The following is a 144,179-nucleotide window of genomic DNA, read 5'->3' as shown; positions in this document are numbered from 1 at the left end:
GTAGATCATATTTCTCAACGAATTTGCTCCAGAGAAACATAATTTCTTTTTTAAGTTGAGTTTCTTCTTACTTATCAATGATTCTACTTGGGATATAATAGAACAGCTCCAGCTTTTAATAGATGCTTTCTTTATCTATTTATTAAATAGGTAGAGTACTGTATATATGTACTAAATATCTCACTACAAGTAACTACTACATGGGTTGCAGTTCTGTACATAGTGATTTGTGCTCAAATGCTATTATACTAATTAAAGCAGGATATATATACATCATCACTGACCATGTAACGCAAGGTATGTTACATATAGATCTAGACTTCAAAGTTAACTGATAAATATGTCACTTTATAAATTAACCTCCTCTTCATAATAATTCAGGGTCTTTTCAGATTTAGTTGAGATAATTTTTCTGTGTTGGGATACTGTTATGATACTTTCAAACATTTTGAAGGAGTTTTTTTTTAACCAACTTACTAGTCAAGGATACTGGGAGTATTAACTCTGAGAGACAGTGTAGAATGGCAGGGCCTGGCATGCTATAAGGTCCATGGGGTTGCAAAGAGTTAGACACAACTTAGTGAATGAACAACAAGTCAATGATACGTACAATATCATTCATTTTTTAAACCAAATTAATTGTTGCATTTCTGCTAAAAGTTGCTTGAAATATTATCTCTTTATTATTCACTTATTTTTATTAACTTGATTCGTAAGGAAGGTATGTGTGTTAAAAGTATAAATCTTTCTGCATTAAGAAGTGATGCTAGTGTTGAGAGAGTTGCACTAGGGAGATCAGATGCCAACTGTTTAGGAGAGCCTTGATAAACCTGCGAATTCTAGGAAGGGTAATGCCTGTTACTATCATTACACAATTACTTTGCCTCCCATAGAAGCTGTGCTCTTGAAAGACACCGTGCACCTGGATCATGACATCTATTCAAAAGATAGTTTTAGACTTTGCTGAATCTCTTCCAGACCTCGGAAGCCTGGCATTTCTCCAAGTTCCTAGACCTAAACTATGATTGAATGCTTGCCTGTGAACGCCTAAAGATGTAGCTGCAAGTAAGCAGTTTAGTGTTTTCCTGGCGCTGTGCGTCTTTTTCTAAGTTGTTGTGAAAAGAATAGTTGTGTTACGGGAAAAGGAGGGAGGTGTTTTTTTTTTAAAGAAGGTGTATGAGTTACCCATTTGGACTCTGTGCTGTTCCAAACAGGTCTCCTAAATAAGGCTGTAGGTAACCGGTTTCAAGGTTTCTGTGAACAAAAGGTACTGTTGTGCTGCAGCACAATTGCCTTCTCTGTTTTTTGTTTTGGTGTTCTGCCTTTCTTTCCTGTAGTTTTTGGCAGACTTGTTTCTGCTAAAATTCTCTTCTCTTTTTTCAGCTTCTAAGAAGTAATTATCCTGCCATTGCAGGATGGTCAAAGTGAGCTAAGTTTCCTTAATAATGTGGTGTCAGTGGAAGCCTTGATTGTTATCTCATTCCAGCTGAGCATCTGGCATGTGCTTCAATGGGATTTTTGGTGAGGGTGTCAGATAAGCTCCACAGGCGAGAATGGAGAGTTGCAGAGTAATCCTGCTCAAGACTGGATTGCTCCCAGAGGGAAGAGAGCTTTGAAGGCTGCCAACATGGAAAGTCTCAGAGGGCGGATCTGTGACTTGGGTACATAATTTATGACTGTGGTCCCCCACCCCAAGGCTTTTAGGTTGAACAAGCATGCCTTTGAAACACTACCTTTTGAAGAAGCTTCCTGTATTGTTTTCCATTTTTTATGCAAGATCTATCCTCCAGATTGACCCAGGAATGAATGCATAGCAGTGTTCACAAAGCTATCCAATCTGTGCAGTATCTTGTCTCATGTACACACAGACTTGTTTGCAGGAATTCTCTAGAGCACTTTTCCCAGGGTAAGCTCTTTGTCTGGCATACGGGTGTATTTTGGGGGGGACCATAGTATGATAGCTTGTAGAGAACAAGGAATGTACTACCTAACAAAATTATCTGTTTTCAAAGTCAAAGGTTTCCCCCCCCCCCACTGTAATAAATTGGATTATGTAAAGGGGAATTCTATCTTTCTATTACAAAGTCAGGATAAATTCTAAGTGGAAAATGAAAAAGGAAGAAAAGCTTCTAATAGATGATAGTTTTAGTTTTTTTTTCCTGTACGGCAGTAGCTTTTTTTTTTCTTCAGCCATTCTTGGAGGAAAAAAGAATCAGAAAAGTATTACCACAAACATTAGTGCACAAAAGGTGGCTCTTCTTTTTACAGGACAGGGTATATAACTTTTTTTAAAAAAAACTATCAAGAGACACATGCCATCAGGAATAATCTGCTGAGAAATATCGTCCAACAGTTGGAAGGGGTAAAGTGAGAAATGGATCAGCAGAACAAGACAAGCTGTGTGCCACAGGTCTGCAATTGATGGCTTGAAAGGTAGGTATGTTTCAAGCTTATGGAGACTTAATTCCTAACACTGGAGAACTGTAAAATTATAGGAAGTAAGAAAAGCACATGTTGCAATGAATATTTATGGGACTTTTCCCATGTTCCAAACATCTATTGAGCAATGAAGGGCTTCCATTTGCATTTAATGACATGGGGAATATCCTTGGATCTGGTGAAAAATGATTATGTAAGCCCTGTAAATTGACTTTGTAATCCTGTGGATGAAGAGGTAATTTACGACTTAGTTCATTTAGTGAACTGACTTACGGGTTTTTCACTTATGACTGTTGTAGCATCCGAGGGACAGGTGATCGAAATTCAAACACTTGGCAACTGGCTCATATTTATGATGGTTGCAAGTGTCTCGGGGTCATGTGTCATAGCACAGAAAGTTTGGGCTCAGTTATGATCGTAAGTCGAGGACTACCTGTGTAATGTTTAAGAGGTGGGTTTTTTAAAACATGAACTAATTATTCAGTGGATTAAAGATCTGATGTTACTTGCGTTTTATGAACAAGTTTCTTAAATAAATTATGAATGATAATAAAATATTATGACTTTTATTGAAATTGGGTAAAGTTAAATTCATATATGCACAAATGAGTGTCTTGGCCACAATTCTATATATACTGAAGATCTGTTTAGACCATATGTCTTGGAAGGGACAGAATTTCCAGATGGTACTGCTCTAGTTTGTTACAGGTGCTAGGGAATTTCATTAAACATTTCATACAGGTATTATTAATGGATAATGCTTAACACCTGACAACAATGTTTGAACAATGTAGTTTCCTTGCTGAGATGTCACATCCCCATGAACATCTTCAGGAGAAAAGCTGTATTAGCTTCTACATGAAACAAGACAAAAGGTAATTCCGGGATCCACAGGTGTGAAAGCTGATACTTTCAGGACTGTATACAGGTAGTTCTTGACTTACGACCGTAAGTGAGCTCATAATTTCTCTTGTTCAGCAAGAAAGTTGTTAAGTGAGTTTTTCTCAATTTTACAACTTTTCTTGCCACAGCTGGGAAGTGAATTACTACAGTTATTAAATTAGTAACACAGTTAGTAAGGGATTCTGGCTTCCCCATGGTCTTTGCTTATTAGAAGGTTGCAAAAGGTGATCGCATGACCCAGGACACTGCAACTGTTGTGAATATGAGAGAGTTGCTAAGAGTCCGAATTTTGATCACATGACCATGATCTATTTGTATGTGACTCTAGGCTTTCTTCCTAGAGTCATTACCGCTGAATGCTGCGGAGAGATTGATGCCATTTAAGAGATTATATAAGGAGTGGAACTTCAGCACTCAGCATTCTGGTTTTGGTAATTCTTAACCAGGATTATAGGAATGAGGCATTATAGAAGAGAACTATTGTGTAATGAATCACTTCTGGTTTATAATAAGTGAAAGATGCTACTTATACAGATTAGGGATTATTTATATGTAGGGGATGTTTTGAGCATTATTCTGTTTAAAACTACCTTTTGAGAGAGCGCACTCTATTTTCCTTTCCCAAACTTCATTTGATATCTTCAAGTTTAGTACAGTGTCAGAGAATGTACCTGTGATTGTGATTAATTGTGGCATTAATATTTCTGCTTTATATAACCGGATGTTGTCAATTATTTTCCTTGCTAAGTAATTCATTAAAAACAGTGTTTCATATCCGAGTTTCATATCTCTTTTTTCATGAGACATAGCAGTTAAGATAGCTACTTAGTCATCTACAGTATTTCCTAATCTGGTGCTCATCCGGTAGTGATACGATCTCCAGAATTTATAGGCAATAACTCATCCAAGTTAGGGAAAAACGCTGGAAGCTAATCTGCTTTTGTCCAACCCTTTTATTGGAATAGTGCTGTGGTACATCATTAAAAATGCAAGTAGATTTGTTAGGACCAATTGTTTACCAAATCCTCTGTATTTTACATAAATATATTCAGTAAAGCTGATTGGCAATAACATTTTTCTAATATTTTCTAGTATTCTAGGTAATATTTAAAGGCGTAAAACTGAGTGCCTCACTTAATTTCATATATATTTTTCATAGCTTTATGTCAATTCTACAGGATTTTTCAAAGAGGACTGTTAACCAGTTTTAAAACCTGCTGGGTTTCTTCTCTGAATCTAATATTTCATCTTCCCTTAGTTTTTTCATCAGTACTGGGAGGTGGATTGGTCATTATTTTCATTTAATAGAAGAGGGTAGGTTTTACAAATATTTTTTTAAGTCAGTCTTTATATTTCTATCTTGATATCTTAGTACATGACTTTATGTTATGAGAGCAGGTTTGGGTTACTTGTCACTTTGCCATTATGTGTGAATGTTTCTACTGTGGCTTACACTCTGTAAGCTTTTTACTGTGACATGTAAAAATATAGCCTGCAAACCTAGTGTAAAAGGGAGCCTTTGTGTAAGTCTGCCTGCTGAAAAAAAATCGCATGGCTTAAGAATCCACCATGTTTATCTAACTTATAGGAGAAAAAAGTGCTCTGTTTGAATAGCCAAATGAAGTAATGTGCTAAAATGTAGTTTCACAATTGCAGAATCTTCTATCCCCACAAAACCATCTTGTGTAACTGATTCCAGGAAGGAATTGCTACTTTGGTTTAGCAATAGTTTTATTATGATTATAATATAGGGAGAGAGAAAAATGAATCCCCATTCTCAACACATTGCCTCTCTGATCCTATCCATTACTCCCCTATGGCTATTCCATTTAATACAGGACATACCAATTAAGCACATACAATTATGCCTTTTCCAGAACTTTAAGGTAATATGGGGCCAATTTATAACTTTATAATGTTTGGATGGAAACAGAAACGAGACTTAGGAGCTGTGGTGGCGCAGTGGTTAGAATGCAGTATTGCCAGCAGTTCAATTCGAATCGATCCACATTGTTGACTCAGCTTTCCATCCTTCCGAGGTCAATAAAATAAGCTGACTTTGTAACCTGCTTAGAGAGTGCTGAAGTCTTATTGCTATTTTATATATTATTTTTGCATTAGCATTATCACATTAGGCTTTCTGCTCAGGGTGGACAATTTTTGTCCTCAAATATTTATATTTATATATTGAGGGACGCGATGGCTCAGTGGCTAAGACGTTAAGCTTAGCTTAACGAAAGATCAGCAGTTCAGCCGATGTGTTCGAATCCCTAACACCGTGTAATGGAGTGAGCTCCCATTACTTATCGCAGCTTCTGCCAACCTAGCAGTTCAAAAGCATGTAAAAATGCAAGTAGAAAAATAGGAACCACCTTTGGTGGAAAAGTAACAGCGTTCCGTGCGCCTTCAGCATTTAGTCATGCCGGTCACATGACCACGGAGACATCTTTGGACAGTGCTGGCTCTTCGGCTTTGAAACGGAGACAAGCATTGCCCCCTAGACTCAGGAACAACTAGCACATATGTGCAAAGGGAACCTTTACCTTTATTTATATTTTAGAACAAAAATTTACAAGTAAAGTTTTCACACACAAGAGTGATGGTCCATGGATGTGTTTGGAAGGAGTTGGTGTTCCTCAAAAAGAGAGTTTAAAGGGGGAAAAAAGGAGATACATGAAATTGTACAGATACAATGGAAGCAAGGATGGTTTGCAGGCTTCGATAGGTATAGAGAGGTATGCTGAATTCAGGAGTGAAATTCAGCAGGTTCTGACAGGTTCTGGAGAACTGGTAGCGAAAATTTTGAGTAGTTCAGACAACCGGCAAATACCACCTCTGGCTGGCTCCAGAGTGGGGACGGAATGGGGATTTTGCAATATCCTTCCCCTGGAGTGGGGTGGAAATGGAGATTTTGCAGTATCTTTCCCCTGCATGGCCATCAATCCACGCCCACAGAACCAGTAGTAAAAAAAAATTGAATTTCATCATTGGCTGAATTGTGTGAATGTATACTGATTTTAGATACTGTATTTTTGTAGTATAACACACACCTTTTTCCCCTCAAAAAAGAGGCTGAAAATCTGAGTGCGTCTTATATACTGAATACAGCAATTTTTGCCTCCCGAACTCTCCCCCTTCACCAAAATGACCGTGCATAGCCTTTAGGAGGCTTTCAGAGTGCTCCTGGGGACTGGGGAGAGCAGAAATGAGCAAAAAAAGGCCGTTTTTTGCTCAATTTTCCCACCCACCCCCAGGAGCACTCTATAAGCCTCCTAAAGGCTATCCATTTTTATTTTTTTTTACAAAAAATGGGCCGTTTTTTGCTCATTTCCTCCCCCCCCCCGGAGCATTCTACAAGCCTGCTAAAGGCTATTCATGCCCTTTTTTTAAAAAAGGGGGCCCATTTTTGCAAAAAATGGACTGTTTTTGTGAGGTTTGCAGAGTGCAAAAACTTTTTAAAATTTGCCTCTTCAAAACCTTGGTGCGTCTTATACTCTGGCGCGTCTTATAATCCGAAAAGTACATTACGTTCCCCTTCTTTTTCTATTGTCTTCCACCTCAGTTTCCTTTGCTTACTACTTTTTTTACTCTTAACGGGGATACCAGGTATGCAGATGTAAATCAAAGTTATGAATAGGAAGTTTAAATACAGGTTCGAATTTATGTGTGTCTGTCAGTGTACATACCATAACTAGATATATGGTTAAATGTTAAGGATCAAGCATTAGTGTGTCTAATATATGTTATAAAAGATATCTTCTGAGGTTGGAAAAACAAGGACCCAGATTGTTGAAGATGGTATGCGGACATTGTAAACAGCTTAGAGTGCTGTAAAACTCTATAGAACAGTATGTAAGTGCTATTGTTATTTCTATGTCGTCTTTTAACTAAATGACAAGATAAATTTACAGCAAATATAAACAAAAGAGGTGGTTCTCCCTGACTTTATCTTCCTTTTCATTTATAGGAACCTATGAAAGAGAAATGCGAAGAGAACTGCGCATGACTGGAACTTAATCATGTGTACAGAGAAAGTCCCTTAAATGTTTGAAAGGTTCCAAATGTTGTCTGAAATGCTAAGGAGGAAACTTCGTCACTGTGCTTTCTTACGGTTTAAGCCTCTTTGGGTGTTAATTTGTACATTTGGAATCTGGTCTTATATTACAATTCACCAGAAACCAAGCTACCAAGATTATGAGCATTTGGAATTGACTAGTGAGCATCCTAATACAGTAAACTGTTCCAAGATACTAGAGGGTGACAAAGAGGAAATTGAAAAAGTAAAGCTTGAACTGTTAAAAGTGTCCTTTAGGAGAACCCCCAAAATGACTCCAAATGACTATATCAACATGACAGTTGATTGTGCCTCCTTTATTAAGAAGCGGAAATATATTATGGAACCTCTCAGCCAAGAAGAAGCAGAATTTCCCATTGCGTATTCAATAGTGGCTTATCATAAAATTAATATGCTTGAGGGACTTCTGAGAACCATATACGCTCCTCAAAATTATTACTGCATTCATGTTGACAAGAAGTCCCCGGAGTCTTTCTTGGCAGCGGTAAAAAGCATTGCATCATGTTTTCCCAATGTCTTCGTTGCCAGCCAGTTGGAAAGTGTAGTGTATGCCTCATGGAGCCGGGTACAAGCTGACCTCAACTGCATGAAGGACCTCTACAGGAGGAATGTGAGCTGGAAGTACTTGATCAATCTCTGTGGCATGGATTTCCCAATCAAGACCAATCAAGAGATTGTGGAGAAGTTGAAAGCCCTCAACGGTGAAAATAGTTTAGAAACGGAAAAAATGCCTTCAAACAAAGAGGTGAGGTGGAAGAAACATTATGAAGTAGTTGATGGCAAGGTAAAAAAAATGGGGATAGACAAACAGCATCCACCTTTCAACATACCCATTTTCTCTGGAAGTGCCTATTTTGTTGTTAATAGGAAATTTGTGGAATATGTATTAGAGAACAGCAAAATCCTTGCTTTTATAGAATGGGCTAAAGACACTTACAGTCCTGATGAATACTTATGGGCTACAATCCAGCGAATCCCTGAAGTTCCTGGTGCAGTCTCTGCCAGTGACAAATACGATGTTTCCGATATGAATGCCGTTGCCCGGTTTGTGAAGTGGGATTACTTTGAGGGGGATGTATCCAAGGGTGCTCCTTACCCACCTTGCAATGGAGTTCATGTCCGTTCTGTATGTGTCTTTGGAGTCGGAGACTTGAGCTGGATGTTACGGAAACATCATTTTTTTGCCAACAAGTTTGATACTGACGTTGATCCTTTTGCAATTCAATGTCTGGAAGAGCATTTACGAGACAAAGTGCTACAACAACGCAGACATTAACATGCAGTGTTCTTTTTATGGTACATTCTTTCTCATTTGATTAAATTGGCAGAAAAGAGATGGAAAATACAATACCCCTTTTTTGTTTTTAAACAAAGCTTGTAGGGTGATTATCTAGCTGATTGTATCCCCTGAGCTTCCTTAATTGTTTTTTTTTTTCTAAAATAGTTCTATTACAAAAATTCTCTTGCAAAAGGCCACAGGATTTTAGGCATGAAACAAGATCCTCCTCTCCTCTGTATCTTTTAAAGAATTCTGTTAGAAATCAAATAATCTTGATCCTTAGTTGGTGTAGCCACTAAGACTACTTTCCTTAGTGGAAAATGGACTATTTTGAGAACTAAAAGTAGTCATGGTGGAAAAGATCTCAGATTAAGGGAAATTTATGAGATTATGAAATGGTAATTTGAAGTATATTTATGTCTCTATTGTCAAATTACCGAATTCTACACACACACACACACACTTTTTAAAACTGTACCAGCAATATTTACATATATACACAAAACACATGCAAGTTGTTTTTTCTAAGTTTAATTTTTCAGATAGACTATTCAGTTTTTATAGACGTTTTGTCAATAGAAATGTAGCAGAAGCCTCCTAGTTAAAATATTCTCAGGGAAATAAAATGTATGCCTGTTTACGTTCTTTTTAATATAACTTGATGGCATTTATGTTTGCTGCTTGCCAAATCATTTGTCACTTTTCCATAATGGGAAAACAAAACAAATCAGTAGAATTGTTAATTCATAATAGTTCCTACCATTAATTTTACTACTGAAAATTTTTTAATCTTCCAAATTGAAAAAAATGTATCCTTTTTAAGGCTTGCTGTTACGCTAACTGCATACAACTCTTCAAAAGGGGAGGAGTTAACATATTTCAGTTCTTAATAAATCAAAGCAGCAGAACAAGCAAGATCTAGAACAGGCATAATAAGTGCTGTTTCTGTTTATAGCTAGATTTTTTCTTTTCTTGGTGTGTTTCCCAGTGCTGGCTTGGAAACAATTTATAGAAATGGCATGAGGTACAAAATAGGACTTCAGTTTCCTGCTGAACATCCAAGTGTTCCAGAATAGCCCATAATTAAAACTGCGCTGGATAGAATTCTATCTTCCGGCTGTAATATATTATGTCAAATTATATTTCTATACATGTTTTATTTCTTATGTGTTAATTTTTAAAAGGGAGAAAAAGTCTCATTTAAGTTGAGTTGTGTTCTTGTTGACATCAAGGGAAAGCCCATCAGGTTTTTTTGGCCAGCATTGGTGACCAGTGCTGACAATTTTATTTATTTCTTTATTTATTGGTCATCCCCATGTAGCCTTACACCCGGGTAGGCAAAGTTGTAGACAAAAGTGAAAATGTTTTTAAAAGAAGACAAAATCCTACCTGGCTCATTGATCAACCAAGCAGGATGAACAATTGTTTAGAAATTTGCCATCAGGATGATTGAAAAACATGCAATTTCAATTATATTGCATAGATAATATGTGGGGGACAAAGTTTCTTAAGGGTTATTTACCAAGAGTTTGCCTGTTCACTCCACTTTGGACCTACTGCCCACTTTCCTCTTTTGAGTCTAGGAACTGTTGTCATCTGACCACAGGTAAAATGAGTTTCTGTAGTTCAATGTTTCTCAACCTTGGTAATTTTAAGATATGTGAACTTCAACTCCCAGAATTCCCCAGCCAGCCATGGAAAATCTGGAATTTGAAGTCCACATATCTTAAACTTGCTAAAGTTGGGAAACGTTGCTGTAGGATTTATCCCATGATGCTTGTGACTTTCCTTAAGTCACCCTACTTTAAATATTTTTGCTGCAGTTTAATGTAGTAGAATCTTATGTTCTTTCCTTCACCTTTTGTTCATGTATGTTTTTTTCCAACTTCATCTTCCCTACCGGATGATCTACTCTCTCTTGATTTGGAGTTTCCAGTAGCTGTTAAGAGAGGCTTATGTTGAGACATCTTGCTTGGCATGATCCCAAAACATTACTGAAAACCATAGTTTAGCTATGCAACTGGACCATGGCAATGGGTCCTGACTTATCTTCAAGATTCAGCAAGACATTGATTGGGTTATCTCACATATTGGATTCATTTAGCATGTGAATGAATACTCTGACTTGGTAAATTCTTACAGATAATGGTACTCATGCTTCAGTTAAGAAGAATAGATGCCTTCCAAAAATATCCATGTACGTGCAATAAATCATTGTATGTGATAATTTATTTTAATTTTGTTTGCTGTTTGGCACTACTGAAGATGTCATCTGATAATAACTGATTATTAATTACAATTCACTGATTATAAGTGAATGGATTTTTGTTAGCTACATTGGCATTCAGTTGACCAATTCTACCAATTTGTAATGCTCAAATTCAGTTACCAAAACATTTAATAAATATGTGATATAGTAATGTATGGGATTCTTTATTAATCTACAGTATTAATAACAAATTATTAATAACAATTGTCATGGACTTACAACCACCATTGAGACCATAATTTCTATGGCAAGGTGGTGGTTGTGTGAGTTGTGCCCAATTATACAATCTTTTTTGCCATGGTTGATCAGTGAATCACTGGAGTTGGTAAGTTAAACACATGGTTACATGTAAATCTGGCTCCTCCCATTGATTTTTTGGTCAAAAGGCAGCTGGGAAGATCACAAATGGCGATCACATGACCTGGAGATGCTGCAACCATCATAAATGCTGGTTGGCAAAACACCCAAATTTTGATCACATGACGGTTGCAATGCTGCAGTGGTTGAAAGTAAGGAATGGATCATAAGTCACCGTTTTCAGTGTCATTGCAATTGCAAATGGTTGCTAAGTGAATAGTTGTAAGTTGAGGACTATCTACAACCTTCAAGTTATCATAACTTAATGTAACAAAGACTCCTGGTCTAATTAGTACTGTGTTTCTATAGATGCATAAGCATAAGCATAAAATGCCAAGTGAGAGACAACCTTGTCTTCAAAAAAGTATGGATGTACTGTACATACTATTTTTAACCACTGTGGAAGTCATTGACTATGGTCAAGGATTGCTCAGTAAAATGTAACAAATTTGCTTCGGGATTCTTGCTTGCTTCTCAGCTGCCGAAACATTACTGCAATGAACAGAAAACTGATTGGAGACTGATGCTCTTTATATAGCATTCTTTTTAAACTATCTGATGTTTACATACTTGCCATACCATCATAAAAATCGCCCTGAATGAATTTAGCATTAGAGAAAATAATCTGCATTTTGATGCAACGCTTAAGAATGTGATCCTTCTTGTGCTAAAGTAAAACCATATTTGGGATTTCCAACTGTCAATCAATATCCTATGTTTTAACAAGGAAAATGCAATGAATGCATGGAAATACCCAGTATGGAAAAACATTTTGGACATGCAGATTTCTATGTGAATCACTTTTAAGATATACGACCATTTAGAAGACTTGCTACAGCCAATTACTTGATCTCTTAAGTGGAATAGGTTACTGTAACTTCCTAAGGCTCTGAACTGAACAATTTGCCTGATTCTTGCGAACTAGCAAACTAACCCTTTGGCTTGACAATCAGGTATGTATTTACATTTATCCAGGGTTTCTTGGGAACTGTTCCATTTAATTAATATGACTCCTCCTCAGACATTTCATACATTCCTTTAATTGCCAAAGAGTTTCCAAGGTTCTGGCTTAGTTCCCTTTTCTTAAAACAAGAAAAGCTGCCTTAGTGAAAGCCTCAAGGTAAAGTCAACAAAAAAACCAACAAGAAAACACTAGCATCTTGATCTCTTGTAATAAAAGTTTAGCAATGGGCAAAGTGAACTCTGAAAATTAATAGCCAATGAAGTGAAATGAAAGCTGGTAAAATAAGCTCTGATGAAATTGAGGAGACAAGCAGAATATGCTCACCTTAAGTTATTCAGAAGTTGAACTATATTTCCCAGCATTTCTCAACACCGGCCATGGTAACTAGGTTTCATGGAGATGTAGTTCAACATCATTTAGTGGACAATATATTCTCACAATGTAGATAGTAAACTATTTTTAACCTAGTTTAGAATGGAGAATATTCAAACTATTTGCATCATTTTCTATGCAAGGTTATTTTGTCATTTTGATCAACTTGCACTATTTCTTAGTTACATTTTATTAATATGCTAAGTTTACTCACAAAATAGAACTGACCATGGTATATTTTATATTAAAGGGATCTTTTGAAAATTTTTACTGGAAGCAATAGGGCCCCTCTGTTTCTTTTGGCTTTTCTTAAGACAACCCTACATCTTTAGGTGGAAAAATGTTTTACTTAAATACAAGGCTGCTATAGATGTGGAAACTGGCTAGGATATACTCAGGCCATCTTTGTCTCTAGGGAAAAGTAGAACCTCATGTATTTTAACAGACTTGAGGCTATAAGAAATTCTGACTCCCTTGTTTACTGCTGGCAAGCAATGGCACTGGAGAATTGGAAATGTTGATGTAAGAACATTAAGCCTACTCACATTTCAAAGTGCATGTTATGTTAAACCATGCACTGTTTATGCTTTTCATTTTCAGGAAAAGCCCTGAAATTGTAAATCATGGAAAATGTTTAGGCAATCTAGTCAAATGAAAGCAATTAAATGAATAAGAGCTTTCTTCTCCACTCCAGGTTGCAGTTGGCATTGGTATAAGGCTAAAGCAGAAATACTAGTTTGTTTCAGAAGTGGGGGGGACGGGACTGCTTTTCTTTTAACTCTAATTTTTGATGTTTCTTAAATCTCATAATTAGCAGGGGCGGGTTATCATTCATAAATATGTATTCATCCAATACTGCATATAAGTTTGAATCTGAAATTGGCATATACATATACAGACAGATAGATAGATACACACACACACACACACACACACACACACAATTTTTTGTCAGAAACGGACTGTAACAAGGGACAGATCTAAAATTTGTGCACTGATATTTTCACACTAAAAGGAAAGGACAAGTCTTCTGGAAACATTTGTAGGTGATTAAAGTGTGTGTGCATTTCCAATTTTTCCGGAGGAATTTGCAGGATTAGCCAGGATTGGGTATTGTGATGTCCAATTGGCCTCGAGACAGAATTAAAACTGAAGCCACGCCTCTGTGCCCCTTGCTTCTGGTTTCCAGTTTCAACTCTGTTTGGCCGAAGAAGGATGAGTTGCTTTTGGTTCCTGAAAATCCAAAAACCAATCCAGTGCCATCCTGCATTTTCCTCCTTCCTGCCTTCCCCCTTTTGCCTCCATCTGATTCCTGGAAGTCTCCCTTTGGTATGGCTCGCTCCCGGCCGCTAATAAGGGTTTTAAACTTGTTGGGGATTTTAGAGGCCGGACGCCATTACGGTGGCCATTTTGGGCCTCGTGTTGGGAGAACCGCATGGGCTGGGTCAGAGGCTGCTACGGGGCCTCGATCTCATCTTTGCCATCCGGGAGGCAATCCACAGCAGCAGCTGCGAAGAGGCTTGGCGGGCCCAGAGTGAGGCCAAGAGGCCGGGAGCGGTGCAGGACAACGGGGACTGCGCGCCACACCGCGTGGTGCTGCCAGTAGCTTGAAAAGGGGGCGGAAAGGTCTACTGGTGGCTGCAATCATTGTGCAGAGGCCGTGAGTGACTGGGGGGAAACTGGTTTGTGCTGCTGGTTGGGTGGGCTAAACCTGAGAAAGAACCCTGACCCTGAGTCATGGCAGATGATGTGGAGAGGCCTGATTCCCCCCCCCATTGTCTCTTGGGGAGGGAACCTCCAGTGGGACCTGGAAAAGGCCCACAGCCTCTACAAGGCTGCGAAAGACCATGGCTGCTGGGAAGCCTTCCAAGGCTTTACAGAGAGATGAAGAAAGGAAGCACAGGGCCCTGGAAAAGCAGGTGTCCAGGGCTGAACAGAGGGGTAGGCCTAGTTCTCCCCTGAGGTCCAGATCACCCATTAGATCTAGGTCTAGGTCTCCTCCAAGGGGGGATTCCCCAATATATCTTGGAATATGCAGGGGATATTTCCCCTTCCCCCCTCTCCGTGGTAGACCAGGGCCCCTATCTAAGGGATCCTTTTCAATGTAGGGGGGGCAGGGGGGATAGTCTCACTAGGCCATCCTTGGCTCCACAGCCTAATGACTGTGCACAGGTGGTGGAGGAGGATTCATTCATTAGAGACATGGAGCAGCTTCCAGCAAGCATTCAGAGGTTTATTTCCTCTGCAATTTCACATGGAATTTCTACTGGGTTACAGAAAGGGACTGCAAGCCCGGCATCTGTGGCAAAAGACACTGGGGGGGGGGGCAGTGCAGCCCAGGCCAGGCCAAGACCCTCCCACTCAGGTGTGCGCCAGCCAGTTTCTCCTTCTCTGGCTAGTGAAGGTTCCATGGCTAGGGATCAGTTTCAGAGAGAAGTAGATATGTCCGATGATGAGGATCCTTGAAGCCTGAAGCAGCAGCATTCTCAGCATTCTTTCCCCCAGATTTGTGCAAATCATTGATGCACAAGGCCAGGGCGAGACAGAAAGTGCCAAGGAAAGTGGCCCAGACAAGAAGCCGGAGGACTGAATTTACTCAGAGCCTCCTCCAGCGAAGGAGGATATCCCTTCCCATAAGTTGTTCTTAGAAGTAATTAAGAAGCAGTGGGAAAAGCCAGGGACATTTCCTAATCCTAGTAGAAGGGATAGGACATTTTTTAACATGGAGCCTCATTTTTCTGAGGCTGTGCACGTGCCCACAGTTGAGTCTCCAGTGGTGGCATTAGCTTCCATGTCTACGGTCGTGTCTGGCGATGTGGCTGACTACCTGAAGACCGATGACAAGAAGGCGTATCTGACTCTTCTCAAAACATTCTTCTACGTGGGCCATCAAGGCAGCTGCCTCAGTGTCATTCTTCACCCGCACGGCTATCCTTTGGCTCCAACAGATACAGGAGCGGATTCCTCCAGAGGAGGTGCGTGCTTATCAGGATCTCAACAAGCTGCTTGCTGTCACACAATTTTCTGCTGATGCCACTCTGCATGCCATGAAGTATGCCTCCCAGGCGATGGCATCCTCGGTGACCTCCTGGCATCCACTGTTCCCTCTAAGGTGCGTGCGTGCGCGGCCGCGCACATGGAAAGAAATCCCCGCGCAGAAGTTTCTATCTGCCGCGCAGAGATTTCTACCAAAGCAAACGTGGGGAAGTCCTTTGCAGGCGGCTAGAACTGGCCTCCCGCAAAGGACCTCCCCAGTCTTGTTTTGATGAGCCGCCAGTCCTCTTGCTTCTTCTCCTTCACCAGCAAAGCTCCCGCTGGCTTCCCGGCCCATGGCTTTGGTGCCTCTCCACGCGGAGCACCTGAGCTGGCTCCCGCGTTATCCCTCCCCCTTCCTCTTCTGCCGTGCTTTTGAGGCCGCGGGAGCTAGTAGGAAAGCGGCGGAGGTGGAGGCGGCGGCAGGGGTAACCCAGAGCCCAGCTGACTCCACTCGGAGCACCTCAGCTGGGCTCTGGGTTACCCCTGCCGCCGCCTCCACCTCCGCCGCTTTCCTACTAGCTCCCGCGGCCTCAAAAGCACGGCAGAGGAGGAAGGGGGAGGGATAATGCGGGAGCCAGCTCAGGGGCTCCGCGTGGAGGGACAGGCACCAAAGCCATGGGCCGGGAAGCCAGCGGGAGCTTTGCTGGTGAAAGAGAAGAAGCAAGAGGACTGGCGGCTTTGAAATGCAACCCCCTGGTCCCGCCGGCCGCGGATTTGATTCGGCGTAAGTGGGGGCCGAACACATGCTGAGCCGACTTTGCGCAGTGAGGCGGAGTAATTCAACCCCCCCCCCAAAGAACGTCTGTCTGTGTGTGTGTGTGTGTGTGTGTGTGTGTGTGAGAGAGAGAGAGAGAGAGAGAGAGAGAGAATTGGATCAAAATTGGTGGCCAAAGGAGTGGAGGGAGGGAGGGAAGGAAGGAAGCCCTGCCCCCTGTGAAAAAAACTGAAGATGGAGCAGTGAATGAATAAACCATAAAAGCAACAAACAGTTAATGGGTAAGTAAGCTGAGGAGCAAGTTCTCAACTAAGGAAGAAATATAAGAAAGAAATATAAAAAGCTCAATATGCCAAAACACTTATTTTAGTCTTCATTTAATTACTTGTATTGTAGTCTGATGTAACATCTTTTTAAAGTTAACGTTAGTTAGAAAATATAGGGTACAAAACTTAAATAATAAAAAAATTGTACATTCATTTTGAAAAATAAATGCAATACTTGATTAATTTCATATCTTTATTTAAAATAGTTTTGGCATGGCATATGATTTTATTGACTCAGTTGGAAATGATGTGGATGTTGTATCTGATTCTGAGGTATATACTTAAGTAACATAACATATAGCATATTGTCCAAACTTGCTAGACTATTTAATTGATCTTACTACTTTAAAGGGGGAGAGTTTCATGATAAATTATTTTATTACATTTATGTTGCATTTATATATTATATTTATTACATTTATATTCCACATTATATATTTGTATTATTTTAGTGTATATTGTCAATTTCGATAGATATTATATTGATATATCAATACTGATTTTAATCATACTAAATAATTACTGCTATTATTTATCAGCATTACATATTTACAGTTTTTAATATCGAGTTAGTCGTATTTTAGAATAATAGCGTTATCTTTTAATAGGATAATTGGCAAAATCTAATTCACATGTGATGGGTTGCATTCCAAAGGAATGTGAGAGGACAGGTTGCCTGCAAAATGCCAGGACCCAGGACCCTGTTGGTGCCATGTCTCTCTCTAGCCAGTCTAACAATGTAAAAGCTGAGCAGAAGTCTTTTTTTTTCAGGGTGAGCGGAAAAGTATAGTGTTTGAGTAGCACATTTTCATGCCTGGCATTCATCAGGCTGAAACCTCGCTAGCAATCGGCGCTTGACGCTTGGTATGTTGCGCAAATGTCCAGCAGACGTGACAGCAGTTCAAACTGTGGCTCTCTTAGGTGCTCAGGCATGAAAATATGCCGCTCAAACACTATACTTTTCCGCTCACACTGAAAAAAAATTAGAGGGAACATTGCTGGCATCTCCTGTGGCTGCGAGGGTGACAAGCTGAGAACAAGGCGAAATGGCATCTGGCCTCATCACCTTATTCTGGGGAATCTCTTTTCGGTGTCCCACATCAACTGACAGGGTGGGACACACTCCAGGGCTCTTCAAATTGAGGCGATGGCACTTGGTGCCTGAGCGGAGAGGCATCTTCAATCGCTCAGAGCGGAGCACATCACAGGAGTGAACAACCATCAAGCTGACTGGCTCAGCCAGGCCACGGTCGACCACGGAGAGTGGAGTCTTCCTCCGGAACTGTTCCAGACCATCTGCTCCAGGTTCGACCATCTGGAGGTGGACCTGTTTGCCACTCTGCAGAATGCTCAGGTGGATCGGTTCTTCTCTCAGTTCCCGACTCGGGGAACAGAGGGGGTCAACGTGCTTCGGATTCCGTGGTCTGAGGGTCTACTCTATTCCTTCCCTCCCCTTCCCCTTCTCCCTTGGATAGTTTGGAAGGTGATCTCAGAGAGGGCGGAGCTCATCTTAGTGGTGCCTTACTGGCCGTGCTGGTCATGGTTTGCGGACCTAATATGCCTGTCGGTGTTACACCCGGGGAGGATCCCGGGGAGAGATGTGGACCTCAGGCAGGGGAACCTGGTGCATTCTGAGCCACCGTGGCTGCAGCTAGCTGTGTGGAGATTGAGCGGAAGCACCTGAGGGTTGCCCAGCTTTCACAAAGGGTAATCTTCACCATTGAGGCTTCACACAAGGGTTCCATCACCAGAATTTATGATTCCACCTGGTGGGTCTTTGCAGAGTAGTGCTGGGTCTCGGGAGCAAATCCCCGTGAGGCTTCGGTACTGCACGTCTTGGAGTTTCTCCAAGATGGGTTGGATAAGGGGCTCTCACATGGCACCCTTAGGAGGCATGTGGCTGCCCTATCTATGATTATTCGGGGAGAGGGGCTCCTTCCACTTTCCCAGGTTCTGTTGGTTAAGAGGTTCATGAAGGGTGCGTGGAATCTCCGTCTCCCCCCAGTAGTCCACAGGTTTTTAACATGGAGCCTCACTACGGTTCTCCAATCAATGACAGGAGCACCATTCAAACCTCTGAGGATGGTTGACCTGAAGTTCGTGACCCTTAAAGTAGTGTTCCTTGTGGCAGTCACCTCGGCCCATCACATCTCCAAACTGGGGGCGTTGTCCTCCAGGTCAGATCTTTGCACATTCCACAATAATCGGGTTGTCCTGCAACTGGATCTGACTTTTATTCCCAAGGTTAACTCCCTTTTTCACAGATCACAGGAGGTGGTATTACCGGAGTTTTGTCTGGAACCGTCTCATTATAGGAAATGCCTTTGGCACAGGCTGGATGTCAGGCGTGCCTTGCACATTTACCTGAGGCGCACTGAGAGCCTCAGGAAATCTGAGGCGCTCTTCATTTCCTTTTACCCATCTTCCTTGGGGAAGAGGGTGTCCTCCTCTGCTATAGGGAGGTGGATCAAATTGTCCATTGCATTGGCCTATGAGCTTCAGCACCTTCCGGTGTCTCAGGGCATCACTGCACACTCCACGAGGAGTGCGACTATCTTGGCGGCCTGGGCCACACAGGCACCTATTGCAGAGATTTGCAGGGCTGCTATGTGGGCGTCCATCTCCCTTTATCAGGCACTACAGGTTAGACGCTTTTGCATCGGCTGATGCGGCGTTTGGTCGTAGGGTGTTGCAAAAGGTAGTAGCGCATGAGGAGCCCAGGACCAATAGTGCCCCTCCTGAGGGACATTACCTTGGATATGTCCCAATCCTGGCTAATCCTGAAAATTCCTCTGGAAAATGACAGTTGGTCTTACCTGAACTGTTGTTTTAGGAAATTTGCAGGATTAGCCAGGTTCCCACCCTAGCATTGGTTCATGGGGTGGGGAAGTTCAGGGGGTAGGGCGCGTCTCCTTATGACTTGTTTTCAGGTGTTTTGCAGTGGACCTGACTCGTTGAAACTGGGAACCAGAAACAAGGAACACAGAGGTGTGGCTTCAGTTTTAACTCTGTCTAGAGGCCAACTGGACATCACAATACCCAATCCTGGCTAACCTGCAAACCTCCTAAAACAACAGTTCAGGTAATACCAACTGTCATTCCCGTGAATATTCAGTTTTAAAATCATAACCTGTGTTTTAATTTTTTAATATACTATTTTTCTACGCATTTTATCTTGTAAGCTGCCCAAAGTCACTGCCCAAAGAGTGACAAAGATGATTAGGGGACTGGAGACTAAAACATATGAAGAGCGGTTGCAGAAACTGGGTATGTCTAGTTTAATGAAAAGGACTAGGGGAGACATGATAGCAATGTTCCAGTATCTGAGGGGTTGCCACAAAGAAGAGGGAGTCAAACCATTCTCCAAGGCACCTGAGGGCAGAACAAGAAGCAATGGGTGGAAACTAATCAAGGAGAGAAACAACTTAGAATTGAGGAGAAATTTCCTGACAGTTAGAACAATTAATCAGTGGAACAGCTTGCCTCTAGGTGTGAATGTCTCAACACTGGAAGTCTTTAAGAAGATGTTGGATAGCCATTTGTCTGAAACAGTATAGGGTTTCCTGCCTAGGCTAGACTAGAAGACTCCAAGGTCCCTTTCAACTCTGCTATTGTAATATTATTGTATTACTTTACAGAGATATGGAGCATAAAAATTTAATAAATAAATACAGGACATGTATTTATGGCTTCTCTATAGAACTTGATGCATTTAGCACCAAGATAATAAGAATAAAACTCACTGCCAGTATACCTTTGGGAGTGAGATTAATCTTTTATACTGTTTACTTACTTTCTTTTCCATGGGGAGGCAAAAAGCATCCTAAACTTATTGTGATATTGGGACCTCGGGTGCCGACTTTAATCCGTTCCAGGACTTTGGTCTGCACCCAATTTGATCATGACCAGAAGCAAGACAAACTGCACATGTGTGCGCACACACAAAATGGTGCGGAAGGGGCAATCGCCGCAGCTGTGTTTATTCGGCACCTGAGGATGTATTCATGGTGTGAGTGAAACGCTTAGCAGATTTTTCGGTCTGCACCCGAATTGTTCATTGTCTGAGCTGTTCAGGCCCGAAATCCCACTGTATTAAAAGATGTTTTTATGTAATACATTTAAGTGACATTAAGATATTTTACTTACATTAATTTAAACCTCTTTTTCTTCTTCTCTGTAAGGCCACTCAACTCCATAGTGGTTCTGCACAATGTTCAATAATAAAGACAAATAAACAGCAACAAGGAAAAAGGAAAATAGTGAACTTGTAGAAATAATTCAAGTCCACTATCCTGAACACAGCTTTCCCATAAGAATCCATTTGAACAAACCAGGGGAGGAACAGTATCTCTGCAAAGTTGCCATTCCAGAGGGCAGGCACCACAACACAGAAGGTTCATTTTTTTATTTTGATAGGATGGAGTGGGAGGGCACTACAGGAGACAGAATGTCCCGTAGATAATCAGGCCCTATGACACGAATACAGGTGATAAACAGAAGCTTGCATTGTAATAGGGAGCCTATTGGCAGCCAATGTAACTCAGAGCAAAGATGTTGCATGGATATTCTGTGGCATGCCCATTACCACCTTCGCTACCACATTTTACACCAATTGATTTTCACATGATCTTCAAAGGCAGCCCCTTGTAGCACACATAATAATAAACCATATGCAAGCATGAGAGAAAAACCTTTCCGTGTGGTGTAGTTAAGTTACTGGCCTAGAAACTTCTTTGGACATAGGAGCAGAATAGATGGCTTTGGGCCAGTCTCAGCCCAACCCAACTGTCATCTGGGAAAATGGACAGACAGATCATTACACACACTGCCTTAACTTGTACAAAATAAAGGTGGGATATAAATCTAATAAATACATGAATATTTCTGTATGGATCTTTCATATTATTTTCACTGCCTTATAGGATAAAACCACAATAACCATAGAAAAGTGGCACACAATATACTGCTGCACCCACCTCTCCTTTAATATAACATTAGGTACTTCATTATACTATTTGTAATAAGCTGCAATACAAAACCATAATTTCTTAAAGTAGTGAGACTTACTTATGAGTAAACATACATATGCTTATGCTGTTGATCACATTGCTGCATTTACTCATGACTGTTAAATTTCACCTTAAAGGCTGGTTTCTAAACATTGCAAATTTAGCAGCATTTTAGAAGAGTTATTATATATTAGCTGGTAAAAACAAAGAAGCCAACTGTGAATTGTAAGCTAACAGCCAGAAGTATTTAAGACAGAGATATCAGTTATGTCCACAACTAAGAATGGTTCTGCTTCAATCCTGGAAGCCTGCCACTAACAGAATAAGCCAAATCTATGTATCCAGAAAGCATCTGCTTCAATAAATTGCCATGTAAAAAACAGCAGGTTAATCTATGAAATATTAGTCTGGTCTGTATTGGTTCCTTGTTATAGTGCAAAAGGTCCCCCCCCCTCTAAATAAGCTACAGGTGTTCCTAGTAACCAGATATCTGAGGAATGTAGAAAGAATTAATCAAGCCATAAGAATTAACACAGTCAGACAATGTCTTCATTGCTGACTAGCAAAGTGGACAGGAGGTTAATTTTTTCAATTTTTAAAATGAATGGAGTTTGTGTAAATGCTCAAGCTCTCAAAAATGGCTTTCCAGAAACTAGTTTCCTTATGAAACTGGGGATTACCCGGCCCCTAGCAGTTATTTTTTTGTAAGTCTGAATCAAACAATCTACTGTGCACAGTAAATCACAGTATATAACAGTGTTTCAAGAAGCAATTTTGAAGAAAAAATGCTGATTTGCCAGCACTTTGACTGAAGAAAATGTTTTCAGAAGTTTAGTGAAAACTGAGGTTTTTAAGTGCAATCCTAACCATAGAGCAAATTTCTCGGAGTAGTTGTGAGCAATAATCTTTAGCACAGTTTTATTTAAACCCTAATCTTATCAGTAAACTGAATCACAGATAATTTTGAACCAGTCATACTTTCTCTCAGCCTAACCAAAGTCGGTAGTTGTATTTTAATATGTGTTCAATTTATATTAAGCCAAGCCAATTTTGGGATATGTCACTTGGTATGTCATTCAACAAGTGTAGTCCGTCTGTCCCCAAAAAATGTTGTGAATGCCTATATTGAAGAAAAACAATAGTAAATATCTTAATTTATCCGTGGCATATCAAAACCTTTTTTGACATACACTTTTCTAGATTTATTTCTAGAATAAGCTCAAGTAATTTATTCCTGTATATTTATATACAGTAGTGTAAAATTATGAAAAAGGACATTTTAATGTGACTGACAAGGTAAGAATAAGAATCCTGAAATGCTAATTTGTGTGTGAAAAAAGAGATGGATACTGAACGACATACCTTGTGGTTTTGCTACATCACTCATTGAAGAACCCATTTTCTTTTGCAATTGTTTGTGCCCAAATCTTACTTTTGTTTAGAATAAGAAATACAAGCCCAGAGTTATCATCATTCGAGTCTCATTTCTGCTACATATTACTGATGCTCAAATATCTAGCTAGTTCTACCTAAATATTATCTATCAGAGAAGGATAAACATCAGATAGTTAACAGTATTAGGCATGAAGATTACTTGTTAGGTATAACAGTAGTAGCTGAATAATTCTTTTTTTCAGTGTTTTGGTTAATTACCCTGTAATATGACTTTTTGGGAAAGAGAGTAGCAGCAAGCACAACAGCTGTGCTACTTTCTCCCACGCTGACCTTCTGTCAAAGCTTTGTCACTTATCCTTCCGCCCATCACACTATGCCTCTCTAACAAGATTCTAACAAGCAACACAAACTAAGTTTGCATAATTCCACTACTATACGTATTTTAAGCAAAGTAAATACCTGACATGGTCTATGTTCAGGTTTTCTTTGTTCATAAATTGCAATCATTCTGCAAATCTCTACTAAATTCTCCTTAATTGGTGATCTCCAATTTGTTTTTAAAAAGGGGGATAAAATAGAAACTGCATTTCCAGTTGCCAAAACTAGTCTCAAAAGCCGAAAAGAGAGAAAAAAATGTAATGTTAAAGAAAATCAATTACAACGGAAAATGAAAGCAGCAATTATAGTCATTATCATTTACTACCCTATATTGCTTGGGGTTAAAATTACATGCCAGTACATAGCACCCAGATAGATGGCGCTATGGCCAACTTTGCTTGATCTTGAAAGTTGAAGAAGGTCAGAGTACAGTAGTACTAAAATGGGAGACCACAGGATATTTTAGGGCATGAGGCAAGATAAGGAAATTGAAAAATAATACTCTATAAGCCTTATAGAGTATTATTTTTCAATTTCAATATAATGCAATGGTAACTAATTTCATACTTTTACCAAGAAAACTATATCAGCATGTCCATTACTTGATCATTCTAATGAAATGTTCATTAGAATTAGAATATTCTTTATTAGCCAAGTGTGATAGGGATCTGTAACGATTTGTCTCCATTTATGTTACTAATGGAAACACTACAAAGTCAACATGAATTAGTGTATCTCCCTACCACAATGTATGAAAGCTTTAGATTGGTTGATTAGCTGACTCACACAGACGTATCTTGTGCCAGTGTGGTACCACTGCTAGAAACATTGGGGTTTGATCAGAGGTGGCCATAAAAATTGTCCCAGTCATGTAAACAGCACTATATGCTTAGTTAAGAGTTTAGTTCTGGAGAAAGGCTTTCAATATGCCATGTGAAATTCCCGAATTGGAAAGAGCCCACAACTTCCTCAGCAGTTCAGTCTAATTCTTTTATCAAGCGCCAGCCTTCCTGCAACACAACAATTGCTGACAACTAAATTCCTTCAGGCATTTGAAAATAAATTCTGCACATATGAAGAGAAGCAGCAACTGTGTGGTTATCTCTGCAGGCATGTCCACTAGTTCCACACATATCAATCTCACATTTATTGAAGACAATGATTATGTGTACTGAAGAATGTTTTCTATCTGTGGCCCCTCTCAGTGTAATTTTAAGCTCTGGAAATCTCACAACTGTTTACTGAACTTAAAGCTGACCTTAAGACATGCCACAGGAACAAAGGCTACATGAACAAAAGTGTTCGACTGCACCAATGGAATTTCATGAAAATATATGTAAGATTCACTTGTGATCATTTCAGTTGAAACTGGTTTGGCCTGAATGGACATTTTTTTTAATTGGATTTGAATCCATTTTATTATTGAATCATGCATACATACTGTATGTCTACTGATATTACATATTTTATTCTGCTTAACCTATATAACATAGCATACTGAACAAAATAAACCTTCAGAGCCATTCCAGATAAATTATATTTTATTACCAATGATAGCATCATGGCAAAATATCCACTCCAGAGATTCCATTCTTGCATAGCATGTAAACTTATTTTTAAAAATAATCATGATATATGCAATATAAAGCTATTATCTAACCAAAAACATAAGCCCAACCGAATTTAGAGCTATGTTCTCTGGAACTGTTTGAGGGGCTCATAAGTTTGGGGTTTTTTTTCACTGTTGTTTCTGAAGGCCCTTCTGCAGAAGGGAAGACCTGACACCTGATGAAGTCAAGGATCAGGGAATCAGAAACATTTGAGTATAATTTAATCCTTTTTTGTGTCCTCTTCTCCCTAATTTTCCTCTCCACAATAGTGAGCAGAGCTTTAGATATGTATGTTTGAATAATCAGTATGGATTCTCCAGCCTGCACCGAGAATTGATGTGCTGATGCTATGTTTTAATCCCTTTCTCTAAAATTTGTGGGCCTTTAAAGTTCTTAATTTTTGATATATCATGTCCCATCATTAAATCAGCACAACAGTCTAAGACCACCAGTCAATAACAAACAAAGTTCAAACCACACAAATTTGTGGTTACAGTTAATGTGAACATGGGACTATCTTTTCTTTAGTAAGCCATGAGAGAAGGGCTTTTTAAAGAGATGACCTCTATGTATCCCATAGTAAGTATACAACTTTTATTTATTTATTTATTTTTAAATCATTTTTGTTGAATTTTCCCTAAAACATTGGACTTAGAATAATTTGCTTTTGTTATTAGATCTATACATTTCAAAACATATGTTAATATATGTATTAGTTAACATGCATACACAATCATAATGGATAGTCTATTACATTTTTAACAAGGCATTTATTGTTCATATCTTCTCAAGTATCAACATTTGACAGGAGTTGGATTGATTTTACATTTTGTTCAAATAGTTAACAAGGGGATTTTTTCCCAGAATTGCAATAATTCATACCTAATTATATGAAATTAGGTATGCATAGGTGATTTAAATACACGAGCTTAGATGCATGTAACTTAACCATAGATGGATCATCAGGTTGATGATCTAGGTACAGTTATTAGGCAATAAATACACTGAAGTCAGCGGGATTTGCTCTAGAGACAAGATGCACAGGATCAAAACCTTAAAATATAATGCTCAAAATCATTTCTATTTTTGAGCTATGCAATTTCTCTATTGCGGGTGCATGGTAGAGGTATGTACATCTTGTATGCACCTGTGTATGTGTGATGTCTATTACACACACACACACACACACACACACACACACACGTCTTTACTTAATTTAAAATAAAATCCAAGAAGGCAAATGAGCAAAAAGAAAAAGAACTGAAAAAAGGGAAAGTCAAGAAAAAAAGCAAGATAAAAGAGCAAAAACAAAAATGAAAGAAAAAGAAAAGAATAGAAAAAGAATGACTTCCAACTTTCTTTGGTACAGGGATAGATAAAATACAGCAAACTCTTAAGTTCATAATAATATACATTATTTCTATAATCCCATACCATTCTACTCATCAAATCTCAAATTCAAAATTCCAGCAGCTGATGTTGATCACTAAGAACTGAAAGTTAAACTTCTGATTAACATGTAAGAGCAGACAAAGCTGTTCCTTACTATTAATTAATCTCAAAGCCAAAAAATAACATAAAATTCAAAACTATTATTTTATTACCTTTTTTTGTGGTGGTCTGTATAAACAAACCCATTTTTCACTATGGGTCATTTTATGCCAGAAACCTGAAGTTACTACCAGTTCCCAGGGGGGGGAAAGTTGTAAATTTACAGTCATGTGACTGCAGGATGTTGTAACTAAAGACCATTTGCAAAGTGCCCAAACTGAAGTCACGTGACTGTGGGGGAGGGCTTAGATGAACTGTTGGCCTGAGCTCCCAGCTTGGCAATTTGGTTACAAATGTTTCATCACCATTTAAGGAGACATTGTCAGTGCACTTTGAATTGACAATCCACTGACGATGTCTGCGAGGAAACGTTTGCAACCAAATTGCCAAACTCAGACCTCCAACCAACAGCCCAACTACCAACCTGAGCTACTTGCACTCAAATGCATTCCAACAAGGGCTTAGATGTCAGAATGTCAAACTTCTAAATCCCATTTTTAGGGGTCTGTTGTAACTTTGGAAAGTCACTAATGACTGTTGTAAGTTAAGGATTATTTGGAAATTCCATAAATATGGCCTGTTTAAAACTTTATACAGAGCATGTCTCAAAAAGAATTAGCAATATGAATGTAAGAATTCAACACAGGTGTGTGTGTGTGGGGGGGGGGGTGTACACAAATGTACATACGTACATACAACAGCTCAAAATCGACCCCAAAGGCACATATACTCTTAGGATGATTTACTTGAAGATACACTGATTCCTTCTCCATCCGTATAACCCCCTTTGTGTACAACACTGCTTTTTTTATTCAAACCAATGCAAGCTGATCATTTCCACAGATTCACTGTGATCCCAGGACATGGTAAAATGAGAAGAGTAAACAATATCTATTCATAAGTGGTAGTGAAAGGAATCTGACCCTGTCATCCTCCCACATGAGGATTTTTAAAGAACGCCATCAGTTCTGAATTTAAACAGAGTTGAAAACAATACAAAGTTGATTATAAACTTTGTAAAGGCATGTTGATTTGTATAATTGCAGTTTTCCAAATAATCTGAGTAGGACTCAAGTAGCCCACCGGGATGTACTTTGGCTCTAATGATAATTGAAGTACTAATTACAGGACTGTTTTTGCTTATTCACTCTTAATATAGTGTGTAACAAGATATACTGTTCAGGGACATAGCTCATGGCAATACTACAAATCACCCCATCCTTCAAAATGCTTGTTTCTTAGTACAAACAGTTTACAAATACTTGTGGAGAATAACTGGCTTTGCAATAACATCTATGTAATTGACCCTCTCTTGTTCTGGGTGGTAGTATCTAAACAGCTATCAGGGATCCACGTTGAGGATTCAAATCAGGAGTGCTCATTAAGATACAAATCTTAATATTTGAATGCTAACTTTAAAAATGTTAACTTTCACTTACTAAATAAAAGGATAAGGAGTAGGCTTCCTGGGAACCAAGATGTAAACAACTCAACTCTTAATAACTCTTAAAATCTCAGCCACTGAAAACTGAAAGCCACTTGATGGCTGCTCCTAACTTTATAGCCATGGTTGCACACAAAACATTAAATGGAAATTCAAGCTTAGCAACAACACAAACACAAAAATGAAAATAAATAAATATGATGCCACACATCAAAATTAGAAGGCAACGTTTAAGAAAACAAACTTTTGAAAACTTCAGCTCAGTCCCAAGTGTTAAAATACTAAACAGAAATTAAAAATAAGTGATAAACAAAGCAGAAATCCTAAACTGAATAGGATGCTATTCCCAAGAGCTGATAAGATGATTTGTGTGGTATCAAGGAACATAGACATCTGAAGGGATGGCAAGAGGCAGCAAGTGATGAGATGCATGCCATGATGGTTTTGTGCAAATTATTATTATTTTATTCTATTTATTTGTATTAGTGTTTATATCATCCTATTTTCCAAGGACTTGGGAGGATTTAAAGTACAGAGTCATACAAATATAGTAATCACGAACTGTACAATCTTGGTAATACCTTTTGTCCACATATAAATATGTTTTGTATCTTTTTTTCTTTTCTCATTGCTTGCTTGTTCTTTTAAAAAATACTAAATAAAAATTTAAGAATACAGAATAGAAAACAAAACAATCAGGTGCTTGCATTATGATGTGATTCATAACATAATTACATAATCATGTTTTTTGTAAGATGACATTATGATGCATGTGTCATTATTACACCACCACTGTGGTTTAAACCAATGCCTTTTCCAAGGAATACAATTTTAACATTCTAGTGTTATTTTAAAGTCTAAAGATTCAATTTAAAGATTTAAACTTACATTTTAAAAATAATAACTTGCTCTGTGAGATGAGTAGTCTCCAAATTTGATTAAGTTTGATATCAATAATACAAGAAGACCTGAGACATAGTCAGAGTAAATATGCAGGATACGATTACAAGCACGAAACATGAGGTAAAGACAAGAAAGATTATTAAATTATTAAATTAATAAATTAATAACCTAATTTATAGTTATAATCTCATAAATGATAAAATAAAATTTTAAAACAAAATTCCATTTATTAAAATGGAGGCAAGCCTTTTCCCCCCAACTTTTATGATTTATATGCTGACTTTCTGCTTCTTTATGATGTACAGTATATGTTTCATAGTTTCCCCAGGAGATGAACAATATATTCTGAATGGTATATCAATGGAGAAAACTGCAAACATAGGTGCTCTAGGTCACTTCTATTCAGCATGACTATTAATGATTAATAATAATAATATAAATGACCTTAGATGCCATTATGTATATCTAAATCTATGGAAAGCTATATTGCTACAAGAAGATGATAGCACTGTGTGGTTTTTAAGCTTATTATAATAAATTCTTATGAACAAGTTATGCCTTTTATTACTGCAAAGTGATTAAATAAATATGCTTATTAAATAACTAAATATAATGCTATTAATTCCTAACAATAAACTTCAGTCCATCCAATGATTCCTTGGTCACCATGCTTTGAAATTAACTAGCATTTTTCAAAATGTATAAGCTTTCTCCTTAATATATGAATGCTATTCTATGACTGGCTGATGCAATAATTAACAATAAATGTTGACTTGATGCTATGATAGCCATGAATACTATTATAGGAATCAAAATATTATTTTACTTTATTTTGTACCAATGTTTCAGAACATTATCCTATCATTTTATAAAGGGTTTTAGCTTTATTGAATCCATGTATTGGGTTTTATTTCTATCCATATATGTTCTCATATGTAGTCATCCCTCTCTCCACTTATTAGGCTATGAGAGAACATTGAACTTTTGGCTTTTTTCACAATTACTTCTACATAATTAAGTTTGTTTTTTTTAAAAAAATAGGAATGGTTCCCAATCTGCAATTTAAACAATAAAAAAGCACAAAATTTATAGGAGCCAAAAGAGGGCAATGGCAGTTAACAGTGCCAAATCAACATCTGTGAAGGCTCTGAATCACATTAGGATCTCACTTAAAACTCACTTAAAAGCTTTTCCTTTTTTCCCCAAGAAATACTCTGCATTTATATATTAAAAGAGCCAAGAAATAACTAATCTTGGGACACTTCCATAACAAGCAACCTTTTTCCACTTTACAATATCTCATAACCAACTTTGAAGCCAAATTTTCAATTATCTTCACTTCTGCCAGCTTCAAAATACTGAGAACAGATAGGCCACAAGTAGCCAGTTATTATTATTATTATTACTATTTGCATCTCTAGCCATTTTTGCAGGAACCTGGGGTTTTATTTTATTTTGTTTTTTGTTTGGCATATCTAGCCATTTGTCCTCCCCAAAAAAGTTGTTACAGGTCGAAATTACCATAGTTTTTTTTCTATTTAAAATATATCCTCTTCTGGTGATCTTCAAAGGATAGCATGGTGGCATTTCCCACAGGACACTTTTTTCAATAGTTCAACACATCACTGCAGGCTGGACTATAACTTGGGGGAGCGTGGGGAGGGGGGAATGAGATTAAGAACCTGAAGAGGCAAAAGTTCAATGAGTTCACTTTTCTCAAAAGAAAACATGAAGCCAGCAGAGTTTTCTATTATTGTTGTTATTTTACAGGGAGTATGAAACTGACTAGAAGGATTAGAACTGCCTGGCTTTCTAATACATTTACCTGCATTTTTTTCCCTATCTTAATTATGAAAAAGCAGATGTTGACCAAGGGGTTAGCCACTTTAGAGAAGCAAGGTGAAACAAGACCAAAGCCAGAAGAAAAAGAGATCCAAGCTGTGTAAAACTTTGCCCTGGTTTCATGAAAATTGCAGAATCCAGAAAATATTGACTCATAAATATTGACCAATGGTGTGTGAATGGGGGATCCTGTATCTTTTCTTATAAGAATACAGTATGCAACCCAGAGCTCCTTGGAAATGTTCTAAGATCCCAGACTGCACACACTAGATGGCAGCACCGTGTTAGTTCTCTTTCCTGCAGCCATCTGATTGTTATCTATGGAGATATCTCAATCATCGGGTCATGGGGAAAAAAGGAAGGAAGATCAGCATTGCTGCATGGAAGCTAAAATATCTAGCCATTAATACATAAATATGTAGAAGACAAAAAGACTGAACCACACTATAAAATCACAGGTGAGGCACATTAATGGCAAAATAATTTGGAATTCAAAAATGCAGAATTTTCCTTACTGTAAATCTACTCCTGATATAATATTACACAAAGTCATTACCTGCACCTCTGCTACTATTCTGGCTGTAGCAGCCACCTCTGCTACTTTAATTTCAGAATGCTCTGAATAACACTAAGTGATCAGAGAACAAAGGTTAAATCTACCAGGAGTCTTTCTTGCACAGACAGCTTTGGGGAAACAAAAGAGATTTGTGCGCAAGAAGACCGGAGTGTTCCAATGACAAGCCAAACTGTCCCATCTTCAAGACTCAGGAACATCAATTTTCTTCTCCAATTTCCATGGAATTTAAGAACTTTTCATGGTCATGTTGATGCTTTAGAAAAAGAAAAGGAAGAGTCAGTACAATGGATTGTTATTGCATATGTATGCAGGACTTCCTCTAAGGAGCAAAGAGCAGAACACACATATAACTAGCCCTAGTAATATCCTATCTGGTTACTGCCCAGACTCAGACATTACACGTGATAAAAGCTGAACTATCTCAAACATCACTTGAATTTTTATTCTTTCAATATAAAGGACCTGGAAAAAAATCCACCATGTCAGATCACACAAGATGAACAGACACAATAGGAGAAAGATGGTTCCATAAATAATCCCTGTCATTAGAGTTTATAGATGGCCACTAGCCCTTTAAATTGTAGCAGAAATGTACTGGGAGGTAGGGCAGATTGTTAAGTCAGAGGTCCCCAACTCCTCATATAATCAACAAGATTGTATCTCAGCCAGTTCCAGAGGACCTGCTAGCCAGAGTGTAATTCAAACAGTTCCAAGTGATCATTTTCCAATAGATGCCTGAAAAATCCTTACAGAAAGTGTTTTCCCAGGGCCCAGCTTACACTAGGCACACCTAGAAACTATCAATCAAATCTGAGACTATAGTTTGTAATTCTAACAAGAATCCCATCACTTTTATTTCTCCTCCATAAAAGCTGACTATATGCTCAGCACAACATGATGTAAGAATCTTCCTGTTTCTGAACTACAAAATATTTTGAAACTTCAGTGTTTGTTTGTAACACAATACTTGTCCCACCCCATTCCCCATTTGCATTATATTATACAGAGATATGGAATTACACACTGTAGAGCAAACATTCATGAAAAAGCTTTCTTCCTCTAGTAGTAGTTACCATTATTGCACTTTTTATTAATGGATTAGTCCAAAGTCTAATGCCATGCAATACCATAACTGATAAAAATTATTACCAATAGTCAACAGACTTTGATCCTCTTTTATTTGAAAGTACCATTTTCAACTCAATAAAAGAAAAACAACTTTGTCAAAAAAGATTATTGTTATAGAAGGATATTCTATAATTATAATCTTTTAAGATTCTAACATTTATAGGTCTAATCAACCTATTAATAATGGTATTGTCATAATTAACTTTCATGACCAACCAACTCTGGACGTGATCCTTGATACCTTTTAGTTCCTTTACAAAACTGGGCTGAATACAAATTTTAACAATAGGACTTAATGAGTCATCTGAAGTCTAATTAAAAATAAGTACAGTCCAATCTAATGTTTCTTTTACAGCTTGCAGAATAATAAATAACTACTACCAGACTCATCCATTTATTGCTTTCTTTAATGGTTAAACACTAATGTATATTTCTTCTAACATCATATAGATTTCATAAACTATAAAATGATATGCAACACATGCAGAATACTTCTCCTTTTTTATAAAAAGATTTATGTACAGCAGTCCTCAACTTAAAATCTTAGTTTAGCACCTGTTCAAAGTTATAACGGCACTGAAAAAAACCCTATGAACAATCCTAACATATGCTACCATTACAACTCCCCCCTCCCACCATGATGACATAATCAAGTTCAGGTGCTTGGAAACCCCCCCCCCCCCCATGTATTTAGCACGTTGCTGTATCCTAGGGTCATTCGTGACTTTCCCAGCTGGCTTCTGACAAGCAAAGTTGATGTGGGGGAAGCCAGATTCTCTTAACAACTGCACGATTCACTTAACAGTTGCAGTAATTTGCTTAACAACTGTGGCAGCACAGGTTGTTAATTAAGGGCAAATCACTTAAAAGCTGCCTTGCTTAGCAATGGGATCTCACAATAGTGGTCCTAAGTTGAAGACTACCTGTACTATTTGTTATTCAAACCACAAAGGCAAATGAAAATGCAACTCTATGAAAGATTTTACAGTAAATATAAAAAGGTGACAGGACAAACAAAAAAGGAGGCTGGGTAGACTCCAGAAAGATATAGTAAGAAAAGGTTATTCCACTAAAGCAAAGTTGCAAATTGTACCTATTGTCTTAAATTAATTAATTAATTAAATAAATAAGATGAAAGCATTAACACATACTTTAGTAGCTTAATAATAGAGTCATGTGTTACATGTTTATAATAAAACTGGTAGCAATTTTTATCTATATTTTATCTTTGTTAAAAATTTAACTTTTATCTAAACTAAAGATAAAAGGCCCTTGTAAATATTTGGATCTCAAAGAGACTACCTGGAGTTTACCCAGTTCTACAATATCTCTTGCATAATGTTATTATGAATAATACTCATAGATAATGGCTTGTTTATGAAATTCTTACTCCTGTTTGACTGACGTTATTTCAGGCTCATTTGAAAGACAGCTTGCTCTGAAGGCAAGGGAAAATGAAACTTAATAAATACATTCTTGCTTGTTAGAGACAGATATTTATAAATATATATTTACTTTAAAAGCAGAAAAAAGGCATTTTCACAAGCAAATTTTATCATATATATTATGATGGCTTCATAAGTTATCAATGTTCATTAAGAAATGTCTCCCCAACAGTCATCAGAAATGCTTGCCACAAAAATGTTAGGTTGTAGAGCAGTGTTGGCGAAACGGGAGCATGCGCACATGCACCAGAAACCGGAAGAGCAGCTGCCCCGCGCACACATGCGCGCTGGGTGGCTGTTCTGGTTTCTGGCACTTCCACGCATGTGAAAACCAGCTGGCTGGTGCGCTGGAACCCGGAAGAGCAATGGGCAACGGCTTGCATTCCTGGAGAGATGGCTCTGCATGTCACTTCCAGCATGCGTGCCATAGGTTTGCCATCACGGTTGTAGAGTGTTATGAGACTTTTTTTTTTTTGCTATTATAGAAGCAGACTAATTGGAATATTAGAGTCAATTACTGCAAGAAGTTTAAAAAATAATGCATTTTAAGAATGTATAGTTGAAATGCTACTCCTATGAAAATGACCTTAGACAATCCTGATTGTACTTATAGAGACTTCTACTTGCCTAAGCATAAATAGGATGGGGCTATAAGACAGTCATATGAATACCATTTCATCCTTAATACTGACTGGAAAATGTATCATGTATATATTAAACTTTATTTTCTATCATTCAGTGAGATATTGCACTGATATCACCCATTATTACCAAATATAGCATTGGATATATGCTATAAGGCACAAAGTTTTAACCAGAGCAGTATGAGATGATAGTCATGACATATTTTCAACTGCTCTGAACAGCTTTGTTGATGCAATCTATCAAAATCTTGCTTGTGGTCATTATCAAGGGAACTAGGACTGTAAGCAGATAGGCAGCTTACTAAAATTACTTTTGGGCATCGTTCAAAATAGATGCATCTTCACAACAGTATATTGGAGTTGAACTTCATAGCAGCAGCATTTTCAAGCTTTCTGAAATGGCTACTTTGATCCATAAAGTTACCACTATAATCACATAATTAGGTAATAACATATGCATTTTTCAGCGTGCTGTAAAGCTCATGCAATTGACATGGATACAGCCAGTCTAGCAAAAGATTATTTAGGCTTGCAATGACTCAGTAGGGATTTTTTCTATCAGTCGACCCCCATTTTAATAAATTCTATTCAGTAGACTTTAGTGGATGCAATGAAGAAAATCTGGACTTTTGATAACAAGAAACTTTGCCCCAAGTAACAGACAGTGTTATGAATGACACAAGAATTGTACATTTTGAACATTATGTTCATGTTATGTACATGTGCATATATTTTATAATTTTATAAGATATAGATTATTTGTGTTTTATATATGAAAATTTCAGCATTTAATGAACATTTGACTCAAAAACATTTCCCCCATCAGTCCATTAAACTGAGGGTTCTGTGTAATGTTATGCCACTCTATCTTTTTAAAAATCAATCTTCATCAAAATGTAAAATCCTGGGCATGAGTAGAACTATACTCTCTAAAAACATTATCTATTTTGTTAAAGGAACCTAGACTAATTTAGAATACATCAATGGAACCATTTTATCATCCAATTTGCCAAATGTCATATCCAACTGTAGCCTAGCCAATGAATAGGTAATAACTTTCCACTGAAGAAAAAATGATTAAAATTACTGTTTTAAAGAAAAATTCTAAAGCTGATAGAAAACACATTCATTTAAGAAATAAATTTGCCCATATACTCTGGAATCTCTTTTCAAATAAATGTCTTTGAAAAAATTTGCATTTTCATTTGTAACAAAGATACAGTGGATTTATGGATTTTGGTGACATAAAAGCAGTAAGTGGATGCATAAAGACAACTTGTTTGTTTTTATTTCACTTGTAAGATTCCTTCTTTACCCTCAACTATCTGTATTAGGGCAACTTATCCAGTCTTAATATCTCCAGGTTATTGAAAAGTTACTGTTATTGAAAATTAGCAGCCACTGAAAGTGGAATTAGAAAATACAAAGCCTTAAGGATTACCAATTGTGCACCATGTCCTAAAAATAACATTTTACCTAGCAGTTATAATTAGACTGAACTAGGATGCTGCTGAAGTACAATTCCCAGGATCCCCCAGGCCACTCTGCAGAAGTGCCACTGAGAGTAGTGAATATTACTCCTACGTAATATTATGTAGCAGTAATATTCATTTTTTCTTAATGGCACTTCTGTGTAGTCCTGCATATGATTAACATGAAATTTCTTAATAGTTAATCCTTTTTAAGAATGAAAAAGGAATATAGTTTATTATCAGAATTCTGTCTTACTTTGCTGATGCCTCCCTGAGCTCTTCATCCAGTCTGCGTGAGTAAAGGTTATTGGTGAAGAAGAAGCAAGCAGAACATAAAATAGAAGCAAGGAAAAGCAGAAAAGTCAATCAAGCAAGGAACATGCATTTGAAATTATGCACCAACAAAATGTTTTTTTTTCTAACGTGTTACTGATTTTGATTTTGTGTGTGTGTGTGTGTGTGTAGCCCATGTGTAGGCAGGTCTTGTAAAACTAGCAGGAGTTTGCAGCATGCATGCTGTGCAAAGCTGACAAAGTGATTGAAGTTAAATCCGGAACAGGCCAAATTAAGGAAATTTATAACTGATCTCAATAGCTCATGCGTGACATTCATTACAGAGAGATATGGGGCCTTTTTAAATGTCAGCTGCTGAAATCCTCTACTGCCTCAGATATCCTCAGTTATTTAAAAACATCAACACAGGCTGCAGCAGAGCAAGGGTTTTACCTTACTCTTCTCTGAATGGATCGCTCTTCATCATACCTTTCAAGATAAAAGTGGGTGAAGGACAAACATATTCAAGGTCAAATAATATGCAGACATCATATTTGTGCCAAATGTATCACCTTCACGTCACAAGCAACTATTCTCAATGTCAAGTTGAAGTGTAGAGTCAGCACTGAGGCTCTTATATATGCATCTCGTTGCCAATGCAAATTTAAACTACAATGTCTGTTTCATTATGCATAGTATATTCCTTTGGACCTTATTCAATGGGTTCCAGACTCGCTTTGATATTAGTGGGCTGGCATGTTCACACCAATACATACTGGGAGAACTGGTAAAATCATGAAAAGTTCTGGATTTTCCCCATCTTGGCAATGTCCAACTATATTGAATTAATATCCTATCATCCTTAGCAATTCCGATAGGAGAATAATTTATAAAGAATACAGTACCCAAACCAGAAACAGTGATGCTTCCCCAAAACATCAGTGCTCAGAACATGAACACTTTGAGAATTTTATCTTCACTTTCTGTGAATAAAATATACTCCCATTCTACAATGTCTCATGCAATTTTGAGAACTATTAATTTTTTTACTACAAAGAAATGGCATGAATAAATTAGTGAGACAGTAACACATTGGAATTGATTTTTGGATCTTTCACAAAATCACAGAGTTGACAGATACCAAAGAGGCCACCTAATGTGGCTTAGTGCAGGATCTACGACAACATCCTGATAAACAATTAGCCAGTCTCTGTTTGGAGACTTCCAGCAAAAGAGGAGTGGTGGGTTGTAGGCGGTACACCCCGGTACGGGGGTATCGGTGTCTGCCCAGAGCACCAGGTACCGTTCCGGTACGGTGCTCTGGAGGCCCCCCCCCCCCGAGCTTTTTACCTGTATTTGAGCTCTTCAGCGCTTCTGCACACGTGCACAGAGCACACAGCGCCTGCGTCGCAGAGGCTCGCAGGGGCATCGCAAGAGGTAAGCACACATACATGCGCTGTGCGCATGTGTGGCGCGCTGCACACGTTCATGTAGTGGATGCCGGGCCCTGCTGCAACCATACCGGTTGTGAAGGATCCGGAACCCACCACTGAAGAGAACTTATCACTTGGTGTGGCAACCTGTTCCCTGGTTATCAATTGATGCTGTCATGAGTTTCTCCCAACTTCTAGCCTGAGTTTTCTTCCTTATAGTTTTAACTAATTGATCCCACACAGTAATGGTATCCTATTTTCTTCACTACTGGTTTGGTAGGAGTTTCTCCCAACTTCTAGCCTGAGTTTTCTTCCTTATAGTTTTAACTAATTGATCCCACACAGTAATGGTATCCTATTTTCTTCACTACTGGTTTGGTAGGAGGAGCGCACGTGCATCCGCAGAAGGTCCTTGATGACATCTGGGTGGGTGGGCAGAGCCTCACGCCACCGCCACTACCGATTCGCCCGAACAGGTGCGAACCAGCAGCATACCACCTATGGTTCCACCTCTTCTTTTTGAGGTAATTGAGAATAAGATCACTGATTCAACCTTCAGATATTTGAAGAGTGCTTAATTAGCTTCCCCCTATCACCTCTTCTATAGGTTAAACTGATTCTGATTTCTTAACCATTCCTCTTTTGTTTTCTTGGCTTGGCTTTCTATGTTTTAAATTTTAATCAAGTAAACAAGTTAAACAATTATTTCTAGCATTGTTCAGTTTTAATCACAATGTTGAGTACTTTGTAAATATTATATATTACTTAGATAAAATTAAATTTCATTAAAAATAACAATTGTTTTATTTTATAGTAATAACATATCTCATTATTATTCTCCAAATGCTCTTCACTTACTTGACAATACTTTCTGGGACATTTACATATTCCATTGGAATTAGTTCATTAAGGTCTGCCAAAGTGTTGACATATTGTATCTTATTACTGAATTTTGAACTGAAAAAACAAAAAGCACAATTCACTGGTTAAGCAATATGGATAAAATAAAATATAAAATTCAGCTCCATGTTAATTAATAAGCTGCTAAATTGCAGGCTAGTGTAGGAATGATGTTTAGTGACCTTTCAAAGTTACTGAAAGGCACTGAAAAGGTCACGACTGGTCCTCATATTTACAACAATTGCAGCACCCCAACGTGATCGAAATTTACAACCAGCATGTATTTACAAAGGCTGTAGTGTCCCAGCGTTATATGATTGCCATCTGCGACTTTCCCAGCCAGCTTCCGACAAGCAAAGTCAATGGATTTGTTTAACGACTACCGTGTTTCCCCAAAAATAAGACAGGGTCTTATTTTCTTTTACCCCACAAAATATGGCCTTGGGCTTATTAGAGGGGAAGGGCTTATTGCTTTGGGATTGCCTGGCAGCTTCTCCCTTGCGACCAGGCTCCCGAAGAGCCAGGCACAGCCTCAGGGGAGAAGCAGCCATGAGGTGACAACACTCACGAGCAGCCACCCCCTCTCCAGCAAACCCCCTCTCCAGCCGGGTAGAGCGCCATTCACTGACCTAGGGCGCTATCCCCACTATCCCTAAGGTGCTCTGCCCGCCCCCCAGCTCCTGCAGCTTGGCACATTCGGGATACCCCCTAGGTCAGTGCATGAAGCTCGGCCCGGCTGGAGAGGGAGGGGTTGCGCGAGTGCCTGTTCTGCACCTGCCGCGCTCCGAGCATAACTTCTTCTCCGGGTTCCAAACTCCAAAACTCGGCTGCCGAGTCTTCCAGCAGCGGCTGCTCTAGGAGTATGCTATATGGTTGTGGAGTGGCTGCCGGACGGTGAGTCTTCCAGACAGAGTCTTCCAGCAGCCAGCCCACAACCATAGAGTGCACTCCTAGAATGGCCGCTGCTGGAAGATTCGGCAGCCGAGTTTTGGAGTTTGGAAGCCGGAAAAGAAGTTATGCTCGCGGCTTGGTACCTTCAGGATATCGCTAGGTCGTGAGCGGTGCTCTGCCTGGCCAGGGGACTTATTTTTGGGAATGGGCTTATATTTTTGCCCATGCGAAAAATGTGGCAAGGCGTTAGTTACAGGACAGGTCGTATTTTCGGGGAAACACAGTAGGTGATACCTAGGCAGGGACTTCTTATCCCTTAGTTTACATAGAAAAAGAACAAGCACTCATTTTGCCTGCATCAACCTATTAAATCTGCATAAATTATTCTGTAATAATGCCATATATAGAAGTTAAAACATAATTATTATAAGGAAATGATAAATGTATTTCTTGTATATGTTACTCATGGTAAAATTAAACAAATATATGTATCATTTTAAAGAGCCATATCAGCACAAAGCTGAATCAGAAGCTGTTCTTTACTTCCCCAACTGCTTATCTCACAATCAAAGCAGTTCCTGATCATGCAAAAACTCAGTATTTTAGAAAGTCCAAAAGTGATAATGTCTGACCTTATAAATGGCCGTGTGACAGCTAGAATTGTCCTTATAAACCAAGAAGGGTGAACTATGATGAATGATTTCAAATTCTTCCTTAATCTGCATTTAAAAAGAAAGATTACAGATTAAGAGAGTTGGAAAGGATCTTGTAGATCATCTAGTCCACCACCACCACCCCGCCCCACCTGAGCAGGATAGCCTACATTATTTCTGACAGATGGCAGTCCAGTCTCTTTCTGAAAGTTTCCAGTGATGAAGCTCCCACAACTTCTGAAGGCAAGCTGTTCCACTGATTGCTCTCATTGTCAGAAAACTTCTTATTCCTTGAATCTCTCCTTTTTCATTTCCCATCCATTATTCCTTGCCTGGCCTTCAGGTGCTTTGGAAAATAGCTTGTCCTCCTCCTCTCTGTGGCAGCTCCTCAAATATTGGAATACTGCTATCATGTCTCCCATAGTCCTTCTCTTCACTAGACTCGTTATGATGTTCATCATATGTTTTAGCCTCCACTCCCCTAATCATTCTGGTTGCTCTTCTCTGCACTCTTTCTAGAGTCTCAACATCTTTTTTATAGTGTAGTGACCAAAACTGGATGCAGTATTCTAGGTGTGGTCTTTCTCACTTGATCTTGATTGTATCCCTCTGTTAATGCAATTTAGGATTGCATTGGGGGTTTTTTGGTTGCCACAGCACATTATTGGTTCATATTTAATTGATTATCCACTAAGACTCCAAGATCCCTCTCACACTTACTGTTATTAAGCTTACTTTCACCTAGTCTATATGTGTACTTTTGGTTTTTCTTGCCTAAGTGTAATACTTTACTATTTTTCTACATTGAATTTCATTTTGTTAGAGAGGGCCCAGTGTTCAAGTTTGTCAATATCAATCTGGATCTTGAGCCTACCATGTAGGCTATTCCTGCTAACTGAGTTTCATCCGCAAATTTGGTAAGATCCCTTCTATTCCCTCATCTAAGTTGTTTATGAAGATATTGAAGAATACTGGGCCTAAGTCTTCAGTATGAAACACATTGGTTGAGAAAAATAATAATCACATGTTCAACAACTATGGCCACTATCACACACTGATTCACACGCTTTTGACATGCATTCTAAAATGTATTCTTAATCTTTAGTGATACTCACAAGCAACAGCTTGCTTTTAAAAAGAAGGGGGCAAGAGGATTTAAAATAGTAAATAGCCTAAGAAAAATAATAATTAGAAAATATAAGTGATCCACAAACCGCCTGTCAATCATCTGGTAACATCTTTTCATCCATCCGAGTCCAGGCATTCTTCTCCTTGGAGTTGCTCCATTTAAGTAAACAATCATATAGTCTTCAGCAACCATGAGCTCCAAAGTACTTATTACATATCTAAACAAAAAGAAGAAGAAGAAGAAGAAGAAGAAGAAGAAGAAGAGGAGGAGGAGGAGGAGGAGGAGGAGGAGGAGGAGGAGGAGGAGGAGGAGGAGGAGGAGGAGGAGGAGGAGGAGGAGGAGGAGGAGGAGGAGGAGAAAAATAATATTTTCACAAGCATTTTTTTTTCCTATGCCAGTATTTTTTTAACCTTAGGAACTTTAAAATATTAACTTTAAGATATGTGGACTTCAACTGGCTGGAGAATTCTGGGAGTTGAAGCTCACACATCTTAAAAGTTGTTAAGACCGAGAAATACTGCACTATGTTTTAGCACTTAAGCAAATACATAATTTCCAGCAACAAAATTGGCAGTTGAGGGAGTTCTTTATTAAAAGTATAATTCCACCCATACGCTAAGTAACCTACATAGTACAGGTCACTCCTTTGAGAATGTGAAATATTTAAATAAGAAGCCCATGCTAATTATACTCTTCAGGGCATGAAAACTGCAGTATAAGTAAATTATTAAACTCACTCTATTGGTAGAGAAGTTAGGAGCATTTCAGGGACAGGATTCAAAGCAAGAATATAGTCTGGAAATTCAGACAGAACTCCTGACCTATGTGGCTTTCCCACAATGAGAAATTATAGTTTTACAGGTAGTCCTCAACTTAGTGAATGTTTAAAGTCACAACAGCACTGAAAAAAAATGACTTACGACCATTTACCAGACTTACAATCACTGCAACATTTTCATGGTCATGTGATCAAAATTAAAATCACAGCAACTGGTTAATATTTCTGACTGTTGCAATGTCCCAACTTTTACAACGTTCTGACAAGCGGTCAATAGGGAAGTCATTTAACAATTGTGTTACTAATTTAACAACTGCAGTGATTCGCTTAACAGTTGTGGCAAGAAAGGTCAAATGGGGCAAAATTACTTACCAACATAAATGTTGAGCTCAATTGTGGTAACCTGAGGACTATCTGTATTGGAATTCAGGACTTCAGCCATGGAAGGTTAGGGGCACTTCAAGAAAAACTTTCTTTAAATATCAAGGCTCAATTCACTCTTAACTATGGCAAAACAGGAATCACTTCCCTATGGCTTCTTTCCATTGTAGTATATTTTATTTCATTTTATTTTATTTATACAAACCAAATTTCTGTTTGCCTCAAAAGAACTAAGCAACAAAGGAACCAATTTCAACTCTGCACTTATCTCTCAATGAAAATCATCTATTTCACCACATGAAAGAATTTTACTACAATATTTCCACACTCACAGGAAAAGGTTTTCCATAACATATGCATAATCCATTTGACTGCTATCCGGTAGAAAACATGCAGCAAATACAATGATGGCATTCAAGCCATCACCATAGTATCCTGTGGAGTCAAAAATATATGTCTCACAAACAGTTCTTAACACAATAGAATTGGAAGGTTTTCATAAATTGAACACACACAGACACCCATTACCAGTTGCATAATTCAGGGTCAGGGGGCATAAGTATCAAATATGCTAAAGCAAGTTGGGAAGCAAACCAATAGCATAGTGGCATATTTGGTAACATTTTAATGAGAAAAGCAACCTGGGAATCTCAATTTAAAGTATTCAACAACACTGAACCATTGACAAAGCTACTTCCAAACCAGAATGTCTCATGACATCCTCCTATTTGATGTAAGAATGTCTCAGGGACTATGGTATACAAACCATGGCTAGTTTCACACCACATATTAATTTCAAAGCAAACATTCAATAGGATGAAATGTTCCTGTAATACACAGGCCTGGAGTTGTACCATAAATACTGAATATGTTGTGTTTTCTTCTCTCATTTTTTTTCTTTTTTAAGCTCTGTCTTTCCTTTGAAAGTGTGAATCAGAGATCTGGAAACTGGAGCATACCATGCCCAGAATAAAATGATTTAATGACTCATCAACTCACATATTTCACATCAAAAGTATTCTGTTGTTATGGATACATTATAGAGTTTTCAGTAGCGAAGGAATTCATTCAATAATTCACAAATGCTGTTTTATTCAAAGGAAACACATTCTAAATTTATGTTAGATGTGCAATACCATTTAGAAATTAGGATACTTTCAAGTGTTTTATAATTACTCTATGCTAGTATAATTAATAAAACATATTTTTCTGTACCTCCATGAGAAATAACCTTTTTAAAAGGTTCAATTGCTTTCATATCAATCCTCTGCTCCTGGTCTCCAATAACAACAGTTCTCCATAACCTGTTGTCTTCCCGTTCCTCTTCAGCAGTATATTCTGGGATGGATTCAGATTCTTCTTGAGAAGGTTCTTTAATGGCTGGTTGCTCTTCTGAAAATACAAGAGTAGAGGATTTAAGTAAGTAGCCATTAATATAAGAAAAGCCTGTTTCATCCAGGAACAAAACTGAATTTCTGCATTTAACTCTGAATTCAATTATACAATTAATTGAATGACATTATTCTCAAAAGTTCCATGAATAAACCTTCTTTTCAAATTTTATTGTAGCACATCATTTTCTATGTATGTGTGTATGTGTATATGTGTATTTATTGCTTTCTGATATTTCCCATTCATTTTCTGAATATAAAATTAACTTAAATATTTAATTTCTTGATTGTTCACCTGGTAGGAAAATGATATCCTGATGAGAGACCCAGAATGTATTGTTAAGCCTGACCACATAAAGTAATACACAGTAGTTCTTCCATTACAATGATAGCAAGATCATAAGCAGTAAATAATTTATAGTCTTGAATCACAAATATGTGATTTATGATATTTGAGGCTCAAGACTACAAATCTGGAATAACCCTAACTTTCCATCAATTGAAAGTTTTTGTACTTTTTTGTGTTCTAAAGGACTGATGAATTCATAATTCATTATGTAACAATTAAATTTCAAGGTTTTGGTTACTTTAATACTCTGTTACATTATAACAATAATCTTACAGATATTAAATATAAATTAACCCTCTTCCATTTAATCCTTCTAACATAATGAAGTTAATAATCAATATGTGCTTAAATTGGATTATTTGTAGGAACAATGTAATCTGTGAAAAAAATCAATGGAGAGCCAAATAATTATGAAGAAATTATATAGATTCCTTTGACATGATAGAAAAAGAGAGAAATCCATAGTTCTAAAACAAAACATGTATTACATTTTAGGATTGGGGTTACATAATATATATAAATATCACAGCTGCATACAAGAATGTATCCTCCAAAGTTTATACTTGCATCTGGAATCTTTAAAAATAACTGAACTAGAAATACTATTTATCCTAAATATTAAATATTAGAATTTTTCCTGCTATCCAATTAAACAGATAAGCCATTTAATCTTCCAAAACTATTGTATACAAATAACCAACAGCTGACAATTTGATAACTCTATCTATCTATCTATCTATCTATCTATCTATCTATCTATCTATCTATCTATCTATCTATCTATCTATCACCTATCTATCACATACACACATATATAAGCATGTTCTGCTTTTCCTTAGAGCTGTTCATTTTTATACTGCACCTATGTCTTCATGAGCTGACGGCTCAGTTTCTAGAAAATTGTAAAATTTCATGCCAAAGTGTATACCCCCTCCCATAATAAACACAGATAGATAATCACTTTTACCAAATTAAACTCATTACCATGTCCAGCATATTCTAAAGAATCTGCTTCATCTGGTGTGTCAAGATCATCTACATTAATATCAATTTCATCTGGAGTGTCCAGGTTATCATCCGAAAGGACAGATCCTTCACTTTGGTCCAAAGAGAGATTGATATTTGGAGCAGTGAGCTTTATCCTTCTGGGATGAGAGCCATTAAGGTCTAGCGAATTGGGAGGTTCTGAATAAGGACGGAAAGAGAAGAATCTCTGTTTTAGGTTAAAACTATTACTCCAAGTGTAGCATTTAAATTAATTCGACTTTTGAAAAATTACTCAACATATCTAATAGTTGTATGTGATTCCAGAAAACAAGAAGGCCTAGGTGAAGTGGGCCTGGATGAAGAGCTTCATGATATGGAAGGAATGAGGTACCAACCTGAGCTACCCTATCTTGCTTTGCCAAGGATCTTCTCTCCATTATCAGGATAAATTACACCCTTTGTTCTGATGGATGAACCCATTTCAGAGAGAAGATGAACAAGATTCTTTTTGTTAGCACAAAAAGGCAATGTAATGTTTCAATTAGGTGGGTCTCACTGCTAAATCTTCCTTGACTGGTATTTGTCTTGAAGCTCCCATCAGCTACAGCAAGGACCAGTAGAAACAGTGAAGGACCAAAGTGAAGTAACACAGCCACTTCATCCTTAGAAATGCATGAGCTTCTTCACTACAGCCTTCATTATCGCAAAGCATTCTTATGAAGACCTGGACCCAATATTTAATAGCAGATTCAGAAGATACTGTATTTACAATTCAAATAAGGATAACATTTCAATTGGAGCAGGAAGCTGTTGCCAGCCAACCTGTATCTATTTTTGTTACGTCTGATAAGGCATCAGTTCCCCTCTAATTAACAGAACAAATATGAAGATTTTATGCACAGCTGTAAAATCCCCCTTCCCTGGTATACTTTTCCTGAAACATGATTACTCAAATCCTGGGCAGTTGCCATTTATATCTTTCCTGGTCTTGGATTTAATGCAATGGCTGAGGAATAATCTAATATGTCAAAGACTTCTTTTCTAACTGATGACACCTTAGGCAGCAATTTTAATTGTGTTGTTTTTACTGGTAAATAGAAGCTAAATCTGTACAGGCTGAAGTGAAGAAAGTGCAGTGTAGCTAATTATCATATGCAGCAAGTTCATTTGCAGCCTAATGAAATTAAGCACGGTAGAAAGTGGATGAGAACTGCAAATGATGATCAAGGGAACCATTGAATTAATTAAATATCAAAATTGAACCATTTTTATTCCAAATAAATAAATAATATTATCACAGTACAGAAATAGTTCAGTCGGTGAATAATTAAATGCCCCAGGAGAGAATGAAACTTTTAAAAAGATAATTAAAATGTAGACTCACCAGGTCTCATCTCTATTGCAGAGGAATCTAGCATGGCCTCATTAAGGACATCCATTCCCACATCCTCTGGTACCAATCTAAAACATCAAGGCAAACACATATGTTGTTGTTTTCCGTATTTGAAGAATCAAATCACTCTAAGTAAAGATTTAACTGTTCTCAGTATGCCCAAGGGGAAACAGATGCAGAGACCTGAAGAGGTTTGAAGAGAATTTGGCTTTGTTAAAGAATAGAGACTTTTTGAGATGCATAAGTTTCAAAAGAGATTATGCTGTCTCCAAACTTTAGTATTTGCATGCAAAGTCAATTATATTTTTTCTGACAATGAAGACAAATCCTGTCTTGGAAAATTCTGCCACAAATGAGAATTGTGTTTTGTTCTGAGCTTACAGAATATCCCTGCCAGTCATTTTTTCCCACCCTTCACTTTGTACAGAATAATAATAAGAGCATTATTCCAACCGTTATGCACAGTTGCAGTTTCCATGCAGATCTGATGTTAAACAAGACACACATCCTCTCCATATGCACAATGCATCCATGTGTTGACATTTCTCCAGCTGCACCATCTACACCTGCAGCCTTATCAAATGCAAATCTTGCACCGGAGCATACTCATCTTTTAGTTGAAGCAGCAACCAGTGTTCAGACTGCTTCCCAAAATAATGGATTTACCAGTTATTTCATGTTAATGTCTGAACTCATCTGTGGCATCAAATTCCACTAAACCCAGATTTAAGTTACTATTTGATTGTACCTGAATCCAAACTGAGAACTATTGCTGAAGTAAGACCTTGAACTTTTGAAAATAAAGAAGATCACTTTATAAACTCAATAAATTAAGGTTTTCAGAGATTTATGTCCACTAGGATTTTGTGATAAAAACTATTACAGATTAATGGGCATTTTTAAATTATGCTAGTTATTCTCAAGAACATAAAATCAGCCTTGCCCACGGCCTATCTAATCCAACAATCTGTTTGATGGTAACCCATCAGATGCCTCTGAGAAGTGTCAAGCAGTTGCTGAAGGCTACATAATTCTTAATATCAAAACATATAGACACGATATTTATCAAAATAAAAGTAATTTTTAAAACAGTAAATAATGCTTTCATATAAATCTTCTTTGTATGTCATAAAACGCACTCTTTTAGCCTCAGCCTCAACCTTCCCTAGTTACCATTTGTTTTTTAAAGTCCTTAAAAAGTTCTCATTGCTCAAATAGCTTAACTCTAAAAGCTAATCCTTCCCTTCCATGCTGAAAACTCCACAACCTCTCCAGCATATAAATTGAATTATTATTTTGGAATAATCCAGGGACTATTTAAAAACAAATGATATATAATGCGTGAAAAAAATTACCGTACCCGACAAAAAAACTTTTAAAAAATCTTATCTATTGTAACACATTTTTTCTCTAACCACCTAAAGCAATTTTGAGTCTTTATTTAACTTTCACAAAGCTTTTCCAAAGACAAGGTGAAAGAGTAAAAATAAAATAAGCCTTGCTCCCAATCATATTATTGTAAGGTTCCTTTGTTTATGAATTCTAATGTGACTCCCATCTCTTTTCTAGAGAAGATCAAGATGACACCATGCCATAATCATCCACCTGGAAGAAGAAAGAGAAAAGCTAAAGCAAGAAGACAATTTGAATTATGCAAGTAGCAAGATACTTTAGAGAAATAAATGTAATTGTTACACAGAAAAAGGAAAGCACCTAATACAGGAGAACTACTATAGATGTAAATGCTAAGCTTTTGGGAGAAAATGTTTCACATAGATTTAGCTTATAACAGAGAGCTTATAGACTCTCAAAAGTCTAGGGCCACACTTAACTATATAGTCCTTACACTGATTTATACAGTGCATTTTTTTCTTTAAACATCTCACCTGCCTCATTTTAACTCTTCAACTTTTTACAAACACAATTTTCTCAGTCTTTCACTGTCTCTCAGATGATTTACTTCCTTTGTGCATTTTATTTTTGCACTGTGGATCTCATTCATACTCTCTATATGACCAAGCACTTCTATGTACAGGGAGTAATCAGTTAATGATCATAATTGGGACTGGAATCTCTGTTGCTATGTGGCACAGTCATAAAGTCAAAAATCACATGTCTAAGCTTATTAGAGCAATTCTGGTTGTGATCATTAAACTATGAACAGTTGTTAAGGGTGACATCACAGGACTCTGACTTATGATTTCCTAAAAGCTTCTCCACTGACTTTGCTTGTCAAAAGTCAGCAGTGAAGATCACAAATTGCAATTACATGACCATAGGATACTGAGACCATCACAACTATACCAGAGCCCAAAGTGAATTCTGAACGCAGGGACAAGTGATAGCCACAACTCTGAGGACCATTTATAAGTGTCCTTGACCATCACTGGCATAACTCTGAATGGTCACTGAACAAGTAGTTGCTAAGAAAGGGTTATCTGTACTTCTTTCATAATTGTAGTGAATGTAGAGAAACTCCAATTCAAAAGGTTCAGACATTGAAAATGTTAAGGAACTTAAATCATCCAGGAGATGAGTCTGGAAAATCAAACACTAAGGAGCCAATCAAAAAGAAGGATGATTCTACTCTCGTATGGATTTTTTTATAAAACGAAGCAATAATCTAATCTATGAGCCTAATTAAATTGGGATGTCAAGTGTTTTGAAATGGACACCCCAATAGCTTGATTGCTCAATTCCATCAGTATGCGAGGAGATCATAGTTTAACTCAACAGCTACTGATGTTTCAGTAATTCCGTTGATTGTCAACCTAGCTACCAATGTCTTGGTAGTCCAGGTGACCCAGTTAACTCCACAATGAAAATTATGACAGCAGTTTTGATGGAAGCACTAGATAGAGGCCCCTTGAAAAGTACTCAACAAAGATGGTGGGAGTCTAAGCAAATACAGATTTCTGAAACTGAATCCATGAAGCTGGAATCCAGTAAGATTCTGTCATCTATCCAAGACAAGCACTACAGCATGCAAAGTTTATGTTTATATCGTGGAAAAAAATTTCACTCTCCTATGAGAGCCCCTCTTCATCTACACATGAGCATTTTATGAGTAGATGCCATAAATGCTTCAGATCTGACTTTTTGAAAATGAAGATCCCAGCCAACCTCAGAAACTAAGGCCTCTCTTTAGAATTAAACAAATTCCTGACATATGGAGTATCACATCAACATTTAGTCATTCCTACCTGAAAGATCCAGACTGTTGGTAGAATACAATTTACAAGCTTTCATAGAGTGTGGTGCCATGAGGCTAGAGTTAGGGTGATGCCATAACAAGTTCACTAAATTGTCCCTAAACTGCACAAATGCTCTACCTATTGAGTCTATCCAGCCTCTTGTTAGAATTTAGAGTGTTGATAGCCACCTCTATCTCATAGGCTTCACTATAGAAATAGTCTAAGATATTTTAGCTCTTGTGTCTACAAGTGAAGCCCAGGGCTGGATATCTGTTTCCTGAAAAGAATGCACTGATAACAAGGGTCAGTGCATCATACCATTTCTAGATGCCTGCATGCATTAGACCTTCTTCCTTTCACATTTACTCCACAGTCTCACTGTCAAAAAAATTTCTTCTCACAGCTCATAGTTTTGCATTCAGATACGTTTTTTCCTGCTCCCTTATAATGTAACTTCAAGATAAACTTAATTATATTTACTATATCAATGCTACAAAAATCCAGATGACTACTTGATAGCAGCAGAAAGATTAAGATGGATAAAATCTATTCCAACGTCAAGTGTTCATCCAGCTTATTGCAGGGCAGTTACAATAGGCCTAAACACTATGACCTAGATCAGGGGTGTCAAACTCAAGACATGTGGACCAGCACCAGCCCACAGAGTGCTTAGATCTGGACTGCGGGCTGCCCTGGAAACAGCAAAGGATCAGTCCGCAGCACCTCTGCCAGCAAAAACGGAGCTCGGGAGGGATATCCGCAACCCTTCCGGGTTCCGTTTTCGCTGGCAGAGGGCTTCAGGAGGCCATCAGGGCCAAAAACGGAGCCTCGACGAGTGTCATCGAGCTGGCCACACCCATCCTGGTCATAGCCCAACGGCTCCTCCAAGGTCAAACACAACCCTGATGCGGCCCTCAATGATCTAGATAATGAAATACAATTCAGGGGTTTTAGTTATTTATTTATTTACAATCCAAGGCTGTAAAATTTTAAAAGTAGAACAATATAACAGTATATTATATATCAAATATAAAAAGCAATAACACTGCATAGGAAAGCCTGAAAACCAGCAGGTGGATTCAATAAGCCATAACTACCTATTATAAATGTGGGAAATAGCTTTTTTGGAAACAGCTGAGACTTGATCTTGCAGGAGGAAAAGAGTATCTCCTGCTCAGAAGAACAATTAAAATTTCTTACAATTGAAACTGTGAGTTTCAATTTCTGGACTCCACTGAGTATATAGCAAGTACTCTAACATAGTGTGAAAAACAGAGGCAACCATTTTATATGAATATATTCAAATATGGCTTTCATTGGAAATGTAGGGTATCTGCCAGCTGCCACCCTAATAGATAATTGGCCAATATGGGTCAAAGAGGAAAGCTTCCAATGTGAAATGCATAGGATGCTTAAGCAGAATCTATAAATGATATGTGTACTATATAGAACCTGAATGATTACGAAGGTAGAATAAAAACAATATACTGGTTCCCCCATCACCGCCCCCCCCCCATTGTGATTTACCAAACATGTTTTATAACGTAGCATTATAGTTGAATCTAATTAAAACTGGATAACAAGTCTTGGCTCAGTGAAATGTGTGAACCTAGATACAATTTAATGCTAAACAATGTTATTTCTAAATATGGATGGGTTCATACATTGTACTTTGCCAAAACCAAACAATTTAGGACTTAGCAGCACAATATACCTCTAGCCCATGTAAGAACAAATCTTATGTGAATCTTTTACAATGAGTAGAATATCAGAATATCCTTTCAGTAAGGCTTATTCCAAGGTTAAAACTTTCATCTTCATTGACAGCAAAAAAAAAGTGCTATGCAGCTTTTCTCTCTCAAGCTGAAATCCTGGATATATTTAGTTAAATGAAAGTACAGCAGACTTCAGTTATGCACAAACATGCATAGATCTGTTATTCACTCAAAAACAGAATTGCACAATACGCTAGACTAGACTAATGAGGTTATATAACTGTTTCAGAATAATATAGATACCCAAGCACAGTCTTAATATGCTGTGTAAACTAAGGCATTATGCTATCTAGTTTGTTTTATGCATAATATATGCATATTATACATGATATGTTATGTACACATATATATATTTGTATGGATACTACACATATTATGTATATGTATATAATATATATTATGTATATATAATATAGACAATGTTTAAAAATAATTTAAAAGTAAAATCTAAACAATATTTAGATAATATCGCTACATTCACATTACATATCATGCATAAAACAAACTAGATAGTATAATGCCTTAGTTTTATACAGGCCATCTATGGAAAACATCATTGGTTTAGATTTTAGACCAGTCACATTCTGTTAACCCTAGGAAGAAGGAAATGACAAACGTTTCTGAAAATTCTGCAAGAAAACTTTCAGACAACATTGACTCAAAGGAGTAACCAAAAAAAACCTTACTTACAGTTTACATTAGAATCATGTGACTAGACCTAATTAATCTGATAACCTACAGGGAGATATAATTCACTAGATACTATTTCATTTTATGAACTTGCCACCCACAAATGTAGATACACACACATACACAACTTAATTAACAAATTATAATTAAGTATTTCATGTAAAGAATAAGAGCCAATTTAGGGGCTAAGGAGGCAGATTAGAAACTAGGAGGCTGTGTCTTCTAAGTCCTACCATAAGCATGAAACCAACTGAAAATCTTTGGGCCAGCTACTCTTTCTCAGCCCTAGGAAAGAAAATCAATGGCAAACAACTTCCGAACAATTCGACAAGAAAATGTCAGGTACTAGTTCAAGGAGTCCTGATCTGAATCTGCCCCTCCCCCAAATTGTAAAAAATGCCTTACCTTGGACATATTTCCATAGCATGAACATTTTAAATCATGTTTCGGTATCCACAATCAACTGCTGCAGTAGGAGAGCTCTATAAGCATATATTTTTGTATACCGTACAATATGGTGTGTAAATATTGTGCGCTAATGTTTGCACTACAGCTGAAGGGGCAAAAATCATAACTAATAATGACTGCTATTTTTGACTTGCTGATAAAGGAGACATTTCCAAACTTGGCATTATGTTCATATTTTGGGCTTCGGTTCCCACAATACTCACAAGTACTGCCAAATGGTCACACTGCCTGGGAAACCCTGGGAGCTGTAGTATAACAGAAGGCAAAGCTTCTGTTAAGCTTCAGTTAAGTTTCCTTAAGAAATCCTTTTCCTGGCTTCCCCATTTTGGATGGATGGATGGATGGATGGGAGGAAAGAAAGGAAGGAAGGAAAGAAGAAGGGAGGGAAGGAAGCAGGGAAGGAATGAAGGAATGAAGGAAGGAAGGAAGGAAAGAAAGAAAGAAAGAAAGAAAGAAAGAAAGAAAGAAAGAAAGAAAAAGAGGAAGGCAAGAAGGAGAAAGATCATAGGTTTATTTTGTTTAATTATTTATTCAACTTATATACTGTCCATCTAGACCAGTGATGGTGAACCTTTTAGACACCAAGTGCCCAAACTGCGTATGCGCGCATGCCCAAACTAAAAGATGTGTGCGTGCAGACGAACATGTGCATGCCAGCGAGAGGGCTCTCCGTGTCACCCCTGGCACGCTTGCCATCACGGATCTAGACTGTGGCTTACAATAATTAAAAAGCTGATAAAAAACATTAAAACATCAAAGGAATAAATAGCTTAAAATTGATCAAGATGGAGGAAAGTAGAAAAAGTAGGGGAAGGTGGGTTCTTATGTTAGTCTCTTAATCACCTACAGAATGATGCACCCCCACTGGGGCTCCAGGCCAGCTGGCAAAGCCAGGTCTTCAGGCCCTTTCAGAAGGGGTGTGTAGCTCTCACCTTGGGGAGGGGGGGCATAATGTTCCAAAGGGCAGAAGCCATGTAGAGAAGCTCTTCTCTGGGGCCCTTTAAACTGGAATTCCATGAACAATGGAGCCCATAGCATACCTTTTCTGCCAGAATGGGTGTGATGGGCCAATTTCTTTGGGGTGAGACAGTTCTTTTGATAGACTCATGCCATGAAGGGATTTAAAAGTAAAACCAAAACCTTGAATTGGACCCAGAAGCATACAGTTCTGCCATAACTGCTTGGGGGCAGGGGTGTTACTTTTGGGATGAATAGATAGCGAAACAGATTGATAGATGATCAATAAGCCAACATTAATTAGGCATGAAAGAAATCAATTAACTATATTAACTTTAGGTAAAACTCCATGGATTGATTTAAAACTCACATGGTTAATTGACTACGATGGCTTGAATTTCTCATTAAGTATACTGCAATTTGGAAAAAGCAATCACTGAGAAAAAGAAACATTTTCCTCAGTTTTCAGTAAAGAAATATTTTCCTTAGTTTTCAGTGGAGATATAGACCATATTTCCTCATCTCAAAAAAACAAAACCATAATCTGTTCTATCTCATGAAAGACCAAATGCTTCTTTGCACAAGGGAATTTCAAGCTACCTGTATCACAAAGATTGGTGCTTTAAAAAAGCAAACAATTCATAATTTGCTAACAGATTAATTGCAAGCAATTTTCGTTGATTAAACTATTTAATCAGTACAGGTAATTATTGTTGTGTATATTTCTAAAATTATTCAAAGTGCTTTAGACCGCAGTACCTCTGGGCTAGTCATGAAAGCAGCCCGACTTTATTGAGACTTTCACAGGGTCTGAGAGGGAAAAAGATGTTTTAAAGAGTCACATTAACCTTAATGAGTGGATTACTTAAATCACTGGCATCTATTTTCAGGCATGCACAAAAGCTTGGAAAACTATGGGGTTATTTTAATGAACATCAGAGAAGCACTGCAATTATGACACAGCCAAAAAATTTCCAAACCATTTTCAAATGGTTTATTAGAATCATTGACCAATGTTTTATTCAAATCTAACATTGTTAAGTACCAAGACAGTTAAGGACCAAAAAGTAAAGTACCTAAAGTATACCTTAAAAAGGTTTCAATGCCATCAGTAAAGTGGTGATGAATGCAATATTGGAAGACTTGAAAGACCAAGTTATAAATAGATCACCAAGATGAAAATCTATCTATGTGGTCACCATCAAGCCAAAAAATGACTTGGTCGCACATAATAAGTTGTTGGAAGCCACCTCCTCCTCTCCTAGAAGAATGAAATATTTTGAGGAATATTTTTAAAAAGGCAGGATAAAATATTTTCCTATTTTAAGGGAGGCAGAAATTCAGAGCCCCAGCTCCCTGCCTCCAAGGAGCAACTGAGCTGGGAAAGCTTTTAGAAATGCAGATTTGGTAACACATTACTCTCTGCAGTAAAATCTGAACAAAGGCAGATTAGCCCTCACCCAAGAGACCAAAACAGGGCAAAACCAGTAAGCCAAAATAGGAATTATTGCATCATCCTCAGAAACATCAACCAAACTTAGCTCAAACAAACACCTAGGATTTGTACTTTGCCTATAAAGCCAGCTATGACCCCTATGTGGCTGAATGGGAGTCTGACAACAGCCAATAGAATACATATTCTTACACAGGAACAGGAAGCTCAAGTGCAAAGCCCAAGAGAAGGTATAAAAACCTTTCACTCTCAACCCCATGTGGTCAGCTGCCCAGAATTACCCATGCGGTTCTGCTTCATCATTAAACCATCTTTCCAATCAGCCGCCAGCCTCCATTTTGTCTCCCGGCTTGGAACTGGATCTGGATATTTCTCTCAACAAAGTCAATTTTAAAAATCCACATAACATTTTAAAACTCTGAAGCTAGAGAGAATTAGGCATAGAAAACAACCTTTTTTCCATTTACTTGAATTTACTATCACCTTAATTAAGAATCAACTATTAGAATTTGATATTAAATATTAGATGTTATAAAAGTTATGCCAATGACTCATTCATGAAGCTATAATATTCAAAGTATTGGCAGCAACTGAGGCATCATGGCAGAGCTCATGGTGCCATGGCACCAATCTTCCATTGCAGGGTTCTCTGAACTGAAGCAAAGAAAACGAATATTGATTTGGACAAACATAGTTTTAACAGATTAATGCAGCCCAATGAGGATATTGTAAACTATCATAGAAGATGTAATAATTAAATCAAGGATATTGACATTAAAATTCTTCAGGTGACAAAAATGTTCATTATTTCTGAAGGAAGAAAGGATCATAAAGTAAGAAATATTAGAACTGAGGACATGAACAATTAACCAGTCAGACCTTAGCAACAGAATTTTTATGGATTCTAAGTGGGTCAAATTGGGATTTACAAAATCTAAAAATAAGGTGACTATGAGACAGGAATTTGAAAGAGAGGGAGCTGCATCAATAAAAGGGAACTGTGGGTTGTACACAGTTTTCATTAGTTGAATTTACAAATGACAAAGAATTATTGATGGGAAAACTGCTTCAAATTAACTTATTCACTATAAAACTAAATAAATTTTCTCACCCCTTGACTTTATAGAGGAAGCTATATTGTATATTCTTGGTAGCCTGGATCAGCAATAACTACAAAGATTCCATTTATCTCAAGCATAAGAGACACTTAGCTTTTCTTCAGAAGGTAGAAAAGGAATAAAAGGAAATGAGGAAGAGGATTCCATGAAAATATAGTCAACTTCCTAGGTATTTTTTTTTTAAATGCAATGCTTTATCAAAAGCAGCATTAAAGCAAACATTATTTCATTGGAAGATTGTCCTTTAGTTTTATAAGCTCCTTCTTTTTCAACCAGCCCCATGAGGCAAAGCATTACAAGTTCCATCTTACAGACTCAAGAGAACAAATGAGCTGTGCAGAGTACATGGCTGATGTGAGACTTGCAGTCAAACACAGCTCCAATCAATCACATCAACCTCTTGTGGCTTAAGAAGACAGAGCACAAATCCTTCATTCTATTCTCCTATATTTCTATTAAATCCTCCTCTTAAGTATTTTCTTTTCTGAAAGCTGCTGTGAATGTGGTCATTTCTTTAACTGCACAAAACATTTTCTGAAAACAAAGTTTCCCACAGAAATATTACATTTTTATTTATTTTTTACTGGCAGACATAACCAAATGCTTGCTCATTTTTCAAGCTTTGTGTTTTCCACACTTTGTCCACTTGAAATCCAATTCCTTCTGAACAGCCAGAGGATACTTCAAGAAAGAAATCTTATATGCTTTTCACTGACAGAAAAGGACTTAAAACAGCACAATCACCTATTATACTGCTGTAAGATTGATAACAATCTCAAGTGCATTTAGTTGCTTCCCCTTAGTTAAGCACGCTTTTAGATAGTGGAAGTGCCTTTCTTTCCTCTCCATCACCACCATCAAAAAGCTATGCAGAGAACAAAATCATACTAATGAGGAGGATTATGCAATTAAAATACACGGTAAAGTTCTGTTCGTCAATTACAAAAATCACGTCATCTTGCAATTCGACAGATCTCTGAAAAGAAGGTAGAGTTTCCTTCGTAACCAGATGTGATTGAATTTTAAGTCACAGCAGCTTAATTTCCTTATGAGACAGCAAACGTTTTGCAATCCTGCTGATGCATATTCTCTTCTCCCTCGCCTCCCTCCGAATTAACTGCAACAATAGAGCTGTTAAAAAAATAAATAAAAAAGCACCATCTTTGCCGATTGCTCCGTACCAACGGCGTGCTTACCTTCCTCGGGTTTAAAAAGCAGTTTTGCAATAGGAAAAGTGCAAAACTGCTTTAGGACTTTATTTCAGGATCTCCTTCCCATAGCAGCTTACTAGAAACCGAGCTCTTCACCATTTTTCTGATCACATGACCGATGCCCGTTCTAAATAAGGAAGATGATCACCTGCTTTTTGGATACCACGCTGTGGATATCCAATCAGCCATTCTAATAGGCACGCAAAGAACCCCAAAGCCAAACAGACTTATTAAGAATAACGGTTTTTTTTCCTTGCTTGGTGGCAAGAGCATTACTGTGAAAACCAAATAAAATAAATCTCATAATCAATTTAAAAGCAAGTTTGAAGCTGTGTATTGGATAGCTTTATGTAATCTACATCACTTAAATTGAATTTAAAGTCGTATAGTGGTGGAGAATTCTATTTAAAAAAATAAGGGGACAGATTCAATGAGTATCTTCAGGCAGAATAGAGAATTTTTACTGGGATCTGTAGGCAGAAGCCACTTTTTTCTGCATTATCCAATTAATTAAAAGGCTATTTCTTTTCCTTGAAAAGTATATTTAAATATGTGTCAGTGTGTAGAAAATAGCATTAAGAGATATGTAGTCATTTCCATGCAGGGCTTTATCATATTTGTCATATCAAAATTAGCCATCCTTAGTTGAGAGACTTCCTGGTGTGCTGAGGCTAAAATTCCTGCCAGTTGGTTAAAGTTTATCTCTATAGAGCAAGCTAGTTCCTGTTCAGTTCTCAGCTTTCAAAATTAAAATAATTTTATATTTCTTGGATTTTGACTGTAGCCAATATACACAATTATATTTTGGTTCCGTCCTGGGTAGCTGACCACATGGAATTAAGAATGTGGGGTTTTTATACTTTCTCTTGGGCTTTGAACTTGAACTTCCTGTGCAACATGTATTCTATTGGCTGTTGTAGAGGTCATAATTGACTGTATAAGTTGTCTGAGCTAAGATTGGTTGAAGCCTGGAGCTGATGCAATTGCTTGTTGAGCAATTCCTACTGTGGCTAAGGGCTAACCCTACCTTTGTTCAGACCTTGCTGCATGGAATTTGCTTATGAATAGAGCTATCTATCTCTTTATCTTTTAAGTGCTGATGTCTGCTGAGGGCTATTAAGAAAGGTAGGGATTATTAAGAGTGAGTTTACTTCCAGCCTCTTAATAAAAACACGTTTCTCCATTTCTAATCCAGGGAAATATAATATTCTGTCATTTTAATATTTCTCAAAATAATCCATTATCCTAGGAAAGGGATGGGTATTAGTTTTTGTTTGTTTGTTTGTTTGTTTGTTTGTATGTATGTATGTATGTATGTATGTGTATGTATGAATGTATGTATGTAAAAGAGTCCATGAGCAAATGAGATGTTAACTTTTATATGTTACATAGATTGTGTCAAATGATTTAAATTGATACGTTTATCTAAAACTAGTAATATAATGTTCTGAAATATTTGCTTAGATCTATAAAAACAAGAGGAGAGATAAAATTATTTGATAAAGTTAGCTATGTTTACATGGGGGGAAAATCACTCTAATAGACTAGGGTGAAGTGGTGCAGTTTATAAGGGGAAGGAGAAAAACCAAAAATGCAAATCTCATGACCACCTATTGTGGTCATGAGATTTGCAGCTAAGAGACACCTTCAAAAAGACAAACTAAAACATCTGCAATATATTTTGCAAGAATTGGATAGCATTCTGAGAAAAGGTATCAATGAGTAATGCACATAAGCATAGGACTAGAGGAAAAAGTTAAATCACAATTAACTTGTTATAGCAACTTTTCATACTCCAGTGAAATTAGGATCATTTCATGTTAATTATATCCACACAGGAAACACAGAACTGAAAATAACGGATACATAGGATTACTTCATCATTTTTTCCTCTGCAGTATTTCAGAAATGAGCCAGATCCTAGTTTGCCCAAGTTCTACCAAAGAATCTGTGAAGGTTGAGAACAAAGGTCAAGAACTCTGAAAAGAGCTATAGGTAGAACCACAATTGGGACCAACATCTAGGTCATTTAACACAGCAGTTGCTACGCGAAACCGTGACTGTGTTTATGCTCTTACTTCAACTTTCTTTTGCTTTGTAGACCTGCAAAGTCATAGATACTAGGACTAGTCACAGTTACTTTTTCCATCATCATTGTAACTGCAAATGGTATCTAAATGAAGCAGTAGCTGAAAGTGGACAGCCTATGTACAGGGTAGATTAAAAATATGGTGACAATATAAATGAGTAAGAAAGTTGATTTGAAAGGAACAAGGGAAAAGATTCAATCAATGTGATAAATGAGAAATGTCTTTTTTTAAAAGGCCCAGGGACAGGAGTGGGTAAGTGGACAATGGGACAATAGGAAGACGGTTGGAAACATTTTGTTCACTACAAACTTTGACATTTGATATCTTAAAAGTTAGATCAAAGTTGAGTATTGTTTTGAATGACAAATTAGATTTAAACTGTATTTATTAATTGATTTGATTTACATCCAGCCTTTCTAGCATGGAGTGCCTAAGACACACTTTAAACCAGATGATATGATATGATATATGATTATAATCCAAAACTGTAGATGTTTTCAGGCATGTGGACTGGCACAGCCTCTTTATGCATCTGTTAAAGTGAACTGAAGTGAACACCTTATGTCTTTTAATAATATTAAAATACAGGTACTACTAGGCTCCATCTGATTTTGGAATACCTATTATTTTCCTCCTACAGCATCAGTGGTGGGTTTCCATTTTTTTACTACCGGTTTGCTTGTGTGCGCTCACACGCAACACTTCTGCGCATGCAGAAAGTCAAAATCCTTTCAATACAGTCAGTACTAATCATCAATGCATATATTAATTGCATATCTTCTATTGCTGGATTGCTCTATACTGGATTGTTGCAATAGGAGAGGTTGGTAAAAGTTAGATATCTGCCTTGAATAAAAGGAAACTCTAATACTAATATATAAAATTTATCCACACCTTGCTTCTGGTGTGAGCAACCTTCTGAAATGTACCAATACATTCATCAATAATAAAATCAGCAATAACATTTATAGACCTTAACATTTATAGATCTGTTCCTACCCTACTATTCGATGGATATGTCTTGTATTGTCCACAGATGAAGTCTCATCTTCTGTTTTTTGTTCTTTAACCATGCTGTCTCCAAGAGGTTGTTGTGGATGATCATCCAATTCAACATCATTAGCAACCACTTGCAAGAAAGGAGCATCTGTTTTGGTATCACATGAAATCTTGTCCTGTTGTTCCCAGGCTTGGTAAGAGCTTTTATCTAGTGGAATTTCAGCTTGGGTTTCAGAGATCAGTTCCTGGCTTAAAACGTTGTCTAATTCTTTAATAGATTGTCTGCATAGTGACTCTATTGTGACTGGCTTACTACAATTATCTTCAGATGATACGTCATGCTCTCCATTTTGGCCTACTATAGTCCACTCCTGGTCTTGGATGCTGGGTGATTTCTTTTCACCTTCCCATTTTTGAGGCATGGCAGCAAAACTTTTCTCCTCTAGGTAAAAAGAGTCCCATTCATTCTCCAGAGTAGACTGTCCTTCACTTTCATTTATTATGGAGATTGACTGTAATGTATCCGAGGAGTCTGCTGAAAATGTTTCAAGAAAATCCATTTGTTCAGCAATTGCTGAAGGGACATTGCTTTCTTGGGTTACCAATAAGTCATTTGTCAAAGATACAGGTTCTTCACCGCTAATGAGGACATAGTCCATTTCTAAAGAAGACTGTTCTTCTGCTTCCTGTAATTGTCTATCTTCCTTTTCATCCTTTCTTGTCCTTTCTAGAAACCTGGTCTCTTTACTATCAAAATTAAATACATCACAGACAGCTTCTGAAATTAAACAAAAAAAAGTTTTAGTTAAAGCAGTCAATTCTTCCTGCTAATTTTAAACATGAAAATAGTTAGCTATTTGATTTGTATAGCCTCTCTTATTATTTCATTTTATGTTTTAATTAGAATAGTTTTTCATTTAAAATAAGTCATGCTAGACAATTCGCATCTGGAAAAGAATATTTTTACAGTATATGTATTGATTGTGAATATACATTTTTTAAGAAATAAAATATTCTTTAAAAATTCTTTTAAAAATAAATTACTTTTTTAAAAAGTATCTCCAGTTTTACATTATATTTGGAAGTTTTTGTAATTTATTTGTAAACCATTGCATGATTATAATATATGCAAAAAGATTGTATTTCCTTAGAAAAAAAAATTATATTAATAAATGTGCTAATTTTACTCACCGTTGTCTATGCTTATGCCTCCATCTGCTGGTGAATCAATATGAGTTGATTTTGCTTTGTATTCACATTTGTTCAAATCTTCTGTTAACTCAGGAATTACTTCAGAGTCCAGCAATAAAGAATCCCAGTTTTCAGAACTTTCTCTAGCCTTGCTATTTACATCATCAGATTTTTTTTCTAAAAGATTATTTTCATCTTCACTAGTTGGTGAATCAATAGTAGCTGAATATATTTTGTGCACAGGTTTCTTAAAAACACATGAGGGTTGCGATTTCTCATCAGATTCTAATAAAAACGACTCCCAGCCTTGATTTTCTTGATCTTCTGCAACCTTGTTTTTTAAATCGGTAGCTTTAGATTCCAAAATGTCAATTTCACTGCCTGCAACCGGAGATTCAATGTTACTTGAATCTGTTTCAAATTCAAATGCTTTCAAAGTACACGAAGATCCAGGAGTCCCATCAGATTCTAATAACAGGGATCCCCAACCCTGTTGAGAATATTCAGCAACATCATCTTTTATGATACTAGTGTTAGATCCTGAAATGTTCATGCCATCTTTTTGAAGAGTGTCCAAACCAAAAGGAGAAACAACTTCTAGTGTTAATTCTTTATGGGGTAATTCTATAAACTCTGCACTATAACTTTCTTGTGTATTTTGAAGATGTTGTAGACTATCTGCAGAATATTGTATTTCTGTATTATATAGGACCTCTTCTTCCTTTTCTTCTAATGAGTCTTGTGGTGATTGTTTCTTTGCAAGTGCTGGATGAATTTCGGTTTTCTCTGATTCGTCAATGGCTGTTAAAGGATTAGTTTCATTCAGCATCATACATTGGTTATTCATACTATACTCTTTTCCAGTATCATCAAGTGCAGTATGCACTGTTTCCAGCTGTTCAACTAGTCCTGTTACATGGCCAAAGGGTGAAAGTTGATCATTTTCTTCTAAGGAGTCTTGTGGTGATTGTTTCTTTGTAAGTGTTGGATGAATGTCGGTTTTCTCTGATTCGTCAGTAACTGTTAAAAGATTAGTTTCATTCAGCATCATACATTGGTTATTCATACTATACTCTTTTCCAGTATCATCAAGTGCAGTATGCACTGTTTCCAGCTGCTCAACTAGTCCTGTTACATGGCCAAGGGGTGAAAGTTGATCATTTTCTTCTAATGAGTCTTGTGGTGATTGTTTCTTTGTAAGTGTTGGATGAATTTCGGTTTTCTCTGATTCGTCAATGACTGTTAAAGGATTAGTTTCATTCAGCATCATACATTGGTTATACATACTATACTCTTTTCCAGTATCATCAAGTGCAGTATGCACTGTTTCCAGCTGTTCAACTAGTCCTGTTACATGGCCAAAGGGTGAAAGTTGATCATTTCTAGGAAAATTATCATACATAAAATTATCTGTGGCCGAAACCGATTCCTGAGTAATATTTTCTTTTTCAACTTCAGATAGGTTGTCATTTGGAGATGTTCCTTGGTAGATTGTCTCATACTTATTTGAAAGACATGAGTCGTTTTCTTCAGGACATAATTCCATTCTGTCCATTGCCAGTTGCTGATTAAAATGAAAATCAGTGTCTTTTAACAAGATGGGGGACATCACACCAAGCTCCTCATGCTCAGATAGGACAGAGGTTTGTGCATATGTTTCCTTGCTTTCATACTGGCAAACGTCAGGACTGCTTGAGGCCTGCAAACTGCTGTCTTGATCAAAGTGATTTAATATATCTGGATTTTCTTTGCTAGTTTTCAAAATGAAGGGCTGGTCTACATCAGTCCACAAATCTGGATCAATACTAAATATCTGGCAGTTTCCTGGAGTGCTGTTCTGTAATATGTCAGGAACAAATGGATTTCCTTGGGCAATTCTTTCTTCAGTAGGTGTTGAGCTCAAAGATTTTGTTAAAGATTGTGAAGGATCAGATGGAGATGTGTTAACAGTCTCTGGCTGCATTTCACTGTACTGATTTATTATTCTGGGGACAAATTTATTTCTAGTTATCAGATTTGGATCAAGTTTTAGATCTTCCTGAGCAACAGCATTTAACAGGCTTGTCTGCCAGTCTTCTGGAGCAGTTTGTTTAACAGTGTTAAGGGATGTATCTTGTCTTCTCTCTGTTTCATCAATATGTGACCATGGTAGTCCATCATATTCTCCAATGTTTGCACACGCTTGATCTGATCCTTCATACCAATGAGTCAGTACAGGTTCCTCATTTTTATATTCAGGTATATTGTTACATTGTGTAGATTCTTCTTCATATGTGGAAGTAGCTGTAAGATTTGGTTCTTCAACATTTTCATTTATTTTTGGATTTACTGCCCATGTATTATCAGGGATAACTCCTGCATAGTTTCTTCGTAAATCATTCCTTGAATTAAATCCAAGTGAACTCTCATTTTGTTTTTCCAAATTCCACCATTCAAATGTATCATCTGGAAATCCAAAACATTCTTCTATGGATTTTTTATTTTTATCTAATGCACTTTTTGCACTATCTTGCAACAGAATGTCCCAGGCATCTAAATTATTTGGACTATAAATTTCTTCATTGTTTAAAGCAGATGTTTGTTCAATGTGATTAGGTACATCTTCCTGATCTATTTCCCTTTCTATAAAATATTCAGATGTTTCATGGGCATAGTTTTCTGTTATAATATTAACATCTTCAGAGATTTCATTTAATGCATCCGGGTGAACATTTTCCTTCAACTTAGGTTGACCATTTGAATTTTTTGAACCAACTATAAGATTGGTTTCATGGAAATGCAAAGATTCATTCTCTCTCGTAGCATCCCCCAATTTGTCAGAGTCTAAATCTGACTCTATTCCTCCCTGATGTATATTTGAACATTCTGAAACTTCATCTGTCCCAGGACTTGATAACGAAGATGTATCATCATCATCCACATGAGCATTCCAAAGAACTAAATCTTTAGGTACTTTGTGATCAGTGTTTGTTTCGGAATCTTCTTGGCTTTTATTTTCAAGGAATTCCTTTCCAGATTCATCTATTTTGATATCATTTGTAACGTCCCATATACCTTCATTCTGAGTATTGCTTCCTTGAAAATTCTGCCTGGTATGTATATTAGTTAAAGAATCACTTATATCTGGGCTGGTTGGACCTGAGTATATATCATTATTAATGGACCCACCACTGCTATTATCTTCCTCACCAGTAATTTTGAGGGATGTATTTGCAGGGGAGTTACTTGATCCTTCTGACATTTCATTCTTCATGTGGCTTAATCCAGCAAACTGCATTTCTTCACTCACTGATGTATTCCAAGCATCAAGGATTTGGGACAATTCATGATGCAGTATAATATCAATACATTTTTCATGAGTGAACTCATTTTCACTCTCCACACTTTCAGGAGTTTCACTTAATTCAGAAGAATCAGTTTTATACGGTAATAAAGTACTTGGTTGTGGCTTATCTGTTGTATCCAGGGGTTCAATATCTTCTGTGTACAGATTCTGTGAAATTCCTTGACTTTCATCATTTGAAGTTGTGTCTTCAATGTCCAACATTTCTGAAATGTCTCCACAACTCTCCAATTCAAATTTATCAGTGTTCAAGTTAGAAGTTGACTCTTCCCCTGTTGATGGTTGTTCTTCAGCAAAAAAAAGATTTGATTGTTCTGACTCTGAAGCATTCATTTCTGAGCTATTAATCATGTTTTCATTTTCAACCATCATTGGAAAATGGTTCCTTTGATTGCATTCTTCTCTGGGAGAAATTGAAGAGGGACTTTCCATGTCAGGAATATTTTGTTCAAATAGATCTTTATCAAAAGGTTTAGAAACTAGTGTAGACACTCCTCCTGAATGGTAGTTTGGATATTCAGTCATGTTAAAATGATCCAAATTATCATTATCTTCCTTGGGAGACGTAATGACATGTTTTGCATTACTGTCTTGGGTTATGTCATTCTTTTTCTCTGTGATAAGATGAGTCCAATTGGAAAATGGTATATTTACTTCTGGTGGTTCTGCTGCTACTTCTTCCAGACTTTCACTAGTTATTGTTTTTTCTGGCGAACTGGGATAATCAGAAATTGTTCTGCTTTCTTCTGAACTATTAACATATGAAAGAGGTAGTAAAAGTGACAATGGCATGTCATTTTGCATTGTTTCATTTCTAATATCATTAAGAGGGAATGATCCTACAATAGTTTTATTTTCAATGACTTCTAGTGTTGAGGAATAAGTTAAGCTGTTATCCTCCAATGCAACTTTTTGATCGTGCTGAAGATGCTCAACCTTTTGGTCAAATTGCTTATTCAGAAGTTTACTTTCTTGATCTGATTGATTGTTTTGTCTAAGTTGATAATTAACTAAAATGTCATTTTCTGTACCATTTGATTCAAAACAAGGAGATCCTATGTCTTCAAAAATGATTTCATTATTCCTCTCACCATTTTCTTCTGTTGTGCACACGATACTACTTAGAGGGGAATTATTATCTTTTTGTGCAGGGATCAACATCATTCCACTATTTTCAGAAGGACTACTGTCATCAACATCATAGTCACCTGAAAAAAGTTCTGCAACTTTTTGTTCTGAATCATATACAACAGCATTTTTTATAATAAGGTCCGAAGGTTCAACTTCTACTTTTTTTTCATTATTAAGGGTTGGTTTCCAAGCTTCGCTGTAATCAGATGAACATACAGGAAATGTTTGTGGCAATGATTTATTATCTGATAAATCATATATTTCTGTTCCAGTTTCATCTGAATTTGAGTTTCTTATTTGATCAAAGATTGGCTTTCCCTCAGAATATTTGTCTTCACTTTCTTTTTCATCTGCAACACCTGTGGGTGACACATATGAATCAGATGTTGAATAGTTTGTATCTGGTGGAGAAACAATCAGATCTTCACCTGTATTTGATGTAAAAAATTCTGGATCTTTGTATGACAGGAAGGGATCTTCCCAAGAGCCAAGGTTTCCAAGCATATCTTTCCTGATGTTTGAATCACAGGGATCCCATTCAGTGGTATTGTCAGACTTGGTGTTACTATGATTTTCTTTAACATCTTTCTGCATTATGCCAAAACTAGATTTTGCATTTTTATATGCTGTGTGATTTTCTAATGAGCTATCTTGCCTGTTGTTATGAAAATTTAAATCAATTTGATTTTTTGGATTTTCACTTAAATTATCTACAGAGAATTCCAGCAAAGATTTAGACGTAGAATATTTATCAAAATTTTGCGAAAAGTGATCAAATTCCACTTGAGGAACATTCCATGGATGTTCTGTGGATTTTGAGATATCATGATCAAACTCTGCCCAAACATTAGGCAAGTTTGTCTTTATATGTCCACTATTATTCCACTCTCCACAAGCTGGTTGACTGGAGTTCCACACATTAGCAAATTCTTCTATTTGCTGTTTATCATCTTTCTGTTGATACTCCAAAGTATTTTGGGCAGGGCTAAATGGTTTTTTCCAAGTATCTGTTCTAGAAAATTCCATATGTTTTGGTTGCTTTTGTATACATGCTGAATCTGATGCTCTTCTATCAGTTTGCTGTCTCAGTAACATATTTACTTTATAATCTTTCCATGAATCAGGACTCTGAAATACAGATTCTGGCTCAGTTGAATTCCATGTATCAACATTTTTGGAATCTAATTCAAAACCATCCCACCAGCTCCCATATCTAATGTGAGAATGAGGATTTTTAACGTGATCAATTTCATTAATTCTTTCAATTATATCTTGTGGATAAAATAAAGGTGGCCCACTATCTAAAGGTGATGTTTCTACAAGGCTATTCATTGGGGTTGGTGGAGTTCTTCTTTCACCATTTTTCAAGATTTCTGTACAAGAGGAAAATTCATTTTCCAAGTCAACCAAATTTGATTTATTATCAGAGAAACTTCTATGATTTTCTTCTTGGTGGCCAGATTCATTCAATGTTACTATATCATCCTCCTCATTTCTTCTTCGAAAGTCTATTGAATAACTTGCAATATCACATTCCGATAGATTTGTCTTGTCATCTGCTTTTGAACTAGCTGACAACTGTTCTTCTGATGAACCACTGTCATGGGAGAAATCATCCACAGAACAGCCCGCCAAATGTGAAGACAATGTCTCAACTGATGGCATAGGTGCTAAGTCAAAATTGAAAAGATCATAATTGTCACTGCTATTTCTAGATGGAGGCTTTTCTTCTTCAGCAACTGCTCCTTCAGGAATCGGACTATAAGAGTCAAATCCAGAAAGAAAACTGTGATGAGATGCACCCCCTTCTGCTACTGGACTATCATCACTAAGAAAAACGGAGCTCTCCTTAGATGATCTGCTGCTTCTAATAGTAGCAAGACCACTGTCAGGACTCACAAGATCTATGTTAACATCCGCATGGGCTTGCACTGATCCATTATGATCTTGAGGGTTTTCTATAAAGTTCACAACATTTGGTTGTGGTTCAATGTCTGAACCATATAGTTCCATAATACCAGAAGAACCTTGAGAAAGTGGAGCACTTCCAGCCACAGCTTCAGTGGAAGATGTTCTACTATTTGGTGCCATTTCGGGATGTCTTCTGCTGATAACATCTTTCATTAGCAAAAAAATTTCATCACCATTTGCTACGTAATTCTCTTGCTGGTAAATAAGAAGTTGGTCACATCCATATTCCATAGGATCCAGTTCCAGGCATGGATTCTGACACTCTTCTAATTCGCAGCAAATCTATTAAAGAAAAAAAAAACACCAGTGTTTTGTTTGAGCAACTGTACATAATGAAAGTAAGTTTAGTAAAAATTAATACTGATTTAGTAATTCTACTTCTTTTTACTTTGTAATGTTTTTCATGTTCTAATATACTCTGAGCAAGTGTATTCTGCTTAAGCAACAGGAACCTAAGGGAAATAAAACTTTAGCATATGGGTATCAGAGAGTCTAATATTACTGATCTTGGTCCCTAATATTCCTCTCTCTTTAGAAGAACTGAAAATATTGTTATGCAGTATTCTCAGTCTTATTTAGAAGAACTAGATATAATAATAGCCATCCACCTTTCGCAGAATTCACCAGAATCTTACCATATTAGAATGGGGGCAAATACTGGGGAAGGAAGCATTGCACTAATATATATCTATGGTTTGATGGGGGCTCAGTTCAGTTATTGCTAATCGCTGCCTAATAAACTTATGTGGGACTTGAGGCATAGACTGCTAGAGCATTTCAATATCATTCTAAAGCAAAAGCCAATGAAATGCTTAAGAAAAAAATTAATTTCAACATTGGGTTTATTTAATTACTAATTAGTCCTCTAATTAATAGACCATGAAATATGTACTCTGATAAAGAGTTCATAATGCAAACATTAGTGACATTTCCATCATTCCTACATGACTTAATTATGCTATTAAAATATTTATCTAATAATAATAATAATAATACCCTATAAATATACAAGTCAGATGTGCTGGAATTATGAGTCCCAGGATTCCTAATTGCATGGCCAATTTTAGACAGGCTAATCATATTCTTTCCCTAGTGGGAATAAACATTTGACCACAGCAGTGGTTAATAATAATATTTGAAGTATGTTAATTTATTCTTCAGAAGAGGAATAGATTTTTGTATATATTTTTTTAATTTCAAAGTGAATTGCCAAAAAAAGTATATAAGCACTGTAGTCCTCACTTACCGACTACTCATTCAATGGCCATTCAAAGTTACAGAAATTGTGCAGAAAAAGGAGATTTATGACTGGTACTCAAAGGTGCAATTATTGTAACTTTCTCATAGTCACATGGTTATGATTCGGGTGCTTGGCAACCAGTAAGTTCCTACAACAGTTGTAGCATCTGACAGTCACATGATCATCCTTTGAAACCTTAAGAGCTGACTTCTAACAAACAAAGTTTATGGGGAAGCTGGCAGGAAGTTGCAAGTCAAGGTCATATGAGATTACTCTTAATATGACTTTTCACTTTACAATTGCGTTGCTTAGTGGTCAATGAGTGAGAACTACCTATAGAGCAGGCCTATCAAACTGGCAACCCGTGGGTTGGATACGGCCTGCACAGGCCCACCCACCCTGGCTCCGCAAAGGCAAAAAACATTGTGATATGTCATGACATGGCCTGAGATGTGATCAGGCTTGACACCCCTGCTATAGAGCATAAAATAATGGACAATTTCAAAGATAAAGTCAGCAGGACAATTCCACTCCTCCACTCTCACATATAGGAGTATATCCAAATTGTCTGATGGACAATTTGGATATACCATCACCACCATTCATCACCACCAGATAGATTCTTTCTATGATACAGTGTCACATTAATTCATATTAACAAGTTTATTCATATTAACAATATATTAACATAAGAACAAAATCGAAGTAGACTCTTTAAAAGGACTAATTTCAATAGACTTAGAGAGAGCTTGGGAAGGAATCCATGGATGAGAATCGTCAAGGAGAAAACAACCCAAGAAGCTTGGGAAACTTTGAAAAGTAAGATTATAAAAGCACAGTCTAGTACAATACCAATGAAGAAGAAAAATAACAGCTTTCAAAAGAAACCAGTACGGGTGCATAAAGAACTGCCTGACAAATGTCTTTACACAAAAGGAAAAATCAGTCCAACCTATCAAAAACAGTACGGTAAAAAACAGATTAGGAACACAAGTTAAAACAAGGGGGGGGGGAATGGTAAGTAAGAATCTGTCCATCCTAGACAAGTTCAAATCACCAGGACCAGATGGAGCCAAGGTGGTGCAGTGGTTAAATGCAGCACTGCAGGCTACTGCTAGATCAGCAGGTCAGCGGTTCAAATCTCACCGGCTCAGGGTTGACTCAGCCTTCCATCCTTCCGAGGTGGGTAAAATGAGGACCCAGACTGTTGGGGGCAATATGCTGACTCTCTGTAAACCGCTCAGAGAGGCCTGAAAGGCCTATGAAGCGGTATATAAGTCTACTGCTATTGCTATTGATTACATCCCAAGATTCTAAAGGAACTGGCAAATGTGATCTCAGAATCACTGAACTATATCTTTCAAAGATCTTGGATTATCAGGGAACTGCCAGAGGACCGGAAAAGAGTTGATGTAGTTACCATCTTCAAAAAAGGGGGCACAAAACCAGGGAAGATTCTGGAAAAGATAATCAAGCAATAAATCAGAGAACACCTAGAGGTAAAGTCATAACCAAAAGGCAACATGGATTTGTCAAAAACAGATCATTGCATTCTTTGACAAAGTGACAAAATTAGTGGATCAGAAGAATGATGTGGATATAATTTACTTGGACTTCAGTAAGGCATTTGATAAAGTACATCACAACTTACTACTTGATAAGATAGAAAAATATGTTAGACAGCATCAACACCAGATGGATTCGTAAGTGGCTGACCAATTGCACTCAAAGTGTAGTACTCAATGGAACTGCATCTACATGGAGGGAAGTTCACAATGGGGTATCCCAAGGCTCTGTTTTAGGCCCAGTACTCTTCAACATCTTCAGCAATGTTTTGGATGAGGGGATAGATGGGGAATTCATATTTGCAGATGACATCAAGCTGGCAGGAAGAGCCAACACTCCAGAAGATAGGCTTAAGATACAGAAGAACCATGACAAACTTGAACATAGGGTACTATCTAACAAAATGAAAAGTAAGGTTTATATTTAGGTAAAAATCAAATGCACAGGTATAATGTAGGGGATATTAGGCTCAATAGGCTCAATAGTAGTAACTGTGAAAGGAATATTGGAGTGCTAGTGGACAATCACTTGAATATAAGCCAGCAGCTGTCAGAAAGCCAACAAAGTTCTAGACTGTATTAACAGAGGGATAGAATCAAGATCAAGTGAAGTATGAGTACCACTTTATAATTCCTTGGTAAAACTACCCTTGGAATACTGCATCCGGTTTTGGTTGCCACAATGTAAAAAAGATGTTGAGACTCTAGAAAGAGTGCAAAGAAGAAGAACAAAGATAATTAGGGGACTGGAGACTAAAACATATGAAGAACGGTTGTTGGAATTTGGTATGTGTAGTTTAATTAAAAGAAGGACTAAGTGACATGATAGCAGTGTTCCAATATCTCAGGGATTGCCACAAAGAAGAGGGATTCAAGCTACTCTCCAAAGCACCTGAAGGCAGGACAGGAAGCAATAGATGGAAACTAATCAAGAGGAGAAACAACTTAGAAATAAAGAGAAATTTCTTGATATTTAGAACAATGAATCAGTGGAACAACTTGCCTCCAGAAATTGTGAATGCTTCAACACTGGAAGTTTTTAAGAAGAAACTGGACAACCATTTTTCTGAAATGGTATAGAACCGTGATGGCAAACCTATGGAACATGTGCCAGAGGTAGCACACAGAGTCAAATGCAAGCCATCACCCCATGTCAGCTCTGCTACGCATGCGCACGCGTCTCCCACCACCCAGCTGGTCTTTGGGTCTTGATCGTGCATAGCGGGGAGGCGGGGTGCATGTGGGGCTGGGGCGCATGTGGGGGAGTCACACATGCATTGTATTTTGTGGGTGCACGCACACGCGCACTTTGGACAGTCAGTCCGGAAAAGGTTAGCCATCATTGGTATAGAGTTTTCTGCCTGAGCAGGAGATTGGACTGGAAGACCTCCAAAGAGTCTCTTCCAACTCTGTTGTTCTATTATATTCTTACATAATACTTATATAACATTCATACATACAAACAAAAATAACCTTTTCCACCTGAATTTAGAAAATTATTTCTATAACTTTATCACAAGATAGACTTTAAGATTAAATATAACTGTAAGAAAATATATTTTAAATTTAAATATAACAAAATTAGCAAATAAGGAACAGTAAATAGTATAATATACTGTAAAGAACACTAGAGTAGGGGACATTCTAGGACATGGAGAAGAAGCATATCTTTTCTTCAACCAAAACAATAAATACAAATATGCTTTGATTTAAAAAATCAATTATTGTGGTGTGAACTTTAGATAGCAAAATATACAGAAACTGGGTTATTTTTAATATATAGTATTAATGAATATTCTATTTAAATATGCAAATTTAAAAACTATACTGAGAAATCCATGCACATTCATGATTTAGGTGTTAAATGAAAATAATGACATAAAACTATTAAAAGAGAGTTCAGTTTTAAAAATTTAGAATTTCTTTTCTTCTCTAATTTTCCTATCAAATAACCATATAATGATGTTTTATTGTTCTCAGATCATTGTAGAAGCTTCTGTTCTATTCTTGCAATATTTTTTAAGAATTTAACATCCTGTATTATTAAAAAATAATGGCAAAATGTGATGTAATATTGCATCCTCTATGACAATGCCAGTTTTTATATTATTTCGTTCTCTTTCCAGAATACATACCTGATTTCCCAGTTCCATATTTTCTGAATAAACTGCTATTTGCTTTTTTTCTTGTCCTTCTGATAAGTAGCTGGCCGAAATGACAAGGACATCAAAACCATATTTATCTACAAATGCTTTCAGGTCTTCATTGATATTTCTGTGAAACAGATAATCCTGTAATATGACAAATCAACTATTTATTGAAGAAAGTAATTGAATTAACAACTGACACTGTCATGTCCATACATACAAAGTGATATTTTAAGTCATTTGAAAACCTGGATTAATGATAGGTCTCTCAAGTTTTTCTTAGGATGCAATTTTCAGAAAAAATAAAAGCATCTTGGGCCATGCAAAATATTAATTGGGAGTATGATATGATGATGATCGAGCCAGAGCTTTCAAACATTAATAATCTGAGGTAAACATGAACTCAGTTGCATTATTCTGACAATCCCTCTTCTGCACTGCCCTCTCAAACTATTCTCCCAGGTCATTTATTCGAGCACATTGACCTATGGAAGAGTTTCTTTAAAAAAAAATCTGTTTCTCTTTATGGAAATCCTCAGTTTTTATTTTAATCCTATAGCCATTATTAAAATCTGTTTTGGGTTTATTGGGCTTACAATAAATAAGAAATGCTGTCAAACATATTTCATCATAAATAATACATGTAATGGATTAATATATAATAAAAATTACTGTTAATATTTGTTAATAATAATTGTTACTAACTTAACAGCTGCAATGATTCTCATAGCAACTGTGACAAGAAAGGTCATAAAATGGGGTAAAACCCACTTAACAAATGTCTTAGCAACATAAATTTTGGGTTCAATTGTAGGCGTAAGTCAAGGACTGCTACATTAGCTGTATACCCCCAAGAGTTGAGACAGGGATAAGCCAATAAATAAAAACATACATATATTCAAACAATCTAATATGCAGAGCTCTTAGTGTTGACGGTTGTTCAATATACTGTTTTGACTAGTAGATATAGTATGCTAAATATAACCATTGACATTTCATGCTTCATATTTCCAATAAATTCCATATTTTAATTTAACTTCTTTCAAATTTAGAAGTCAAATTTCAATTAGATAATGTCTTAAAACTGAGTTTCAATAACTCTAGATTAAATTTTAAATCATTCACCCACATACTGAAACCCAAATATGTAATAAGTTACAGTCACATTTTATTTCTAGATAGTTTAAGAGCGAAATCTACTTAAATTCCTTGAATCATAAATAATTTCAATTTGCTTTGCCACTCCTAAGCTCTTTAGACAAAAAATATGGAACTAATCCTACTTTAAAAAAAATACTGGCTATTTCCATTCTTTTGTGTGCGATACCTTGGGCTGCCATTATTTTCATAAGAATAAGTCCCTTAAATTATGCTCAGAAGCAATATGGTAATTTGCATTTTTTTGTTATTTTATCCTGTAAAAACCTTCGTATGTTTAAAATACTTAAAGGACAGGAAAAAAATCCTACTAACTTGCAATTCAAGTACAACACAGAGATATAGAGGTGCAGGAAGAAAATATACACTCAAATATATTGTCATTTTTTGTGAGAGAAATCTGTGGTAAACCTGCATAATTAAAAATATCACCATTTTAAGCACAGGACTAAAATGAAATTTATTTTGTTTTTGTCCTTCTCAATAGTTAGAATACTTTCTGATTGATGGCATATGACAGTTGATTACTCAAGTGAGCCCTGTGTAAATGTTCATTGTTCATACATCAGACTCTCTGGAGAAACTAACTGTGTCAATATTAACCTGCCCAAATTAAAAATAAGATGTCTTTTTTGTTCTTCTTGCATGGGGAGCACAATATGGCTTTTGTCAGAGGCGCTCCATCATTTTGGCTCAAAGAAACTGTCACTACAGTGTGGGATTTGTTATTCATGGCCAGATATCCTGATGGGTCTAATGAAGCCTTTCTGCTGACAACTCATTTGCTAAAAATATCCAACTATCGCAAAGTATAAATGAGGAATATATTTCTTTCCTCGTTACTCTGCATTTCCCCCATATTGACAATTATGTCATGATCTTCAAGCTGGAATAAACTCAACTCTGCTCAGTAGCAGAAAGGTGAACAGCTTCTTCATGGACAATGCTTCAGTTTGCTCTTTTCTTTTTATAAACTCATGGGCAAACTTCATGACATCTTTAAATTGCAATATAATAGAGTAAACAACAGTGTTTTCGCACACATGCCGTGCCAACAGCCTGTGTGCTGTTTGTTGAAAAATGTGTGCTAATTACTCCAAACCCCCCTCCTGAACCCCGATATGGATGACTTTTTGATAAAAGTTTTCAGGTAATAATAATAATACTGACTTGCTTTGTTGTGAAAACAAAAGGGAGCTGATACTGATCCTCCCAGACTCCAGTCTTCTTATTATAGTTTTCTTTCTAGAAAGGTATATTATCTGCATTCTCATTGGATGCCTATTTTATCTAGTTTCCTACAGTTGTTGAAACCACGGTCTTTTTTTTTTTTTTTTTTTTTTTGCAACCAGTTAAGGCAAAGTAATTGGTTAACAGTACGGTAAAGACAAAAATACCCACAATTTAAGTTTGATTCCTGATGATTACATGAATATATTCACGCAGCTTTCTTGGTAACAATACAAAAATCTTAAATCATTTTCTTCTTTCAAGGTATTTTTAACCTGAAAGATCCTTGGTTCTCTCTGAGCTTAGCTGTTTTCTTACAGATGTTTCATTACTCAAACTAGGTAACATAATCAGTGCTCATCAACACTGATGATGTTACCTAGTCTAGTTTCTCCATAAGGTAAAGATAAAAGTTCCCTTTGCACATATGGGCTAGTTATTCCCAACTCTAGGGGACAGTGTTCATCTCTGTTTGAAAGTTGAAGAGTCAGTGCTGTCCGAAGACCTCTCTGTGATCTCTGTGGTCAACCCTGTGACCAATTGGTTCATCCTTTGAGAGAAAGGTAATGCAGCCTGATGTGACCAGAATGATCTTTTAGGATGACTAATTTTATCCAATGCTAGAAAGTCCCATGATCATCTATGGAGAGTATATATAATAAATAAATAAATGATTGTAGTGGCAAATGAAGTTCAATAATATCAATATTTATTTACCTAAAAAGATATACAGAACGACCAAGGATAAGCAAAAAGAAAAAGTAGTGGGAAGAAAGAACTTCTAACTTTCTATCAGCTTCCCTATTGGCTTGACTTGTGGGGAGTCTGTAGGGACCATTGGAGATCGTGATCGTGTGATCATTGAGATGGTGCAGTGGCCATAATTTTGCAGTTAAAACTGGTCATCATAGAAATTTCAATTGCACAGGATTAACGGATCCCAGATTTTTTTACACATTATTTATTTTAGCAGAGTTTAAGTACCTCGATTCAAAAATTGTTGCAACTTTGGGGTACAAACAGACAAATAGATATACACAATGAGAATTTCAGTAGTACATTCATGAGAAATCATATAAAACTTTCAAATAAATTAAGTGAATACATAAATACTTCTATTTTTAAAAATTATCCATTATAGGACTGTTTCTTAACAGCAGAAGTTTGTTTTCATCAAGCTAGTCACTACTAGGCTTAGAATTCTTTCCTGGTCAATTGTACCAACTCGAACCATATGCATATTAAGGGTTTTTTGACACAATATTCATCATTTTACGCCACATTTCCCTTTTTAACTTTACTGTCTTCTGACTGGAAAATTCTTCACTGCTCCTTTTTAACTGTTTTAAGTAATGTGAGGCCAGAAATCAATTCAATGCTCATCTAAATCGTAGATAATTTATGAACAAGCAAAAGGACAGTTTTTCCTAATGACATTTTATTATCTACTGTCTTGTTTATTTTGGAATCTAAAGTACAAAAGCACTTTAAGTATGGAACTTGTACAAAACTTTGTTGTTTTACACTTAAAGCCATTTTCTTGAAAAGCTGCTCAAACATATCCATAGTATGCCTTTCCACAATCTATTTTTACACATAAGACACCAAGAAAAATGTGCTATTTGACAAAAGTACCATGGTCAGGCTGCAAGTGATAAAGTACTAAACTGTGCAGAAAAATGACCGGCATAGTTACTGTCCAGGAGCTGTCTATTAGTAAGACCGTCCCAAGTGTAAATTTATATTCAGTAATTTGTACCATCACCCATGCAGTATCACTGTCATGCAAACATGGTAATAAAGAAACACATTTCTTGCTGTCAAGAAAATGTCTAGGAAAATTAATCAACCATTCATCCATCCAGGCTCTTTGCATACCCTTTTCTCAAAGAGGGAAAGCTAAGAGATTCTTTGCGTGTTCCGTGCACTCATTGCAATAGACTATCGAATCCATCAAGCTTGAGTTGATTTATTGAACTGTCTCTTAGCACAGCAGTACTACTACAGCAAATGAACTGATAACAACTTTAAAAAAAAAGACTCAGTAATGTTCAGCAGTATCTGATGCATTAAGTTCCTTCTCACAGATTAAAGATTTTTTAAAAGTCTTGAATCGTGGCTCAGCAAACAACTGAGTATTGCAAAATGATAAAAGTTAGCATATTTGGAAAACAATTTAAAGACGCTACTAATGCCCTTCTCATGCATATAATCAAATATATTAATACATTTTAGCATGGATGCAATTAAATTCCAGCACATCTTGGCATTCAGCAAATTTGCATTTACACAGTTGTGCTGATGGACAAATTGTTTCAGCAAAAGAATAAAGATAGTTCTCTGTGTATCTTGAATATATATTGTTATATTCATATAACTTCTGAGACAGTATCCCAGATAGGTTTCTACTCCAGGTTTGGATGGAGAATTCCAATTTCAAAGAGTGAAATCCATTATCAGGTTCCCCCTCCTGCTCTCCACAAATCTCTGCAACTAGCTCTTTCTGTCAGATTTGAACCCAAAGGTGCTTTTTCAAGAGGCAACTGGACTTTCCTGGTTTTTCTTTGAAGACATTTTGCTTCTCATCCAAGAAGCTTCTTCAGCTCTGACTGGATGGTGGGGAATGGAAAGATTAACTGGAAGGATCCAGTCTGAGCTGAAGAAACTTCTTGGATGAGAAGCAAAAGTCCAGTTTCTTGAATGAGAAGCGAAAGTCCAGTTGCCTTTTGAAATAAGCACCTTTGGGACAACCATGACCTGGATGACTGAGAATCCCCATAGATTATCAGATTTGAATTTCCTAAAAGGAGATACAATGTCAAGGGGACAAAGATAGGCTATTCTGCTAGTCTTTGACATATTTAAGCATATCTCTCTCATTATTTTGAATGAGAACTTTGTCTTTTTTTTTCTTTGGATCATCTGCGGGAAAGCTAGTAGAAAGCAGGTGCCTCTACATTGGTGCACTTTAGCTGATGAAGCCGACTGCTTTTTCGGGAGATAGTCCTATTTGCTCAGATTGGATATACATTCCAACTAAATCCATAGGCATCAGAATCTGCAGGGGAGAGTCAAAACCAACAGGATGGCAGAGAGAACGTCACAATGCAAATCCTACTCATTTCATATGTGTATTGGTTATCATCACACACATTTAGGATGTTTGGAGCTTGTATCCCTATTCTCCATTTGGCATCTTGCTTTTTTCCCCATATACGTACATAAATGCAGCTGTTAGAGGGGAAACTTTTTAAGTGGATATGCATATGATAGCCTAATAATCAAATATCCACATGCTTAGAAAGAGTTCTTCTGCAAAAATAGCAATCTGCAACAATATATAAATGTGCTACAACCCACAGAGTCCATTCATCACTCAGTAGCTTTAGTTCTTTTTCATAAAGATATGTGACCTCTGCCCATTAGATTTCATTAGCAGGGCACCATGCAAGGTTTCTTCGCAGATGACAGAATAGAAAGCTAAACACCATCGCCTAAAGGATTCATGGGAACAAGCCCATCTTCAATCTTTGTCCCTGGGAGGCACTTTTAACACCTGCCAACCACAGCACTATCATCAGAAAAACATTTACAGATTTATCTTCAGGCTGGTGATTATAAGAGATAATTTGTTTGGAGTATAGATAAAGTTGGTCTAGCATAAACAAACTCGACACTCAAATTACATGATGAACATCATTAACTATTGGTTTAACCACTACTGATCTGAAAAAGATGAGGCATTAGCTCAAAATTATAGAGATTGTTTTTGTTGTTGTTGTTGTTGTTGCTTTAAACTAAAATCTATTAGTCACAAATAGATGAAAATTTTATTGGGGTATTTTACTTTTCCTATTTAGCGAATCCTTCATTTTATATTGCTTAGATATTTTAATTCATATCTAATACTAGAATATTTTATCCCTGATTTTTTTACAGCCCTGAATAGCTATTCTTAAATGCAAGTTTATTTGTTCAAAAATAGATTAATTTAAATAATAATAATACTAAAAACATTATTAATTGGTATTGTGGGTATCAATTAATATAGTTTTAAAACTCCTGTCGCACCAAAATAACTTTTGATTTCTTTTACTGATGTTATCTTTGCAATTACTAGCAGAGTCAAGTTACTTATATGCCATCACATATTTACTCAGAGAACAAGTTGTTTATTAAGCATTGCATATAATACTTTTTTGGCTGGAAAAGCTCACAAACTTAAAAAAAAGTTAGATTATCATAAAAAATATTCAGATATTTTCACAAAATACAGTATATTCTACATCCTAACCAACTATTTTCCAGATGTTATCACTGAAAAATTTATTTTAGTATGTCAGGATTTAAAAACATTTATGATGTTTTTCATATAAATGGACATCACAAGCAGAATAAAGTTGTTAACCATCATGGCATCTGCAGAAAAGACAGCGCTTATACAGGTTTTTGTTAGCCCTAGACAGGCTAGACATAAAGTTTTCTATCCACTTTTTTTCACAAATCATGCATAATTGAAATCCAAAACATGAAAACCAAAGGTACCTAAAGCATTAAAAATCATTGTAAGTCTTCCTGTTCATCTCCCTTATTTGTCCCTTCCAACCTTGTTTCTGAAATATTCTTCTTTCAGTGTCTTTTTTTTTAAATTCTCTTTTATTTTGTTCTCTCCTCTTAAGCCCCAGGCCTCTAGGTTCCCTGGGCAAGCCATTTTTCAAGACTTCTTTCTGCAAGTTCAGGTTTTCCTTTGTGAAGGTTTATTCCCAGCCAAATTAACAATTCTCCTTTCATTTCACAGAAACCAAGTGCAAATTCCTTTCTTCTTTTTTTTGAGCATTTCAAACCATTACTCTCATTCAGACAGTGTCAAGATATCATTACCATAGGCATAATGCAGAATAAGCATAAAACCAAAATATTGCCATGAATTCCTGCCTTATAATAATATGTTACTAATAATATTGTGGAATAAGAATATCAAGGAAACGGAGTTTGAAAACAAGGGTAAAAATTTATGTTCTTCATTAAATCCTCTTGAAAGTGAAAAAACAGTCCTGTTTTCACTTTCCTCAGAAAACAATACAATTTTCACAGAAATATTTTGTCATTAACTGAATCTTATTATTTATTTTACTCATTTGCATGTTTTTACACATACACACACATCAATCAAATAAAATCAAAACAATTATTTTATACCAAAAATTTGAAAATACATTGGTGAAATATAAAACAAGTATTCTAATCATTCTTTGTAATTCCGCTGCTGTTTTGCTAAAGACCCTAGTAAACACTCATGGTTATATGAATTAGAAGATGCCTTTAGCAACTCATTTATTAAACAGTCAGTTCCTTCAGAGGAAATGGTAAGACTCATTATCCTATCAACGATGAAAAAAATATATCCAGATGTCCATCCTATGCAAAATGTTCCAATAGCTGCTGTTGGACATTCACCAGCTGTAAACACATATTTTCCCTGGAATACAGCAAGTAGGACAGATATCTCTAACTGCTTAATCAGTCAATATTTTTAATTTTAAAAGTAGACTCCAAGTATAGAAACCTATCACATGCAGTGAGAACCAACTGGAAATATGAAGCTAAAGAAGGAGGGCTATTCAGTCTGCTGAATTTTGAGATTTGTAAAAGTCTAAAAGAAATGTGTTTTGGTTAAAAAGATCTAAAAGCTTGAGGAGGACTGAATATTTTAGGGGCACTAAGCATTTGCAAAAGCTATGGAATGCTTAATGTTAATTAGAAATAAACTTATAAAACTTAGAGATGGGAAAAGAATGCATTTCTAGAGGACAGTTAATAATCAAAGTGATTTATTACAAAGGAGATTATAATTTATGAGCTCAACAATTTACATGTTGCTTCCCAATCCTAGACCCTTTACCAATGAAATAGCAATCAAGATCCAGAACACAAAATATTAATATATTCACCAGAACTAAACTGGATTAAGGTTATTGTGTTTAATATCATGCTATATCTTGCACTGACAAGAAGGATTTATTTACCAACTTACCAAGTTAAGGATGCTGAGCTCCCATTGATTTTACTTCATAATTGCTTTTCATATCAGCCCAACCCTTTTCTACAGAAGGAATAATTAGGTACTTCAGCATGGAAGCCAGTGCAGTTGCATATATTAATACTATAACATAAATCTAGAGCATGGGTGTCAAACTCACGTAGTCATGGCAGCGGCGGGACTTTTTCCCCCTTTGCCAAACTGGGCGTGGCCAGAGTGTGACACATCCAGCCTGCAGCTGGGAGTTTGACAGCCATGATCTAGAGTGTTGCTGTGATGCTAAACTCTGTGTTGTTTTGTGTTGTTTTTGACTTAGCACAGGTACGAGCAACTATGACTCAGTCATCACCTGTGGACTTCAACTCCCAGAATTCCTCAGCCAACCTGGCTCAGGATTTCTGGGAGTTAAAGTCCACAGGTCATAAAGGGACCTATCTAGGAATAACTATGAGTAGTTATGGCCTCCTTTAGCCTGGAAAGATAAATATGGTTAAAACAAATAACCGTCCCCAAACTTTGAAGACACTAACACATTGCAGTATCCTCCCAGATTCAAACTAACATTGTTCCATTGGACAGAGTGGGCAAAAACTCAGTTGGATTCATAGCTGTCATGTCTTCTTAGAATCCTCAATATCAAATTGCAAACACTCACTTTATAATTCCCTATCTGGCTAAATAGCCAAACATTTATTTCATACAATTTTGTTTCCTTGAATGGGACTAAATTTTGTTACATTTACATTTGTTACATTTGTAAAACTAAACATGCTGTGATTGCCTTAATAACTTATACTGGCTTATTAACTTATACTGGCTTATTTTATTTGAAATAGAAACAATTAAATTGCTTCAGTTATTGGTCTACCTATAGAATTTTGGCCAGTGACATAATAAAAATTATTTTCATAGATGAGTGTTAAAAGATCCTCCAAGATACAATACTGTTCAATTTTCCACTTTGTTGGGAACAGAACACTAGTATTTGAGCGCAAAATTGGGAATTTGAACTTTGAAAAATCTCTAAAAATAGTATGAAAAAATAATAAATCTTTCAGTAAGGCAGAATGAGATGAGGGTATGCCTCCATAACATTTCAGATTTGTTATAAATGAACTCTCTTCTATTGTGCAGTAGAAGAGATTTTCCATAAAACCCTGGAAAATGTCAGAGATATGAGAAAGTATTTCCATTCTTCTTTTTACCCTGCCAACGCACTCTAATCTTATTATAGGATTGTTCTTCTGTAACAATTTTCAGTTAGACATTCTAAGTATTAGGGTAAACAAAATAAGTAATATGGAAGAAAGCCTTTGGTGTCTAATCAAATATCCAACAACCTCACTTAGTATCCTTTTTTTCCTCAGTTTAAAATACATTGACTAGAAACTAGGATTGAAATAATGGTTTCAATAATTAAAGACAATTAATATTGCCTTTAAACGGTGTGGTGGCTCGGTGGCTAAAACTCTGAGCTTGTCAATCAGAAAGGTTGGCAGTTCAAATCCCTAGAACCGCGTAATGGAGTGAGCTCCTGTTACTTGTCCCAGCTTCTGCCAACCTAGCAGTTCAAAAGCAAGTAAAAATGCAAGTAGAAAAATAGGAACCACCTTTGGTGGGAAGGTAACAGTGTTCCATGCACCTTCGATGTTTAGTTATGCCGGCCACATGACCACAGAGACATCTTCAGACAGCGCTGGCTCTTTGGCTTTTAAATGGAGATGAGCATCACCCCCTAGAGTCAGGAATGACTAGTACATATGTGGGAGGGGAACCTTTACCTTTAATATTTTATTGCCTTAATTGCCTAATATTGACAATTCACATTTTATTTATTCATTTTCTGTGTTTCTCATCTTGTTAGTGTACTTTGCTTAACACTGCCAATCCTGTAAGGAAATAACGCAGGTGTACAGTACAGTTGGTCCTCGACTTACAACAGTTCATTTAGTGACCGTTCAAAATTACAACGGCACTGAAAAAAGTGAGCTATGATTGTTTTTCTCATGACCATTTGTAGCATTCCCAAGGTCACATGATCAAAATCCAGCTTCTTGGGAACTAGTTCATATTTATGACGGTTGCAGTGTCATGGGATCATGTGTGGAGCTTTTGCGACCTTCTGAACAAGGTCAGAAGCCAGATTCGTTTAAACACCGTGCTACTGACTAACTTAACAATTGAAATAATTCACTTAACAACAGTGACAAGAAAGGTTGTAAAATAAGGCAAAACTCACTTAACAAATGTTTCACATAGAAATATAAATGTTGGGCTCAAAGTAGGACTTTCCTGTATAGGTACAAGTGAAGAAACATCTGTATTTCCCAACAATTACAGCCACCAGGTGGCGGTGTTAAACTATCTGTACTCAGAGCAATCTTGTTTTTCTTCTTGAATTAAATATTGTAGTCAGATTGTTCTAGGTCTCTCCCTTCCATTTCTTCTTTAAAGAACCGAGAGCCACTGAGAAGGAAGGAAGTGAGGCAGAAGCAGCAACATCAAATGAAGTGACTTAACTGAAGCCCAGCCTTGCTTTATATAAAACATAGTTCCTTTTAATACTGTATAATTAAGTTGCTTTTCTCAATTTTACACATTTTTTTCCTACTTTCATTTTAGAAAAACAGACTATGCAATTTGTAAATATAGACAAGGACTACATTTGCTTGTTAAATGTAGTGAATATGGAAGATGTAAAGAGACAGCCAAGTGTAATCAGAATAGAAGATACCAAAACCAGACATTCAAGTATATAATATACAAATAAGAAGTCACCAGTTGACCTATGTGAAATACATGAGTTTTAATCTCAGAATACAGAATGAGTAGTACTCTATTATTAACATATTCTGAAAACTAAGTAACAATTTCCTAAAACCTTGAAACAAAAACCTTTTAACAGAAAATGATGCATCAAACTCAAACAATCCATCAAGGTTGCTAATGGATGTTAATAGCATCTATTGCAGCATAATGCTACCTTCCCAATAGCTATTTGTTGAGAGTGTGTGTGTGTGTATACAAGAGCTCTATGTCTAATCCCAGAAGACATCCTTCATTTATTTATAATCATTTGGTTCAAACTACAAAAAATGCCATGATACATTCATTTTTCTAGCCAGATTGGCAACCCAAAAAGCTGTGCACAAACTGGAGGAATAGGATGATAACATGGACTCATCTTTCCAGAACATGGATTTATCTGTTCTGGAAACAGATAAGGAGCGCTGGGAAAACTCACCAGTAGTCACAAATGAGTTGTATGAGCAGCAAAGGAACAGACAGATAAGGAGGAGGTAAAGCTGCTTACAAGCAAGCCTTTCTTTGTTTCTTTGGCACTGGTATTTATATGCAGTGGTAAAGATTGTGTGTTAATAAACATGTAAGGTAAGGATTCCCCTTGAACAAATGTGCTAGTTGTTCCCGACTCTAGGGGGCAGTGCTCATCTCTGTTTCAAAGCTGAAGAGCCAGCGCTGTCCAAAGACAACTCCATGGTCATGTGGCTGGCATGACTAAATGCCGAAGGCACACAGAACACTGTTATCTTCCCACCAAAGGTGGTCCCGATTTTTCTACTTACATTTTTACGTGCTTTTGAACTGCTAGGTTGGCAGAAGCTGAGACAAATAACGGTAGCTCACTCCATTACGCAGCACTAGGGATTCGAACCACCGAACTGCCAATCTTTTTGATCGACAACTCAGTGTTGTAGCCACTGAGCCACTGCGTCCCTCATGTATATAAACATGCAGTAACTCTTTAAAGAGGTATAGTTCCATGAACCTCTTCATTATAAAGCCCATATTTTCTTTTGTGTCAAAATACCTAAACAGTTCCCCATAATTTATGTTGTGGGATAACAACCCCCCTCAAGTAATATTCACTCAAAATAAAAATTGAGGCTAATATTCTGAAACTATTATTTCTAAATGTTAGACTCTTAATATTTCTAAATATTTCATGCAATCTGAATTCATTACAATGGCTCTTTACTCATTACAATGGCATTCATCTACTCATATGCATCCATGTGAGTTGGGTTTTTAATTATCTCAACAAAAATTCATGTTTGCTTTCTTAATCATTTAAAGGTTTCTACAAACGATGGAAACTGTTCAAACTCATACAAAGAAAGATACAACTTTTGGCAAACTATTTTAAGCAATGAAACTTAAAGGTCATAATGGGTTTTTGGAGGGAAGATTATCTACAGATTGTCATACAATTAAAAAAATATCTTTAATTTTAAAAATGTATAATGTTGAATTGCATCAGACATGAAACACTGGATTAATGTCAATAGTTCAATAATTAGATTCTGTATATTTAAAATATTTAATTAATGAACTATTGACATTAATCCAGTGTGGGAATGAGTTGTTAGTTTCATATGAAAAGAGGTTGAAATGCCTTTGTGCATTTTGGTTATTATTTGACTATCTCTGGATATGAACATTTACTTTGAAATTAGGTTTCCTGGCCACTGGGTGGCTGCAACTTTCCAGAAAAACATCATTTTACACAGAATGCTTCTCAAAGTTTTTCTAACAAGCAAGTTGGTGTTTGGGAGATTATATTCATTGAGTTCCACTGACACAATAGCAGACTTAAAAGTATTAGGTATAAGTTGCATTGCATCAATGCAATGCCTGGTCACAATAAGATGGGAAATTACAGCACTCATTGTTGTTATTGTTGTTGTTTTGTTTATGATGCCATAATCTGAATTTCAGAGTAGGGTCCATAGGAATTTTAGACAAGAAATTCCTTTTCAGTGTATTTTACCCAACAGCATTCTTGCCTTGATAGGGAAGAATGCATGCACTTTTCTGAGCTTCTTGGAAAAATAATTTATGAATGAGTGGTATGAATGAGTGATAATAAATGTTCACTTATAAATACAATTAATTAAATTATTAAAAAATAAATCTACTTTTTCAGCGATTGTAAAACTCCATGTTTTTATTATATATCATTCTTCCATGTGCCCAAGAATGGTGATGCTAACTGTATTCATACTGATGCCAACAGTCTCAACACCAACATCAACTAATGAATGAAAATATTACCCTGAAAGGTTGATTTCAACTTCCATAATAGAAAATAACAAAAATTAACTTCGTTATAGTGATGACCACAGTAACACAAGCACAATTAACTTGATATCCCGGGATTATTTGCAACTTTTTCTAAAGTGGATCCAAAAATTAGGAATAGTACTTCATGTGTTGTTGAACTTTTTAATATGCAACCTTAAGTTTTTAATACAGATAATTCAGCTACATTAAGTCAGGTTATACTGGATTGAGAAAAACACAGATGATTGCATAGAATAATTTTCTAAATGCTTAAATATTTTTCTCCTATACTGAAATTTAATAGGATTTCAAAATGTATTTTCTATGTGCTACTATATATTGAATCAAAATAAAAATAACAAGAAATCCAAACCATTGTCCTTGATCCTCATAATACCCTATTTATTTCAGAAAAAACTTGGGATCAAATTATTGTACACTTCATCAACTTCTCAGCATGTTAGATAATGAATGTTTCATTTACATTGCTAATTGACAAGCCATGGTTCCTTCAACCTCTAACCCTTAAGATTTATCACATTATCACCATATGTCAATATAATTGCACTTTCCAGATTTAAACAAAAAGAAAGCTTATAAAAGAACTTATTAATGTAAAAAAATAATACTAAGTATAGACATAAATTCACAAAAGGTCAACATTAATATTTAGCTATTTTTTTAAAAAAATGCTCATACCCTTCTTCAGTAAATATAGGAAGTTAAATTCTAAATTAGAATATTATGATAAAACTTTAACTGAAATAGAAGTGTTACTTTAATTTTCAAGGAAAGAATGTGTTTCATAAAAGATGAAAAGAGGGACAGATTTAAGGTAAAATATAAAAGTCTATGCTTATGGGTAAAGTTGTTCCGAATTTAAAACATGTGTCTCTGGTGATAATACTGGTGCAACCTTAGTACCAGTTTTAGAAGCCAGAACATCCAAAGTTGAGTATATACTCTTGATATTATTAGGTGTGTCAACTTGTAATTTCTTCCCTAGTTTGTGTGCTGATAAATTGAATACTTTGTGATTGACCATAGCTACCATGTTAGCCATTTTCTGTATATACAAGCTAGTCCACAACATTTTCTCCTTAATATTTGCTGATGTAATAGAACAACTGGACAGGAAGTGAGGGGGAGAATAATTCTGGCTAATACATGCTGCTAATACATTTATAATGTATTTTATTTATGTTTGTGATTCGTTATCTTTCATTACAAATTACATTCAGCAGGCATAAAAGGGGATCTCTATATTGAACCGGTTCTAAGGATTGAGTCAATCCTGAACTAAGCTACTGACAAAGATACATTTGCACTGTTGCAAAGCAATATCCAATAAGAGGAAACCTGAGTAAAAGCCACTGAATCTGAGTAGAAAGCTCTTAAGATCAGTATTAAACGCAGGAAATCAAGGGTGAATATTGCACTTATGTAGCACATATCCTTGATTCTCAGGTATCCCAAGGGGATTTGCAATCCTGCCTCTCAGTCCAACACTGCACTTCACAAAAAATGCACTTGGGTTACACCAGAGTGCATGTTTACCGCCAGATCTTTAAGGCACGCCAAAGAAAGTGTTAATTAAAAAAAAATAAGACTGCAAAAGCCTTATGCAACTTTCCTTTTCCTCCTAAAGAAGAATTTCACATTTAAACTTAGGACAAACAAGAGAAAATAGCAGCAAAACTATTATGGAATCAAGTGTATAGGGAGTTACTAAAGCTAGCCAGTGTTCCGTGTGCCTTCGGCGTTTAGTCATGCCGGCCACATGATCATGGAGACATCTTCGGACAGTGCTGGCTCTTTGGCTTTGAAACGGAGATGAACAGTGCCTCCTAGAGTTGGGAACATCTAGCACATATGTGCAAGGGGAACTTTACCTTTAATGCTAGCCTTCACATACTGTAGCAATTATTCATGAGCATCTATCCTACAAATCCTGACATTACTAGCACAAAAATATATTAGGTTAAACATTGCTATCCCTATTCACCAAACAGTGTTTGGAACTAGCAAAATATCACAGTTAGAAATGGGTGTTACAAAACCTGTCGATTTACATTAAAAAGCTGCTATTTTTGCTTGAGAAGAACAGAAAGACATGAAAAGCTTTTAACAACATATATCAAACTGTGCATTTGATGATATGAGTTAGATATATGCATATTTCAGTTGTCCATTTCCAGCTGCTTTGTGGCATCAAACTTTTTTTATGTTAACAGATCACATTATTATCACATTTAGAAAAGAGTAATGGCATAGGGCGTTGATACATCGTTGGCAGCACAGAGTGCTATTTGAAACATGTTTAGTCTTTGCATTTCTAATAGTAGGCCGGAGATGCACGAATTTTAGCATTAAGCTGATGTTTCATGATATAAAATGATTTAGCACAATAAATGAATATACTGTACTGTAAGTTCCATAGAAAATGTCTTTTGCCATGAAGAATGATTAAGAAAGTAGTCTCCCCTCAATAGCTAAAATGGCTATATCAAGTTTTGTTTTGATATTACGCCATAATATTCTGAAATAGCAACAATGGTGACAAATGTGATTTTAAAAATAAAATAAAAATATAACATTCTAGTGAGTTTCTAAAGGTAAAGGTAAAGGTTCCCCTCGCACATATGTGCTAGTCATTCCCAACTTCAGAGGGCGGTGCTCATCTCCGTTTCAAAGCTGAAGAGCCAGCACTGTTCAAAGATGTCTCCGTGGTCATGTGGCCGGCATGACTAAACGCCCATGGACAAGGTGCATGGAACACTGTTACCTTCCCACCAAAGGTAGTTCCTATCTTTCTACTTGCCTTTTTACATGCCTTCGAACTGCCACTTGGCAGAAGCTGGGATAAGTAATGGGAGCTCAGTCCGTTACGTGGCACTAGGGATTCAAACCTTCAAATGCTGACCTTTCTGATTGACAAGCTCAGTGTCTTAGCCACTGAGCTCACGCAACCCTACAAGTGAGTTTCTACTGAGCCCTTAAACCAAAAAACAACAACACCTGAGGACTAAAATTTGAAATCATCTCAGCAAGCATGCATATTGGACCATAAATATTAAGTGATTAGATCAGGTCTCAAGGAATAGAGTAGAGTAGAACAGAACAGAATTTCAGTTCCCTGGAAAAGGCCTAGGTGCTGACAAGACTTCAACAGCTCCATATATTAAAATTTTAACAGCAAGGCCCAATTCTGTGCCCACTAATAAATGGCAGCATCTGACATTCACAGGCATTATAGAAGATCCAATAATTAAGTAGGACTGTATGTTCCTAAAGATGAAAGCATTGCAGGACAGAAGTGTCCCAGAACTGGGAATTTACGAAAGGCAAAGTTTTATTATCAATAGCTTCCATGAATTTGGTTACAAGTATACATAAGGACTAATGGTGCATTTACTGATGAAAAGGTCTGTGTTTCAGCTAGGCAATCTGGGGAAGTTAAATAGGCCTCCCAAAGATGCCAATAATTTCTGTACTGATTTATCTTTTTATATGGATTTCCAAAGAATTCCCACCCACCCTAACAACATGCATTATGTAGAATCAAAGTTTGTTTAACTATGCTTTATTATATAAACCATTATATAGTTAAGTAGACAAATGTTAAGCTATAAAACATCGTTTATTATTATAGTACGACTAGGTTCAAGAATTGCATTATTTTCACTTAGTAAGCTTCTAAGGTAGCTAACCTCCTGGCTATCTGTGTATTGACAAAACAATGAAGTATCACTTTAGTGTACAGACAAATTAATGTTTCAAGTCCATTTTAGTAATTATCTAAATTTGAAGCAGTCTCAGAAGGCATCACATTTTTAAGCCTATGCAGATGTGGTGTTTATTATTACAGATGTGAGTTTTAATTTGACCTAGAGCATCAACAATATCACCCCTACTCTCCTCCATAGTGGTACACAAGTTTAAATGATAGCTTTGTGAACAGAAGGTATTTGATAATGGATCTCTAACTGGCCCATTTATTCTTAGAAGGTGATTACTTAACTAGGAATACATATGACAGGACAAAATCAAAGTATACTTCCTGCTGTACAACAGATACATCAAAACATCACCTATAGGCAGAAATTATCTGATACTTGAAAATAAGTTTAATCTGTTTGTGTATAGAATATTTTGAAGATCCAAAAATATGATATATGTTCTTTTACAAAGAATGCAATTAAAATAATATCTATATACACACTGCAAATGTAGTACAGATAACACATTCATTTAAGCCCATTTATGCACATTAGTAACACACCATGTGGCAGAAAGACTAGGACTACAAGAAGACCCCTTGGCGATTTATTTTATATTAAATCCCTAATGGCCTCTCCTTATCTTTGCAAAAATATGCACAGAAGTCCAGACTATGCAGCCATTGAAGTGAATGGTTATTTATTTGCTAAACAAAAACTTCATGTTTAATGTTCCTTAGACATAAGGTAGCCTGCAAAAGTCACATTCCTAGAGCTCCATAAATCATTTATTTTTCGTATCCTATGTCTTTGTAAGAAGTATCTGGAGATATATTTTTTATAAAGTCTGGAATTTATTTCATGTGTCATTATTAAAATATTAAAGAGTGCCTTACTTTTGTTGGGTTTTCTAAATTGAAATTGAATTTTTATAATCAGCCTGAACGTAGTCCGTAAAGTAGTATTTAAGGCTTTGTACAATCTAGAAATTATTAAAACACTTTGTAATGATTTTAACTGGGAAAAAGGGCATATCCTAGGGCTCTAATTTTTGAACCAAGGTACCTCAAATGCACTAGTTTAGAGAATTCATCCAAAATCCATAACCCGTGACTCCTGTGGAATTGAAATTTGGCAAGTTTTATAAAACATTTTAGGACATAAAAGATATAAGACATTTAGGACATAATACAAAATATTAGATATATCTATCTAATCTATCTCTGAAAAGATGACCCAATGGTTGTCTAGCTATGATCTAATACAAGACCTCTCATGTGATCGAAACTCTGAAAAATGTAAGTCTCCTTATGTCCAGCTCAACTCCTGGTGATTTTATGTTATACAGTTTTCTTGGCAGCAATTATCTATGTCTTTCTGCAGTGGCATCCAAGAACAATATTCCATCAGAAATTTTTACTTCTACTTTTCAAAACATCCCATCAATATTAGACATATTTGACAAATTTATATTTTGTAATGTCCCCCCCCCAAAAAAATATTTAAAACCAAGCAGAATGACAGATATCAATGCTACAGTTCAATCTATAATGTTTAGCAATATGCCCACTAACAAATAATTTTAAATTCCTAGGAGATAAATATGCCAATCACAGTATGTGGTGCATATCTCTTACCATGTAGCAGATACCATTATGATAAGTATGTTTGCAAGAATAATCAATCACTGATATCATGCATTTATTTAATGGGAAAATTAGAAAAGCTGAAAATAGTGTATTATCTGGGTGAACACATAATCTTTTTATTTTTTTCAAACAATATTTAATCCACATTTCCAATTATTTTTAAGCAACTATATTATGGCTACATTGGCAAAGAAGGTTCATTGATACCCATAACCTTTCTCTGCTTAGTTGTGGGAGAACTGGTAGTGGAAATTTTGAGTAGTTTGGAGAACTGGTAAATACCACCTCTGACTGGTATTATCTGTATTATCTGCCTTCTGAGTCCCAGCTGATCAGGAGGAAATGGGGATTGTGCAGTAACCTTCCCCTGGAGTGGGGAGGGAATGGAGATTTTACAGTATCTTTCCCCTGCCATGCCCACCAAGCCACATCCACCAAACCATGCCCACAGAACCGATAATAAAAATCTTTGAATCCACCACTGCAGAACATGGCCCCAACAATTTAAGAATTGTCTCTATATAATGGCAGTTGCACTACTTCTATAATCCTTCAACCTGGATAACCACAGGTAAGGATGGAGAGACTACAGATTATGATACTACAAATTATGAGTGTATTATAATATTAAAACCTTGTTTTGCCAATGCTGTTAGCCCTGAAAAGTCTGGATTAGTTTTTCTGGTCCTTATTACTTTAAACTTTAATTGGAGATGATAGAAGTTTATCTGGGATTTCTTTCATAGAAACATGTAGCTATGTCTATTTGTAAGATTAGGATTGGGTCCCCTTCTTTCATTACTATCTTGTTATGTGTAAGTAGACATACACAACAGAGAAAATGTTAATAAAATGATAAATCCCAACCGTAAGTCACTCCCTATGGTATGAATGTCAAACTGACAGCATCACTTTGCTGTTACATGACATTTCGCAACATTTTTTCCCATTTGCAGAACTGGGGTGTGCATTGGTCTGCGCAAGACACATCCAGTCTGCAGGCTGCCAGTTTGGCACCCCTGCCCTATGGCAATACTTCCCAAACCTAGGTAAATTAAGCCAAACTGGTTAAAGCTGGTTTTTCTTTGGGTAACAACACACAAAACCATTATCTAATTTCTACAGAGACATTAAAGAAGGACTTTCTGATAAGTGGTTTTGGGTAATGAAGGCAAATGTTTAGGAACTGGTTTAATTAGGAAATGCACTTACCAGGCTTTAAGGGGCTTTCTGCAATCTATGGTCTTGACAACCATAGATACAATGATTCAGGCCTTGTGTTGTTTGAGGATTGTTTGAGAATATATTTCAAATGTCCAAACTGGAAAAAAACCCTATTCTAGAATATTAACATCACAAATTAAGTCAAAAGAAATCCATCAACAGTTTTAAAAATCCATATAGCAATAAAAAAGATATAAGAATTACTCTTCAGGTAATTTCTGGTGAAAGCTTCCAGTTTGATTTTTCCTTACCTCCAAATTGATATATATGGTACTAACTGCTACTTTTATTTCTCCATCTGACACCTCTTTGAGATCTTTGACCAAAGCTTCCTCAATCCTCAGCTCTGTGAAACAGATAGAAAACCATTCAGTTTTGCTTAAAATAATTTTTGTCAAGTATAAGTTGTGAGTGTGTATGTGTATGTGTGTGTACAAACATATACAAAAGAGAAGGTTTCTAATTTTCTTCCAAGAAAATATGATAATTAAAAATCCTTTTGATATCAACAAGATACATCTATACTTGGTCAATCTGAGATAAAACTAGATGATCAAAAGTATCTATCAATGCAAACATAATAGGAACCTGTTGGAATATAATTCCTCTCTAGTCAAGAACAATTTCTGTAAAAAAAGGATTATGATAAAGGAATGAAGGAGGGGCAGCAGCTTTACAGAACTTCACATTTACAATGTAATCAGATCATTTTTATTGTTTAATCTTTTACTCAGACATGTTTTCATGTAGAGGAGGTGTGTCAAACTTACAATGACACATTATCATCACATCACAACTTTTCATCCCTTTGCTGAAATGGGGGTGAGCGTGCCCGGCGCATGATGCATCCGGCCCAAGGGGTGCAGGTTTGACACCCCTGATAAAGACATTCAGTAAATAACAACCCATTGCAGAGAGAGCTGCAGTAGCAGCTGGAGTCCATGATGGAGTGTTGTGTTTGCATTTCAGGACCTTGAGAACTGGCTTTCAATGTATTAAATATATGATCTACTGTGTATGATCTACTGTATATTTACATCTATATCAAAGTCCAGATATTCTCCTAAATTATTATTTTTTGGGCCATATATAATGGAAACACTTTGATGCAATAAAAGAATATATACTGTTTAAGCATTTTCAGAATTTTTGGTTCAAAATGACTGGTACTGAATATAAAATAAGCCAGATATATGGAGACATATCTCATAACTTATGTTGTTTAGATTATAGCCAAAAGTCAGACTAGGAACTAAACCATCAATTACTACCCATTAATCCAGTAAAGTTAAGAGTCCGGCAGACATTTAATGAGAAAGTATCAAACAGCTCAATAAAGAATAAAGGGAAAAATTAAAGCAATGCTGTACCATCGGCATGCAGCTGTGCCTCCTGAAGGAAGGTGATAATGTCTTTTCGGGAGGAAAGTTCTGGAAATTTCTCCTCCAAACATGAAAGAACTTCTTCCTGTTCTTCAGGAATCTTGAGGGCATCTTCATTCATGACTTTTGATAGAATGCTCCCTGACATTTTTTAAAAGAAATTTTAAAAAAGACAACTATTATTAAATAATGTAAATAATAATTATTTTTTAAAGCTATATATCCTTTCTTTTCATTCATTATTATTCCTAGTAGTTTCTGTCACATTTCTTCACATTCAATGTGTATCTTTTTAATATATCTGTTCCTACAAATATCTTCTTACCACAAATAAATCATCCTTTGCTTTTAATCTGGAAAAATGTATCTTAGGAGCCACAGTCCAGGGAATACATGTAGTCCTCGATTTAACACCACAATTGAGACCAAAAGTTCTGTTATTAAGTGAGTTAAGTGAGTTTTTCCCCATTTTACCACCTTTCTTGCCACAGTTGTTAAGTGAATCACTGAAGTTGTTAAGCTAGTAACACAGTTGCTAGGTGAATCTGGCTTCCCCATTGATTTTGCTTGTCAAGAGATTGCAAAAAGGGATCACATGATTCCAGAACCATGGAACCATCATAAATATGAGTCAGTTGCCAAGCATCTGAATTTTGATCACATGATCATAGGTGTTGTAACTTGAGGGAAGGACGCAGGAGCCATGGATGTGAGGAACAAGATCTTTATTAAACATAGATGACAGCGATTCCGATTCTGTTACAACTGTCACAATATTTATACCCTCAGGCACCAACTGTCATTTTAACTGTCAATACAACCTCCAATCACAGGCTGTGCTTTGACCCGACCAATTAGAGCGCAGCACAGGCTGTTGCTGGGCATACAATACTCAATAATGGGGATGCTTGTAAAGTGATGAGACAAACTATTGCCTAATTTAAAAATATAGTTATGTGTGTGTGTGTGTGTGTGTGTGTGTGTGTTGCATTTGTGCTGATAAATAAATAAATAAAGGGAACTAGTATAGATCTATTTCAAGCTATTTAGCTCTCATCAGCTAGCCATACCCTTACTAGGATTTGAACCTGTGCTGTAATTACATATTAAGTAGTTGTGTTAACCACTAAGCCACAAGGTTCTCCTCCTTTATCAGCTGAGCCAGGGAAGTAGGTAAATATTTGGGCATACCAGGGGTTGTGACACTAAATACATACATATATATGTATGTATGTATGTATGTATGTATGTACGTACGTACGTACGTACATACATATATACATACATGCCTAAAAGGGATTGCTTGATAATATTATACTACCAGTGCTGGGCTATGCTGAAAAATAAAGGAAAAAAACCTTAAAGCTACCTAATAATTAGCCTTTCTTCTAAGTGAACTAAAAGTTTTTCCCAAAGCGTAATTTCCCCATCTACTGTATAATGTTATTAAAGTAATTTGTGCAAATAAGAATACAGCAACGTATGTTAATGGATGACATTAAAAAGCCAAGGGATGTTTTTGAAGGTTAAATACCTGTATTTATGTATTATTTATTTATTAAATTTGTTGGCCGCTCAGCTCCAAAATGTCTCTAAATGGATTAACTTTTGAACTGCAAAGAGCTTCTGCATAATAATTGTTTCAGGTTTTCTACAATACTATCACAAAAGGCAGACTTTTCACCCATAAGAATATTTATGACAGATCAGACTATTTTGCTACCTAAGACACCTAGTTTCATATCTCCAGGTGGCAATTTCCCTGACAAAACATTCTTTCTTTTTCTTTCTTTCTCTCTCTCTTTCTTTCTTTCTTTTTCTTTCTTTCTTTCTATTTATTTATTTATTTATTTACATTTCTATACTGCTCATCTCACTTAAGCGACTCTTTTTTCATCATTCACTATTTACATTCACTATTTTAACTTGATAGAGCTTTTGTACTTTGCATACCATCTAGATGTACTTTTCTGTGGTTTAATTTCTATTCATATTTGAAAAAAATACATCCTTTTAATACTTTCATGATACACAATGTGCATTAGTGTATCATGAATTAATTAATTAATTAATTAATTAATTAATTAACAAACAAATTAATAAAATAGGAATTGTTTACATGCATGATCAGTTCTGTAGTGAAGAACCAAAATTAACCATCTCTCATCCCTGTTCAAAACAACTGCTATTTTCCATACAGGGAGAAACCAACAATACTGTACAAAAAATAATTTATAAACTATTTAAAGATTCAAAATGGCAAAAGTCTATACTTTTTCTATAGCCAAGAACAATATTTAGGCAATTTTAATGTTGAATTCTTTTCAATCCATTATCCACCTAGTCCCAACAAACTAATAATATATATAATACTATAATAATATAGCACTGCCTCTGTCAATGACTTTTTTGTAAAAATAGTAGAATCTCAGTATAGATGACCCATGTCATGTCTAGTCTGATTTTTCAGGGAATACCAGATCACAATTATGGATATAGTTCTTGGCTATAGAAAAATATGGACTTTTGCCATTTTGAATCTTTAAATAGTTTATAAATTATTTTTTGTACAGTATTGTTGGTTTCGACGTGTATCCTTTCTCTTGACAGGATTGTACAACATGATTGAGCACATATGAAGGCTATACAAGTAGTCCTCAACTTACAACAGTTTTAGTGACTGTTCACATTTATGACAGAGCTGAAAAAAGTGACCTATGACAATTTTTCACATTTATGACCGTTGCTACATCCCCATGGTCACCTGATAAAAATTCAGACACGTGGCAAGTGACTCATATTTATAATGATTGCCCAGGATCATATAATTACCTTTTGTGACTTCTGACAAGCAAAGTCAATGGAAAACAAAAATATGTACACCTATTTGTGAGGTTAGTTGTACATAAAATAGAAGATAAAGAAGACTGTGCTTCAATACAGCCGTGGTGGTACCATGATTTAATTAATTTTATTTTAATTTATTGCTTGTCAACACAATGTAATTATGTAATTGATAGTGAATTGAGCAACAATTGCACACCAGATTTTGCCAAGTCAGTTTAGAATATCAGTTAAGGTGAGACATAAATTCTTGAGCTTAGTAACTTTGTGGGTGGATATTTGCTGTTCAATCAGGCAGCAGAGAGGAACACAAAGAAGCATCCAAACTTCCTTGTTCTACTTCTCTCTGACTTAACCAGCCAAATGGTTGCTTTAATGCTGCCTTTTGCCACTCTCCCTTTCCAGCCCAAATCCTTTGCTTCAAAGGGGCTCAGAGAAAGATATTTATGTCAGGAAAGGTAGATCGAACCTGTTTGATCACATCTACCAAATTGTACTAACCCAAGTTTAACTTCCTAAAGCAATTTATATAACCCCAAAAGCAATAGTTGAAAGACATCAACCTCTCCTGGTTTGTTTTTGTTTTGTTTTGTTTTTAAAAGATCAAGACTGAGTGGCTCTCAATTTTGGGGGCTTCTGTTCCTTGGAGGATGTCATCTTTGGGATTGCACTGCCCCATGTAGCCCTGTTATGCAACTTGGGAATTCTTCTCAACTCAACTCTGTTCAAAGAGCATGTAGCAGTCAGGCCAGGGAAGGCTTTGCACAGCTTTGTGTAGCGTCAGTTGTGCCTGTTCCTAGATTGGAAGATTTTCGTCACTGTCACTCATACCCTGGTCGTCTTCCATGGTATGATTGAGGATTACTGTAATACACTCTACATGGGTCTGCCCTTGAAAATCCTGCTTGGAGAAGATCCTTCTCCAAGCCATCTTTCACATGACCATTTGGTTTTTAATAACCATATAGAAAAAGTTCAAAGAATTTAAGATGCAGGTTGTCTTCCCAAACTCCTTAAAAAGACATTTTAAACACATGTATTCAATACAAGCTGCTAAGAAAAATAACACAATTTATTTCATATTATTTAACAACTGGATGTCGTTTTTGTTCTATAGTTCATTTGTACTGTAATATTTCCCTCACTTAAATTTGTTTTATTTATGTTAGAATCTGTGCACCTTGTGGCATCTTTTATGGCCTCATATAAACAAACAGAAGAGAATGCAATGGCTCAAGATACTTGACAATCAGTTACCAAATTATATCCTTGACAGCTGGCTGCAGCCAAAAATGTAATGATTCAGCAATTTAATGGGTCTTGAATTTGGCAAGAGTTCCCTACAAGCTACCTCTAGGGAAATAAGATGATACAGGTTCAGGTCTCCGGCAGGTTTTCTAATTGTTTGCTTCTGGCATAAATCCAAAGCTGGAGCAGAGCTCAAGTAACAGCAGAGTCTGTCTTGAAGTACAGTGAATCTCAGTTTTGCTCAAATCTACTGGGAAGAATTAATTTATTGTGTAGAATGGAGAATTGGCAAGAGTGCCACTGAAAAGCAGAGCTTTAAAAATGTTTTAAATATGAAACTTACCTCTCATAATTATCTCTGCAAATACTGTATTGAATTATTTTCTTAGTTTGCAGCATTGTTTGTGCTAATGGCAGGCAAGCCTCATTTCTGCGCTTATTATTCTGAATCATACTGATTCATATATCTGTTTTTGGGAAGGTAAATTGTGTAGGCAGAGAAAGAATGTCAATTTTCCCTGTTCAATCTTTTGATTATATGGCTTCTTGTATCTGCTGCAGCTTCAGTACTGCTCTTCTTCCCTACCACAGCTTGTTCAATTTCCTAAAATAATTTAGCCCAATAGTAATCATACAGTGAATGTAATTATGCTATTCTCTGTAACAAATCAAATTTAGCAACTCCTGAACAAAATATTTTCAAAATTAAGGCAAAGTTTCCAGAATATGTTAAACAATTCATTGGCTCCCCTTTTACCTCCTGTGGCTCTAATTTTCCAGAGCAAAAAAGTATTTGCAGGGACAGGTAAAATTGTAGCAATTATTATGATTATATTCTTAGTCCTTCTGTGTTTGCTTTTCGGTAATCTTCTTCTCACACTTCTTTTTTAAAAGCTAAGTTTTTCAAATAAAAATCCCCCACACAATTAGGCACCACATAAATACGATGCATAGAATAGTCCAAAACACATATTTTGTTAGAAAGTTCCCTGAAGATGGGCTGTAGCACAAGTCCTGAAAGTTCGGAAAACTAAACCTCTGGTCCCACTACCCGACCCACATTGGATCTTGCAACAGTATCCTGGAATACCTACATTCACCTTCATTTGCTAAATTTTTCACTTATTCTTCTCTATGCTTCTAAAACTAATTACTATTTTACTTGTTACAGAAATGACCAAACTTTATCTTCCTCATGTATTGATTTATTTTTTTCCAGTTATACAATCTATATGTCTGCTGGACACATACATCATCTCTATGCAGAAACACCAATTTTGTTGCTATCTCTCTGCCAATTCTATCTGAATTGTGAACACTATTCATAGACAATAATATCATAAACAGCATGGAGAAAATTTTTAATTTGTAATCTTGGGCGGAAAAGAGTGAATGGGTAACAGTTTACATCATCCTTCCAAAATTGGATTGGTTTCACCAAACTCCTTAACTTTGGTTGTTTCAACCTTCAAAAAATATTTGATTATTTAATCCATAAAAGAAGAAAGCTAACACACCCTTCTATAACATTTCAATGGTTAATTGAAGTACAATGGTAATTACATATTTAAAAAATTCTGCATCACCACAAGTTGTCAAAATGGAATGGCAGATGTATTTAGACATTATATCTATTCAAAGGCATAATGCATATTGTTCTCGACTTACAACCAATTTGTTACAACAACACTGAAAAAAGTCTTTGCACTTACAGTCATTGCAGCATCTCTATGGTCATGTGATCAAAAATCCAGGCACTTGGCAACTGGCATGTATTTATGAGTTATGTGATCACCACTTTTGATTTTCCCAGCCAGCTCCCATCAAGCAAACTCAATTGGGGGGGGGGGGGAACTGGATTTGCTTAATAATGGTATGATTCACTTAACAACTGCAGTGATTTGCTTAACAACCACAGCCCAAAGATCATACAATTGGGCACTTAACAACTGCCTTGCTTACCAATGAAAATTCTGCTTCCGACTGTGGTCGTAGATTATAGGACAATCTACATGACACCTCTTATGGCATTATTTCCTTAATCCCACATATATCAAAAATAGAGCTTTATGAGATATACTTTGGTTCTTTCATGCGGCTGCCTTCACGTAACACTGGTATCTAACATCCCAGCCATGCCTACTTTTAATATTCCGCATAATATGTAACAAACTCTTCTCACTCTGCTTGTTTCTTGCAGCTTCCTGTGGTTTTCAAAAGGATTGTTAACCAAAGAATGGATCACAGTCTCACTGCATGAGTAGATCCAGAAACACTCCATTAAACTTTTCAGTATTTAATATAAAGACCAATCTCTCACCTCTGAGAAGATGAGCCAGTTGCTGAGTGATTAATTCTGGAGCCTTTCGGAGGAGCTCTTTTGCTACAAGACAGGAAGCAGATTCTAGCAACTCATTTTGCTCTTTGGGGATGATGACTTTGACAACAGCTGATTCTAAAATTTTATCTTCACTATAAAAAGAGAAATGTTAAATGTCGCTCATTATTTCATTTGCATATATTGTTCATTATTTCATGTATGTATTTCATTTGTGCAGAACTCATGGTTTTCCAGTTTCTAGTCTGGTATTTTAACTGCTACACCAAATTGGTTCTTAATATAACATTGGATTTAATCTTATCATCATCGTCATATTCTAACCATTGTCTATCCACTGCAAGATGAAGGCCTTTTCTGCATGTTTCCAACGTATATGGTCTTGAGCTTTCCTTTGCCAGTTGGGCCCACAATATTTGCTGATGTCACTGCTTCATCTTGTTTTCGGTCTCTTTTGTGGATGCTTTTTAATCAGTTGAAGATTTAATCTAAATATAGTTAAGTAATATTGCTTTTAAATAAGAAATGAATCTACTGTGATATATTAATAATTCCTTTATATCAGTGATGGCAAACATTTTCAGCACCAAGTGCCAAAAAGGGAGATTCACCAGAACCTAGAAGAGGAGTTGCCAGGGCGCATGCGCGTGCTGTAAAATGAACTTCTGGTTTCCAGCGAGAACCTAGTCTTCTGGTTACTGGTGCACATGCGCGCACGCGACGATCAGCTGGCCAGCAGGCATGCTCATGGCCGAAAATGGAAGACTAGCTCTTCCAGTTTCCGGCACTGCCGCAGGCATGAAGGCCAGCTGATTGTCATGTGCGCATGCACACTTGAAACCCAGAAGAGGAACCGGCGACACAGTACATGCCAGGCGATATGGCTCCGTATGCCACTTTGGGCACGCATGCCATAGGTTCGCCATTATGGCTTTATATTATCACTTGGGCATATAAAACCAATGGTAGCCAATAGCACAGAAAGAACACCATAAACGTATTTGGCTGCTTTCATCTTTTAACATTGTATGTGCTAACAACATTCCCCAGCCATTCTGTGATAAGAATGACTTAAGCATACAGAACTCTTGTTGGATAAAATCTATTTTTTTCTGTTGAGAAATCTTTACACTGATGAAAAGCAGCTCTGTTAAGACTCTAACAATTATAACCTATGTGATATTGCTGAGAGGGCGGGAAATTTTGATGGGTGTTTTGAATTTCTGCTTTACACAGAATCAACCCCTGAATGCTAATGATGGCACATAAATACATCTTGCAACTAGGATCTGTGCAGACATTAGAACACATGTGTTTCATAAGAAATCTCACTCTCACACACTTTCTCTATAGTATTCCAAGGACATGTTTACACTAGCATTTTGCTATGGAGAGGTAAGATTCTCTAAAATTTTCTAAGATTACTCCAGTCCAGTCCTACTTGTACTGCCAAGTTTATGAACTACAACTTCAAACATTTTTCACCACCTGTCATTTGGGTGGGATTGTTGGGAGTTTTAGTTTGCAGCACTTGAAGAACATATATATATTCATTACTCATATATAAAATAAACTGCAGCACAAGAATTGCTTGTGATGAAATTCCTCTCCCCTTCTAGAAGCAGTCTTCCCTCTTTTCTAGTAATATAGATTTGAAAGAATGAATTTCAGAACTGAGATAGTAGAGCACAGAAAGGATGGGTACCCCCCCCCATGGAAAAAGTGAGAGGGAAAAAGTGTGGAAGATCAGGCAAAATCCTGTCTACACCAAGAATATCCTGATATAAATTAATACACTTTTTGTGTGAAAACTTAGTAAAAACCAGAGGATATGTTCACTTAAAGGAGATTCCAGGTCCAGATAAGGTTTTCCCCCCCAAAACCTACAGAAGGAAATAAAAATATTGAACTCTACTTCTACAGTTAATCTCAGTGTTACTACTCTTCTCCTTTTGCTGATGCCATTTTTATGAACCTGGCATTTAACATAGCTTGCACACCTAATTCCAACTGAAATGTCACGCATCACTAAAAGATATATTCTAATATATTCCTTAAACAGAGGCAGGACTCTACAGATAGAGATAAGTGAACAAGGCTTGAGTAAATTATCTTCAACTCCAAACATGAACTGCCTAAATGTATGTGGTAAATGATTGTTGTGAGTGTTGTGTTCCCTAACATTTCATTATCCTTTTAATACTATAAAACTTTATGAATATCAGTGTCATTGCGTGATGCAAAAGCTTCAAAATAAAGTACAAGTAATTTATCCAAGCATAAGATAAACTGCCAGGAAAGAAGATTTCTAGAAAAAGCTATACATGAAACTGTCTATGGAGATTTTCCGTCATCCAGGTCATACATCCAGGTTGTTTGAAAAAGCATCTTTGAGATGTACATGAATCTGTTTAAGCAGAGTTTGCTAGTAATAATAACCATGAATAAGGAATTCGAGATGATACCTTGTCAATGTACTGCTGTTCACTAGCGTAAGAAGCAATTTTCCTTCGCTGTTCAGTTGATATAAATTGATTTCGTCACGGAAGATGTGGAGAGTCTCTGGGATATTCAGCTCCTCCAAAATAAATCTAGTTTCTGGGTGGTAGCAGATTTCTCTTCTTGATATATTCAATACTGGCAAACATATGATGTTAGATGAACTGACCTACATCAAGAAAATTCCTGGAAATTAGAAAGCACTCCAATAGTGAGGATAACAATTTCATTATGAACTGACACTACACCCTGGATCAAGTTTGCACTTCTATAAAAAAAAAGTTTGATTCCTTAGGAAATTTTTCACTGCAACTTTATAGTTGACATTTTTTCCAGCCCAGAAATAGATAACATGGAATAGATATTATGCAAGCATATTCATGATTAAAAACAGTGTAGAGTTATTATGATATATGAATATTAAAGTACCCCGTGTTCATGTCTGATAGAATTGTATCAATCTAAAGTAACTGAAGTTTTTTTTTCTTCAACAATAAAGTACATCAACAGATACAATTTACTATAAATGCACAGAATAGATATATCATGGTAAATTATGGTTTATTTTTAACATGATTTATTAAACAAACAAACCTTGGTGCCAGTCCTTGGAGATCAGTTTTAACAGAGCAAATTTCTTTTCAGTTGTATAGTTAATGGAAGGAGGGGGGGACTTTCCTGCATCCACCAAAAACTATGCAGCTTTACTTAGTGGATATGTGTAGGTAAGCAAGACAAATCTCCATGCAACAAATATTTTAAGTATAAAAATATAAAGAAAATTATATGGGATAGTCAAAATAAAATTCTAAATTTAGACAAATTTTATAAGTAAAATATGTTTTGGATACCTGGGCTATAGTTATTAGACAAACATCAGAGATTAAAACAAATAGCCTTGCTATTTGTTCACGATCATTAAATCAGTTTTGCTATATATATGGTAAATGATTAATATTTATATGATAATGGAATTACAAAAACATAATGACATACAAAATATTTACCTTTTCAAGATAGTAGGCATAAGCTAAAGCAGAAATAAGTGAATCCAAATCACAGGATTTCTTTCCAAGGACTACATGTACTTTATCCAAATGTTTATTGCGACTCTAAAACAAAATCAATTTTAAGTGGTTAAGAAATGCATACATATGTTATATCTTGAGACAGCAAAAAACAATACACCACCATTTATTGGATAATAGCAGGCCATCTTTGGTGCTTGGTACATATGAGATTAGAAATGATATAACAAAGGTGGCAGCCCAGCTCAAATGTTAGAGAAACCGTAGTTCTATCTATGTGAACAAGCAAAGAATCGTTATTATGATCACAGACCAGCACAGAACAAGCAAAAAAATAATCAAGCCATTCCTAATATCCTTGCTCTTCTTTTCTATGTGCATTTCATTTTTAAAAAACAAAATGCACAGGTACAAAAACGAAATGCACAGGTACAGTATAGTGGTACCTTGCTCAATAGTAGTAACTGTGAGAGGGATCTTGGAGTCCTAATGGACAACCATTTAAATATGAGCCAGCAGTGTGCAGCAGCTGCCAAAAAAGCCAACATAGTTCTAAGCTGCATAAACAGAGGGATAGAATCAAGATCATGTGAAGTGTTAATACCACTTTATAATGCCTTGGTAAGGCCACACTTGGAATACTGCATTCAGTTTTGGTCAGATGTGGAAAAGATGTGGAGACTCTAGAAAGAGTGCAGAGAAGAGCAACAAAGATGATTAGGGGACTGGAGACTAAAACATAAGAAGAACGGTTGCAGGAACTGGGTATGTTTAGTTTAATGAAAAGAAGGACTAGGGGAGATATGATAGCAGTGTTCCAATATCTCAGGGGTTGCCACAAAGAAGAGGGAGTCAAACTATTCTCCAAGGCACCTGAGGGTAGAACAAGAAGCAATGGGTAGAAATTAATCAAGGAGAGAAGCAACTTAGAACTGAGGAGAAAGTACCTGACAGAACAATTAATCAGCGGAACAGCTTGCCTCCAGAAGTTGTGAATGCCCCAACACTGGAAGTCTTTAAGAAGATGTTGGATAGCCATTTGTCTGAAATGGTATAGGGTTTCCTGCCTAGGCAGGGGGTTGGACTAGAAGACCTCCAAGGTCCCTTCCAACTTTGCTATTGTATTATATTGTATTATATGTCAGGGACTTGTCATGTCTGTTTCTAGTTTTAAACAGACTATAATTTCTCATTATAGTGGTACCTTGTTACTCATAATTACCGTATTTTTCAGAGTATAAGATGCACCGGAGTATAAGGTGCACCAAGATTTTGTATAGGCAATATTTAAAAAAAGTTTTTGCACTCTGCAGACCTCCAAAAATGCCCCCCCTTTTTAATATCCTTTAGGAGGCTTGTAGAGTGCTCTTGGGGGCTGGGGAGGAAATTGAGCAAAAATGGCCCATTTTTGCTCATTTCTGCCCTCCCCAGCCCCCAGGACCACTCTGAAAGCTTCCTAAAGGCTATGCATGACCATTTTGATGAAGGGGCGAAGTTTCAGGAGGCAAAAAAATGCTGTATTCAGTGTATAAGATGCACCCAGATTTTCAGCCTCTTTTTTGAGGGAAAAAGGTCCGTCTTATACTCCAAAAAATACGGTAATTGCTTCTGGGAGGTGCAATGAGTACCAAAAAACAATTACCAAACACATGTTTACCATAAGGAATAATGTAGTGAGCCACAAGGCAGCTGACACTGACAAGGTTTAGCTTGTGCATTGAGAACCAACAAACAATGAGTACCAGGACAAATCTTTCATGTCAAAATGCATTGAGTACCAAATTTATGAGTTTCAAAGCAGTTAAGTACCAAGGTACCACTGTATCTCCATGCACAGGCCGCCATGGTTTGTTAAACATTCAGCTATCGGAGAGATGAAGACCAGGGGTCAACAACCCACGTAAAATAAAATAGATCAGTACAAATTGATAATGCACAGTGGGCACAGAATATGATCAGTTCTATAGGGGATGGTCAATAAATATATGAAACATTAATCCTGATTGGTTGACTGGAACATAGGAATATATCGGGTATCTTAATTGTTGTTATCTGAATAAAGAGATACTTATTACTTTCCAATATTCCTTATTTTGGGATAACTACTTTTTAATATTCCTCGTCCAGACTTTTTTTCAAGTACCATAGCTTTTATTATCAATGTTTTCTATTTCTTAAATTATTCATATTTTTATTCACTATCAAACTCTTCAATAACTTCTTCTGGATGTGGAGTGATAGAAAAATAAGTGCTGCTCTTAATTTTAAATATATCTAGGTACTTACCAGGGGTGGGTTCCTGCCAGTTCTAATCTCTTCTATAGAAGAGGTCCCATAAATCTACAGTGCTATTTACAACCGGTTCCAGCTCCCTCCCACTGCCCGTCCGCACATCATCAAGAAGAAAAGTGAGAGGAGGAATTCTGGGAGTTGAAGTCCACAAGTCTTAAAGCTGTCAAGTTTGAACACTCCCTGGGGTTTTTTTTCTAAAGGGTTAGGGGTGCAAGGGTCTTGTAACTTGACAGCTTAAGACTTCAAATGCCAGAGTTTCTGAGTCATCATTTTGGTTGCTAAGCACCAAGCCATTCCCATTCGATCACATGGCTGGCAAGCCACTCCCACCCAGTCACATGGCCAGCAAGTCACTCCCACAAAGCAGGCCACACCTACAGAAGAGGTTCTAAAAAAATTTGAAACCCACCACTGGTACTTACTATCTCGCAGAGTCTACTCCAGTGGTGGAATTCGAATAATTTAACAACCGGTTCTCTGCCCTAATGATTTCAGTTCACCAAACTGCTCAGAAAATTAACAACCAGTTGTCCCAAAGTGGTGCAAACTGGCTGAATCCCACCAGTGGTCTATTCCCTTTGATTATACCCACACCCATAAATATTTTTGCATATTGCATTAACATTTCTTGGTAAATATGTTAGTTAAATGAATTAAGCTAAGAAGAGGAAGTCCATGTGGCAGGCCAAACATAAAACATTACAACAGATGGACAAAGTAGACTTGACTTGAAGCAAACAGATTCAGAAGAAAACATTAAGTATAACGAGTAATGATGCAAGACATAGTGGAGATATTGAAAGAACTACTGTAATATGTCTAAAGAAAAAAAGCACATCCATTCCTAACTATTTTAAATTCTCTGTAAAAGAGATGAGGAAGAAATCTTTCTGCCCACTGTATTTTATCTGCAGCTTCATGCATATCTTTGTAAATATGTAAAAAATTATTATCAATAGCTCATTCTCTATGAAAAAAGAAGTAATATTAGAAACCAGGCTGTTCAAGATCAAAATATGTTTGTAAAATAATGCAGTTGTTAAAAACTGATCAAAGACAAGTGCTGATGAGACATCAAACAGTGTCTCATTTTAAAAATTAAGTGTACTTATTCTTTGATTTAACAAAGCAAAATAAAATGTGATGAGAATAATAGAAATGTTGTAATCAATTGATTACACAGTACTTATTTCTGCAGACTATCAGCATATCTGCTGATAGCATTTCTCTCAGAGATATTAAATATAACTATTGCCAAAATATACCAATAATTTTTATAACATTTGTCAATAAATTACACAAAATATGATAGCAAGGCAATCCGCCATCTCTATATACTTATATAAAGCAAGAACTAGTTCTTCTATTGATAGCCATACAGAAGATACAAAATTACTTTGGCTTAACAAAACCCACTAAAAGATTTAGCACCAGTCTTTTATCTCATCTACTCTGAAATTTTTCAGATTAGTATCTACATTCTCAGGTTTCTAGAATGGTGGAATTAGTCAAGTTTTCAAAAATAAAGTATAATTAATCCTCATAGGATAATTTATTTTTCAGCAACTTCAACTAAGGAGCATAACTTCTTAAGCCACCTGAAATCACCTGTGTGTGAGTTGAAGGAATATACTATTTATTAAACAAATAAAGGAATAAAATATCTCCTAGAAGCACTCCCATTGCCCATATGTAGTTCATCCTGAAATGCCTTGAGTTTCTGCGTTGAGATAAATGAAATACATACCCAGATGAATGCAAAGTGAATATTTACTCACATAAATGTATGAGTTTTATTAAGATCTAAACAAAAATTTGAAAGTGACATTTTGTAGCAAAGAGTATTTTCAGCCTTTATGATTACACAAACAGACTGTTAGTTTGTCTTTATCTGATTATAAAACAAAGATATTACTGCAATTACTTTATAAATCTTTCATAAGTATCAAAGTATCAAGTATCAAAACAAGTTCCCGTAATGCGTGCATATCTTCTTTTAACACACTCCACTCAATTCTCTTTTCAGCAGCTAGTAACATCATCTCATCGAGATCCAAAACAAAAACTCTATTTGTGTCTACTGCCCAGTTTGTATTTTTCTTCCTCCTCAAAAATTGTGCTCCCTAAAATTTCCATTCTATCTTGTTTCCCAACTCGGCATGTCTGCTGCCTGCCTGTCTGGCTATGTCAAACAACAAACATTATAAGAAATTTACAATGCATTTCAAAAATAATATAGTTGCATGCACTTACACAAAAGTGCATACAATAAAAACAGTATATATTACATTCTGGAAATGGAAAGCAGTCAGATCAAGGTTCTGGGAAAATCTTAAAGTGATATTTCCTAAGGGCTCCTCCCTTGCTGTATATTTCCTACTGCAGAAGAATTAGATGCCTGAGGGAGAAATGGATGTGTAAAAACAAAGAGAGGAAGAATTCAGAGATTGGAAAAAAATATGTGGAGATTGTAAGTTTAAAAAAAAAAAGATTAGCCTAAGGAAACAGGAAAGTGTGAGGAAAAAATACATGATTGTTTTATTTTGTCTTTCTTTGATATAAGAGGAAGGGAAGGAGAAATTATTTCAGACTTACAAGAATGTAGCCTATATCTATAGGGTCCTAGTATTTCTTCCAATGTCTGTTTCCAGATCTGGTCTATTTCAAATTGTTGCCATGGGGTGAATGAATTAGCAAAATGCAAGAGAGAAGGGTCAAAAAGAAATCTGACTTTTGGCAAGTCCCTCATGGATCATACTCTCACAGTGAGACAACATCACCCACTTTAATCTATTTACTAAACTGTTGTTGGTATATGTACCTACACACATTTTTTTCTGATTTCTTGTCTTGGTGTAGTTTTCAGTTGTTTGTAGAACTGTAAGACATGATTGATTCTATAGAAGACAGCAAGAAAAATAATCAATTTACATAGATAACTGTGGACTAGCTGAATTTTTTTTTCCAGCCTTCCAGGGATGGGCTTCATAAATTTTAGCAACGGGTTCTCTGCCTGGTTGGGTGGGTGTGGCCATGGTGGGCATGGCCTAGTTGGCCTCTTGCACCACAGCGGGGGGGGTGTTTGCTCTCCCTGGGCTTGGAAGGCTTTTCTCGAGTCTCTGGGAGGGCAAAAATGGCCTCCCCGGGTTCCAGAGCTGATAGCTGGAAACGTGCCCATTTCTGAACTTCCTGGAGGCCCATTTTTCACCCTCCCCAGGCTCTGGAGGCTTTCATTAAGCCTCCAGGAGGACAAAAGTGGCCAATCCCAAGCTCTGGAGGCCCCCCAAAGCTTGTAAACGGGCCCATTTCTGGCCTTGTGGAACTTCTGGGAGGCCCATTTTTCAACCTCCCCAGGCTCTGTGCAGGCCCTGTACTTACCTGGCATCACAGGAGTCACCTGTGGAGACTCCTGGGAGGGGCAGGGTGGGGTGGGATGGGTGGGTTGGGTGGGGCTAGCCAGAGGTGGGATTTGCAGGTTCACAGAACTGGGCAGATCCTTAGCTAGAGGATCGCCTGAACCCATGAGAACCCACAACAGCCCACCCCTGCGGCCTTCTTCAATTAGTTAGATGTTGCATTCCACACTAGTACCACATTCTAAAACTTGGAAGAGTTGCCAACTGAATATAATATAAACACTCTCATAATGCATACAATCATCAAGTGCCAGCTTTTAGAGATAGGCCAAGTAGGCCCTTTTTGTACCAAATAAGGACTGTTCTCTTTTTCACGCCTCCTCCTTTCCTTGCTTTAACTGCACTGCACTTCTTCAGGGTATCTACGCATTCTTCTAAAGCAGACCTACACAACGTGTGTCAAGCAGTCTGCAATATTTTTTTTTGAAACTCAATCAATCCACTACTGCCAAATGTCACCATTGCAAAGGATCTGCTGCCATTGCCTAGGCTTTCATAACTACCTCCATCCTGAAGACATGCTGCAAAGCACCTCCAGTGTTTCCAGTTCTCACCGACACCAACACTGCCAGCAACAATACTGTTGCCTCTTCACTACCCTCTGAATAACTGATTGGCATGCCAACTCTTCTTTTGTGGCCAGTAAACATTTTAATGTAGCAATGTGACCCTTTCCCCTCTATGAATTGTGCTGGCCTGCTGTATATCAAGTCATTGGCACTGAACCAAATTTCCTTGGTATATGGATCTGGTGTTTTACTTGTTAATGCGTTTTGGCTTAAACAAAAATGATTGCCTTTGAAGCCTTAAAGCAACAAAACTGCTTTCTCTTTTGCAAGTAGCATAGAATACTTGATTATTAGAATCAGCAAACAATCCCTGAATTAACTGAGCCTTCTTTCTAAAATATTAAGCAGGAATATTAATAATTAAAGGACAATTTGCATCATGGGAATTCTATATGTAACCAATTCATAGCAATTTAATATCTATTTTAGAACAATAAATGTTGGCCAATGGACAGGAAAATCATGTATCAGAATCCACTGTCCTATCTCATCATTCTGCTGGAGTGGAGCTTTTGGAAGCATCTGTCAGAAGAGAATATTGATTGTGTTTATTCTTGTATTTGATTATTAAATTTTAATCTCCATTTTTGCTCTAAATCTAAATTCTGTTACCTTTTCCCCCAAACTCTTTTTTAAAACTCATCTCTAAAAATGGTACGTGAAAATGAAAGTGGTGCTTAGCCCAAAACCGTTTGCTAATCCCAATTCAATGGCTACTATCCTCAGTTGCACTAGGGATTGTAATTCTGAATAAAAATAGTAAAAGAGCAGCCACAGGAAACAGCAGATCTTAACTAAGACAAACTGAAAAATGATGTAAAATCTTGCAGAAAGGTGACCAGAAGGAAATAAAGTGCAATTGACCACACAAGTCAAAAACATGTCTTTTGTTTCTCCAGAGAGCAAGACATTGGATAATGTCTTTATTACTGAAGTTGCAGGAAAACAGATCACAACTGAATGTGAGGAAAAGCTTCCCAACAGGAACAGAGATTTGACTGTAAAAACAATTACAGAAGGATTTGCTTAATTGTCTGGCAATAGATGTATTCAGAGACTAGACAAATAGCTGTCAGAGATATTTTATTCTGGATTCCTGCTTTGAGCAAGAATTGGATTTGGAAGCCTAAATCCGTCCTGGTTTCATTCTATTTCATAAAAAAAGTTGTTTTTTCTTTTTTAAAAATAAGAAAGTTCTAAGTTAATAAGGATAGTTAAAATAATTATTCTTGAAATTAACTGGAAAAATTCCAGTCAGCATTACCACAGGAGAGCATGAGATGAACATCATGAAACCACAGCAAGACAGTAACACGACTACACATTTTGCCTTAAAAATGGGCTGATGATGAAATAGGGAAGATCTACTCTAAAAATGATAATTAATAGAAGAAAGTAGAATACAAAAAATGAGGAAGTAATATGTGGCATTTTAGAACTCTATAGTCAGGTTTTGATCAAGAGAATCATAATGAAAGTTGAAATAGCCTATATGTCAGTCAGTAGAACTTTTTCACAACATTATAAACATTATAAACCTCAAACTATAAACCTCAACATTATAAACCTCAAACTTAAAAAGCACTACAATTTTTTCCTAAGAAATCAAGCATATAACTCAGCCCGTCTTCTACAAAAACGTTATTAACTTTACTCATAATCTTTCTAACAATCATTGAAGCCTCTGAATCTAAATATGATAAATTCATATGGATATGATACATTCATAGCAATATGAAGGTAACCATATTGCTGGAGGATTATTTCAGTTTTCCATTGTTTTCTGCTTTGAAATACTAAAATATTTTAAATACCGATATGGAGGCTATTGGTCTCACCTAAGGTCCCAAGACTTTACATGTTCTTCTGCACTTGCAACTAACCATAGATGTGTCTTTCACATCTATTACTAGCATAATTATTTCACCAAAACTCTTATGTCAAGACCTTTAAAAATGTGGCTACTTTGCTTTTCCATTAAATGCTTTAAAAAGAACTGGAATGAATTTTAGTTCATTGCAGACTGTTAGCATTTTTAAAACACAGTTGTCTACACTACGTAAGTTCATAATCACATTTAAAATTAAGTGATCTGTGCCACCAGCATATTAAAATATATGATAACAGATACAAGTCAGCATTTTTCAATACCATATGCTTGTAAATCTTATTCTACAGGGAACCAATTAAAAGTATGAAAAATTTGAAACAACAAACATATGGAGCAAGACAGAGCAACTTATCTTGTCACCATGCTGCTTGCTCAGTACCTTGACCAGGGAACTGATAGAATTGTATTATGGCAGAATTGACTGTTAGTTTAATAAAACCAATTTAAAAGCAATATATAGCCTTTATTTAGAATCCTGGTTCTCGGATTGCTATATTTTATGGACTGATACTGATATAATATGTAATATCAACTAATATGATGCTATATGGGGACAGGACCCTTATAGCATCATTTATCTTTCTTTCATGTGACTTCTTAATTTTTTTCTCCAAGGGTTGTTCTCTAGCATATAATCTAAAGTAAAGTGAAGATTATTTTCAATCCATTACATAGTAAAGAGGCATGAAATCAAATATTAAAGGAATGTTTGAATTTCCGCAACATAAAGAAAAGATAACAATTTATATTTTAGGCATATGTAAAAATTGTAATTGGGGCAGACTGAATGTATGACTGATGATAGTGATTCTTTCTAGAAACATGAATAAATGGAATAGAAGACATACATTGTACTCTACGACATATGAGGTAAGGACTGTGATGCTAATCAAATAAAGATCAATCTAAAGACCAGTAAGGGAGACAAATAGTATAAGCCCAGTAAAGCATTATAAGAATGTTTTGCAATTCATGGTGCCTCTCATTAGTAGACATTTCTGGTTACCCAGATTCAGCTTATGCCAAGATGCACAGAAGATTTGTCAAACTTTGATGGGCCAACATCCTGCAATGCATTCTATGCAAGTATAATTCATTCAACTTTTACATATTTTTACTTCATTGGTATTAATAGCTTTAATTTGTTGTAATTTTAGATATTATCATGTTTCATATAATTTTAGGATTTACATTATTATTTAATATAGGCTGTATCTCACATACAGATGTTAATTATGAACGAAGGCAAATATATCTGTTGCAGTATCCAATCGGGGTCAGTCACCAGGACCAGAGGTTTTATCTTCTGAGGTTTTAGATTCAGGATGCTAGAGCCCATCTTTAGGGAACTTTTTTGTGTGTTCTCGACTGTTCTCTGGGTGTGGTATTTATATGGTGGCTGTTGTATGTAGTGTTTTAGATGTAGATTGGGGTGTTTAGATATAGATTGAGGAGTGCTCCAGCATGAGTCCAAAAGCTTGGAAGACAAAACTTCTGGTCCCAATGACCAACACAGACTGGATCCTGCAGATGTTAATTATGTTGTTTTATAAATGTATTTTTAACTCTGTTAAATTTTGTTCTGTTCTGTACTGGTCTTTGACCACAAAAAATTGAAATTGAATTTATATCTCATTTAGCTCTTCTGTTTAATTTTCTACTAGCCTGAATATTAAAGATTCTCAGAAAGATTCTACATATCAGTGTGATCTGCTTCAAATAATCTTTGGGAAACAGATTTCTTAAGCTATTATGTATGAATTGTTTGTTTTGAAGGTTAGGGCTTCTTATATTTCAAGATGAATGATCTTTCATTGCAAGAGAAAAGTAAATGTGACATCCAGTCACTTCTTACATTAATTACAGATGTGTATTCATTCTAGGCCTCAGGGGAACATCGCTTCAACATTACTTTCTGGTAAAAGAGACAGTCAGCTAACCCTACATGTATTATCTAGTGCCTCTGATTCACTTCTTAATGACATCCTCATTAATCTCAAAGTTTGCAAATATACATATTAATATGTCAGGAAATAAATCTAAGGGAGGCTCATTTTCTCCTTTTTTGTAAGTATAATCTCTTTTGAGTATATTTGATACAAGTTGTCTGTTATGGAAAGAGTAATCGTATGCTATTTATCTGGTTATGTTAGTTTAATGCTAGAAAATCCAATAATTGTTTCAAGAATTCTACAAGACATACTGTTAAGGAATTAACTGGCAATATATAATATGTATAAAATTAAGGAATAATTTTAAATTTCCATTAAAATAATGGAAGTTTAAGAATTAGAATCTGAATTGAGATAATACAGAAATATTTTTCACCCTCTCTCATTCAGTGAAAATCGTCATCAAATAGATTAAAACAAAATACATTTTATTTCAATTAGTTCAGCAATTTTGGGCACATAATTTCATTCTGACTTTCTTTCATAAAATACAAAAATGTCAACATTGAATATACATGGAGAAAAAAAAACAGTTTTGTTGTGTACTTGATTAGATATGCTATGCCATTCCAAATTATTATTAAATTACTAAATATTTATTCAATGGTAAACTACCATTAGAAAAAATGGCATACCACCAATTTGATGAAAAACATGCCAGCACATCTACTTTTTCTTGCACTCTTGATCCCAAATTCATTTCTTTGTATTATAGAAAAACATATGGATTGCAAAAAAATAAAAGCAAATATTAAAACTCTGCTTTGATTATATTGGAGAAATGGCACGCACTATATGGTATGATAAGGAAAGCAATCAAATATTATAGAAGAGTCATTATTCCACTATCAATAGTCAGTAAAATGAAGGCTCTTATTTCCTTTTACAGAGCTATTCTGTTGGCATGGCTAAGAATGAATTAGCACAATTTAGATCATTACAGAAGAGCCATTAGACTTGCAAGGCCAGTAATCTGCATTTTAAAAAGAGATTCAAGCTCTTATGTTAGATTAAATCAATAATGTACATTGTAAATTCTCACAACTTAGATGGCATTCAATGATTTTCTCTTCAAGGAAGATCCAAATTGTAGCAAGTGGAAGGCAGAAGTTAATATTCTACATTTATCCATAAAATTACAAAGGGCTACATTTAGTATGACACCATGGCTTTAGTAAGACCTATTGAGAAAAAAAATTATTCAGAAATTTTCTGAGAAATTGTTATCTAAGTTCAGCTCTTGAAAAGCACAATCATTTCTAAATAACAATGTAATACTATAAAATTTTTATCAGCTAAGAAGTATTTTTATTTAATTTTATTTAATTTGAATATTATTAAATAGCAGTAGAATTTAAACTATTGGGCTAAGAACACATAGCAATATTCCTGCAACAATAAGAGTATTACTATATAGTGCACTTTATCTCTGTATATTTCAGTTTGCCCAAATGCATAAAAGTAGATTCCAACCTTTTCCTTCCTTTTAATTTCTGTTTAGTAGGGCAACCATACCTGGGCTCCAAAAAATCCTGAAAATTGCTATTTACTAGATTTACTAGATTTTTGCAGTTTAGCTACAACTATACAGCTAAAATCTGAATTGCACCAGAAAGACACATCCAAAGGCACATGCCATTGGAAATAATTCATGAGCAAACTCAAATTAGCAAGAGGTTTTATTTCTTTTTGCAAGACCTTGCACAAGAGAAACTCCTATTAAATTGTGTCCCTAACTTTTAACTATTTGTGTTATGAATACTGGATTAGGTTCAGTTACTGGAGAATTAAGACATTGCACTCAGTTTGGTAAAACCAGTTTAAATTCCATCATTAGCCAAGGAAACTCATTGACTTTATGCCAGTCCCTCTACCAATCAACAACATACGATTAGGGGACTAGAGGCTAAAACATATAAAGAATGGTTGCAGGAACTTTAATGAAAAGAAGGACTAGGGGAGAGATGATAGGAGTATTCCAGTATCTCAGGGGTTGCCACAAAGAAGAGGGAGTCAAACTATTCTCCAAAGCATCTGAGGGTAGGACAAGAAGCAATGGGTAGAAACTAATCAAGGAGAGAAGCAACTTAGAACTGAGAAGAAATTTCCTGACAGTTAGAACAATTAATCAGTGGAACAGCTTGCCTCCAGAAGTTGTGAATGCCCCAACACTGGATGTCTTTAAGAAGATGCTGGATAGCCATTTGTCTGAAACGGTATAGGGTTTCCTGCCTAGGCCAGGGGTTGGACTAGAAGACCTCCAAGGTCACTTCCAACTCTGGTATTGTATTGTATTGTATTGTATTGTATTGTATTGTATTGTATTGTATTGTATTGTATTGTATTGTATTGTATTGTATTGTATGTCAGGGCCTTGTCATGTCTGTTTCTAGTTTTAAACAGACTAGAAGACCTCCAAGGTCCATTCCGACTCTGTTATTCTATATTCTATATTGTTGGGGACTTAACCAAAGGGAGAGCTCAGTGATATAAATCTAATGAACAAACAGAAAAAACACTCACCACTCTTTTTCCTCTTCTCTAATTGCATATCAACAAGAAAATCATTATTGAAAAGTAAGATAATACACTATATTTATTCCTGGGCCACAACTGGTATATTTCAAAGGACTTAACATGCATTTGTTTTTATGCTGTACTGTAAACTGTTTTCTAACATAATATATAATAAATTAATTGTCAGATTATGTAGTGAAACTGGCCTTTTTGTTACTGAGGATGTGATTCTTGGATTTTAACAGATTTTGTATATTGTAAGACTCCAAATCACTTTTTTTTAAAGTGATTTAAAAATCACTTTAGTGATTAGTATTAATATTAGTATTAATATCCTAATATTTTCTGCCATTATCTTTATTCAAGACATTTGTCCTCCCACTATAAAGAAGTTAAACAGAATGCAAGTTGTTCCACTGATTAATTGTTCTCTCTGCCAGGAAATTTCTCCTTAGTTCTAGGTTGCTTCTTTCCTTGATTAGTTTCCATCTATTGCTTCTTGTCCTGCCTTCAGGTGCTTTGGAGAATAAACATCTTATAGTCACAGTAATTAACAGCTAAATATTTTGCCTAGCTGTTCCACAAAGGAAAACTAATTTCTGACAAATGGGCTATATGCTATATTTCTGCAAATTACTTTTGAGAGTCTAAATAGAAATAAATGCAACATGACAAAACAATTCAGGAAAGGGAATTCCCTGAAACTAAATGGGGTTTTTAGTCACAAATAGATTAAAATAAAAGGCACATTAAATGTTCTCTTCAGGGGCATTCAGTATTAAATCATTACACAAACTGGATGTTAAATAGAAGCTACTATAACTTCAGAGTGGTTAGCTCACTAATTAAAATCTACTCATCAATCAAAGTGCAAAAAATATGCATTTTCTCTTGCATGTTTTAAAATTGTGCAGGTGGCAGCAATGTTTAAACACATCTGTTATTTTTGAATCATTTATGCAGAGAGAGACTTGTTTGAGGACTCTTATGAAAATATTTTTTCATGGTTATCTTCAACATGTCATTTCTTGAAATAATAAAATACAAGTAAAACATCATCTCTACTATTTTACCTTCGTTCTTGATATCATATGTACTGTTTTTCAGAACAATGTTTTCCAAACCAAGTTTGAATTGTTTCTTAAGAACAATTCAAGATTTTCAATATCAGTTATATAATACTAATAATTTAACATTAGTTGCATTTTTATTAATCAAAGTGTATTATATATGGCACTTCTAAGCTCACCCCATTGGTTAAAAACGTTCATCCATGGAGCCACTACAAGTTAAATGTAAATAGATTCAATACTGAATCACCTTAATTCATCTTAAACTAAAAGAAGCTTGAAAAATATACTTTTTCATTTAATTATCAATAAGTTGATAATGAGCCAAATGAACAGAGTTGCTACCAACAATCTTTGATTCTAAGAAGACAATAAGTCTTCTAAGAGATCAATAGTCTCTTAGAATAGAAGGTTAAAAAAGCTGATTTTGCAGAATTTTTAATTAAATATTTAGTATCCAAATTAGCAGAACATTTACAGTGGGATCACCAGTTTTTAGCCATTTGCTTCTGAAGATTTATAGCAAGAAATATTTTAGAGTGCTCAACATGCCAGGAAAGCATGCAACAAATCTACCGTGTAAGCTCTGTGCCTTCTAATCGACAGTTTGACTTGCAACATAAAATTAGGCACTATGTATATAACTCTGATCATAATATTAAGAGAAATATTTCATTCAATTATTATTGCTATCTTTTCTGACCAAACCCTAGTATGCATAGTATTTTATTAAGAAATTGAATCTGTAGAGAACCAACTCAGAATTAAAGAAATACTTTCAATCTTTTATTGCATATCCAGAAACTGTTTTGAATAAAGGAAACATCAATTAGATTCAACATATGCGATGAATGAATTGATTTCATGGAATCAATTCACTCATTGCATATCAGCTTTAGCTACAATAACTAGCTACATTCCCCTCATGAGAGGTAATCAAGGTCACCCTCCTTTATCCTATTTTATATATAAATACTTATAATACTGGAATGATACACTTTGGGCCAAGAACAGTCCCCAATAGAGACTCATTTCAACTCTATTGTTTTCCCCACTTCTGGCACACTTCAAACAAAATCATAACATGAACTGATGTGATAATGTGTTGTTCATTGGATCACGCCTGTACCACTTAACACTGGTAATATGTTAAATTAATAACTCACATGTACATACCAATACTCATATTTTAATCCAAGAACACTGGTAGAGTTAACATGTGTATAAACATGTCCAATTTTTATAAGTATACTAGGCTTTTATACAAAAGTCATGTTCAACATGAAATCTTCTGATTATTTCCAAGAAACAAAAATTTATATCAATTAGTAGTATGATGAGTTAATATACTTCCAGTTTCTGAAAGGTCTTGTTTTTAAGCCCAGTTAAATGTGGCAATATATTTTTGTGCTTGCTATCTAGATAGCCATGAGTGTTAGATTATTATATGTTAGAAATTGTCTATTTTAGAATAATGTATATCCTATATATTTCTCCAATATACCCTCCTTCATCTGGGATAGTCTTCTAACCTTATTAAATTGGCCGCATAATGGCATTCTGCCATAGCATAAAAACATCAACAGGAACCACTAGAAAAAATTGAACGATTCTTAAATAGCTTGTGTCCAAAATATAGGTGTTACTTCTGTGTTTTAAATGGCTGGGTCAATAGGGTATTTCTTTTATGTAAAAATAAAAAGACATAAAGCTGATAAAAATATAGGTGCATACATAGTTCACATATAAGATGTTAGAAATAAATACATGGAGTTTTTACTGGAATTTTTAAATCATATAATACATTATAGAGTATAGACTTGTATGATGCTAAAGGTTCTCAAATTAATATCAGATTTCTATGAAGCTGAAAACTTTTAACAAATTATTCTCTTTAAAATATGAGACACACCTATAAAAGTAGTCCTTGAGCTATGATGAGCCTCTTAACAAATGTTCAGTTACAATAGACACCCCAAAATTACATTCAATTCTACTTTAAAGTTACAAAGGCTACAGCATCCCTGTAGTTAATTACCCTTATAACCAACCACAGGGATTCTGGAGCCACTCCTCACATCTCCCCCATTCTATGCTGGACCCCACAGTGCTTGGGTCTGCTCCCCACACACCCATCACATTTCCCTTTTGAAGTTCTCTGGAACTTCATGTTAGGAACATGTTCCTGGGCCACACAGTGGCAACCAGAATACATCTGCCATTTTGTCCTACCTCCTTGTGTGTGAAACGAAAATGGTGGTCGACAAACAAACAGTTTCATTTTTATTTCTTCACAAGGTCTGCACAGTGCTGAAGAAACTTTTCAATTCCCCAAAAAATCTTCTGCAGTACTGTGCAAATCTTGTTAAGGCAGCAAAACTAAGCAGTTTGTCTCTAGGCTATGGGATGGTGATTCAAATGTGGCTACTATTTGTGGGTGGGGCATAGTGGTGGCCAGTTCTGGAACCACACCCTGCAACTATGCAAAGCCATAGTTGCAGAGTGTGAGATAATCCACCACAGGTTGAAATATCTTCAATATGCTGATGATACTCAACTCTATATTTCTACCCTGATGATCCAAGTGATGTTATTGCTGCCCTTCTCTTGATGGCTAGAGACCGTGGGGCCCTGGATGAGGGAAGAACAGGCTTCGACTGAACCTTAGAAAGACCGATTGGCTTTGGATGGATGGAACCCCAAGTTTTGGGATTTGGACATCTTTAGTTCTGGATGGGATGGCACTACCCTAGACAGATACAGTCTGCTTCTTGGGAGTTCTTCTTGATGAATCCAAGAGCAGTGGCAGTTGTGGCTAGGACAGCCTTTGCACAACTTCAGATTGAGCACCAGTTGTGGTCTCTCCTGGATCAAGAGTCCCTGTGCTCGGACATTCAAGCCCTATTCAACTTGTGTTTGGACTATTGCAACACACTCTACATGGGGCTACTATCGAAAAGCATTTGGAAACTACAGGTGGTGCAAAGTGCAGTGGCATGGGAAGTTTTGGGAGCCCCAAGAGTAGCCCATGTCACATTACTGCTCCATGAGTACACTGACTGCTGGTTTTCTTCCGGGTGCAATTCAAGGTGTTGGTAATCTTGTCCACCAGAGTGAAGTCAACTGCACCTTCTGCAAAAGTTTAAAAACATGGCTCTGCCAGTTGGCTTGGGGATATAATTGGGGGGGGGACTTTACATTGGGGATGATTGACAGATTAATAACAGATTCCACCTCCCCCCTTCTGCTCATCCTACTCCTTCCATTCCCATCTTTTATATAGGGTTGAGCAATTATATTTTTGCTGTACTTTATTCATATTTTATATGGGTTTTATATAATTTTATCTTTTTAATATTGTAAGCCACCCATAGTTACCCAGTGGTAAAATGGGAGGCCAATAAATTTAATAAATAAAACAATAAAATACGAAGAAACAAGCCATTCCAATGCTCTAGAAAGCTTGGAGCTCTTCAAAGGGTGAGTAGGTGGATGTTTGACCTGGTGAGGTAGGATGGAGGCTAAGGACTCAGAGAACTAGTGGGACCCAAGGGGTGGGAAGCAGAGTACAGGGCATCTCAGGAGATGGAGGAAACCTTGGGCAGGCCAGAGCAGACAGGCCTGTGCCTGTACTAGGCCTTTAAGGGCTTCCCCCATCCCAAGACACCCTATGCTCCACTTAATAACCCACGTGTTCATTTAACAATTCATTGGGACAGCAGGGATGAGGGGGGTTCATTAGATGCTTCACCTAATGACCATTATGTTAGATGCTTCACCTAATGCCCATTGCAACATAGGCTTTATTATGGTCATGTCTCAAGCAGTTGGTTTGTTTATTGGATTTATATGCCGCCCTTCTCCCAAGGACTCAGGGCGGCGTACAACATTTAAAAAAACACATATTACAAAAGTTTAAAAAAATTAGAGTATCCAAAAAACAAATCCAATTAAGATTAACAATAACATTTTTTTTTAAATCGATTAAAATTAACAATAATCAATCATTTAGTCTCTCGAGAGTGGGCGGCATACAAACCCTATAAATAAATAAATTTTATTTAGTTCAGCCAGGCCGGCTTGCTGGAAAAGCCAACTTTTTAGAGCGTGTTGGAAGGACCGGAGGTCGGGGATTATACGAAGCTCTGGGGGCAGTTCATTCCAGAGGGAGGGAGTACCTGTATAGACCATAATATGACAGATAGCATCAGTGACATGATTCTCAGTGTTTTTATATGGTCCAAATATCTCAAGCTCACTAAATCTCACAAAATGAGATTTAGCTATGGCTCTTTGTCTTTTATAATATTGACTATTATCTATTTATAGATTCATTTGGTTAACATGCCCACATACAAAGTAGTCAGCAGTCTCATTGAATATCAGATGGCTCGGTCTTATTTTATCAATGTAAGCTACTTTAGAGTCAGTGAAATTATGTGACATACCAATTTTTGGTAATAAATATATAAAATGCAATGTTGTTCATTGGTGCCAGGCATCAAAAATATTGCTAATCCATGCTATTAAAGATTATTTACATATGCATACTTAAAAATTGCCAATTTGAATTTTCCCACCAAGTAGCAAATAAATTTTCCACAGTTGTTTCTTCCCCCTGTGAAATTATTAGCACAGGTAACTATATTGTTTTCTGTTTGACATTAGGAAATGTCTATACTCTTCATCCATTCTTTGAATTATCAAAGCCTAATTTTATTTGGCTACTTTTAGATTTTATTCATTATATTATATTTATAATTATAACATATACAGTGGATTCCCTGGCTGACTAACTACCTGGCCCCTGAAAATAAGCAGGCAATTGCCTGGCAAGTATCAAATGAGACATCACTATGGACTTCTAGCATTGTAAAACAAAGTAAAAACTTTTAAAACATTAAAAAAGGTAGCTGAAAACAATTCAGGTCCTGTTGCCACAAATCTGTCACTAAGAGTTGAGTTTAATTCAAGGGCATCTTTACCTTTAGGTTAAAAAACCTTACTGTATCTTACAAAGTAAGCTATTAATTATGAAAGCTTTTGCTTCAATCAATAAATGCTCTTCTGTAATTCCATTGCACTTTTTGATTCTTGCTGAACAAACAAATTCAGCAACTCATCTGGAATTTATCCTTTAGCACAATTTGCTTACTTAAGAATCTATAGGGGTTGTATTTTATATTCATTGTTGTTAGCAATTCCAAAGAGAAGCTTATAATACATATTAGCCACGTTTGAAAAAATGATAAAATATTTCAGCTATGCACAAAGTGTTACAAGTGCAGCAAGCATAGATACTCATGGTAAGTCAAGGAGAGTACTACAATTTCCCATTCAGGCTACTTCTACTAATATAACTAAGTCATCATCAGATGTGCTGATCTGTGCCACCTTCTAATTCTCATCTAAGGCTAGATGAGCAAGATAAGATCTTAACAGAACTTTAAAAATGTAATTCAACATTCTTAATGTTCAATTTCTGCTACAATAGTATAATGTTAATTTTATAATTTGAGTGCTTGTGTTCTGGTTCTAGAGTTAAAAGAAAGTCCTCAATTATTCATGCTTTCTGTGCTTGTCATCAGATTTTGCTCTATTTTGCTTTGAAGAGAACTTAAGCAAAAATGAGGTTCAAAAAAAGAGGTATAACATTAGTCACTGTAAATATTATTCTATTAAGAAATCTTATATAGGACTTTTTCAAATAACTGATATCTGTTTAAAGATATTTAAAAATACAAAAATAAAATGTTTGGTAAAAAAACAAATAAAAAGTCTGGAGAAGGCATATAATGCCATTTAATTATATTTGAAATGCTTATTTACTTATTTTTGAATTTATATATTATATAATTTATATTATTGAAGATAGATGTAATATTGTTTATGGTGTTATTTGTAGATATTAATTTTAATGCACTTGAATGTAGTCTAAGAGTAATTTTATTTCAAGTGGCATGAATTTTGATTAATGACCATATGCTAAAAGTTTTAAACATAACTTTAAATGTTAGATGACATGCTAAAATGAAGCAGCTCGTGCCTTCTGCCCTTGTAGCCCTTATGTATTGTCAAATCAACTTTCTTTAGAAATATTACAGAACCAGATACTGATTTGCACTGATTTATTGTACCTAAATTACATTTGGTTCATATCAACAGTCATTTTAAGTTAAAGGGATCTCAATGGTGGTGAATTTGTTTTGGTATTCTGATGCTTTCATATTATGACATTGATTGAACTTTCACTTTTTCACTTATTGTTGTTTACTTCCATAATTTTAACCCACAGAATCAAAAGGGGTTCCATGCACTTTTGTAGAGTATTGAACAGATTATCCTGGACACATTTTCCTAAGAGTATACTTAACTTAGTACAGTAGAACTCTTTTCTGAATAAACATGGATTGAATTGTCTTACAAACCATAAGCTATCATTTCTGTGGCTGACAAAAATTACAGACAGAGAAGCTTGAGGGCTCTTTGGGATTCCTGCTAACTACAGACCAAGTTCTTCAAATGAGTGAGTGAGAATTCAGCTATTTGTTGTGTGTGTGGTTTTTTAAAAAAAATAGTCTGGACCTTTGAGAAGTAATGAATTCCATTAATAACACAGGTGTTGCAACCTTCAACATTCTGGTGTCATTGTTAGCTATTTCATATTATTATTCAAAATGCTGATTCATACAAGCTCATCTGGATGTCTTCCAAAACTTTAAAAACAAAAACGTGCAGGAAAGTGTAGCAAAACAAACTGGTATGGTTTTTTAAAAAGTGTTTCCAATCCCCTCTTTTTCTGCAGAACTTACCAGCTTTGTTTTGGTGCGTTGCAAAAAGTCTTCCATGGTGTTTACTCGGCCTGCGGGTTCTGTTCAGCCAGGGCAAAGTCCCATGCCAGAGCTCCGCACTGCTTCTGTAGGGCGGCTCCTTGCCTCCCAGGCATCGACTGTCCCGCTGCCTTGGCTTCTGCCTCTTCCGCCGCGCGGCTGCTATACGTCTCCCAACAGATCGGCGCTGCCGGTGGACTCCTCTGCCTATTTAGGCAACAAAGTGGATTCGGGTCCCCGCCGGGCAAGGGAGGGGGGCGAGGGTGGGTGGGCAGAGTTTACATGATTCCACAGGCCGACCGAGCTCTTCCACCAATGGCTGGGACGCTCGGGCGGGCTGACGTCACGCGGACCATTGCTGCAACCATGGACAGCGCCCAAAAGTGAGGCGAAAGACAAGATGCGGAGATCTGCGGCAGAGGGAAGAACCTCTCTCCCTTCGGTCCGCTCGCTTTCCTCCCAGCAGCACTGCAGAGCCCCAATGGGTGTCTGATATGTGGGAACAAGGAGCGAGCTATATCTGGAGCCGGAAAGCTACACACACACACACACACACACAAAACGTTGTTTACTGTGTTGTGATGATGCACGATTCCTTCCTTGTAATTAGAGTTATGGGTACTGGAAACTTCCGATTGCCAGATGCAGCCCCGACGTCCAAATTTTATCCTGCTTGCTTAGAAGTAAATCCTATGGCCTTCAATGAGGTTTCTAAAGAAATATCCTAAAAATGGTAACATTTTTCTGTAGATTATCATGGCTGTGATGTTTGTCAGCATGTGTTTATCCTTTGCTGGAACCTAAGTAAACAACATGTCTTACTTTATTTAGTGAAGCATGGCAATAACTTCATATATTTTGGTGTTTTTCACAGACGTCAAGAGTATTGTTCAAATCTTTCTAATATACTGCTGTAAAACATACTCCAACATATTTCATATGCACATACAGCATACATACATAACAGAATGTGCTATTTATACTAGGTATGTACAAAGGCATACTTGGGCATACTAAATTAAAGTTTCTTGAAGGATTCAAGAAAATTTTCTTGAAAATGGGTCCAAATCATAATATCTGGATTGTGATTGGATTCCCCCCCCCCCCCGGACTTTGTACTTTTCTTCCAATTCTGGAAACTTGGCTGACTTGCAGAAGGATTCTTCTGCAGGATACTCTGTTAATGGACTAAATCAGAATTAATGCATTGTAGAAATATTTGTTTATTAACACAGTTCACAAGTTTCACATGTGTACATAATTCATTAACTATTTAGGTACTCTGACTCCACGTGATATTTCTCAAATAATTACATTAAATAAAAATAAGATCTATAAAGAGGTTTCTTTGGCTATTGATAAAAGAGTCATTAAGCCAGAATATTTTGTACTTTATATAGAATATTCATATTTGTGAAGAAAAAATTTCACTCAGTGAATATTGAGATAAATATTGTTTTCCTGTTGCTGCCAATTGGCAGTATCTGTGACTTGTATTGACACCATGACGCCTATTAGAACTGATCACCAAATCTTATGAAAAAAGTCTGTAGAAATGCATTACCAATCAATTTATCTGATATGCAAATTTTAAAACCTGAATAAAAAAAGGAATTGGAGATCTTCATTTTGTCTGAACTATAGAAAATTGCCTCAATGTCTGTATCAAAAATTTAAATAGTGCTTAGACTTTGTCTAATTTAGCAGAAAAAGAATCCTTCAGATTTATTGGGTCACATTTGAAAAGACATATATTAGGTTGTTAAAGATGCAATAAAAATAACAGTTCATTAAAACAAGTTTTTGAGAAAGCCTAAAATTGTTGCACTCTGGGAACCTGTAATTACATTTATTAATTTTGAGACAGTGCTTTTTTTTAATATCAAGACTCTTCATTATACACATTTTATATGGAATTGATCTATGGACAATGAAAATGGATTCTCCATGCCCCCCCTTTCCCCCTAAGAGATTAAACCTTCAACATTGGAAAGATATTATTATTGGAATAATTATTTACATCTGGTTATGGAGGGATAGTTAAATAAAATATGATTAAAACTATTGAGTGAATGAAACCATTCTGTAAACTTTATATACATATATAGGTTTGTATAAACTATATGTTTTTACTTTTTTACTTTTTTCTGTTGTTATTGTTGTTTCCGATACTGTTTAAACCTTCTAACAAATCTCCAAGAACACAGATAATAATGTGCTACTTTTAATTGACTAATAATGGCCTTGGAGGTGAACAATTTAGCTGTACAAATTATATTCCACCATTCTGCTTAATAATGAATTCAGTGATACAATGACTTTGCTTTGAATATTTTTCCTAAGGTTAATTATAATAATGCTTACAGACTTACTTCTTCCAGTGTCAGATATTAACTTAGCAAATTGGTGACATTTCCTAAGCCTGAACATTGGATTATTTGTGCCAAGATAATATTTGCATTTAAATATATTATACATTACAAGATAAAGAAGAAAAATCAGGACAAAAAGCAATCTCAGTACCATCCATATGTCACATGATATTCAGTGTTGACTAGGAAGGGGGAAAAAACCTCTAAAATTGACAGAGAAATTCTGGTGGCCATAAAAAAATTGTTACAGGGTTTGTTTGTTTTTTAAGAAAAAAGATGGTTTGGAGAAGGAGAAATGGAAATAATGCAGCTACAGTTTTATTTAATATAATTTCCAGGTCGGCATGGAATGACCCAGGTCAAAGCAGAACATACATTCCTATTTCTCATCCACAGCTGGATTTAAAAAAAAAACATTTAATGAGATCTTCTGTGTAATCGCTGTGCATTGCTTTGAGACTGCAAAAGTCATTAAGATTTGCTTCTTAGCAAACATGCATAAAGTGGAAATACTCTTCCCTTCTGGTCACTGGACAGTTGTTCCATTTAACAACCAAATGTATTTAGAGTGGCATTCTTTCTGACCACTGGAAGTATCTAAATTCCTAAGGATGACTTTTAGCAATATCAAGTGTTTATATCAAGGCAACTGTTGTTTAAGTTCATTACTAAGCATAATTCAAATTGGCATAGAGTACTCAGATTACTGCCCAAAATCTTTAATACTTGCTAGTAAGCCAAGATCCTACACTCCAAATGACCCAACAAGGCAATATATCTTTTTTTTTCTCCTTCACTACAGAATTCAGTTTAGCTTAGGATAATTACTTAGTAAAAGGGTTTAGCTTGGAAAGAGAATCCCTAGTTTGAATATGATTTTAAGACTCCACTTTTTATATTCCAGTCTAAGGGGTGCATGTTTACTATATATAAGCATATGTTTGTATGAATTTTGTGCTTGCTTTACTTTAGCTCTCAAAAGCATAAGTAACATTAGACTACTTTTTTCCTCTTCTGTTCAATCATGTCCATTCCTCAGAGACTACCTGGACCAGTCCATACAGTTTTGGTGGTGAGGTTTTTGAGAAGTGGTTTGCCATTGCCTCTTTCATAGGGTAAGAAAAAATGACTGGCCCAAGGTCACTCAGCTGGCTTCATGCCAAATGTTGGACAAAGGTCATTGTATTCTGGCCTAACTCTAAAAAACTAAATTTACTGTTTTACAATAAGCACAAGTTAGAGGGACCAACTTACAGTTCTTTGATTTTAATACATATTCTTACTGAAGTGACAAATGAGATGGCAAAATAATAACTGATTACAGCAATGTAAGAAATAGTAAGGTTGAAAAACTGTAACTTAGCTGTCCCCAGGATTTTGGGTAGAGGTAAAGCACCCTGGGGCCTCCTAGTATCAGGTTTCTTCAAGGTTTGAGTAATTACCAGAAGATTTTAAGTTTTAAGTAGTTGTAAATGGCAATGACCATTAAAATGTAATGGGTAATCAATGGTAGGCAAGATGGATTATAAGATCTGAAATAACATTGCAGAACATATTTAGTGAAATATGTACTAAGATAATTTTCACCAGCAAATTTGAATTATACATTAAATTTAACAAACAGCACAGATACCTGAGGTATACTATTACTTTTTCATGAAAACATTTTACATATTAAAATCCATTGTGAAAATTGATTGATGGGGCAATAAAATGTAGGCAGCTTATCACTTCTCTATAACCTAAACCATCTGCATATTGTTTCTATTTCTGCTTACCTTAGTACATTTTCATTAAATTGGCCATTATTTGAACAGTATGTTAATGACTTTCCAGATGTCAGACAGCCAATTCAAGGACTGTAACCTGTAAAAGGAATCTGAAGCCAGATATTTTTATTATTCATTATTCATTAGGTTCAGTTAGGCCAAACCAGAGTCATTATTATAACCTAGAACATTGGTTCCCAACTACATCTATTTTTTTCTTAATTGCATCTGAAGATAGTTTATCCATGAAAAAACTGTGTATAATATTAGCAAACTGAATATTCTTCTGCAGAATTATTTTGAATTTTTGCCTGACAATTTCAAAAATGCAAAGTGCGTAATGGGTAGGACCAAGTCACATGTAGCACAAAACTAATTAAGAAAATCGAGAAAAGAAGGAAAGCAAGAAATCATCAATCAATTTATAGAAATTGCAAAGAACTCAATGAATTCTCTGCATTTGTTTTGACTACAGAAGTTGTACGAGATATATCTAAGCCTATTGAATTCCTCTGTGATAGAATTAGAATTAAAGCAAAATTTAATTGTTTAAATTAAATTGTTTAAAACACACACACACATTATAGAACAAGCTGTGTAGAAAGGAAAAAACTTTGATTAAAAAAACTTTGCCAAAAACTTTACAAACGGCTCTTGAGTAAACTTAGCAACTATCAGATAATTCATCTTTTTATGGATTACTAATTGGTTAATTTAAAAAAATGTAAGTAATATTGAATTATATGTGAAAAAAAGAAAACTTGGAAAATCTAGGTGGAAGAAGGTTCAGACTTTTATAGAGACAGTGGCTGTAGTTACAAAAAAAGCGACATATGCTCTTTGGGAGAAAATTTATGAAAAATGCAGATGAAATACTAATATACAGAGACTAGCATTGACCACAAAGGTATGCCTTGTTAAGGACATAGCTTTCCCAGTTATAACATGTATCTATGAACATTGGATCATCAGAAAGACTAATGAAGAAAAAGGTTTGCCTTTTAATTGTGGTGGCATTTTAAATTGCTGAAAATATTTTGGCCTATAAATTATTCCATATTGCATGAATAAAACCAAACAGCTCACTGGAAAAAATAATGATGAAGCTAAAACTGAGGTATTTTGTATAAATAATGTGAAGGCAAGAATGAGAAGGGTGGGATGCTGGTGGAGAAAATAAAAGATCTAAAACAGACAGAAGTAAGTACTTTTTCAACACAATGCTTAATTAATCTATGGAATTCATTACCTCATGTCATGCAATGGCCACTAGCATAGATGGCTTTAAAAGAGGCTGAATAAACTCATGGAGGACAAGTCTATCCAAGCTATTGGTATTCAAGATTTACTCTTCAAGAGTCCAAAAACTGTAGGCTCCAAATACCACTTGCTGGGCAGTAAAAATGGGACAGTAACATGTGACTGTTTCCTACTTGCAAACAACCAGAGGCATCGGTTCCACCACAAAACCGCGGTAGACAAAAGCGCGCTCTACGGAAGCGCGTACGTGACGTCATCACAGCGCGACGAAAACATCGCGCTGTGATCGATAAATGTAAAAATAAAGCAAAAACCTTACCATAACCCCCCCAAACCTAACCCTAAACCTAACCCTAAACCTAACCCTTAACCTAAGCCTAAATGTAACCCTAAACCTAACCCTTAACCTAACGCTAAACCTAACGCTAACCTTTAACCTAACGCTAAACGTAACCCTAACGCTCTAAACCTAACCCTAACCCTTAACCTAACCCTAACCCTAACCCTAAACCTAACCCTTACCTTTATGTGAATCGGCTTGCTTTAATTTTATTTTTATTTCAATTTTTAATTTTTTCCGTCGCGCTGTGATGACGTCAAATGCGCGCTTTCGTCGAGCGCGCTTTTGTGGACCACGGTTTTGACGGGTCACGGAGGCATCTGGATGGCTACTCTGAGGAGCAAATGCTGAAGTAAGAGGAGAAGGGTTCTCTCATGGCCCTTCTCAACACAATAAGAGGTTGTGAAAATCATGTCATGATACAAACCTGATTATTTGAGTCTGGCCATCAGAAACCAATGAAAAATAAAATAGTTATACGTCATGTGAGATATCTGCAGTGGTAGGATTCAGCCAGTTCGCACCACTTCGGGAGAACCGATTGTTAACTTTCTGAGCAGTTTGGTGAACTGGTTGTTGGAAAAAATCACTAGGGCAGAGAACCAGTTGTTAAATTATTTGAATCCCACCACTGCTGCAAATAGTATAAATGAATTCTAGTCCCACCTAAGGTACAAAGTCAGCTAAGTGACCTTGGGCCAGTCACTTGGCTTCAGCCAGGGAGGAGGCAATGGCAAACCACTTCTGAAATCTTGCCAAGAAAACTGCAGGATTTTGTCCAAGCAATTACCAGGAGTCAAGAGAGACGTGAATGGACAAAAATAAAACAAAACAAAAAGAAAGACAGCCTACAATGGTGCATAAATTAGAAGCCACATAATCAGATATAAATTTGGTGCATTTCAAGGTCTTGGGAATTTTTTTCCTCACTTGTGCTATTTTACAGTTCATTGAAGATATTACGGCAACACTCTGGAGCATTTGTTTCCTCATTAGCAAATCTTTTCATAAAGATCTACTTTACTCCCATTTGATTTACCAGCTCTTGATATTCTGTACAATATACTACGGAGCTGCCTGTCAGGAACAATTTGTTCTACTGGGCAATCAGCTTCTGTTTTGAAGAACACCTTGAAACAAGGAATATGAATTGCTGAATGACATAGTCTTACATGACTGCTACTTATTTTCATAATAATTGAGAATAAAACAAGAAAATAATGCTTTTATATTAATTAATGAAAAGTATTGTACTTAATATGTTGGTGTATTTTACTGAATGTCTATAAATTATATGCACATATAGAATGCCATTAAATGGATAGTCATAAAGTACTTATTGTTATCCATAAGTTTCCCTATGAATTTAAGTAATCTTATAAAAAAAGATAGCATTGTTGGTTAATACCTGTAGAATCCTGCCAAGCACAAAATGCTGCACAATTATTAACTTGAATGTAAAACAGCATCACTTTGAAATTAGTGGACTATGTTGTTTTTAAAGAAGATTAAGTTTTCCAAAGAGGATTCCTTGGCATTTAGTAGTTGCAGGAAACAATTGATGTTACTGTATGGAGCTTTTCTGCTTTGCACAACAAATCGACCCTTTCAAAATACTCTTTTCTGTAAAATTAGTATAGGGCTATATATTTGACTGGGAAGTTGGAAAGAAAGGAACTAAAACCCAGGAAAAGGCAAAGTTTGAATACTTCTTTATGTTTGTCAAGAAAACTACATGGAGAACGTAATATAGCCACTAGATGTCAAATTTAACTCAATGAGATCTTTATATAGCAGGAAACTCACCCCCAAAGGGCTCAACTTCCCACCATCCTAAGATCCAGATGGCTAGATGTTTAGAAGAGTGGTGAAGGACTTTGGCAAGGAAGGGTGAGAACCAGTGGTGGATCCCAGATCCCATCGCAACCAGTGAGCTGTGGCGGGGCTGGGTGTCCACCCCGGGCACATGCGCTGTGCACACGTGCACACCCACCACCCTGTGACAATCCAGCTGCTCGGAGGAAGTTGCACAGGCGCTGTAAGCTATGTGCACATGCGCAAATGGCCCAGTTGGCTTAAATACAGGTAAGGAATGCTGGCGGGCTCTCCAAAACACTGTTCCAGTATGGTGGCCACTCTCCCAGCTGCCACCAGTATACCCATACCGGGGTGTACCACCCAGAACCCACCACTGGTGAAAACCCTTGCTCATCACACTAACTGTCTTTTATTTTTACTATTTATTAATGTGATTTATTGTTTGTGAGCTGACAAGAGCCATTGAGGGTTGGACAACATACATTTTTGTTAAATTATTATTATGATGAATAATTTGTTGTTAGATTTGCAGTGTATGACTGGTGCTAGCTTAATATATCAAGTTCTAACCAAGACCTAAGTATTATTAAGGTGGCACCTACGGATATTGGCTGTTCAAGCAAAATAGGATTTTTTTCTGTAAAGTTAGAGTGTTCACATCTGATAAATTGCTTCTTTCTTTAACACTACTGACTTCAACTAACTCCATTTGGGTTTTTAAATCAACTTTTGCTTCTATATTCTTCAAGTATTGACCATGAACTGGCTTGTTATTCCAATTAACAAATTGATTTTCAATTGTGTCTTTTCTATAGTCAGTGTTCAAAACTGCACAGCCTTTGGAAGTACAGTGATTAGAACAAATCTTCTATAATAACTTTTCTGAGCCATTTACTATAATTTTCCTAAGTAAGGATTTGGCTTTATATTTCCAGCACTATTTTGGGCTCCATTGATTAGCTTCTGTCAAAATGCCAAGCCTTATAGCAGTACATATAGTGATGCAAACACAGTCATTGCAATGTGATTCTTTCTAATTCAGACTGACATCTTAGAAAAAAAACTGTATTTATTTATATTACTTATATGATCATTCATCTTGCAAGTAGTGATTCTGGGTAGTTTAAATCAGGTTAAAAACATAAAAACAAAAAGGACCAAAAACAAAATACCTAAAACACAACAGAAAGGCCAAGCCACCATATATTCCAGTCCCAAAGTCATTTGAGGATAGGTCTAGCCCAGCACCCAGGAGATAAACCAGATTTTCAAAGCCTTCCACAAAAGACAACACAATTGGGGCCATCCAAATCATGGATGAAAATAGAAAGAAAGATCCTACTAGGCGACATTATTTCAGATAAGCCCACCCTGCTGAATGTCATAGAATGAGAAGAGACAATTGGATACAGACAGTCCCACTTAGACAGCATTTTTAGTTAGAATTTATACTTATAAATTATTCAAATTTCTGATGCTTGTAAACACATCAAATTAGCATTCTTTTCACAAGCTAACCTTAAGGGAAGCATCTCGACTTGATATTTTGCATAGCTTCTCTTAACATCAATGGGAATTAAGCACATGATTCAACAGAGAATAACCACTAAATCTCATTCATTTACATTTTATAAATCTACGTTCAAGATTTCTGATCAAACTGGGTATCAAATTTTATATGAAGAGAGTAATCCAGTAGGGATTTGGTGAAATAGATAATTTTGTATGCTTTGTGAATCTAAAAATTAATATGAAGAATATGAGCATCAGAGAAGAATTTAAAAATATATCCAGTGAATTATATTTATAATTATTACATGTATTTTCTGCTCCTACTCTAAGGAATTTTATATACTGCACCTTCCTTTTATAACCTCTGAGAAATCCTGTAGTGTTGATTGGGCCAATTAATTAACTATGTTGCTCAGTTTTATGACTAACTTAGGATATATTTTGTCTTTCTATTTAAAAGCAGAAAAATATCATTTCCCACTATTTTGTCATATTCAGAAGTTATAACTATTTAATAATTGTAAGGCTGCACACTGAAATATATTCGCAGAGGAATAGGTGTCAATCAATTCTATATTACTTATGGCTTAGTAAAATTGCATATGACTACAATATGAGTGTTGAAGTTAATTTATCCAGAACGTGAACTGAGAGGTTTGATGTATGAGCCACAACCTTTGTTATCTCTTTTTCCCCCCTATGGTTTTGAGACAGTTTTGATTCTTGGAACTGCCTGGACAAGTGCAGGCAGTTTTTTTGGCAATATTTTTTTGTTATTTTGCCCTTGTTATTTTCCAGGGCAGAGGGATCGTGACTGGCCAAGCTGACTTTGTGCCTAAGGACTAGAATTCAATGTCTCCTAGTTTCTACTATACCAAACTGGTCCTCTAATTAAAGAGCGACTCAAATTAAATTCTACTATTAGATACTGTAACTTTCATTTCTTCTAGTTATACAGATGATGATTTCGACACCAGGAAATCATCATTTGAAATGTAAAGAAGGCAAGGATAAGAAAAAAGCCAGACTGGAATGAAAAGAAACAAACCCATCCCTTTTGGCAAAGTTTTATTAGAATAATCTATAAATATTAAATATAAACCCAATCAGCTTTTGTAAACATATTTATTTAGGGGAAGGGAATAGCTCATAATACTTCAAGTAAATTTAAAATAAAAATAAAAGAGTGGAGAACAGTATTTTTCCTCATTTATTAAGAATGAAGTTCTTCAAAACTAAAGCTTTATATTTAAAGTATTACTTCCTCTGCTGGCTATATTGAAAATAGCAGCTACATTAAATGGAAAAATAACTAGGTTATTATTTCACAGACAAAGCTAGGAGCATATTAACATTCACATGTACATCCATTTGCTTAGAACTGGTTTAAAACAATATCTGATTCCTTTAAATATCTGTAAATGTGTTGGAACTCTAATAGCAAAGATTCCTAAATGCTATGGACTATGGGAATTCCAACAATTATATCCAAATACCTTAAGAATATTATTTTGGAAAAGATGATTCATAGAAAGTAAACTATTTAAAGCTAAAAGATGACCATTTATGAATATTCGAATATCAGCTTTGTCTGAGTAAAATCAATGGATTCATTGCTTTTTATTATTTTCAGATAAACAGAATATTGGCAATAAATTATGTAAAGAAACCCAAGACTCTTATTATTGTTTTAATGACCTTTACAGCAGGTGCTGTTATGGTATGTGTAGCTAAAGAAAAATAATCCTTATATTCAAGCCATTATTATTATTTTTTAAAGATAACACCTCAATTTTTCAATTCCTGAATTTTACTTTCCAAACTTTATTTATTTATGTATTCATTTATTCATGTATTTATTTGTCAAAAAGTACAAGAAAACAAATATCAATATAGACATAGACATGGACACATGAAAAATGGCACAAATAAATGAATATAAGTAAGCAAACCATAGCCATAAACATAAAATGAGTACATGGGGACAGTAGGGGACACCCACTTAGGGAGCTCTTAAGAAATGTGTAAGGTCCACGATAGACAGTTTACGGTAAAAGTTGTGGGGCTTAGAGGAACTAACAATAGGATCAGGTAGAGTGTTCCAGACATTTACTAGTCTATTGCTGAAAACGTATTTTCTGCTATTGAGATTAGAGCGGATTACATTTAGTTTGTATCTATTGTTAGCCCTTGGGTTATTGCGGTTTAAGTTAAAGTAGTTGCTAACAGTTAGGACGTTGTGGTAGATAATCTTGTATACTAAGCTTAGGTCAGAATGTAGACGTTATCCAGGTTATCCAGGCCTAAAATTTCAGGCCTGGTGGTATAAGAAATTTTATTGTGAGCAAAGGAGTTGAATACTCTTCTTGTAAAATACCTCTGGATCCTCTCTAATGTCCTAAATACAGTGTGGGTTCCAGGCAGGTGAGCAGTACTCAAGGATAGGTCTGGCAAAGGTTTTGTATGCCCTAGTTAGAAATATAGCATTACCAGAGAGAAAACTTTGTAAAATAAGGTAAACTTGCAACCCACATGCTCCAAAATTTAGAAAGGGCTGATTATTTTAAGACATAAATACAGTCTATACATTTTTAGATGAATTTCCAGTTAGTAGGACAATCCAGTGGTACCTTTTTGAATTTGATGTAACTAGATAACTTATTTAATACTGATCCTTTGAGAGAAAAGTGTTAAAATGCGAAGTATGATTAACACTGAGAATAACATTCCATGTTGTTTATAAGGTTCTCCACCCATCCAATTTAATTCTCTCAGCAGTCCTGGAAGACTATGCTGAAAGATAATGACTGGCCCAAGGTTACTCAGTAAGCTTCATGGCTGAGTGGGGATTTGAACCCAGATGATGCCCACTCCTAGTCCACCGCTCAAACCATTGCATTAGCTGAATAAATAACATCATGACTAGAGCCACCTGAGGCATCTTTAAAAAGTTGGAATGATGGAGGATCAATCACAAAACAATATATAAAAATTCACCACCATTACAGTACTCCAAAAATAGAGCAAGGTTCACTTTGGACTGTTTTTAAAAAACAATCTAATAGTTTTCATATAAATATGAAAGTTGCTTTAAAATTGTGTGGGGTAAATGGAGCCCTCGGGCTTTTATAGCTTCACAAACACTTTCTACATTTAGGAAATTAAACTGAAATTTATGTCAGTTTGTTAATGGCATCACTTAAAAGCATAACAGTTAATTAACTAATTAACAACTTAATTAATTTTGCATTTAACTCACTTCACTTCGGTTAAATCCCTTGATGAAACATAATGACATTTCACTGTGATTTCTGACTAACTACATAAACTGTGTGTTGGGTCATTCTTTTATTTAATAGATATCTCATGAAAGTAAATGACAGAGTTTGCCACTAATTAATTGGGCTCAGTCGGGCCCTGATGAAGAAGTGGCACTCACATGAACAGACAACTGTTATAAGAGTATAAGAGAGTCTTGCTTATCCTTACCCTCCATAAAAAATTAAGCTGAGTCTCAGGGTCTCAGGGTAAATGCTGATTTAAAATAACTGTTTTGCAATTCACTTTGGACAGCCATTTCTGCAGTATGGATAATTTTCAAGAACATTTGATTTGTCAATACAATACAGAATATAATTTTTAAATGTTCTCTGGAAGATATTAAACTAGGAACATAAGAATGCTAATTGATTATCCAAGTCCTCTCTTCTACACTGGCCACTTAAAATTTTCCAGAAGGACTAACAGCAGGGACTTAAAATTAGTAAAAATTGGCTTAGGACATTTGCTGCCTAGGACACACCAAAATGAGAATAGAAACAAAGGTGACTATAGTGGTAACATTTTCGGTACCTGAAAGAAACACAACATTTTGCCTCTCAGCTTTTTCAGCTATGTTTTGCCTTGCATCATCCTGTTAGGTAAGCTCCTCGTTGGGAGAGCGAGTGGGTTCAGAGAAGCATTGTGAGAGTCGAGAACACACAAACCAGCATACAGAGACACTGCAGTTTAAATAGGCTTTTACTTTTGTGGAAATAGAGGTATCAGTGTCCATCAAACAGTCCAAGTCATACACGGATAAGACAGTCAGTCATCAATGTCTTTCAGTTAAGGGATAATCCAAATAACATAGTCCATAATCATACAAACAGTCCGGTACTCAAAGTTTGCTAGCAGTTGCAAAACTTACAATAGCTCACGGCACTTTCTAACAGCCAGCTTCCAAAACACTGAGATCAGATCAGCCCAGCATCTAACAGAGACCTAACAGTCATTCTGGCTCCCTCTTATGGCTAATTGAGGAAAACAGCAACCAATCACATTTTACAGTATGATTTAAAAAAACAGGTACAACATTGTTACATGATTTATATATTGCCAACTCAACCGTTAGATTATATTCCTAACAGTAACATATTCGGTACCTGAAAGAAACACAACATTTTGCCTCTCAGCTTTTTCAGCTACATTTTGTCTTGCATCATCCCCTTGCTAGATGATCAGCAATTATAAACTGAAATTGATGCCACTCAAATCTAGCTATATGCTGATTTTTAATTTATCACTAAACTTTGATCTTAGCTTTTGATATCCACTGACTTTGGTCTTCATTCTTCCATGGAGAAAATAATTGTTCAGATGAAATAATTTGTCCCACTGCACCTTCAGTGTTCATAAGACAAAATACAAATAATTGCTTCAGATTTCCAAAAACCCTTATCCACATCCAATCAGACTTCCAAATACAAAACGTTATCTGTAACTAATTGTGACATATTATTTTTCATAAGTGATAATCTGATATAAATATTAAAGTCTCCATCTTGACAAATTTACTCAAATCTAAGTCTAATCAAAAGTCCTTTTGACAATGTAGGGCAAGTTTCATGATATTTAGATAGCCAGAACTAGATATTTAATTTGCGCAGTGGATTAATGCTATAATGTTGGCTAGAAAAAATATGTGGGCCTGAATTGTTTGTCTTATCTCTGTGATCAAAATTTAGCTATTGTATACACTGTGTAACTGCATGTTCACATGTATATATCTAACTTTAGCTGCTAAAATTATTTAATATTAAAAAGTTATTCTGAGATAATTTTTTGTTTTGCTAAATCAGTTTTTAAATTTGCATTTTATTGCATTTTTGCTCAATATCTACTGTTACTCAACCTTTTTTTTAATTCAAAGATTTTTGCATATTTTTTTAAAAAAATCTATTCAAATATTAGTATATAACAGCAGAAACTCTACAGTATGTATAATGTATATAAAAACTATACATCAGATATTTGTATATACATTTATTCCAGGTATTTTTGCACTACAAATATACCATGTACTGTATATTGGGGAAATAGGTGGAATAATTAGTGAAGCAAAACAAAATAATCTATCATATCAACCAAGTAAAGACTTTTTCATCAAGACTCATTTTAATCTGATAATGAAAAATCAAGAAAGATTAACACAATTTAAGAATGTTATTCAGAATTGTACCTAGACTGACCCCCCAAAAGATTAAACTGATGGCTTTGCCTTTACTATCCTTACAAATAAAGGAACATGTCTTTATTTTTATTTGTTCCTTTGGTTTTTTCTTTAAAAAAAAACTTTTTCAGGCCTATATTTTAAGGTAACACAATGTGAGAAAATAAAATAAAAAAGTATGCTCCTAAGACTATTGGAAAATTGAAGGAAAAACAGATATGCATGTGTTTGGTATGAGGAGTGTCAAATTAATTTTTACCAATTGTGTGTGAAATCGTTGCCAAAGTCTATTTTGGAATATACAGAGATAACTTACTTAGTTATAGGCACCCTGCTGACTTAGGAAAATAAGCTTTACTACCCAGTCAGCCATTTAATGTGGATGTTAAATCATTTGTGATTACTAATGTCTAAGTACTTTGTCATTGCCAAGCTCTCATTTTCCATCAGAGCAATTCTAATTGATTTAAATGGTCTGTTTCGCCTTGGTGCACGCATGATCACATCGTAAGTGGTCTTTAGGACTATTTTAATTGCCAAGGAAGTTGTTCTTTAAGAAAATCTTGGTGCCCAGAGCAGAACAAATTATTATTGCCATCTACAAATACACAAACATTGTTTTTTCTCCTCCTGCTCTGCATGTTCTGTTACTCCAACCTCTCTCTCTTGTGTTCTGGGGAGGGCTTGGGTCTTAATTTATGCAAAATTAATTGATATATCTTTTATAATTGATGTGCTGTAAAATTAATGAGTAATTTATGTAATTAGTCAATTAAGGATAATTCCAGCATATGTTCAATATGCCCAGAAGGTGTACTTTACAAGTAGTTATTTGTCCAGGAGTTTGAAGCTGAGAAAACTACCTAATTAATTTTTTATGCATATCAGCTTAGTATCTGTTTAACAGCTCCCTTTGTGATAGCAGATTTAATATTTATCTTTCTAACATGTCTGAAAGGATGGAGAATGGATTAGCCTCCTGGTGCCTGGAAGGAAGGCCTTCCACTCCAATTGCTCCTGTCTTTAATTGTAAGTGATCTTGGCTTTCCTGGGTCACTCACTCCCACCTTCATTGCTTTCCGCACATGCTCCAGGGGGTAAGGGGGGGGGATGAGAGAGAGTAATATGCAATATTACAAAAATGTTGTGCACCATGTAAAGCCTGCTCTGCCCTGCTTGTGTGGGTGCTTGACGGTGGGTGGTTAAACATTTTAAATTCTTTCTTCTTTTCCTGACAATGACTCTTGAAATGTATCAGAGGACTTAAGGGGCTATTGAGAAACAGTGAGAGAGATCTGTTGGCTAATTAATTGACGCTGTTTTGAATATTCATACCTAATATAACCACCATGCTCTTAATTACATTGTTGGACTTATCTCTAAGGAGGCTAAATCACCAAAGACTTAATTAATGTAATGTATTCCAGAGCTGGCTGGCTCAAAAGGAAGACAGTTGCTGTCAAGAGTTGCACTGTGACACCTGGCTGCTGATGAACAATCTTTTGTTGTTACTCTTTCCAAGAGAAAGGAAAAACTTTGTTCCTTATAGCTGCGGGGGGGGGGGGGGAATTGAGTTTCCTTTTGACTTAAAGCAACCCCCCCCCCAAAGCACCAATTTCTGACATCTTTCCAAATGGAAGAGGCAAAGTCTGTTTTACCACCTAGATGCCTCCATTCCCTTATCCACAAGTATAGTGTTTTTTTAAAATCACTCTTGGATAAAATATATGAACTGTAATAATGTTATAAAATTATTTATTTATCAGATTTAAATAACCACCCATCTCAGAGAACATGACTCTGGACAGCATACAATAGAAACGATAAAATAGGAATATTAAAAATGATCAACAGTTAAAAGCAGTAATGCAATATTAAAAAGGCAAAAACAGAGCATCAGATCTCGCAGATAAGGAAGCCACATCACTGATTCTCATTAAAATGTTGGATTTTGAAACTTTTACTGGAAATAAAGAGAACGGAGGCAGACATCTGGACCGGATCTTGCAGCAATCTCTCTAAGGAGAGAGACAAGGAAATCCATCTTTAGCTTGGCTTTAGGCTCTGCCACCCCCTGCTGCCAGACAGGATCCCAAGATACTTGAAGCCCATCACAATTAAGCCTTGGAAGGCCTTGCAAACTGGATAATAAGCTGGACTAAAGCATAAATTTGGCTTCTAAAAGCCATATTTAAGGTTGGGTTTTGTGTCCCAATCTTAATTAATTTTTCTGAACGTTGAAACATTCAAAAGGTTAATCACTTGCACAGTTTTCTCTGCTGCTCCACAACATTTACCAGACAATGTGATGCAATGATTTAGATCCTGAATTAGGACTAGATAGGTCCATTCCTAAGGATGGGTTCAGGCCCATCCTTAGGAACAGAACTATCCTATAGGACTTTGGGCCACTCTTTCTGCTCAACATTATTTCTTCAGAGATAAAGACAAGATGAAAGCAAACTTAAAGTCTTGAAGGGTAGATGGGTGGAACTAAAATCTAACAAGAAAAATACGTATCTTCTCTTCTGAGGGTGGTAGAAAATTAGGAAAGAGAACCAGAAAAGCTGTCCTCAGAATAAATGCTGAAACTATGATAATTTTGCAAAGTTCAAATATGAAGGGAGTAAGTATCTCTGCTTTTTTAAAATGGGATTAGAATTAAATATGTGAGTGAATGACCATTGCTAGGTGGTGTTTTGGGTACAAAGAGATTAACCCCATTTATCCTCAATTTTATTGGTTGATAAACCACATAATTGAAAATGAAGATATACAGTATGCCTTTTAGGACCAACTGTTCACATTAAAAAGCAGCCAAGAAATACAACAAAGATACTACCGGTAGCACCAACCAGCAATAGAGAAGCAATAAAGTCTTTGGAAAAGTGATTCACATGCAAAGATATGTATATACCTACAAAGATCACAATTGTGCAGGCTTTCCCCATGAAACTCTGTTGAAGCACAAGTTGGACTTTGAATAAGTAGGATAGAAAGAAGATTGACAGTTTTTAACTTTGATGTAGGAAAATATTCCAGAAAATATCATGGATTGTCAAAAGACTGGATCATGGGACAAATCACTCCCAGACCCAAATAAACACATACAAAATATTGTACATTGGACACATTATATAAAGACTAAACCTCTTCGAATTATGGGGGATATCTTCCTGTAGAAAATCTATATGGTCTCCAAGAGTCTACACATAATTGATGACACATAATCATTAAACATACCACTGTCTTCCCAATATTCGTCAAATATTGTAAATATTTTTCAGAGATCACGTGTCAATGACTCCACCTGGGGACATATTTGGGAGTTTCCAGAGAGAGAAACGGGAGGATCTCTCCTTCTCAAAGAAAGAGTCCTCCTGCCGCGCCTGGGCGCCCCGATTCTGCTGAGCTGAGCCCCAGTTATCCCCCGGGAATCCCTCAGTCTTGGAAGGCCAGAGGGGAGCCGAGCGCTGACAGTTGGGCTGGCGGCGGGGATGCGCCATCCGATTCGGCTGCAGCCACAGCGGCACCACCAGAAATCTGGTGCCTGCTTGGCAACCTGCGGCGGCAGCGCCCAGGGAGCTGCCCAGAGGAGGGGGTGGAGGGAGCCCTTGTCTTTGACAGCCCTGCGGCTCCGGGCGCGAACAATTCCCCTCCCGGCTCTGCCAGGAGCAGGGGGGTTCTTGGGGGTGGGTGGGCGATCGGGCTTGAGAATGGCCTCTTTTGGTCAGTGCTGGGAAGATGGGTCCGCGCACAGGGCCGGCCGGGAAGGAGCGGATCCGCTGCCAATTGGGGGAATCCCGGGGCGCAGTTTGGCAGCCAGCCTCCCTGGCAGCAGCCAGTGTTTGGAGAGCCGGTAATTTGTACTGTACACACACACGGCCAACTCCTGAAACCCGAAACGGCCGCTGCCTGATGCCAACCCGATTAGCGGAGCTGCTTTGCCCTCTGGAATTGTCTCGCCGGCTTCCAGCGGCAGGTCAGGCAGCGGGCAGGGGAGGCAAGGGGGACCCCGGGCTTGGGGACTGAGACGAACCTCTGCCCGCCAGGTTGCCTAATGATGGGGGAATGTAGCAGAAAAAGAAATTACGCGGAAATGTATTTTACTATACTGATGCCAAGGTTTTGTTGTTGTTGTCCAAACCTTTTTTGTCCCAGCTAGCTCTGAACATTGCCTGGGCTGGGGAGAGGGTAATCCTTTACATACATCTATAGTTTTATGTTCACGGAACGTTCTGGCTGGAGAAGAGACACGAGCCATTTCAAAACTGAATTCATGCTTTTGTCCAGTGTTTTTTCTCCCCTTAACAGTGCAACAAGTTGTTCACTCATGGTTTCTTTTGTGGGTGTGTATTTTCATTTGCTTTAAAATGTGTTGTGTTCTGTGAGGTCCTCTCTGCTG

The 144,179-nt window shown here is 36.3% G+C and overlaps 2 protein-coding genes and 1 long non-coding RNA gene across 9 annotated transcripts in view; 2 read left to right on the top strand and 1 right to left on the bottom strand.

Annotated features, from left to right (window-relative positions):
* GCNT1 (glucosaminyl (N-acetyl) transferase 1) overlaps positions 1–11,110 on the top strand; it is a 16,830-nt gene extending 5,720 nt beyond the window's left edge. The window contains exons 1-4 of one of the 5 annotated variants that reach the window (XM_087715973.1): positions 1,487–1,906; positions 2,269–2,433; positions 3,234–3,314; positions 7,310–11,110. In XM_087715973.1, the coding sequence (XP_087572099.1) occupies positions 7,386–8,693 (1,308 nt within the window). In that variant the 5' untranslated portion in view covers positions 1,487–1,906; positions 2,269–2,433; positions 3,234–3,314; positions 7,310–7,385 and the 3' untranslated portion in view covers positions 8,694–11,110. Of the gene's footprint in view, positions 1,066–1,111; positions 1,907–2,268; positions 2,434–3,233; positions 3,315–7,309 lie in introns of those variants that run through there. The other 4 variants (XM_014061087.2, XM_014061071.2, XM_087715972.1 and 1 more) reach the window with 4 other exon arrangements.
* Positions 11,111–28,826: 17,716 nt separating this feature from the next.
* On the bottom strand, positions 28,827–125,408 carry PRUNE2 (prune homolog 2 with BCH domain). Of its 3 annotated transcripts, XM_087715969.1 has the most exons (20): positions 125,195–125,408; positions 104,655–104,759; positions 103,614–103,816; positions 101,131–101,282; positions 94,707–94,859; positions 93,588–93,682; positions 73,223–73,378; positions 61,838–68,564; positions 60,647–61,424; positions 46,683–46,759; positions 45,296–45,496; positions 43,787–43,963; positions 42,904–43,006; positions 41,498–41,629; positions 40,263–40,349; positions 38,698–38,796; positions 36,860–36,895; positions 36,390–36,422; positions 33,963–34,010; positions 28,827–31,697 (listed from the first exon to the last, which is right to left on the bottom strand). In XM_087715969.1, exons 1-20 carry the CDS (start codon positions 125,228–125,230, stop codon positions 31,670–31,672), a joined length of 9,426 nt encoding a protein of 3,141 aa, XP_087572095.1. In that variant the 5' UTR covers positions 125,231–125,408; the 3' UTR covers positions 28,827–31,669. The 3 variants fall into 3 exon arrangements, with proteins under 3 accessions (XP_087572095.1, XP_087572096.1, XP_087572097.1); XM_087715970.1 differs by lacking the exon at positions 36,390–36,422; XM_087715971.1 differs by lacking the exon at positions 36,860–36,895.
* LOC106544708 (uncharacterized) lies at positions 38,126–49,751 on the top strand. Its single transcript, XR_001313259.2, has 3 exons — positions 38,126–38,363; positions 43,901–43,990; positions 48,261–49,751. It is a non-coding gene; the product is annotated as an uncharacterized LOC106544708 (long non-coding RNA).
* Positions 125,409–144,179: the final 18,771 nt, after the last annotated feature.

The sequence above is a fragment of the Thamnophis sirtalis genome, unplaced genomic scaffold, assembly GCF_051295495.1.
Source record: "Thamnophis sirtalis isolate CommonGarterSnake01/CBP01778 unplaced genomic scaffold, rThaSir2_p1.2 scaffold_5, whole genome shotgun sequence".
NCBI classification, from domain to species: domain Eukaryota; kingdom Metazoa; phylum Chordata; class Lepidosauria; order Squamata; family Natricidae; genus Thamnophis; species Thamnophis sirtalis.
Note: the sequence above shows the minus strand (reverse complement) of the source record. Positions and strands in the feature narration are given on the sequence as shown.

What these genes read in the sequence shown, in the direction of transcription:
- PRUNE2 (XM_087715969.1), bottom strand. Translation starts at nt 125,230, where the DNA reads ATGGAAGACTTTTTGCAACGCACCAAAACAAAGCTG. An exon ending in CATATCCATCGAATAGTAGG is followed by an intron (nt 46,760 to 60,646) that starts GTAGGAACAGAT and finishes TTGATGTTTTAG; the next exon opens with ATTGGTACCAGAGGATGTGG. An exon ending in TACCAGATGATTGACAGGCG is followed by an intron (nt 40,350 to 41,497) that starts GTTTGTGGATCA and finishes TTTTAAATGCAG; the next exon opens with ATTAAGGAAGAATTTGAAAT.